This window comes from Ictalurus punctatus, chromosome 9 (assembly GCF_001660625.3).
Source record: "Ictalurus punctatus breed USDA103 chromosome 9, Coco_2.0, whole genome shotgun sequence".
NCBI lineage: Eukaryota > Metazoa > Chordata > Actinopteri > Siluriformes > Ictaluridae > Ictalurus > Ictalurus punctatus.
Genome location: NC_030424.2, coordinates 6,690,470 through 6,834,648, shown reverse-complemented (window position 1 = coordinate 6,834,648; position 144,179 = coordinate 6,690,470). Strand labels below are relative to the sequence as shown.

At 41.6% G+C, this 144,179-nt stretch overlaps 1 protein-coding gene across 1 annotated transcript; it reads right to left on the bottom strand.

The window, feature by feature from the left end:
• Positions 1-62,923: 62,923 nt before the first annotated feature.
• Positions 62,924-128,437, bottom strand: LOC108261191 (ankyrin-3). Its single transcript, XM_053682666.1, has 9 exons — positions 128,337-128,437; positions 106,484-106,708; positions 99,709-99,863; positions 94,724-94,935; positions 88,642-88,849; positions 84,429-84,525; positions 63,654-63,882; positions 63,319-63,448; positions 62,924-62,988 (listed from the first exon to the last, which is right to left on the bottom strand). Exons 1-9 carry the CDS (start codon positions 128,357-128,359, stop codon positions 62,924-62,926), a joined length of 1,344 nt encoding a protein of 447 aa, XP_053538641.1. The 5' UTR covers positions 128,360-128,437.
• Positions 128,438-144,179: the final 15,742 nt, after the last annotated feature.

Below are 144,179 nucleotides of genomic sequence, written 5' to 3'. Positions count from 1 at the left end.
GGAGAGATCGTGATTGGTAAATATATCTGTTTACATACAGAATTAGCTGGCTCTCTCAGATGATATGTAAGGGGTAATTCACGGCTAGGTGTGCATTAAACGATTTTAATGCATGATGTGCAGGCAAAGAACCACTCATTCAAATCGCTTAATGCACACCTAACCATGGATTACCCCACAGTCTTTCCACAATTAATAAAATGTGGCAGGGTAAGTGATTTGGCTATCCTATTGGTTCTACTTGGGATAGGGTTTCAGAAGACCAATAGGATGAGAGCTACCCGATTATTTAAGGACCCTTATTTTGGTAAGCAGATAGGTGTCTTGGTGATTCCGAGTTCCTCAGATCCCTGGCATTTCCGGTTCCCACTTCCAGTCAGGCTTTGTCACGGCATAATGAGGTGAGTACCTCAAGGCTAATTTGTTTGTTTTTATAGTTTTAGAGCAGCGATAGTGGCGAATTGGCGCCAGAGATCACGTAAAGTGATCGCAACATTTAGCCGGTGGCCGAATGATGAGTATGTATGTCGAGCCGCGGTGACTGTGAGTAATTATAAGAGTAAGGGTAGGGAGTTGAGCTAAGTTCTCTAAGACGAACTTCTAGCCGAAGACACTACATGTGCGCCACTGCAGTTTTGCTTTACCTAGTTTTTGTTTAACAGTTATTTTCTTCGTTTGATTTATTGTTTTTTTTTTCAACAATTGTGTTTTGCTTAGTAACTGATTTGCTTTTACTTATTGTTTTGGATGTATGTCTGGTTTGCTTTGTATCTACATATAGTAAAAGTGAGTAATCTGAGAGTGGTTATATTAGTGCCTCCTAGCCTCAAACTTGTTTCAGGTTTGTTATTCCACCTAACCACTTTACTACTGAGAGGGTGTATGTTGAGCCTTACTTTCTCCATGCTATAGTGGCCATAATTGTCATTTGTACTGTTTGCCATAATTCTGGTTCTGCTTGGGTGCTATCCACTGCCTCCATTTCTTGTGGTGGTGTCAGTGGGCCTGGGTGTTATAGCTACCATACCACAGTGTTTGTAATATTTGTCTTTCTGTGTCTTATTGTTTAGTGTTTGTATAATTTTTCGTTAACTGGTGTCTTCTTTCTCTCTAGGAGCCAGTGAGTCTTGGTGGGACCGGGGAGGCTAGTTCTTAGTTTTAAAACTCTTATTGTGTTTCATGGGAAAGAAAATCTAAAATCACATCTTAAGTTTTAAATGATGCTTAAGTGTCATAATAAAATATAATTTTTTTATATTCGTACTCATGTCTCAATCTCATGTTCCTTGCCCCGATTGGTGAAACTTATCTGTTTGCCTTTTGTTTGGGAGTATTTCCCTGGTTCTCCCGCAGGGTGGCATAGTTGGATTTACTGAATTTGGGATGGATGTTTTCCCTCCACTTGGGAATATTGCCACAATCTGGTATGGTCGGCAGGGTAGACGTCCTCCCTTCATACTGGAATGCCACATTCTTTGGCAGGATTTACCTGGTAAGGCAAGGATTCATGTAGATGAGATGTGGGTATGCTTGATTTAATATTGATTGTGACTTGTTTTTTTTTTTTCAGAAGCAAAACAGCAGCGTGCGTTTGACCTTTTGGGGGACTCTCTGTTGTCCTGTTCCATTGTGTGGTGAGTGTATTGGTTTAGGTAGGGAGGAGGAGATGCAGGAGTTGTGAGGAAATGTAGCAGTTTAAGAGCAGACACCGACCGGTTGTGTCATGAACAGATGTCAGATGAATCACCTGGTTCTAGCACTGCTCCTTCTGTTGCCACCATGGCAGTGCCTCACCCTCCCCAACCAGTTGATGCTGATCCAGTGGTGCCGGAATAGTTTCTTTTGACACCGACGGTGTCCAAAATTTAGTGGTAAATCCGGCGTAGTATAGTCATATAGATTTTAATGTAAAAAAAAAAACAACTTTTGTATCATTTTAGGTCAGAAGCATGCACAGTATCATATGTTATAAATAAGTGAAAAATGTGGATGGATTAAGTCACAAGTTGATTATATGCATTTGTTAGAAAAACCACTTTCCCTTGATAACTAGCAGCTTGAAACTCGCTGTAAAGTCTTTTCAGCGTATGAAGCGCACCCCTGTACATGTACACACAGGACTAATGAGAACATGCTTCAACAGGGTACATCTGATGAAAAGTGACTTTCTTTACTTGAACTGTCACTTTTTGCACCATCCATCCATCTTCTATACCACTTTATCCTTTTCAGGGTCACGGGGAAGCATCAGGCACAAGGCGGGGTACACCCTGGACAGGGTGCCAATCCCTCTCAGGGCACACAATCACACACCCATGGACTCTTTGGACATGCCAATCAGCCTACCATGCATGCCTTTGGACTGGGGGAGGAACCCGGAGTACCCGCAGAAACCCCCGCAGCACGGGGAGAACATGCAAACTCCGCACACACGGTCACGGTGGGAATCAAACCCCCGGCCTTGGAGGTGTGAGGCAAACATACTAACCACTAAGCAACCGCGCGCCCCACTTTTTGCACCTTATCATACTTATACTCATATTATCATATAGTAGATTTTAATGTAAACAATCATATTGCATGCATAGTATCATATTATGAAATAAATAATCCATGATGACATTTTTCAGTTAAGTCACTCAATTGATTATATACGTTTGTTAGAAAAACCACTTGAAACTCGCTGTATAGCATTTTCAGCATATGAATATGTATGTTGAATATGCACTCTGTATATGTACACTCAGTATGGATGAGAACACGTTTCGTCAGGGCACATCTGATGAAAAGTGACTTTCTTCACATAAACTCTCACTTTTTGCACCTTATCATACTTTATCATATAGTAGACTTTAATGTAAAAAATCATATTTCCTATCAGAAACATGCATAGTATCCTATGCGTGATTGCGTGTAGACACGTAACACAATTAATTTTTCATAATAAAATCACTTCATCTAGCAATGCAAACGCAAACATTTAAGCGTGTAGATATTTATTTCAGATTTATTACAACAAATAAACACTTAATTAGAAATATGCATTCATTGTTACTTCTATAACAGTTTTGAATTATTTTATTTTAATATAGTTTTATAATGGCCTATAATTAATTAATACCAAAAAACAGGACTGCAATGTTGTTGGGTTTTTTGTATGGGATTTGATATAACAGTATATTACTGTTTATGAGATCAGTAAATTGAAATTACATTAAATGACAATATACACATATCTGTTAAAATTAAAATTGTAATTCTAATTAAAGAGTGCAAACATTAAATTATTATAAAACATTTGTTACTGTATAAAAAAAAAATTAAAAAAAAAACACATTATAGTGAGAAATTACAATTGTTTATTTAACTTATTACCAGATTTTTTTTTTTCCAACCAGGGTCGACCTCTAATTGTCATTTGTGAACATGTCGTACCCTTTTCTATTTTTCTTTTTCAAACTTGTTCAAAAATGATTTAACTAAACTTATAAATGACATGTTAACATTAAACACCAATTACTTGTTTTACTTATTTAAAAAATATATAAAAAGGGTTACTTTACAAATAATACATGAAAACAAATCAGATAATTAATAAATAAGTTTCATAATATTAACCTTTCATTGCATAATTGTTCATACAATGACAGTGAATTTTGTTAACATTTGGTTAATATTCTTTCTAAGAATATTATTTATTTATTAATATTATTTCTAAGAATTCAGTGGACTAAACCAGATGCCGGTCCAGGTTGACACAGCATCTCTTCTGCTGTCTAATTCTTTGTAAACTGCAATGAAATACAGGAAGCATAATGTGACAAACAATAATTATTGTAATTACAGTTCAAATAATTTGTGACCAACATTAAATTAGACAAGTTTGTATATAATACATGCTTTGTATTCAATCTTTTTTCTTTAATCCCCCGTTTGGTTTTCTTTATGATTTATATGAAATCTTGACTTTTTTTAATATGTCTAAAAAAAAATTTCTGTAATGGTACAACAAAAAAAAATGTGCAGAAAGTTCTGGTTAGAAAAAATTCTAAACAGAAAATAGCTTTATCAAAACTTTGAGGGGAGGTTTTGTGTGAAAAACGTATTTACAATTATTCAGGAAATTTGCTAAAGCCATGACTCCAACTAGTATTTTGAAATGACTCCTACAGTCATGTCATCACATGACTGTAGATAAGCCCTGACATATACAGAAAGAGGAAATTACAAGAGTACATGCAATGCCACCGCATGTGGGCTGTCACTAATTTTACGTAATGAAGGTTAGGACGGATGCAAATGCAGATAAGAGATTAATGAAAGCGAGACAGGCAGACAAATCCAAAACATGAGACCATAGCGAGGTCAAGAAACAGACAAAGGGTCAGGCGATTGGCAAACAGGCATAAACTGGGCAAGGCTAGAATTATACAGGGTATAATCGCCTGGTACAGTGATAACTAATACTTCGCAAAGAGTGAATGCCTAGAAACTCCTTTTAAACTATGGTGTGATTGTGTGTGAGCTCAGATGCAGGTGTGCGTGATTAGAATGAATGAGTGTTTTGGGAATTGCAGTCCATGGCAGCCATGTTTGTAGGCCACAGTGCAGGATGGGAACTGTAGTCAATGGTTTGCTGTGCTGTGACAATTGCACCTATGCATTATTCATGAATGACATGCCATTATGTAGCTCTTTACATCACCACTACAAGTTTAATCTAGTTAATGCAAAATTTCAAGTTCTATGGCTCACCATTGGCCGAAACATAGATGTCCGTACGCACAATTTCTTGTTTAGGCACAATAACGCTTACAGAAAATATTTTATCTGTACACCAAATTCGTCTGTACATGTAAGGTCTAAAAATATTTTTTGTCCTTTCGGCATGCTACTACTCCCTACTACTCCCTACATCCTACTCCCGACATCATACTACTGATCTGCGGCAGAGCACATTCAGAAAAGGACATGAAGGTGGAGGATGACAGGAGTTTGAATTTAGTTTAGAGCAACACAATAATACAATCTTTCCTAGACGCATTCATGTTTAAACACAATGAATATAAATAACATAATATTCCATTAATTACTTCTATATATATCATGTTGCTCAAGCAAGTGGCAAAACACTTAAAGATGGTACTTCTCTTATATGAAAAGATAGTATCACAAATATTTTAAATGAAAACTTGCCATCCGCCCAAACAAGGAATCCTGCGGGTCATTCACAACTTTCCATTCACTTGTGTTCCGTTACGTTGTGAACTTTTCATATACAAATATATATTCTGATGTTTCTTGCAATAGAGTCACCAAGTACCAATACGATAGGCTGATATGTCAAGGACAGAGCAGGGTGAGTTGTCACCTGTGAATGAGATGGTTGTGGTGCACTTGGATTCAAGGGCTGATTAGGTTTATTATCTATTTTGGCTTGAGTCTTCCCAAAGTGATAATTTGCACTTTGGAGACAACAAGACTTTATTTTTAAATTGTCTTTTGCTTTTGTTTAATTTTATTACATTTGACAGTGAGAAAATGCAATTGCTTTCATAAATCATTATTTTATTTCTCACTTAAAGGCAAATTCTTTTCTTTAATGGCAGTGAAATCAGGTACTTACAGTAAGATGATTTGCATACTCTTAATGGGGTGCCCAAAAAACAGATTTACGCATGGGTGTGAGATTCCTCTAGATAAAAGAAAACTTTCCTGCAAATTGACAATTCTATTGGACTTGAATACTTTGTATTACAACTTTCAATATGGCCCATGGGAAATAAGGAGGTAGAGGAGCCTGGATGAAGAAAACATTGATGTGGTGAATGAATGACTGGATGGATAGTTGGCAGTCTGGATGGATGCTTGGAAGAGAGGAACCAAGGGTGTCCATTGCATGGAGTAAGTTATTTAAAGATGGCGGTTGAGCAGATAGAAGAATCCACTTTCTCCTACTCTTTTGCTCTACTGATTCATCAGTGGATAATCAAGGCAGGAAAAAGCCCCCAAAAGATTATTTTCTGACTCAGTACATGTAGTAAATCTAACTGAGTTATATAATGACAGTACATAAATAACTAAACATAGCTACAGGATGCTACAGGAATCCGCGTTAAACTCATGGTTGTTTTGTGCTCATAAAAACACTCGCATCTGATTACAGGAGCAAATAATAATAAAAATAGCTACACATTTACAGTCTCTCTTTTATTCCACATATGAATATATAACAATGTTTCATTGCCAATAAAATGTCTCCTTTTAATACACACACACAATATATATATATAACTACAAACACAGGAAAATTTGGAAGTAAGAATTGTGCGCACTGACAAAAAGGAAGCATCATGCAGAGGCTACTTCATCCTACACAACTGTCACATTTTCGAATCCAGACCCATGCGTAAATTGGAGGTGGGGTGGGTGTAGCCCAAAAAAATTTACCGTAGAAAAAGTATTTTTACATTAGTAAGAGCCAATGTGTTCAGCAGTCTGTTTTCAGAAAACTGTATTTGAGCACATACTAAACACCAGCTTATTTAGGTCTGAGTACTCACTATATCAAAATGTCTATAGTAATCGTTCAACCATTTTCTTTCACAAGAGTTTCAGGTTCTGAATGCAAGAAGCTGCTATAAAAATAATAATAAAAAAAACCCACCACCACCCAAATATCTCACAATCATTACAGTGATAGGCTCGACTTTCTGGACAGTACTTGTGGAAATGGGTTAAAAAAGAAATAATTGAAGAATGGGTGTTTGGTGGGATCTAAATTTTACCATCTGCTTTCTTCACAGCGCTATCATCTGCAAAACTTCTGGTGCCAGAGATGTTACCATAGTCAAATATGGGCCCTTCCAGCAAAGTCACAATATCCATCCGGTTCACTTTGGTCAACACCGCAGTCAGAGCATCCGCTGGGGAAAGAGTACACACAAATATTCTGGTGTACATATTTTATGTAAAATACATGACCATAACTTGTCTAAAACATTGTCTATTATTGTGTCTTAAAATAAACTTACACTGTTTCAATGAAATACACAATACAGTATCTCCCAAAAGTGAGTACACCTCTCACATATTTGATTATATCTTTTCATGTGTCAACACTGAAGAAATGACACTTTACATTGTAGCAAAGTGTCATTTCTTCAGTGCTGTCACATGAAAAGATATAATAATATATTTACAAAAATGTGAGGAGTGTACTCACTTTTGTGAGATACTGTATGTACTATGTGTATGAGAAAGAGGAAGATGCATCTTAATGCATAGAATTAATGTTCGCTTAAAGTTAGAATGAAAAAAAAAAAGTGTGCATCCCTGAAATAGAGAGGAAAAGAGAGACAAAGACTCACTTGTTGCATTTTTTCCATCTCTGCTCACCCATTTGTTCAGCAGCATGAAACTCTGGGCAGTGAGGGATTTGGGGTTCTCCATGCGGATGTGATTGATCTCATCCACTGAGAAATTCATTTCTCGTGCCAACTCTGCATCAGATAACAAACACATTATATTACCACATGCCACACCAAGACTACAAATACAGGTCTTCCTGATCAAACTAACTGAGCAGATCTATACAGCTCCCAAATTTTTTCAACATCAACATGAGTTTTGAGCTTTAGATGCCAAGGTGGAAAGAAGTGCTCTTAAAATGCGTTAAAATGTACTTGAAAGTTTGCTTATGGTACATTTGTATTACTAACATGGTTACCTAAAGTGGATTAAAATTGTATTCTATTGCACTTTAACATATTTCTAAAAAGTATACTTAGCGTACTTTGCTAATAAATACAGTATATGCTTAAGCTTTTAAGAAATATGCTAAAACACAAGCCATTTTTGCAACATTTTAGTCTATTTATTCAAAACATTTATTTCACTCTTACTTAATCTTTTATATTTACTTTGTGTAAGTACATAGTGAAATAATTCAGCTTTTTAGTGGGTTAAAAATATTTCTCATTTATGCTTCCGTGTGTACTGCAATATATTTTAAATATTTATGTAACGAACATGCGCCAGCCTGCTTTTCAAAAGTAAGATTTATTTTAAAATATTTTACTAAAGCGCATTAATTCACTCACACATAAATACAGTATAGCTACAAATTATGCAAGTGAATTCTTATTAATGTATTATAAATATAATTTTGTATACTGTGCCTAAGTATAGCAGAAAGTATAGTTAAAATCAATATGTAATTAATAGTATTCTACTTGTTTGTAGAATATAATTCTAGGAATACTTAAAAAACTGAAAAGGAATACTTAAAAAAAAAAAAAAAAAAACTTTAAAAAATACATTTTTACTTCAGTTTTAAATGATACATTAATTGCAATGCTATTTAGCTGTACTTCCCACAAACATTTCTCCATCCATTTGAAGTGCATCATATGTCAGTTTTTCAAAAATATGCTTTTGGAATCTCATTATCCAGGTAAGATTTGTATTACTTCATTTCTCTCTGTAACAAACTTCAAAGTCAGGCAAGGAGGAGGCCGGAACCGCCTGAATGTAAACATGTAAAAACGTTTAATCATAAACCTGATCTCAAACATAACAGAAAACACACAAATGAAACACAAAGCTCATGTATGTCTCTCTCTCTGGTGCTTCCAGCCACTTCTTTATCAATCTTTCCCACTGATTAGACAACTCAGTGCAATTGAGGGTTAAGGGCCTTGCTCAAGGGCCCAACAGTGGTAGCTTGGTGGTGCTGGGGTTTGAACTCATGACTTTCTGAACAGTAGACAAACACCATAACCACTGAGTTACCACTGCCCTTTATTTCGTCTGACAGTAAGCATAACAGCAAGTAAAATAAGTATGAATGTGGTTTTTTTTCAGCGCAGTGCATTCAGTTCGACCCAGGCACGTACACACAGACATCAAAGGGGGTTTGCCACTTTTCTTCCTTGAGAGAACGTGCCCTTTTTTCTGGGGTGCTTTTTTCTTAGCAACCAGAGTGAGACGCGCTAATGTCACGACCTTGATGAGGGTCGCGCGCATGCATGAGCTACGTGCACGAGCCATGTACTCTTCGGATGTTTACTGTGGACACGTGGGTTTGTTTTGTTTCTGTTCCGGAGTATTCTGTTATGTCGCGAGACATATGGGAGTAGAGTACAGAAGCAGGTAAAGACGTAGTTATTTAAGGGCAGGCAGACAAATCCAAATCGTAATCCAAAAAACTTAGTCAAGACAGGCAAAGGGAATCAAAGTTGTGGTCACAGAAAACAGGGTCAAATCACAAAACAAGAACTATGAACTAGTACTATGTACTGGGAGCGGAAAAACCAGCGGGGACTAAATGAACTTATCAATAGTATAAACTAACTAAATCTATCAAGGAACATAACATTAACAACATAGCTAACTCTACTATAATACTCCGCGAGGTGTACAGGGACGCGAGCGGTATATAGTCCCAATATAATCAGCCGTATAGAACCATTTTTTGCACTCTTGTCAATGGACTTTATTGTTGTAGGCTACCGTGTGTTATATTCTTTCAGCAGTCTAACCTAACATAGGTTATTCCTAAGCCTAACATAGGCTATTCTAGGGGGGGGGGCTCAAAAATGACCACATAAATATATTTTTTGTTTACTCATTTATTTATTTAAAGTTATACTGTGCCTTGTTGGTAGCCTATGCCTGATGGAATGAAAAAAAGTTTTCGTGTAGATAGCTTTAACAGAAAGGGATAAAGATGCTATTAGGTTCCTGTTGTTAGATGGACCTCCAACCAAGGATTGTAAGAATGAGCTGTGTATCATGAGAATTTGTAGGGTGGTATTCGGAGTGTTACCCAGCCCATTCCTGTCAGCTGCAACAATAAGGAAACATAGTAAGCAGTATGAAGGAGAGCAGCCTAGGGCAGTGGAAGCACTGCAGGAGTCTCGTTATGTAGATGAAATCATCACCAGCTCATGCAGTGTGCTGTATGAGCCTTTTCAGTAACCACAGCAGCAAAGGACATTCTGTCCCATGTCAGCATAAACCTGTGAAAGTAGGTAACAAAGTCGCCGGATCTGAGAGCCAAGTGGGCAGGAAGTGGGGTGGAGCACACCACAGAAACCTGTGGAAATGTACTGAAAGTGTTAGGGTTCATATGGAAATTACAGAAGGACAAATTTGTGTTTGATCTAAAGGGTTTACTAGACATAGTAAAGGGCAAAGAAAACACAAAGAGAAATGTTCTATAGACATCAGCTCACATAGTTATATATCTGGTTCCTCACTCCATTCACCATAAGGGTAAAGTGCCTGTTTCAAGAACTGTGGGAAAGGGGAATCAGCTGGGATGAACAGTTACCCCCAGACTTGGCTGAAAATTAGGACCAGGGGTGTACAGAGCTCCTGCAACTCCACTGGGTGGCCTTGCAAGCTGGTACCAAATTGAGATCCAACCAAACTCACAGACAACCAAACTGCATGTCTTCTGCGATACCAACAAAAAGGCATACAGTGCCGTGGCCTATCTGCAAGGACAGAACAAAGAAGGAGATGGTGTGACATGTTTTGTGGCATCCAAGTCAAAGGTAGCCCCATTAAAGTAAATTACTTTACCACGCTTGGAACTTATTGGGGCTGATTGGATTAGGGGTGATTGGAGCACAGTTAGGGAATAATCTTCTCAAGTCATTGAACATGGAGAAGAAGCAACTTAATATGTGGACAGATTCACTGATTGTTTTCCATTGGATACAGAGCACAAAAGTGGAAGCCATTTGTCGTCAACAGAGTGACTGAAATACAAGAGCTCACAAATCCAGAAGTGTGGTCTCACTGCAATGGCAAAACCAACCCTGCTGATTTGCCTACCAGTGGCCAAAGTGTCAAGAACCTCATCCAAAGCCAGCTGTGGTGGAGTGGGCCTCCCTTACTGTCATCAACTGACCAAACAGAGAGCACTGATGTTGACTGTGTTACCGATGAGGTAAACGCTGAACTTAGGTCTAGTTTCAGTGTGTAATACAATTTACCAATACTTAACAAGCTGAGCCCTTTTTAGACATACAGAAGTACAGCATGTTAAAAACAGTACTGAGAATAACTGAATGGGTAAAAAGATTCATAGTTAATGCTCAGTCTAGTGAAAGGATTCAGAGAGTGCTAACTTCTGAGGAGTTCACTGCAGTAGAAGTGTACTGTGTGAAGCTGACTCAAAAGCATAGTTTCAACCAAGAAATATGACCTCAGACAAGACTACTGAAACATTTCTCTCAGCCTTAAAGAGATTTATTGCTAGGCGCATACTGTGCAAGGTTATTTATTCAGACAATGCCAAGAAATTCAAGAGAGAATACCAAGACTTAAAGGAACTGTGGAAGCCATTCAGAGGAACAGAGTTTACAGAGTTTTTCACAGACAAGGGGATCACTTTGAAGTTCATAGCCGATCAAGCTGCTTGGTGGGGTGGCTTCTGGGAAAGACGTGAGGTCTGTGAAAACATGCTTAAAGAAGGCCCTGGGGAGGGCTTCACTCAACTTTGAGGAATTGACAACCATGCTTGCATAAGTAGAGGCTGTGTTCAACTCCAGGCATCTGTCCTATGTACACAGTGCTGTGTCAGAGCCCCAGCCACTTACACCTTCTCATTTCCTGGTTGGAAAAAGACTTACCTCTCTACCACCAAAGATTATGCTACCACCATCTCAGGCAACCAGTGTGACTAGAGAGGACATGGACCATAGATGGAGGTACCGGCAGAGACTCTTAACCAGCTATTGGAACAGCTGGCGAAAGAACTAGTTAATGGACTTGCAATCAGCTCACAAGTGTGAGATACCTACACCCACTGTGCTGAAGGTGGGAGCTGTCATCCTGAACGGAGAAGACAATGTACTCAGGCAGACCTGGAAAATGGCAGGATAGCAGATCTGTTTCCAGGGAGAGATGGACTCATTCATTCCTGTACTGTTCGTACTTCTACAGGCAGTCTGCTGAAGAGGCCTGTTCAGTTGATATATCCTTTAGAGATGAGTTAAAGTGTTTTACTGAATAGTAAAGAACAACTGTTCATTAGGCCAGAGGATGTTGTGAATTATTTAAGAATTTTAAAGAATAGTTTAAGAATAATTATTTAAGAATTTAAAAATAACTAAAATGGTACACTTTCTATGAAGCCCATGTTTATAATGAATTATAGCCCCATTCATACAAATTCATAAGAAAGTATTTCTACTCTGTAAACACATTTATAATGACAAATAAAGACATATACTTCGTTATAATAACAGTTATAGCTACATTTATATTATTGTTATAATTACTTAAGTGATACATTAGCTTTTTCAATGCCCATGCTCATAATGCATTATACAATAATTTATACTACGCAGCAACATGGAAGCAGCAGGAGGGTGTCACGCCAGAGTACATGGGGATGACTGGCCACCCTTCATGGCAGTCCAGTTTCCCCAGTGGACTGACATAGACCTCCTAGGTCCGAATTATGGATTGTGCCAAATGTACTTTTCTGCCGAACCCCAAGTCAGATAAAGGGCAGTGTCTCGGGTTCCTTGTGTCCTGGCTTTATGGCCCGGCCTACCAATGGGCACAGCATCTGGCCACTACAGGGTCCAGTGCCCTCATCCAAGTAGCTCAGTTTGCGAAACTATTTTTAAAGGAGTTTGGGAATCTAGGGCAGAACTGCAACCTGATGAACTGTTGAGAGGAGTTGGTGTAGTGGGCCAGCATGATCTGCCTTTCCACACTTACTATGAGTGGATTTACAGGGTGGCCTCCACAGCTGAGCTTCAGCCCAGAGTCGTCAGGGCAGTGGCGGAGGTGAGATAGACCTGCAGGAGCGAGGGCTGCTGTAAAGAAGCCCAACTACAATGTCCCACCTGTAGTAAACTTGGGATACCTGGATCACATTTCGGCTCGCAGGAATGTTTCAAGGGCAGTTGGCGTGCCCACAAAGGGCTCCAGAAGAAAGCAAGAGCAGCGCTCCGACCTGAGATTCATGAGGTGGGCTCACCCGCCGAGCTCCAGCCGGAGGGCAATATGGTGACCTCCACCGCAGAGCTCCAACCCGAGATCCACGGGGTGGGCTCACCTGCCGAGCTCCAGCCGGAGGTCAATGTGGTGACCTCATCTCCAGAGCTCCAACCTGAGAACAACGAGTTGGTCTCACCCACAGAGCTCCAGCATAAAGTCAAGTTCCTACTAGAGGTCAACGAGGTGACCTCCCAAGCCATGTTCCTGTCTCAGGTCAAAGAGACGATGTCTCCAGCCAAGATCAAGTCTGAGGCCGAAGAGATGGCACGGACAACCAAGGTCTACTTATGCCCTAGTCTGCTGACATGGACAACCAAGTTCTGCTCATGCCCGAGTCTGCTGACACAACCAACCAAGTTCTGCTCACGCCTGAGTCTGCTGACACGGACAACCAAGTTCTGCTCACGCCTTAGTCTGCTGACTTGGATAACCAAGCTCTGCTCATGCCTAAGTCTGCTGACACAACCAAAGAAAGTTCTGCACACACCTGAGTCTGTTGCTCTGCCCTCCTGCCCAGCTGAGGATTTCGCTCTGTCTTCCTGCTCTGCTGAGAACATCGCAGCAGACTCAAGAAAGGCCCACCAAGTCAAGCACCTGTCATAAGCTGACAACACAACTTCTCAAGCCTGGGTCTTGCCTAAGGACCCCGGCAAACCAGCCCCAGCCTCATGTCTGCTCCTCGGCTCCTCGAGGAACCTGCTGCTTGTCGGCCAATGCCTGCATTGTAACCTGAGGGGCTGTGAAGACATTTTGGCCAGAGGACCAGGACCGCTGGGAGAGGGAGTGTATTTTGGTGTGTCGAGAGAAGCGCCCTTGGCGGGACGGGTTCTGTCATGTAAATAGCTACATAATGGCATGTATACATACATGGGAATAGCTACAATAATGCATAAAAAGGTGACGTGCCATTGCCATATCATAGCAAACCAGTGACCACCTTTCCCATCCTGCACTGCGGCCTACAAACATGACCACCATAGACTACAATTCCCAGAACACACACATTTATTCTAATCACGCACACATGCATCAAATTCACAAGCACAGTATAAAAAGACTGTTTGAACACAATGACTTTGCGAAGTATTGTGTGTTATGACCATACCAAGAATTTGTACCAAGCAAGTTTTGATTCATGGTCTTTGATCTTGTTTCTGGTTTCATGTTCTCGATTCTCGCCCTTCCTCATTTATGCCTGTTTGTTGATCGCCTGACCCATTGCCTGTATTTGACCATGCTATTGTCTGATAATTTGGATTTGTCTGCCTGTCTCTCTTTCTTAAAAGCTCTAATCTACACTTGCATCCGGTGTTTACAATTATCACTGGATAACATGGCCTCTTCTCTGCCGCCTATGACAGCTGCAGCCTTCGTTGGCTTTGACACGCTGAACTTATGCCTTCATCACTCCCAAAATACACAATTCTAGACCTTGTGGCTTCCATTCTTTCATCAATGGTCAGGTTCTGGTGAGACTAGTAGTATACCCTGTATGTCAGTAAGAGCTGCTTCCTGGTGGGCTTCACATAAAAGAGCCAATTATAGCCAGTGTTGCCTTTTAGCCAGTCAGTCTGAACATCATCTTTGACATTGCTTGTACAGGATCCAGAATATTGCCTCAAATCTGTAGAATGCCAGGACAGAGGTATGAAACGGAAAATTATGAAGCTTACTCTTACTCTACAAATCTCAAACTCTTTGAGATCAAATTTGGTGAACTGTATAATCGTATCACATGAAGACTTGTGGCCATTAGATGACCGCTAATTGTAGCGATGTTGCAGTATCCTGTACTTTAAAACACAACTGCGAAAGATTATAAAAACAACTTAAAAAGAGAGTCTGCCTGGTTCTGACAGATGATGTTATATACTGTTCCTGCCCATATTCGCAGCGGCAGACGTCAAAAATACACATGCTTAGCCTAATTTGAGCGGCCGTCATGACTGCACACACAGAAAGCCACTCTTATAACAGAATTGCAGCGGTGAAATAATTCATTTGTTTACACTGATTGAAAATGTCCGACAAGTCAATTTCTATTCCGCCGGTGGAATGAAATGCCAGGTTACTGGTAAAAGCTCTCCTCATTTACTGATAGATGTCTTGCTGCAATCAGCAGTGCCATCAAAGAGACAATCTCCCAGATGAAATTTGCTGGAGAACTTTTGCCAGGAGCCAGCACCTTCTGAGAAACAGTGTGTCAGCCCCTTCTTAATGTACTTGTTCATCTCAGGCATTTCTTGATGTCAGGAATTTGTTTGTCAAGTATTTGTGTGACTAGAAATTTTGACTTGTTAAACGCTATAGTATGGAAATTATGATTTGACCTTATACTTCAAAAATTAATGTTACGTTTTGGTGGTATGTAACATATAAAAATATCTTTGCAACTGTTTGCATTAATATGATTTCCTCATTACTTTATTAAAACCATAATTGTACAGTAGTTACATTTACAAATAAACAAATTTAAACGCATTTATAATGCATAATAAGCACATTTCCATGATTTCTTAACATTTGCATTACAGAAACTGCATCCTATGCTTTCACTTTACTTAAAGCCACCAACGATGAATTTATAAATGTTAGTAATTGTATTGTAACTCACAATACATATTTAAAAGGCAGCACAACACAACTATCAACAACAATATAAAATAATTCAGTCATTGGACATAGAAAATAATCTGAATTACCAATAAGTCATTATAAGTGCAATATAATATTATAAAATGCAGGCTGTATTTTTATGACTACATTAATGGAACCATAAGACTGACTAATTAGTAATGATAAATTGGTGAATAACGCATTATGAACATGGGCACTGAAAAAGCTAGTGTAGCACTTAAGTTATTATAACAATAATATAAATGTAGCTATAACTGTTGTTATAATGAAGTATAAGTCTTATGTTGTTATAAATGTGTTTATAGCGCCGTAATACTTGCTTATAAAAAAATATAAATGGGAGTATATTTCATTTTAATCATGGACTTCATAGAAAGTGTTACCACTAAAATGGTTAGATTGATGTTCATATAGTTTCAAAATTGTTTAAAAGGAATGCTAAAACCTTACTATTCACACTATGTACAGTAAACAGGTGAGAAATGTTAACCTGTTAAAGGTAATTTATTCAGTATTGTCATGAAACACGTTAAAAGGAAATGCTGTATTTTGACGATTTTGGAAGTAACTTGAGATGCATATCTGTGTCAAATTGCTTTTTGTAATACAAATATGTTTCTTAAGACCACGTCCTCAATGTGGGAATGAACTATGATCCCAGGAAGCATTGCAATTGACATAGTCAAATAAAATCTTTGCAGAAATATAAAACTAGTTATCTAATTGTTATTGGTTATATATATATATATATATATATATATATATATATATATATATATATATATATATATATATATATATATATATATATATATATCGTTTATGTTTATTGCAAAAAATTAAGGTATATACAAATATTTAAGTAGTTTGAGAGTGTAGGGACTCACTCTCAGTGCTTCATGGGAGTGAGCGTTCGCTGCAATTTCATTGCATATGCTCACTTACTGTAGCTTGTTGCTACTTATGAGTAGCTTTGGATTCACATGCAAATTTAATGGCCGAACAATGGGTTCACAGGCCAAATCTTCTTAAAATCACGTTCGCCATTCTCCCCTATGATTGTACACGATGTGTGTTTAAATGTGTCCCTGGAGAAAGAGAAAAGACTATCCCAAGATTCAACAGGAGACCAAGGCAAAAGTGCTTTGCTATGCTTTTGTTTAAGAATCTAATCCCACACAGAAATTTTAAAAATTATACATTATTTAATGTATTTTTTTGTAATCATTATTAATTCGTTCCTCCTGTATGGCTTTGATGCTTAAAAGCAGCCCGGTCTACTGTGGTTGGCAAAAGAATAATTTTTGTCTTTACTGTGATGTCACACAGGTATAATGCTTTGACTTTTTTCAACAACCGGAAATACCCTAGGCTAGCCTACAAGACTTTGTATTTAACGTCCTCAATGTGGGAATGAACTAAAATTCCATAAAGCATTGCAAATGACAGTCAAATTAAAAACTATGCAGAAATATAAAACTATGGGCTGTAGAGATGGCCTTTATCACCCGATTAAGAGAAAGGGGTGTCCCCTTCTCAAGTGTTGGACATGAATATGTAAGTCGTCAGTCCTGCCGGGATGACGTATTTTTGTAGGCCACCCCAGAAAGGTAAATGCCTGGTTCCCTGGTTCCCTCAACAAAAATCCAATAGGATTTTTAACTGGTTTTTGGATTATTGCAGAAATAAGCTCTGTGACCAACAAAGGTTTATGATTCTTACATATTTTGTTCATCAAGATAATCTTCACAAATGAACACATCTTTCTGAATTTACTTCATAAATTCTGAAGCCTAAATACAACCGGCAGAAGTAAAAAGCTAATGTTAGGCTATAAACGAACTATACCATGGTCACATGACTTCAACGTCACCACCACTATGCTTCTGGCAACTCGTTTCAATCTTTTTTTTTTTTAAAACCCCACTACAACTGGAAAATACTATGAACTGATAAATCTACAAGTTAAAAATTAACTCGAGATCACAAGAAAACAACTTTTATGTGAAGATCACAAGAAAATTACTAGTACTGCTGGTTACAAATCACTGCAAGATCACATTCTCTTTCTCATGCCTTTTAATGGCAACATCTGTACAACATACCCTACAATCCACACAGGTTGACTTATTGCTTCAAATAATCCAACAATATCAGTGACTTTGTAACTGAACTCTGCTTACTGTAAGCGGTGTTGAGCCTCTTCTAAATTTGTGTACAATGTAACATATACAGGCTGTACTGGATGAAAATGGGTCAAGAATCTGAGAACAGTCTTTGGCAGAGGACTTTTCCCCAGAACACTCATGTCGATCTTGATGAGCATGTAGCCAAAGCTTTGAAAGGTAAATGAACAGGCATTAAAATGTGGATGTGAAACACTGTATTTAATGCTTTAAGCCCTGTGTCAGGAATCCAGGACCAACTTCTCTTTTTATGTTACAAATTTTTTATCTGTGTACGGCCACTCACTTAAGTTTTTGTATTGTTAATCTGAACAATAAAGTGTATAGCGGAGTATAAATGCAGTTAAAATGTTGTCTGTATGTTAAAGAATAGGTTTACATTTAAGATAAATGTTATAGTTTATCTTAATAGAATACTCACATGCCCATGTTTACATTGAGGATGTTACTGGTCACTGTAATCATTCCTCTTGTTTGTATTATCTGTAAAGACATGACTTCCTAATGTAATTTGATGTAATGTGATTTATGTGATGGGTGATCAAATTCACCACAGTTGTCATTTTTTGTATAGATTGAGTTGCATAGATCTTCCGGTTAAAAAGACCATGATACGCTGATAAAAGATTATCATAAGTGATAATCAAAATTTTATAGTTTTAATAAGAATTTATTTTAGCTGTGTGTGTATGTATGGCCACTGGCATTAGGAAAATCCAGTAGCATAGTGACTGCATTTTATTAAGTGAATCATTGTTATAATCCCCCTGCTTGTTTCTTATTCTTCCTAGATTGCCCTTGCTGATTCTGATGTTACACGCTTCAAGAGGATGTTTGAAAGTCTCAACAAATGAAGTTAATAATAATTATTGCAATGTACACAAGCACATATAGTACATTAAAAGTTTTCTGGTTTTCAAAGTGTGTGTGTTTTAAAACATTTTTATACTGATTTCTATTGTACTGAAGGGGCATTTTGCACTGTATGTTTAATACAGCAATAAAACATTTTTGTCATACTGATTTTTAAAATATATATATATTAATAGTGACTATTGTAGTGTACTGGTAATAAATTACTAATACACTGATATGCTACTGAAAATGTTCTGAAAACACAATGTGATGCTTAAAATATATTCCAACTGTACTGCAAATATAGCATTAAAGTGTATTTAAAAATTCTATTTAAAGGAGTACAGAAATTAAACTACACTAAAGGTACTTGAACTGGTTCCATCTGAACACAGCTAAGTATATTAAAATATATTACAATTAGCTTTAATTGGTCTTAACCATATCTAAAAGAACACTTAACATACTGAAAGTTGTTCCAATATATCACATTTAATATGCACTTATAATACAGTATAGTACAATCAAAATATAATAACTGCATAAAAAAAAACACATTTTAAATATATTTATTTTTCACCTGGGTAGATGTTACTTAAGTTGGTGATGTTATGGTGGTATTCTGCTCTCTATCCTGTCATTATACAGTCATGTGAAAAAAATAAGAACACTCCATGGAAATTATTGTTCTTTTTATTAATTTATTTATTTAATTAATTTATTTATTTTTTACATTTTTGGAGAAGCAAACATTTGATCCTCTTTGTGTCACGACCTTGATGGCAGATGGCGCTGCGGCATTAACGTGCATGGGTGGCTGCAGAGCGCGTGCGAGATTACGGAAGGAAATATGTCCTATGGATACATGCCTTTGTTTTGGTTTTATTCTCTTCCCGTTTAAGCATTGGTTGATGTTCGAGGGTGTCATTATTGGTCCCAGCTGTCTATGGTCAAGCGTGATTATGTTTGTTATTTAAAGCCCTCGTGTTACTGTACACGTTGTGCCGTATTCCTTGAACAAGTGAATGCAATGGTGAATGCGTTAAGTATGATAAGCGGTCTTGTTTTCTTGTCCGGTTTCTGTTCCATGCCTCGCATCCAGTTCCATGTTTAAACCGTGATCATCTTTCCCTGTCTAGACCACATTTTTTGTTTATTGACTTCTGTTCGAAAACAAAGACGTTGATCTGCGCTTGCTTCTGCCTCTACTCCCGTTTCATAACACTTTGAAACAGTGCCTATTAATAAAGCTGATGCACTATTAAAGGACACATAAAATTTACATTTTGTATTAATTTTCACAATTTAAAGAACAAAAACAGAGCCGTCACATGTAAAAAGTAAGTATACCCCAACATTTATCACGCTTTCAAAGCCATAACATTTTAATCAGGTGTTCAAGAAAGGGTGCCAGTGATTAGAACCTGCTTAGGGAGTGCAGGTGGTACATGCCTTATTTATACCCCTCTCTAGTGTCTGGTGCACCCTTTGCTATTGTGGTGTGTAGTGTCATCATTCTACAAACTAAAAAGTTAATATAAGGCCTTCAGAAATAATGTTGGTGATGCCTATGAGTCTGGCAAGAGATTTAAAAAGATCTCCAAATTATTTGAAATACATCATTCCACTGTAGGGATCAACCAATGGTACAGATTTTAAACAACTTTTGGAATTATGTGCTCTGGACAGATGAAACAAAGGTAGAGTTGTTTGGCCACAGTAACAGCAGACATGTTTGGTGCAGACCAAAGACAGCTTTTCAGAAATGTTATGGTTTGGGTTTGCTTCGCTCACGGATTGGACAGCTTGCATTCACTGATTCAACTATGAATTCTGCATCATATCAAAGAGTGCTTGAAGATAATGTTGGGCCATCTGTCTGAAAGTTGAACCGAAAGTGGACGTTTCAACAGGGTAATGATCCTAAGCACACTATCAAATCCACCAGAGAATGGCTGAAAAAGAAGAAATGGAGGGTTATGAAATGGCCTACTCAAAGCCTGGTTTTGGATCTATTTAAATGTTGTGGGGGGATTTGAAACAGGCAGTACATATAAGAAAACCCTCAAACATCTTGCAGATGAAAGAATATTGCATGGAAGGGAGGTCAAATATTCCAGCTAGCCTGGTGGACAATTGTGCAGAACACCTACAAGAAGTTATTTCTGCTAAAGGGGGCAGTACTAGCTTCTGAGGCCAAGGGTGTACTTACTTTATTTTATTTATATGCATATTTCTGTTGAATAAATGAAAAAGCTAATTTAACTTGTGTTTTTTTCAAGTATATCAGCTTCATTAATATACACTGTGTCAAAGATTATCAAATGTTTGCTTGTCCAAATATGTCAAAAAAAGCCAACAATTTCCATGGTGTGTACTTATTTTTTCACATCACTACTTTATATTATTTGTAATCAGGTGTAATTCAATGACTATCCACAAGTCACAGAATTTAGCAAACATACATATGTATATTTTTTATATACATATGTATATGTACATATTTTATACACCCATACACTATATATATATATATATATATATATATATATATATATATATATATATATATATATATATATATATGTGTGTGTGTGTGTGTGTGTGTGTGTGTGTGTGTGTGTGTGTGTGTGTGTGTGTGTGTGTGTGTGTATAAAAACACACACACACACCACAACATAAAATAATATACTTTTTATATTAAATCACCATCATTGTTCACACATTTCTACGGTGCTGTAATTATATTTAAGGAAGATGATTCAAGATTCAACCAGTCTCACCAGTCCAGCTGAGTCCCAGATGATCAGCTACAATGGCCAAGCGAAGGCCTGTTCTCTCACATGGGCTCTGTGGACCTGGGAGACAGAAAACATCATAAATTTGATGATGAAATTAAGAATAATTTACAACTAATTAACTAAATCATTAAAACCTAAAGAAAGAGACTACATTTGCTGCAGCCTTTTCTGCCTAAATCCCACTTTTTGAGATATATTAAAATGGAATTCTGGCATAAACCTAGACTTATTGGTCAAACTAGCATCTCTCACAATAGTACATTGTTGAGGTTACTGTCTGTACCTGCTACAGGTTACCCAGCATAAAGTATGTAAATACATTATACAAACATTAGGAATTTCTCACCACGACATAATGAAAACTAATTATTAGTGGTATATCCTTTGTCGTCTTACTCCAATATCTGCATATTTAGAAAAACTTTTATTTGCACTTCATTGCTGTCAAAGCAAGTGTGCAATGTTTCTTTAGTATATATTAGGACAATCACATGTTTATGGTGCAGTGTTCCTTTAAATATGATCAGAAATCTAGTATTTCAAATAGCTACAAAGGATACAGGAACAGAATATTGAGGCGGAAAAAAAACACACACAAAAAAATCAGTGTGTCTAAATATGCAAAACTTAAAATGTCTGTGTATATAGGATACAGAAGTGATGCACAAAATAATTTTCACTTTATAAGTCTCCTATAAACTAAAAGATATGCAATTCTTTTAATACAAGATGGTGACTCTTGAGATGAGGAATTAAGCATGCAGGAACGCTAGCATTCTACTAAAAGTAAATATTGAAAAGACATTTCTGTTAGCTATCTTTGAACAGACAGACTGGTGAGTGGAGCACATCCCATAACATGCTATACCAACCTTTACAGGTGGGGAGAGAGAGAAAAGGGTATCTGTCAAGTACAGTACACTCAAACAGTACAGAAATTAGAGAATGACAAGAATGACAGCTATTATTCACACCACAGGCAATCTGGTCAGTCAATCACAATGGCTCATGCAACTAAAGATCAAGTGAAGTTTTTAATAAAGTTTTACAAACTAGTCTGGATCTCCGCGATGGGGGGCAACCTGCAAATCCCTGTGCCCCTATTGCCCTCCTTCCCTCTTCCTTTCCTTCTAGTTCTCCTCCTCTTACTGCCCGCAGAACTTGTGACCTTTGACCTTACGGGTGTGACCCCTCGGGAGGACCCATCAGAGAGTGAGGGCTGGGACTGGGAGGGGTCCAATAGGGAGGTACTTCGTGATGTGCTGCTGTCCTCCTCCGACTGCTCTGCCTGCTTCTGTTTCTCCTCGTCTGAAAGATGCTCCGTCACTTTTGCTGCTTCCCCACTAATGCTCTGAAGCAACTTAATGGTTTGCCTATAGAGCCCACTTAGGTTGGCTCTGTCTGCCTCACCTGAACAATTGTTTATAGTTCCTGATGACCTGTGTCTGGTTTGCAGCTGGGATGAAACTACTTTTCTAACTACCCTTTGTGCCTCCCCAAGCTTTCCTAACTTGGGCCGTACAGCAGAGCTGATTGCATTATTCCTTTTGATATCTTGGACTGGAATCTTAGATCTGGGCACTATACTAATAGAATAAAATTTTCTGGTCTCAGCTTTAACAACCTGCTGAGATATATGATTGCCTGAATTATGTATGTTAAAGCTAAATCCTGAAATCTTGACTGGAAGCCTAGACTTCGGCTGACATTTTATCTCTAACTTGTTTTGAGATCCTGTTTTCCACTGAACAGTCTGAGTATTAGATTTGTCCTCTACTAACTCCAAGAAATTAGCTTCTATCCAGCTGGCTTTCTCCAGGGTGGGTTCTGAGGATGATTGGAGATTAAACACAATGCTATCACCATGGATGTAATTGGCCAGGACACTTGAACCTTCTAGGTTACTGTTGTTATGGGAGTTCCCTGAAGGGCAAACTTTACTATCAGATGGAGAATCAGAGCATGTGCTACCAAACTGATTTAAGTTTACATGACTTTTCAAACTACCATACTCCAGCATCTGACTTGCTGAGGAATCTGCCCTAAAATCAGTCCATTTAGCAGAGTCTTTCTTTATGATTATGGAAGCTGCAATTCCCTTCTTTATTGGGATGTGATATTTAGGGTCGACCTTGGAGGCTGTGACAGTGCAAGACGGGGTTTCACCTACAATATCAGTGCATGACGGTACATCCAGGCAGCCACTGATGCCCGGAGTTGGACAGTTTCTGGATGGTGTAATGTTTGTGGTGGCCTCTACCATCCCCTCTAAAGTGCTCCCTCCAGCCTTTGATTGGGAAGCACCTACCACCACACTCTGGCCCCCTTTTACCTTGTCCCCTGACTTCCCATTTGCAGTATGCTCACCAATCTGAAAAAATTGAAGCCTCTCTTCAACAAAGTCCCGCTTGCTCATGTCAATAGCACCACTGCGGGTCATCTCAAACATCTTGCCCTCATGGAAGGGAAAGGGGTTAGGCTCACTCGTTGGGGTGCTGTCATCGGTTGGTGTTCGAGCTGGAGTGGTGTCTGGTGTAGTAGCTTGTGATTTGTCCTCCATCAATAAACCAAAAGGTTTTGGATCTTCATCCTTGCTTTTGGTCTCAAACACTTCTTCCTCTCCTCCTTTGTTTGACCATGGATCAAAGTCCAAACCTTTAGTGGCAACAGTTTTGAAAGTAGAAGTTAATTCCTCCTCAAGCTTGTAACTGAAATAGCTATCTGCAAACTCTTGTCTATCAGGGTGCCTTCCCTCCAAAGAGTAGATCTGGCATTGATCTTTACCACTTTCTGTTTTTTTGTAGAAGTTGCTTTTAGATTTAGTGTTTTCTCCAGCATCCTCATTTGGGGTGCCCTCTTTTCTAACCTCCAGTGTGGTCTGGCTGAAGGCACGATTAATTGTTTTTCCACCATTTGAAAAGCTTGAAGTTTTGGCATCATTCAACCCATCATCCTCATCCTGCAGGTCATACCCATCCAAAGAGTCTATCTCTGTGGCATCAGTATCATGGGAAAACTCAGCTGTTGTTGCTATATAGCAGTCAGCAACAGACTGATCATTGTCATTTTGCTCATCCTCTTCATCTCTCTTAATGACACTATTTATGTTTTGTAACTCTTTGTGATGGGAGCCATTTCTATCTGGGTTCCTAGGTTTTGTGCATTTTTTACCATTCTGAGTTAAATTAAAGTTCTTTTTGAGAAGAAAGGGCTGAATGACAGATTCATCATCACTGGAATCTTTGTTGTCAGCCCCATGTGGGAGAGGAGATGGTGTATGGATTTGAATGACAGGCTCTGCAAAAAGGTGTCTATCATGCTCCTCTTGAAGATTCACCTCCATTATCTGTGTGTCTGCCTCAGAAGGTGGTGAGCTTTTCTTCCATTCCATCTGGTCAGACTGTTGAATGTCTTGGGATGGAAGTGGTAGAAAGTCCAAGTATTTTACCCGTTTGCCTTTGGCTCTTTTTCCAGGTGACTCATGGTTCCCTTTGGAGAATTCTGGTGGAGTAAATGCTTTGGGTTGCTCCTCTTCCTCTGACCCCTCTGGAATTGTGCTAGGTACACCTGCCATAGAACCAATTACAGAGTCTGGTGCTCTGGAATTTAAGTCATAGCTAAGCCGTTCAGAGCTGGGTGTCTCAGGAGTGAAGGGACTTCTTCCAGAATTGTCCATAAAAATTACATGCCCTCGTGTGTTTTCCCCTGGGTTCCCCTTAGGTGAAGGCTGCTGTCTCTGTTTAGCAGTATAAAACACTTCTCTTGCCTCATGCATTGTTTGGCTCCCATGGCTAACAGTGTTTTTGTCGGTGCTAGGTTGTTCAGTGACCGTCTCTTTCTCATACTGCTTGCCCACTGGCATGCTGACATAAACTGGTAAAGGTTTGATAACTGCTGTGACACTTGGAGTCATTCTATCGTCATACCAAATTTGTTCACTGTCTACATCATTGCAGACTACATTAATACTTCCCAGTGACAACAAATCACTGAATGAATTATTTGCATCACAACTACAATACTTGCTTCTAGCTAATGGTGGTATGTGTGTACAACTGTAGTTTTCTGTACTGGAGGGGTCGTCTTCCTGAATCCGTAGCTCTGTATATATTATCTTTTTGGTTGTTTCTTCTTTGGTTAACTTATCACATCCATCACTGTCAAACAAAGTGTTTTCTTCAAGTTTATGGAAATTTTTTGACTTCTGGGATTTATGGTGTCCATTGCCATGACTTTCCCAAGTTGTGTCAACCTTATCATTGCTGTATAAACATTTATGGCATTTGGGGGTGATGTCACACACATTACATAATGTGTCTTTTCTGGCATTATAACTTTGCCTCCCCTCACTATCTAAAACCTCCTTTGGGCAATGCTCACCTAGATCTGTAGGATTTGAGAGATTCCCTCCAGCAAACACTTGATAGATGGGTAATTTATTTTCCTGCAACTTCTTTGCTAGTACACCAGATGCTTGACCACATGGAGTAACATTATCTTGCTTCTCAGCTCCAAATTTCATTCTAACTGAGCTAACCTTAGATGTTGAAGGCTGGAAACATTTAGAGGATTTACTTGCACTACTTGCTAAGGAGTAGCCCCCTTGTTTTCTGTTATCATCACTGTACTGAAGCAAAACACATCCCTCTGGGCTACTTGGAAGTCTGGCACACTTCCTATCATGAGGACCATATTTGTCTCTAAACCTTTCTTTGCTCCACTGCTCTCCACCACCATCATTCTTCAATACTGTTCTCTCTGGGCTGCTGCAGGTAGAACTTGGCACAGACTGTGCTTCTCGAATGTTTGGCCTATGATTTTTCTTCTCAGGGGACTGGTGTTCATTCTTCAGTTTTTCAGTTTTATCCCGGAAGAACCATGAGACCTCACTAAGCTTTTCCTCTGCTTCTTTGACAGTTTTATCTACCTTGTCCTCAAATCTAAATTTCTCTGTACAACCTCCCTGCCTTTCCTCATGTTCTCTTGTCCAAATGGATTTCTTTGAACTAGCAGGATTTGAGGCATACTGCAGTAGGGCTAGATTATCACAGTTTTCGATGCCATCTAAGACACCACCTGGTTTATCTGGTTTAAGCATGACATATCCCATTGAGCCACCATGTGTTCTCACTTCATAATAATGAGATCTTTCAGTCAAAGATTCATCTGAGTCAGAATAAGAAGAGTCAAATTTCTCAGTAAATAGCATTTTATCTGTAATTTTTTTGGATTCTCTTCTCATAACTGATGAATCTTCTTCACAGTACTCCACTGAGTGTGGTCTTTGTAATTTTAAAGTTTTGTACAAGTCTTTTATCTTTATCTGGACAGTGGTGGTTCTGACATTGTCCTCCTGTGAGAAAGGAGGGATTACATTTTCCATTTCAACTCTGTTTAGAAGCTCATTCTTGCTGCTGCTACTTTGATAAATATTAATTTCTTCCTCAGGGTGATTTTTGGTTTCCATTATGATGACTGCTGTTGGTTCAGTTTTATTTCCTTTTTCAATGTGAACCTCAATAATGTGTTCTACTTTGGGCATTGAGTCTTTGCTCAGAGGTCTTTGTGGTCCTTTCCATCCCTCTCTGCTGCCCTGATTTTCAAATTGGTCAGTTAACTCTCTGGAGGGATCATGGCCAGACTGGAAGGATTTCATAGTGGTCTCTTCAAACCTTTCTGAGGTTGTCTCCTTACTTGCCGGTTTGTGATGTAACATTCGAGTGGTGGTTGTTATACGAGTCTCCTCTTTAAGTCGCATGCCTTTACACATGATATCATCCTCAGGACTGGGTCTGGATTGGTATGTTTTTACACTATCTTTATTGTAACCAGTTGGTAAACTGAACTCTGTGTCAGTGTGTTGGGCTGGAGAATTTGCAATTTTAACCTCATCCAATACAGGTTCATTGGTGTTTTCTGGAGGTTTGTAACTCCATATTACATGTACAGTTTCAGTCCGTGTTTCAGTGATGACTGGTGAGATTTCCTTAAAGGGAGCTGTTGGCCCCATGCTGTCAGCACTCTGTGGAGCTGAGGGTGTCCTCTCACTCCGAGTCTCAAACCCGCTGTCTGACAGGGGACTATTAGCTTGATCATGAGAGACATCATCTGAGTCTAGAATGGCTTCTATACCAAATAATGCATCTGCTAACTTAGATAGCTCTTTCTCGGATGGTGAAGGGTACATCGTCAACGGGGACATTTTGAGCGTGTTGTCTTGAACTGCCATATCTGGTTTTAAGACACGTTTATTTTTTTCTTCTCTCTCTCTTCTGGTCTCTTCATTTATTTGTGTTGCTGCTACAGTTCTGGATATGGAATGTGTGCCAGTGTCATTAGTTAGATAGTCAACCACTTTTGCCAAGTTAAAATCTCTGTCAGTCATGGCTCTTGTTTTGACCTGAGGTGCTACTGTCTCATATCGAGGGGGGCACCACCATTCATTTTGTTGGCTGCTATCAAGGTTATCCTCTAAATCTTCAGCCTTGCTACCCTTCTTGAATTTTTTACCTTCCTTCAGAATATCATTGGTTAATAACTCACAAACTTTAACTAAGTCTTGTTTGACTTTCTCCAGAATTGTGTATGGCTCCTCATCCTCTACGTTATGTTCCTTATGAGAATCAGACTGGAAGCCTTTGGAGACAGAGAATCTATCAGTTTGCAAAATAGCTGACATTCTTTTTAAATCCTTCTTCATTTCATGCACATCCTTCAGTATCTCCTGGCTGTTTGACAGAGGGGATGAGGAGGATTCAGGGGACATGAATGGGAAAGATTTATCTGGGGACAGGATTCTGGCAGATGTAGACTGCATTTGAGCATTGGCCTCTGAGGGCATAGCTTTTATGGGGGACAAAAGCACTGCTGTTGATTTGGAGATGTCAGGAAGCTTTTTAAAATGCTGTTCTGGCAAAACATTTATAACTGAATAAACAGGCACTGCAACTGTGGAGTTGGGGTGGGGTGTAAGAGACACAGAACCTGAAGACTGGATAGACTGATAGGAGGAGGGTGGAGAGAATGATACTGCCTTGAGTTTTTCATAACCTGCAGTGCAAGAGTTTAGTGTCCTCTCTACTTCATCAAAAGCAGCATTGACACTGGTTGTGGCAGCGATTGTTGTAGCCTGTATCCTCTCTTGTAGGCTGCCAGACAGGAGAAAGATGGGTGATGGGGAGTGATATTTAGTTGGAGAGCTATGAGAGCTGGACGTATCAGTTGTTTTGTTTGCGTCGAGTCCTGATAATGATTTAATGGGGGAAGGAGCTTTTGGAGCATTTAAAGTATTGCTAGATTTATATGAAACATTTGAGCTATGTATGTTCAAAGAAGACTTAAGTGAAGCAGGTGGCATCATGTGGATAAAGGTTTTTTCTAGCAGTGCGCTTCCAGCTGGGGGTGGAGAGGTTCTGGCTGAAAGGGATGGCAGGGCTTTTACAGAGACAGAGTCAGAGACATTTTTTACTGGACATGACAAGAGGGTCAGAGATGCCTGAACTGGGGACTGGGCCTGTTGATCCACTGTCTTTTGTGAGGAGGAGACAGCTCTGTAGGAGTGTATTGGTAATGCAACATCACTGACAGACTTGATAGAAGGTGTAAATGAGCCGCTGATGACTGATCTTATGGGGGAGTTATCCAACAACAGAGACCTCAGTGGTGAGGCGGATGGAGTGTTGGAGGATGAACTAGAGAGAGAGACAAATCCTGACTTGGCTTGGCTACTGGCACTAGCAGCTGGGATGTTTACCCAAGGCTGGTATTGGTGTGTCATAAGAACAGGTTTGTAGGAGTAGCAAGAAGTCTGTGATGTGGTTTTCAGCGTAGTGTTTCCTCTTTCAGTCTTTTCTATCATAAACATATAATAAAGTTAAAATAAAATTAAAAAAAAAAAAAAAAAACAGAAGATAAGTTTAGTTAAGTCAGATCTTCCAGTGCCATTATGGATAATGAAGTATTGTGATTACTGTTTGTAGATGGTTGTGACAAAAAAATAAGTGTTTATGGAAAACAAATACTTCATCAGAAAATGTAAATGGACACAAATAAAGCAAAAAACTTTTTAAAAGGCAGGGCCATTCAAATACCATGTAACATACAAGCAGTCAGGTAATATACTAAAAACAATTTGTGGTCTAGGCTCAGAATAATGAATCCCAGTACATAGGAACACTTTAATAGAAACACCTATACATCTGCTCATTCATACAATTATACTAATCAGCCATTCATGTAGAATAAATCAATCAATGCATAAAATCATGCAAATAAGTGTCGTTCACATCGAACATCGGAATCTGGGAAAATGTGGTCTCAGTGACTTTGACCATGGCATTGTTGTTAGTGGCACATGGGCTGGTTTGAGTATTTCAGAAACTACGGATAACCTGGGACGTTCACATGCAACAGTCTATGGAGTTTGTATAGAATGTTGCAACAAACAAAAAACAATGAGTGAATGGTAGTTCTGTGGACAGAAATGCCTTGTTGATGAGAGGACAGACTGATGAGAAAATAACCAGACTAGATTAAGCTGAGAAGATGGCCTTAGTAACTCAAATAACTAGCATTGGCATAAGCATCTCAGAAGAGACAATGTCAAACTTTGAGCTGGATGGGATACAACAACAGAAAGCCACATTAGGTTCCACTGCTGCCAGCCAAGAACACGAATCTGTGGCTACATTGGGCACAGTTTCACTGAAATTGGTCAGTTGAAGATTGGGGAAAAAAAAAAAAAAAAAAAAAAAACATTGACAGAATATAGATATTCTGTCAAAAGTGCTCTCTTTTTTTGTTGATTTTAGCTTGGCTTGAAATTGCATGTCTTTATTCAACAAAGAACATACAATGCAAAAAAAAAAACAATACAGTTCAGGAAACATGCAAAACACAAATCTTTGAACAGAGAACAGAAGATATGAAATAATAGAAACTCGTGTGTGTGTCCAAAATGAAAAAGTAGGATGACAACACATGCAAAGAACCAAAATATGATGTAGTATACAGTACTCACTGGGCACTTTATTAGGAACACCTGCACACCTACTCATTAATGCGATTATCTAATCAGCCAATTGTGTGTCAGCAGTGCAAAGCAGCATTAACCATTAGAAAGAGGAAAAAATGTGATTGCAATAATTTTGACCACGGAATTATTGTTGGTGCCAGACTCGCTGATTTGAGTATTTATATAAACAGCTGATCTTCTGGAATTTTCATGCACAACAGTCTCTAGAGTTTACTCTGAATGGTGCAATAAAATAAAAAATAAAAAATTAAAAATCCAGTGCGTGTCAGTTCTGTGGACAGAAACATCTTTTTGATGAAAGAGGTCAATGGAGAATGGCCAGAGTGGTATGGGGATATTATTTGTTTCATTTTTGTGACTCTTGCTACATTTATTTGTGGATCATAATCTATTTATTTGGAATTATGAAACAATTCTAACTCTCATAGAATGGGTCAACTGACAGAAAGGCTACAGTAACTCAAATAACCACTGTGTACAATTGTGGTAAGGAGAAAAGCATTGTAGAATACAAAACACACTGAACCTTGAGGCAGATGGGCTAAAACAGCAGAAGATCATGTCAGATTCCAATTCTGTCAGCCAATAACAGAAACCTGAGGCTGCACTGGCCAGAAGCTCACCAAAATTGTACAGTTGCAGGCTGGAAAAATGTAGCTTAGTCTGATAAATCTTGATTTCTGATGAGGCACACAGATGATAGGATGATCAAGTATAATCCATAGAGCCAACCTGCCTTGTGTCAACAGTCCAAGCTGGTGAAAGTGGTGTAATGATGTGGGTAAGGTTTTCTTGGCAGACCTTTGGCCTGTTAAAACCAACCAATCATTGCTTGAATGCCACAGCCAATTTGAGTATTGTTGCTGACCTTGTGCCACAATTTATCCATCTTCTAAGGCTATTTCCAGCATGATAAATGTACCATGTAACAAAGCAAAAGTCATCTTAAACAGGTTTCATGAACATGACAATGTTCTTCAGTGGCCTTCCCAGTCACCGGATCTGAATCCAATAGAACCTTTGGGATGTGGTAGAAGATGAGATTCTGAGCATGAAAGTGCACCTGCAAAATCTGCAGCTGAGATTGTGAGATACAATCATGTCACCATGGACATGGACAAGAATTTCAAAGGAATGTTTCCAACATCTTGTGCAATCCATGCCATGAATAATTGAGTTTTGAAAGCAAAGGGAGGCCCTACACACTAGTAATATAGTAGTTTATTATTGTGTAATTAAGTGCTCAGTGAGTGTATACTGGCACTGTTTATTTGAACATATTTGAACTTTATCAAATCAGTTTAACTCAATGGCAAAACAGTTAACACTTCATCTGTAGTGGAATGCAAAATTATCCATAAAAAATAAGACTCACTGGACGTGGGATCAGACAGACAGCTGAAGCGCTGTCGTAATGCTAATGAAGCAATGATATGACGTCGATCTTTGTCATTCTATAAACAGAACGTAAAAAAAATGCCATCAGTTAAGTAATTCAATTACTTATATTTATTATTTTGTTAAAGTTTCTAATTATCTAATGTTATGCAAGTTGTACAATGGATATAATATGTCTACACACCCCTGTTAAAATGGCAGGTGTTTGTGATATAAAAAAATAAACAATGTTAAATCATGTCAGAACCTTTTTCACCATTTATTGTGAAATAGTAACATTAAAGTTAAAAATGTCCAGAAACCCTCTGGCTTGAGACAATAAATCCCTGTGAATGAAAATCTCCCAGGGAGTGCCATCCAGCAGCGATATTATTTCAAAGGACCATATTTGAGCTAATGAATGTGGTGTTACTAGAAGAAGACGTAGACAGACTTTGCAAACTGCTGGTAGAACTTGTACAGACGTGACCTCGGCCACGTGCACCATGGCATGCAGCCCCAATGGTGCGGGAGGAGTGAGTGCGAACCACAGAGGGAAGCATGTTGTCACCTCTGAGGCAAACACATCCACTTCCACTTGGCTGAACCTCTGCCATATGGACTCACCCACTTGTGGTTGGGGCCTCCAAGCCCTTGGCCTTGACAGGATCTGCCCGCACATTCCAGTTGCCCGGAATGTACATTGTACTCACTGACAAAACTTCCCCACTGCCAGAGAAGAATTAGTTGAGCCGGCCTGTACAGGGGGTGCTAACATAATCCTCCCTGGTAGTTGATATGAGGCTACCGCTGGTGACCTCTCAACTGAGAGGAATTCAGTGCTAGGAGTATGGCCCACACATCTATGCAATTTATATGCCACGCTACATGAGGGACCATGAGGGAGCCGTCTGACTGACATCTTGCGATAAGAGACACCCCTAGAGTGTGACCCAAGGCTATAAACCAGGGACCCTCCAAGTTCTCAGAGCACGTAGGCATCGCCGTGTGACATTGATTACTCTCAGGGATTTCGTCTCCAGATGAAACCCCCGACTTTCAGCCACCACCGAATGGTCTCATGTGCAATGGGTTCAATGTTATAACATTGGCTGCTATTGCCATAAGCCCCAACATTCTCCATAGAGACTCAAGGGGATGCCCAGACCTAACCTTATCTTGCTCAATGCTGATAGGATTGCACTATGCATGTTGGGGATAGACACGCCCTCATCATATTCGAATCCCATATAACCCCTAGAAAAGTCGCTCTCTGACCTGAGCCCCAAGCTCCTTACGTTGGTGAGAACATCATCTCGATGTTCACTCGCCAACTTCCAGGACCACGCTAGAATTGTCCAGTCATGCAGGTGGGTTTATTACACAGATGTCCTGGAAAGATGTCCAAAGAAGCCAGCATGGCATCCATGTACTTTGTGATGGTCTGAGGGGATAAACTTAGACCAAAAGGAAGAACTGATATTGATACGTGTTGCCTCCAAATGCGAACCTCAGGAACATCCTGTGACTGGGCACTGAAATATGCTTTTGTTAGATCCATTGTAACAAACCAATCCTCAAACTGAATTTGTGGAATGATACATTTGAGCGTGAACATCCTGAACCTGTATGCCCGAAGGGTATGGTTCAGATGAAGCAGATCTAAAACTGGCCACATACCTCATCTTTTCTGTGGATCAGGTAATAATGTCTGTAAACTCTCCCTCCCTCAGAGAAGAGGTACATGTTCTATGGCCCCTTTGTCCAAGAGAGATCTACTATCTGGCCTAACATCAAGCTCTGCATTGTGCTGACTACTGTGATGAGCATGCCTCTGAAACAGGGGTCGAGCTATGAACTGGAACCGGTACCCTTTTCTATGGAGTACAGAACCTATGGAGACATATTTGGCAGTAGTTTCCATCCTGCCAGATGGTCTTTAGTGATGGTAACTTTCCACATTTTGAAAGCATCAGATTTTCATTGCCTTGTGACAGCTTTTTCTGACCAGAGATACTGAAAATTTGGGATGACATTGGCTGGGGGGGGCTCTACAGTATAATTGGGGGCTAACTGCCCTAACAACCTCTCGCACATGGATATCTCCCTCCCCGGCTCCTCAGGACTGCTTCTTTTTATCTTTTTGGCACTGAATATCAATTTAAATCAGTACTACTAGCAGGCTGCAATTGTAGCCACCAGGTCCACCTGGCTTTCTGCGGGGGGAGGCAGGCAGGACACCACTCATCTTCAGTGCCTCACAATTCAGCAGGTCTGCTTCAGTAGACCTGCCACATTGCTATTGTAACACTTCCTGAACTCTCTGACCCATACTTTTCTTTTTTTCCAAAGGGACAGAAAAGTAATGGCATTTTCTTTTAAATAGAGAAGAAGGGAAGAGTTTTTAGGAGCATTCACACAAACAGTCTGACATGTCTTTCACTGAAGATAATAAGGCGGCTAATGTGGTTTACAGGCACCATTTTATAGTCCTGGTACATGCGAAATACCATGTCATCTTACCACGGCAGGCCTATAAATTAGTGTGATTTTACAGAGACTTCAGATACCGGTCACGTGCGAGGGCACTTCCCACAACATGAAGCTCACACAACATTTCATTCCCTTTGAAAGGGAGCTTCCAACACCCAGCTTGAATAAGTGTGCAAAGCCTTTTATAATTGGGAATGTTGCAGTGTTCAAAATCACATTTAAACTCATGTTAAATACTGATTAGTAACCTCTCTCTGAATCATAGCTTCCTGTTTAAGTCTTTCTTTGTATTTAGGCATGAGGAAGATGATGGCGTGGTCAGCTTTTCCAAATGGTGGATGAGCCTGTGCCTTAAATGGGGTGTAGCAACGGTCCAGTGTTCTCTTGCTCCTGATGGGGCAGGTGATGTGCTGGTGGAGGTTTGACACTGCGCATTTGAGGCTGGCTCTGTTAAAGTCCCCTGCTACAATGAGCACAGCTTCCTGTTGATTTGTCTGCTAAATCGTGAGAGCATAATGAAGCTCACATAAAGCAGTGTCTGTGTCCGCCTGAAGTGGGATATAAATGGTGCTGACTATGACCGAGGTAAATTCCTGTGGAAGGTAGAAAAGGCAACATTTGATAGTCAAGAGCACAAGGTTGGGTGTACAGAGAGCATGTTAGAGGAACAATGCCCTAGGCGAGGTTCATCCTCAAAGTTGATCCTTTTGTCGCTTTATTTTGCATCTCAACTAACAATCTTGACTACTACTGCCAGAAATATGTCAGCAGCATTAGAATAAAAATTATGCTATGATCATTATTGTTCATAATACCATAAAAAAATAAAAATCATAGTCACACACTCCATAGTCAAACGGACACATCAACAGTGATGACCAATAAGTATGATGTACTTTTTAATTTTTATTAAAAAAGAAATAATATTTTTTTAAAAACCCACCGGTGATGAGTGTCGTGTTGCACTTAATACAGCCTTGCACACACCACCACTTTTTTACATCAGCAGTAGGGGACACCAACAAACCAATTTGACCAAACAAATTTTTCGATTTAACGTCTAACCACAGAAAAAAAAAAAAAAAAAAACCCCACATAAGACATAAAACTTAAGAGCACGAATCTGAACCAAAAAAAACAAGGTGCAAAAGAGTGTGTACACGATAGATAAAACTTAGTGTTTACTCACCCATAACAGAATGTAAAGCTGTCACTCATCCGTGGTGGAAAGTAGATCAAAAAAGTATATAAGGAGGTAAATTCTAAGAAAATATAGACCCTTCATTGTAAATAATTCAAAATAATAATGCAAATAGTGGCATAAGAAACAAACAGAGACAAAAGATAATGGAAAAATTTAGGGCAGCATTAAACTAATCAGGATACCTTTGGAGACGTGTGATTGGAGGTGCAAAAAGGGAAATGCATGATTGCTAAATGTCGGATAAGAGGAACATGCATGAAAAGTATATGTATATGTTTAAATTAGGGGATTTTATTCCAGACTGCATCTGAAACAGCATGGAATTAACTATGCAAATTTTGGGGCAGTTAGAACTTTGGAATTGAAATCATCTATATTGGTTGACAGAGTTAAAGTATGGTTTTCTACAACAAAATGAGTCTGTCTCATTTTTCCCTTCCCTTATAAGCAGTAGGAAATAATGAAACAAATGAGCACAACCCAGATAACATTACATAGACAACGGTAGCAGCCTCCTATCCTGGAGAACACCACATACAAATATAATATTTGTATAGATAAAAGACCATATGAGGCTGCTTCAGTTCAAAAAAGTGTCAATTAAAATGAAATATGCAATTACCCATTATATTATTTGGTATAACTAATACATTTTAAACACTACAATCATTTTGGCTATTTACCACTCACATATGTGAATAAACACTCTAGTGCCACTATGGAAATTAGTTAAATGATTTAAACTTCCTGCTCATCCTCACACTGGCACATGTACACCCTGTCACACAGCATTCCATGAACACTTTTCTCTTGGTGTTCAGTAAAAGAACAAATACAAAACTTTCCTTCAACATCTTGAAAACATGAAGTTACTAGATCATCATTATTTCACTCATTTTAGGGAATATACTTTTTCATGGGCATAAACAATAAGATCAATGAATGTGAATAAAGCTCACTCTGATGCATCACACTCACTCTGAAATACACACAGAGGGCCTATGGAGCACGTTTTTCTCCCCTCTTTATCTAACAAGAAAAACACACTTAAACAATCCAAATTCAATTCAAATTGTGCACAAAATGATTCCAATATTACTTTAATACTGATACAACATCAACACTTAGGCTCTTTGAGAAATAATGATAAGATTTACTTTCAAATGTCTCAACAGAAATAAGCCTTGGAGAGGAACTTGGCTTGAGTGGTCGCCTCTTCAACCTCGTACATGAACTTAGCATGGAAGGTCGTTTCTTTGACCTCAGACAGGAACGTGGCTTGGGAGGTCACGTAGTTAACCTCTAGCAGGAACTTGACTTTATGCTGGAGATCTGTGGAGGAGGTCGCTACACTGACCTCTGACTGGGGCTCTGGAGATGAGGTCGCCACATTGACCTCAGACTGGAGCTCGGCAGGTGAGACCACATAGTGGGTCTTAGGCAGGAGCTTTGGGGAGGAGGCCAGCCAGTTTGCCTGCTTATAACTGGTGGTGAACGCCATGCCAGGTTTAACTATGAGGCAGGCCTTCCCCAATCAGTCTTCCAGGTTGGGGGTGTAGTCAGGACTCCCAAAATCCTTTATTAATAGACCCACAAAATGAGTTACATTGTGCAGACCCCTGGAATCTGTACGGGCCAGCCGCTCCGCCCACTGGTGGGCTTGGACAACGAGCCAGGAGAGTATAAACCCTTGCCACTGCCTCAGGTCAGGCTTGGGGTGCGCCAGGCTCAAAATATGCAATTGGCAGTCAAACAAAAAATATTCAGGGCAGCCAAAAATTCCATCATATGGCTCTGGGAGATCCATGGCAACCCACTGAGAAAACTTGACAGAGTTCTTTAGTACCTTGGCATGATGTCTCCTCCTTACTGCTAAATCCATGGTGAGGTGAAGTATTCTGTCAAGTAATCCTTGTAATGAAAGTTAGGATGCAAGTGCAGTTAAAGACTTTTATTAAAGAGAGGCAGGCAGACAAATCCAAATCATGAGACAATAGTGTGGTCCTTAAAATAGGCAATGGGTCAGGCAATCTACAAAAAGTCAAACTAGGCAAGGCAAAAATCGAGACGAGAAACAAGATCAAGATCAAGGACCATGAAATAAACTGAGGAATAGGGTATAAATAATTGGTTCTGTGATAACACTAATACTTAGCAGAGTGACTGCCTAGAAAGTCCTTTTAAACTGTGGTGTGATTGTGTGCGATATTGGATACAGGTATGCGTGATAAGAATGAACGAGTGTTCTGGGAATTGCAGTCCATGGAGGCCATGTTTGTAGGACGCAGTGCAGGATGGGAAATGTAGTCACTGGTTTGCTGTGAAATGTCATTACCCAAAAAGACTGAATACTGTGATCAAATCTAAAGGTGTAAAAGGTGTACGCAAGTATTAATTTAGGGGTGTGCACACTTATGCAACCAGGTTATTGTACATTGTATATTTTTCCATTTTCCCCACCTAATATTATTCTTATTGTTTCTCACTTTAACAGGATAAAATTTCACAATAAAGGTAGAAATGTTCTGACATGATTTAACTCGGTTTCATTTTTTTTACATTAAAAAAAAAAAAAAAACCCTGCCATTTTACCAGGGGTGTGTATACATTTTATATACACAGTATATATACAGTATTTCAGTGAAATATTAAGAGCAAGTTTATGGAGATAGAATAGTCTCAGAATGAATACATTCATAAAATTAAATTCACAAATGTGTAAGCTAATTCAAATTCACAAAAAACATGAAATATATTCGCAAACAGCAATCCACACATTCATAACCTAATTCATATTCACAAAATACGATTTACAAATGCATAAATAAATTTACATTCATAAAGTACGAAATCTAGAAAAAGGTCATATTTACCTCATTATCAGGTTCTGTCTCCATCTCCTAAATTTCCCATGATGCATTAAAAGAATTAAAGGAATAATGGACCAGTAACAGTTCCGAATTATAGCAGCATGACAAGATGGGAGTAGTGATTGAAAAAGCAGGGGAAAAAGAGGTTCAAGGAGAAGAATAGCAACCACAGAAACAACAGAACCAACAGTGATTTTCTGCGTCAAAAGCACAAGGCAGCAACACAGTACCATGTGCTAGCAATATATGTGTTCAGTACTGTGTCAAGTCTAACACATCAGTGTGTGTACATCTTATGTTTCTTTGTGAAGTATCTTTATGAAGTGGTAGCATATTTAGGGGGCCAAGTGTCCCTCTATGCATTCCTAAGCATGGTGGAAAGCGGTCAGTTGCTCTAGTCTATACATATACATACATACATATACATACATACATATATATATATACATATATACATATATATTGTCGCGACGGGCAGAGATCCGGCGCACACAAGAGGGAAAACGCTCCTTCTCCAACTGCCGCACCGGCACGACGTGGGCAGCTTCCTGCCGAACATTCCGCCAGCCGGAAGGACCGCCGCGGCAGGGCGGGACTGACGCGACTCCGGCCAGCGATTGGCGGATCCAACGGGGAAGTCCCACCACTCAGGCGACGGCGGAGGAGGATAAAAGGGCGCGCTTCCGGCTGGGAAGGGGGAGAGAAGATCGTAGCGTCAAAACGGACTCCGTGCATGTTTGCAGCGATTCGCAATCTCCGATCACGACGGTAACCTCACGCCCCACGCTAATTTCTCTCTCTCTCCCTCTCTCTCTCTCTTTCCCTCTCTCCAGGAGGCACAAGCGCGGACGAGACCACCGGATAGTGAGAGTCGCACACACGGAGGACGCCGGCCCGGGAAAACCCCCGCCCCGCCTCGGGAATCCCGCCTCCGCCACGAGTCGACTCCGCCGGCCGTCACGCCTTCACAAAACCCCGCACTCATCCACTTATAACACATTCACCTGACCCTAGCCACAATAAACCACCGTTTGCAACCATCCTTCTGTCTCCTGTGGGTCTGTACGCCGCCCTTCCCCGGGCTAATTCCTCACAACTGGTGGAGGATGCAGGCATAGTACAGACCCGCCTACTACAAAACAAAAAAAAAAAACAACAACAAAAAAAAAAATTTATAAATAAACCCGCGAGAGAGAGAGGAAAAAAAAAAAAAAAAGGGAACCCCACAAAATGGACCACACCCTGCAACACCTGCTGGAGACCAGCCTCCAGCAGCACGCCGTGACACAGCAGCTCGCCGAAAGCCTTCAGGTCGCCACACAGACACTGATCGCCATGAGGACTGAGACCCCCGCCGCCTCCATGCCTCTCCCCGACGCAACCAGCGAGATCCGCCGCCTACTACCCCCCCTTGGCCCCGAAGAGGACCTCGAGGCGTACTTCGAGACCTTCGAGAGTATCGCCCGCCGGGAGGGGTGGGACTGTGACGACTGGCCCCGTGCCCTTGGTCCCCTGCTCACGGGAGAGGCCCGAACAGCCTACTATGCCCTCGAGCCGGAGGAGGCTACGGACTACCTGGCGATGAAGGAGGGAGTCCTGGCGTGGTGTGGCCGAACCCCTGGCCAGGCAGCTACTGAATTCCATCGTTGGGTTTATCGATCAGGTGCTCGTTGCCAGATGAACGCCCTCATCCGGATCACCAAACGATGGCTCCGACCGGATCGGCATACCGCCTCGGAGGTGGCGGAGAAGGTGGCGGTCGACCGTTTCCTGAGAGCGCTACCCCGGGCAGAGAGACAGGCCGTGGGGGCCCACGCCCCAACTACGCCCCAGGAACTCCTGACTGCCCTGGAGCGAACCTTGGCCACCCTGGAGCTCGACTCCGGGGAGCAGCAGCACCTCGATCGGCCCCTTGGTGCCCCGGGCCCCCGGTCTGACCGCCAGACCCGGCCCCGCATCTGGAGGAACCCCCAGAGGGTGCCCACTTGTGAACACCCCCGAGACGAGCCCATGCATACAGAGCCGGAGAGGGAAGCCGCCCGGCTGCTTACAAATCCATGGCTGGCAGGCTGCGCCCTCCATCATCAGCAACCGCCGGAGGCGCCCTCCGTGACGGTGTGGGTCGAAGGGAGACCGGTAACCGCCCTACTGGACACCGGGAGCACGGTGACCCTTGCCCAACCCTCCATCCTGCCTGAGGGGCGCCGCCCAAGCGGGACGCTTACCGTGACATGCGTCCATGGGGACACCCGGGAGGTCCCCTCAGCTGAGGTCCAGATCCGGAGCGAAGCCGGCACCTGGCCCCTCCAGGTCGGAATCATCCCCGAACTCCCCGTGCCCCTCCTCCTGGGACGAGACTGGCCAGGATTCCGGCTGGTACCGAGAGCCGAGTCCCGGAGACCGCGGCGGCGGGGGAAGGGGATCCCAACCTGGCCGGCCTACCTGGCCCAGGACGACGGAGAGGCCACCTCAGAAGGTAAGACCCCCCAAACTACTAACCCTCTGTCGTCTGTCTTTCCCCAGGTAAACCGGGAGGGAAAGTTCGGCCGGGAGCAGAAGGAAGACGACCGACTGAAGCACTGCTGGGCCCAGGTACGGGTGATAGAGGGGGTCGACCAGAGCCCAGACCTGAGGCTCCCCACATCGTACTTCCTCGTCCGAGGGGGGCTCCTGTACCAACGGGCCTGCCGCCGCGGGGAGCAGGTGGACCTACTGGTGGTGCCCCGAGCCAAGACAGCCGTCTTATTACACCTAGCCCACACCCATCCCCTCGGCGGCCACCTGGGGGCCCGAAATACCCTGGAGAAACTGCGGGACCGCTTCGTGTGGCCCGGGATGGACGCGGAGGTCCGGGCCTTTTGCCAACAGTGCCCGCAGTGCCAACGCACGGCCCCGCGGAGGCCCCCGCCGGCGCCCCTGATACCCCTGCCCATCATCAGCGTCCCGTTTGAGTGAGTGGGCATGGATCTCGTGGGGCCCCTACCCAAGTCTGCCCGGGGCCATGAATACATCCTGGTCCTGGTCGACTACGCCACTCGGTACCCTGAGGCGGTGCCGCTCCGCAAGGCCACCTCGCAAAACATCGCCAGGGAGCTGGTACTCCTCTTCAGTCGAGTGGGGATCCCCAAGGACGTGTTGACCGACCAAGGTACGCCTTTTGTCTCGAAGCTAATGGCGGATTTGTGTCGTATGTTACAGGTGAAGCACCTCCGGACGTCCGTCTACCACCCCCAAACCGACGGACATGTTGAGAGGTTCAATCAGACCCTCAAGCGGATGCTGCGCCGGGTGGTGGACGAGGAGGGGAGGAACTGGGACCTCCTCCTCCCCTATGTACTCTTCGCCGTTCGGGAGTGCCCCCAGGCGTCCACGGGCTTCACGCCCTTCGAGCTCCTGTTCGGGCGGCGGCCGCGGGGATTGTTGGATGTAGCCCGCGAAGCCTGGGAGGAGCAACCATCCCCCTTCCGCTCCGTCGTCGAGTACGTGCAGGACATGCAAGCAAGGATTGACAGGGTGGGCCCAATCGTCCGGGAGCACATGCTGGCGGCGCAGGAGGAGCAGAAGAAGGTATACAACCGCCCCGCACAGCCCCGGGAATTCCAGCCGGGGGACCGGGTCCTCCTGTTAGTGCCCAGCAGCGCCTGCAAGTTCCTCGCCCGGTGGCAAGGTCCATACACTGTCCTCGAGCGCCGGGGCCCAGTCAACTACCGCCTACAGCAGCCCGGTAAGCCGAAGGACGGGAAGCTATACCATGTAAACCTGCTGAAAAAGTGGGTGGAACCAACCCCGGTGGTGTCGGCGTTCGCAGCTCAGGACTCGGACCGGGGCAAGGGTACCTTGGTCGGCTTCGGGGAGGACCTCACCCCCACCCAAAGACAGGAGCTTACCGAGCTGATCGACCAGTTTGCAGATGTGTTTTCGGCTGCCCCGGGAATGACTCAGCTGGTCCAGCATGAAATCAAGACTCCTCCCGGTGTAGTGGTGAGACAAAGGCCATACCGTGTCCCCGAGGCCCGGCGCCAGGCCATCGAGGAGGAAGTCAGTCGCATGCTGTGGGACCACATCATCGAGGAGTCCAGCAGCCCCTGGTCCAGCCCCATCGTCGTCGTGCCGAAGCCGGATGGAAGCATGAGGCTATGCAATGACTTCCGGAGGCTGAACTAGGTGTCGGAGTTTGACAGCTACCCCCTCCCCAGAGTGGACGACCTGATCGAGAGGCTGGGGAGAGCCCGATTCATATCGACCCTGGACCTCACCAAAGGCTATTGGCAAGTGGCACTCGCACCGGAGGCAAGGCCTAAGACAGCCTTTAGCACGGCCACCGGCCACTGGCAGTACCGGGTTCTCCCCTTTGGGCTGCACGGGGCGCCCGCCACGTTCCAGCGGCTAATGGACATCCTCCTGCGACCCCACCGACAGTTTGCCGCGGCCTACCTGGACGACGTGGTCATACACTCCTCCACCTGGGCTGACCACCTGTTCCACCTCAGGGAGATCCTGAAAGCCCTCCGGGAGGCCGGCCTGACGGCGAACCCAAAGAAATGCCACCTAGGGCTGACGGAAGCCCAGTACCTGGGATACCGCATCGGACGGGGGATGCTGAAGCCCCAACAAAAAAAGATCGAGGCTGTGAAGGACTACCCACGTCCGACGTCGAAAAAACAGGTACGTGCCTTCTTGGGATTGGCGGGCTACTACCGCAGGTTCGTGCCTAACTTTTCTGCTGTAGCCTCTCCCCTCTCAGACCTTACAAAGAAGGGCCAGCCAGACCAGGTGAGGTGGACAGCCGATGCAGAAAGGGCCATCCAGGCCCTAAAAGAGGCCCTCACCAGCGCGCCGATACTCCGCAACCCGGACTTTGACCTCCCGTTCACTGTACATACTGATGCTTCCGAGACCGGGCTGGGCGCCGTCCTCTCCCAGACCTTCGACGGGGAAGAACACCCAGTCCTCTACATCAGCCGGAAGCTGTCCCCGGCCGAGAGGAAGTATGCGGCGGTCGAGCGGGAGGCACTCGCAATAAAATGGGCCATCGAGGAGCTGCGATACTATCTGGCGGGCAGGCACTTCATCCTCATAACAGACCACGCCCCCCTGCAGTGGATGGCCAAGGCGAAGGACACCAACGCCCGGGTAACCCGCTGGTTCCTCGCCTTACAAGACTTCTCCTTTCAGGTTAAGCACCGGGCGGGGGCCCAGCATGGTAAGGCGGATGGGCTCTCACGACGAGACGCCCTCTGGGCCCACCACCGAGCGGCAGTAGGCTCGGAGCTGAGGGGGGGGTACTGTTGCGACGGGCAGAGATCCGGCGCACACAAGAGGGAAAACGCTCCTTCTCCAACTGCCGCACCGGCACGACGTGGGCAGCTTCCTGCCGAACATTCCGCCAGCCGGAAGGACCGCCGCGGCAGGGCGGGACTGACGCGACTCCGGCCAGCGATTGGCGGATCCAACGGGGAAGTCCCACCACTCAGGCGATGGCGGAGGAGGATAAAAGGGCGCGCTTCCGGCTGGGAAGGGGGAGAGAAGATCGTAGCGTCAAAACGGACTCCGTGCGTGTTTGCAGCGATTCGCAATCTCCGATCACGACGGTAACCTCACGCCCCAGGCTAATTTCTCTCTCTCTCCCTCTTTCTCTCTCTTTCCCTCTCTCCAGGAGGCACAAGTGCGGACGAGACCGCCGGATAGTGAGAGTCGCACACACGGAGGACGCCAGCCCGAGAAAACCCCCGCCCCGCCTCGGGAATCCCGCCTCCGCCACGAGTCGACTCCGCCGGCCGTCACGCCTTCACAAAACCCCGCACTCATCCACTTATAACACATTCACCTCACCCTAGCCACAATAAACCACCGTTTGCAACCATCCTTCTGTCTCCTGTGGGTCTGTACGCCGCCCTTCCCTGGGCTAATTCCTCACAATATATATATATATATATATATATATATATATATATATATACACACACACACACACACACATATATATACATATGCATATATACGCATATATGTATATATATGCATATATATATATATATATGCATATACACGCATATATACATATGCATATACACGCATATATATATATATATATATATATATATATATATATATATATATATATATATATATATATATATATATATATATATACAGTGAGGGAAAAAAGTATTTGATCCCCTGCTGATTTTGTATGTTTGCCCACTGACAAAGAAATGATCATTCTATAATTTTAATGGTAGTTGTATTTGAACAGTGAGAGACAGAATAACAACAAAAATATCCAGAAAAACGCATGTCAAAAATGTTATAAATTGATTTGCATTTTAATGAGGGAAATAAGTATTTGACCCCTCTGCAAAACATGACTTAGTACTTTAAGTTTAAAAACCCTTGTTGGCAATCACAGAGGTCAGACGATTCTTGTAGTTGGTGTTGGCTCGAATTTAGCCTATTACCCAAAAACATTTAAAATTCAACTTAGAAGCCAATACTCACATCTACCTCTGAGACCAGTTGGAGATAGAAAAAATACACCAGCCGTGAGTGAGAAGAAGCAAGGGTCCAGCTTTATTGTTCCATTCCACCACACGAGATCCACACCGATGAGAATTCTCAGAAGTGATCCCCCCTACCCTGAGCTTAAGCTCCAGTATTTATACTGTATTTACACACTAGATAACCCATAGGTTTCCAGAAAAGGCCTATTTCACTTACCCATAGAATTGAAACCCGGGGTTTTACTTTACACATAAAATCAGAACTCAGGCATTTCCAACAACCCAGGAAACAAAAACCCAGTGTTTCTATTTACCTAGGTTTTCAAAAACCAGGGTTCTCTTTTACCTAGGTCTTCAAAAACCAGGGTTCTCCCTTACCTAGGTCTTCAGAAACCATGATTCCCATTTCCCTAGGTAATAAAAATGACGTAAGCAAGACGACTAAACAACCGGGAGGGACCTTGGTCTTATCGTTATCTCGAGGGGGGGGGCAGCCACCCTTATAACTGGCTTTCTTCATGGTTCTCTAAAAATTAAGGCTTTCCTTGCGAGACGAGAATCTTCACCATCTGAATCATGAGTAAGTTATATTTTCCTTTTTTTCCCGTACTTCTCATTTATAATTTATTTTCATATTTGCACTATATTTCTTATTTTATATATATTTATACTACTTGAAAAGCGGTTTACTGTACTTCCAACTTCTTAATATCATTACAGTTCTACTGTCCTGCATATCCTACTATTCTGTTTTTTATAGAGTTTCTCTATTACTATAAGATATTATTAAAGTTATTCATGTGTGTGTATGAGGAAGAGAGAGTGTGTGTGTATGTATGTTGTGCCTACTTGCCCGCCCTTGACTGTACAGCGTGTGTGTGTGTGTGTGTGTGTTTTTAGCACTCCTCAGCTCGTACACTTCTTTTTGACTTTTTCGACTATTACTGATCTTAAATTGCTCGTAATTCCAATCTGTCAATGTCCGCCTAATCCCGCTTCTACGTGTCAAGGTGCCCGTTTTTCCTTCTTCTCCCTTATGTTTATTTTATGACATTTTTTATCCACAACATTTCCCCCTCTGAGGCTGTGAAGCCTCATACACTACCTTAATTAAGCGGGTATCTGTGGAGGAACTGGTTCTGCCGCACCCCATGGCCGTCCCCCGCTAGCTGTCGGAGGATTACTCTAACAAGGCCATAATCCCTGCACCCGTCGTCCCCGTAATCCAATGGGTCCCTTACATTAACCACTTCTACGCAACACTGATCCGAAAAGGAGCTGAGGAGGTTTTGTAGACCTGGTGGGAGACGTGCTAGTGTTGTGCACCCTGGGGTCTCATAGTAGATTGGCAGCTGGAGAATGGGCCTTAGGACCCCCCTACATCCACTTTGCGCCGGACATGTGTAGATGTACCTAGCCATAACTCTTAACCCTTAACTTACTTCTCCTTTTAACTATGCATATATATATCTCATTTCGAATTTAACTACCTTGATTATACGTTTGTTTGCCTACATCGATTATAAGATTAACTGAGTTCCCCTAATCATTTATTACTACTACTACTGCCATACGTATGAGTACACTACAGTAACTAACTACTTGATCTACACGTCCCTATCTTTCTCAACTAGGCCTGTCAGCCCACAGTTTTGTATTTGTCGGGACCTGCAGATTCTTGCTTCCCCTCAAAAACCAAACCCCAGTCTTTCGCAGTCAGGGGTGGGCGAAAAAACCTCTTACGAGGAAAAATTCCCACCCTGCCAGCACCATGTGCTCAGCAGCACCATTATACTTTTCTGTGCCTGATTGCGTCACACTTTTTTGCCCATCACATTACATGTCATACATACATACACATTTTATAACACTCGGCATAACAGTCTCTATCGGCAGTATCCCTCTGTATTCCAGTTGTCTTCGGCTCAAGCACTTTACGTACTGTAGAGAACCACCCTTTGGGGAGAGGTTAGGCTAGCACTTACACCCAGGGTATGGATCATCACATCTTCTTCTCACCCCTCAGGGTTCAGTAGATCTGCAACACAAATGAACATATAGAAAACACCAATAGGTCCCGTTTGTCTCGGATAGGCCCATTACCTTGCCACTACCTTGTACAAACGGGTCCTTGCGCCCCCTTTCCCATCAGTCCTGGCTCATGTCCTGTCTCATGTTCTCGTAGACGCTGGTGTTGCTGCTGTCACTGCTCATTGACCCCTGTCTGTCGCTGCTGTCGCTGCTCATTGTCTCCCGTCGCATGGTCTCAATCACCACCCCCCGTTGAGGCGGTAACGCATCACCCTTAACAACATACTGGCCAGAAAAGGAGGCTGAGGACATCACCATACGCCGTGCGCAGGGGATCACACAGCAGGCCACCAGAGCCATAAGGAGAAGGAGGACGAACAGGGACGCTCCCAAGCGGGTCAGGGTAGCAGTCCAATCTCCAGAAAGAGACCAGGAGAGCCACGGCGGGAGGCGGAGACTAGACCCAAAGCCGCAGTTAGCCGCTTGCTCCGTCTGGAGGGCTTGTAGTTGGCCCAGGACCTTGGAGAGGGCTCCCTCAGAACCAGTGTGCAAAGGGATTGCAGCACAGCACTCGGGACCAATCATTGTACAGACACCTTCCTCCGGGGCCCGCATCTGGTCCAGGACAAAACGGTTCTGAGCAGCCATGAGGGAAGTGGCATGGAGCTGATCACGGACCAGTCCGAGAGCACTCAGTGAGTAGTTAATGAAGCGTTGCTCGTTGTACCACATGTAATTAATCCATGCCACGTTGCGGTTGATCTGCACGGCCGGGAGCAAAATAGACGCTACACCACTGCCAACGGCCTCCATGGCTCTGTAGCGAGCAGGAACGCCAACGGGGGTACCCCCAAAGTCAAGATGGACGGTCTCATCAGCAGCCCAGTCAGAATAGTTCGCTGCATCAGCGTCACGGACATACTGAGTCCGTTGGGCCACGTCGCGGCGTGAACGGGACCGGCCGGATGACGGTCGGTCAGCCACCAACAAAACACGGGTCTTACCATCCAACCTAACCGGGGCGCAGCATCCCTGCCACTCCGCAGGCAAGGTCTGGCGTACACGTTGGCCCCCGCAAAACCAGAACACATCCGCAAGGGGAACAGTACCACCACTAAGATCAGGTAGGGGAATTACCACGTTGGGGGTGCATGGGGGTGAATCACAAACAGAGGGGGTTTCAATTTGCAAATCATTAGCGAACAGGGAGACATTACATCGGGCAGACATATTTCCCACAGGAAATACGCCAACAGAGGAGCAGAGGCAGATGGGAAAGAACGAGGGCAGAGATGGTTGGACGCGGACAAAAGTCGACACTTGAGTGGTTACAGGGTGAAACAGGCATGAGGAGCTTGCATTGTGCATCCACGATGGGCCAAAATCAGCCGAAAGGGCCCCAAGGAGGCACACAGTAGGACACAAAAAATCAACAGAATAGGGGTTGGTGAGACATTCTTTGAGGTTCCCCATAGGCAGCATAAAATGGGGGGTGAGGCTACGATCATGACATACGAGACACGAGCGATCCGTCACAGATCGAGCAGTGTGGACCATCCATGCCATGTACATGTTACTCTGCTCCTCCGTGAGCGAAGTGTTAGCGGTAGAGATTGAATAATATTGTAATTTCATTAATTTATGTGCGAGCGGAGTTGACATCGGGGCAATGAGGAGGGGGTGGAGAGCCCGGGATGCGAAGGGTGACCCTGTACTATCATTGTAAGAACATGCCGTAGCCGAGCAAAGGAACGGTAGCCACAGGGGGCCAATCGTGGGCAGCTCGAAGGAGCACCTACTCGTCCGTGCCCTACCAGTAATTCTAAGATGTCCTACGCGAATCTCCACAGACCGAGCTGGGGAGAAAGTGAATGAGGCCAAATAGGGACTTCTCCCAATCAGGGACTCTTCATGGGCGAGTCTAAGGAGAGCTAACGCGCACATCGAGCTACGGGAACCTATAGTGGAGCCAGGGGCCGTCCAGGATCGAACACGCCTAATACGAGGATAGAGGGCTGTGCGGGAAGTAGCAGTCGCTAGTGGGTGTAATGTATGATAGGAATCCAGGGCATTTCTTTTAAACATTGGGTCGTAGAAAAGGAAAAAGAGTACTATTAGCCCTGCTGTAAAAATCAGTTTACCCACATACGTGCTACTATTCTGTGGAGCTTGTTCCACCGGTCCCCTCCGGAACCGGGAGTAGGGGAGTGCGCAAGGATTCATGCGGAGACTGACGTTCAGGAGTAAGCTCGGGTAAGTTCAACTGTGCTGCTAGAGACTGTAGCGTATCTGAGTTGATTAGGCTCAGAGGCAAAGCGGTGTCGTCAAGGTCCTGACAGAGAGTGGCGAATGTAGACAGAAAATCCTCCGTTGCTGGGGTTACAACTTCCTGTGGGCAGATAACTACACCCGTCACTTCTATTTGGGGCGTGAGAACGGTGAGGCTACTGGCATCAGACTGAGACAGTCTATCGAGTTTTTCCACAGCTCGCCGCTTGTTCTGGGCTCGAGTGCTGTAGGCAGGGCTCAGGGATGCACCCGAATCACTGTCACTATCAGTGAACACCACTGCCCCAGTGGGCTTCCTTGTACTGTCTAGTCTTGAGGTCGATGGTTGTTCGTCGGTAGTGTCTTGCAGTAGCGGTCCCTTACCTGGTTCGGCGCTGCTGCAGTGGTTCAAGTGATACCAGTAATTCCTCCCCTCTACTTTCACAGCCGTGGGGGTTGCAGCGACCACGGTGAATGGTCCTTCCCGACGTCCCGCAAGGGGGCTCTTTCTCTTGAAAACACGAATGTATACGTGGTCCCCCGGTGCCACTAGGCGTACGTCCTCCCGTACCTCGCTCTCTCCATGGACTGCCTCACGAACCTGTGAATACAAATGTCTATGGATTTTGGTGAGGGTTCGCACATAATCCTGCATTTCGTCCTCCAATTGTGCCAAAGATGGCCCTGTGTATGGACCTCGGGTGAATGCCATAGGCATTGGGCGCCCAGTAAGCATTTCATGAGGAGTCAAGTGCGTCATACGATTGGTCTGAGAACGCATCTTCATCAAGGCCAGTGGTAAGGCCTGTACCCAGTTCAGGCGAGAGCTCTCGCATATTTTTGCCAGTTTATTAACTAGGGTACCATTCACTCGTTCTACCATGCCCTGGGATTGAGGATGATACACACATCCTAGCTTATGATCTATCCCCAAGGCAGATGCCACATTGTCAATGATGTTATTCACAAAGTGGGTACCGTTGTCCGAACTCAGAAAATCTGGAATACCGAACCGGGGAATGACTTCGCGACATAAAAATTTAGCCGCGGTCCTTGCATCTTCCTTGGAAGTTGCAGTTGCTTCCACCCACCTGCTGAAGCGGTCTACTACTACTAGAATGTAGCGCTTCCCTTCTTTCCGGTTGTCTGCTCCCATGTCTACATAATCCATCATTATATGCCGGAATGGCCCTGTCGGCGGGGGAATATGTCCTAAAGGAGCAGTGAAGTTCTTTCGCACATTGTTCTTGATACACACTTCACATCTATTCAAAGCATAGTCCACCATACTGGCCAGAAATGGGGACCACCATTCCTGACGGATTTTTCGGATAGTTTCGGTTCTATGGGCATGATCCAAGCCATGGGCTTCTTTGATCAAGAGCGGGAGGTAACTGGCTGGGGCTATACACAATCCTTCTATGCTGCGCCACAATCCAGTACCCGCCTCTTTTCTCGCCCCCCGTTTTATCCACGCCGATACTTCAGCCACACCTGCGGTGTTCTGCAGCTCCACCAAGTGGGCCACATTGTCTACCTGCGGATGCTGCATCGGACTTTCCCCAGGCTGAGTTAGGGCCATCATCTGCCCCGGCCCTACGGCAGCTTTCTTAGCTGCCTCATCCGCCAGTGAGTTTCCTTTAGTGATAAAGGAGTCATCGGTCCTATGTGCCCTGTATTTCACTACAGCTAATTTTGCGGGCAATGTCATAGCATATAGTAAATCTGAAATCGCCTCCCCGTGGGTCACGGCGGTCCCATCTGCCCGCTGGAATCCCCTTTGAGCCCAGATTGGTCCAAACACATGGCAGACTCCATGAGCATAGGCTGAGTCCGTATATATATTGCAACTCTCATTACGGCCCAAATTACATGCAGCTGTCAACGCCCGTAGTTCAGCTAGCTGGGCCGAGCAGGGTTGGGGGAGCGGAACACTCATCACTACCTCAAACGTCGCCGGGTTTCGTCGTGCTTCTACTACTGCCAACCCAGCCTTATTGCCCGTATTAGTACGATAACAGGAACCGTCCACAAAATACGTATGCTTAGCATTATCAATAGGGCAGTTCTCCAAATCTGAACGCGCTTTCAAAAATATCTCTGATACTGCTACGCACTCATGGGGTACACCATCTATCGGGGTTACCAGTTTATCGGCCGGATTCACCGTGGTGCACCGTTCTATGGTGAGCTCCGGGGCTGACAGAATGGAGTCATATCCTGTTCGACGGGAGTTCGTTATCACAAAGGTCTGACTCGTTAGGAGCGCATGCAGTGCATGGGTCGTATATAATGTAACTGGGTGCCCCATGGTGATTGAGGACGCTTTCTGATATGCAAATGCGGCCGCTGCCAAAGACCGATAACAGGGGGGCATCCCTTTTTCCACGTTATCAAGAGCCGTGCTGTAATAGGAGATGGCCTGTTTTCCCATCCCTTGTTGCTGCTGAGTTAGGACGGCCGATGCGTACCCCTTTCTTTCGGATACATAGAGGTGAAAAGGTTTGCTATAATCTGGGTTAGCCAATGCAGGAGCGGTCATTAAGGCCATTTTAATATCTGCGAGTGCAGCTAGAGCTTCAGGAGTCCAGACGAGGGGGGCATTTGGCTGTGATTGGTCTGCTGCCTTAATCATATCCCGTAATGGTTGGACCCTTAGCGCGAACTCACATATCCATGGACGACTGAACCCCGCCATTCCTAGAAATGCCAACATCTGTCGCACGGTGGTTGGCTGTGGGGCCTTGCGTATGGCCTCTACATGCTTTGGTGCTATAGTACGGCTTTCTCCCTCTAACACACGACCTAGGTATTCCACCTTTTGTCTACAAAATTGCAACTTTTCTTTACTTACTTTGTGGCCATTTTCGGCCAACATTCTTAGAACCTTTAGAGAGTCGTGCTGGCATTGCTCTTTAGACGCACTACAAATCAAAAGGTCGTCGACATATTGCAAGATGGTGCTACGGCACTCCAGGGCTGAGAGGTCTTGAGCCAGTACCTGATTAAATATGGATGGGCTTTCACAGTATCCCTGCGGAAGTCTAGTGTATGTGTACTGCTGCCCTTCGTATGTGAAAGCAAACAAATGCTGTGAGTCTGGGTGCAGTGGCACGCTAAAAAATGCTGAGCATAAATCTATGACAGTATACCATTTGGTCCCTTCTGGAATGTTCGACAATAGGGTGTGTGGGTCTGGCACTACTGGTGTTTCCGGTATCACAATTTGGTTAATAGCACGCAAATCATGTACTAGCCTCCACTTCTCTGAGTCAGGTTTTCTAACTGGAAAAATGGGGGTATTGCACTGACTTCGCGTGGAGATTAGAACTCCGGCCTCTACCAATCCGTGTATTGTGGGCCGTATGCCTTCTCTAGCTTGCACTGACAACGGATACTGTTTCTGGTAGGGCAACCTTGCATTCTCTTTTACCTTAATCTGAGCTAGGTCGGCGGATTTAACCAACCCTACGTCGGTCGGATGTTTTGTCCATAGCTGTTCTGGAATAGTTTTCAGTATTTCCTCATTGTCCTGATCTTTTGCTGCCTTAACTGCCATTTGTAAACCACTCCGGTCCGTGTTCGTGCATATGCAGACACTAGTGGCCACGGCGGTATCAACTGCTGTTACTGAGATTCGCACAAACTTTCCATCAGGCGACTTGTGCAAGGATGGATTGGTAGTTGGCTTCCACTCTTGTACTTCTTTTGCCTGCCCTATCATTGGCTCTACCTCTTCCCGTTCCAGGCCTTTGGTGACCATGAGTGTGACATGGGGCGCTGTCCCTTCCAGCTGATACCAGTTAGCGATTCTATCTGGGAGTTTTATAATAGCCGCCACTCCCTGTGGGCCGCTTATTATTTCCATGGTTTTAATGTCCATTACTTGTCCCTGTTCCATGTCCTCCCAAAGCTGAGCATATTCCTGGTCTCGTCCACCGTCATCATTTTTAATAGTGCAATATAAAGGGGCCTCCACTTCGGTGCAATCGGGCCGCATGTACTGTAACCATGGTTTCCATTCTGCGTATCTGTGCCAGAGTTCCGAGTTAGCTGGATCGGACATCTCTAGCCAGTATACCATCCTCACATTACGGACGGTGCTAGGTGGCTCGTGCAACAGTAAGAATTGTGTGGATATTGATTTGGGGAACGTCACCCAAATCCCAGTCGCTTCGCACTGTATCTGAGCTCCCAACTTACACAGGGCATCACGTCCCAGTAAGTTAACAGGCGCTCCTGGCGAATATAACAGTGGTGCTTGTATTGTCACACCATCCAGAGATAGTTCTTGAGGCTCGGTGAATCGTAAGGTCTGTATTTTTCCTGAGAAGCCCATAGTTTGAATAGCCTTACAGGTGAGGGGGAGCTGTGAACCTTCTTTCCCTATACTTGAATATGTAGCTCCAGTGTCGATCATAAAAGGTGCTTGCAAGGTGTTTCCGATCGTCACTGTAACAGTTGGCTCTTGTTCTGGATGCAGTGTGGTGACAGACTGCATGAGCTCCCCCCCGGGCTTCTCTCGGCCTCCTCAACTCTGGCTGGGTCCCGGCTCCCCATAGGGGCCATACATGGGGCCACCTTGGGGTACTGGGGGTAGCGGTTGGCACCGAGGTGGCATTTCATAGCTCTCCGGTGCTCTCGGTCCAAGCACCTGACCTCTTCTTTCAGCCCTATCCACGCGGTCTCCCCAAGTTGGTCGTGGGACACGTGGACAATTTCTCCTGAAGTGGCTAGGATCACCGCATCCCCAACACCCTTCAGTTGCCATATTTGGCCTTGGCAAAACTCGACCCCGTCCGTATCCTCGTCCCCTCCCCCAGGCAGGTGGCATTCCCGGGTGCATGGGGGCCCTCATATGATATATGTAATCCATCTGGTCGGGGTGCAGCATAGTAGTTATGTGTGGGACTTGCTGTTGTGGGTGGGCCTGGTATCCATTGGCCAACAGCATAGGGTCAGCCTGTGCTGGGGCTGACGCTTGTGTATAGGGCACCATCACTGCCGCTTGTTTAATGTGTTCCCTCCTCCGTTCCTTCTCTTCCTGTTTAGTCCTGGTCAGTTCGCCGAGCTGTGCTTTATAGAGTTGGCTCATTAGGGTTTCAGTGGCATCTTTAGCTTCTTTTTTCAGCTTCCTGTGTTGCTCCACGTGATGGGTCACATGTGCCAGAAATGAAGCCCATTCCATTGCGTTGAGCCCCACCACTTCCTCTAACTTCTTCTGTACCTCCCCAGGGAGAGCCTTCTTCAATAGCAGTTTGAACAGTCCCACACTTGCCACTGAATCGTCCCATTTGGCACCCGTTTCATCCCTCCATTTATCTTGAAACTTTTGTATGAAGGTTATCACGTTTTCTTCGTCTTTCAGTTTTATATTTTCAAGCTTCCCAGGGTCCATCTTAGCCGGATACATACTCCTCACAGCATCCCATATTTCTTGCCGGTATAGGCCAAACGGGATGGCATCAGCCTTGGGGTCGTCTATCAAATCCCTGTGTTCTGCCCCATCGAAAATTTCTTCAGCCCGTCCCTTGCCCACTGTTTGGCAGAGAATGGCTTTGATATCGCCTATCGCCAGGTGCTGTCCTGATGTTTTTTCCTCAAACTGTGTAATCCATTTCTGCCCCCCTTCACACATGTTGGGTAATCGTTGGATCAGGCCCGTTAGGTCCATGAAACTCCAGGGTGCATAATGTAGGGCTTTTCCTTTAACCATGAGGGGCATCTGAGTAAGGCTGGGCTCCGACTAGGAGCGGGCATGCGCCAAGCACGCTGTGACACCAGGTTTGAATCTCACTGGGGGCCTCAGGCTTTCCCTGTTCCGTAGTGTTCTAGCTCCTCTAAGCTTCAAATCGTCCAAGTCCTCCTCCTCATTGACGTCTTGTTCAACTTTTCCTTCGTTGTCTGTTTCAGTCCCCTCGCTCTCAGTCCCCACTTGGTCGTCCAGTTCCATGTCTGAACTTACTTGCTTCTTCTTCTGCTGGTGATATATTAGGACTTTTGAGGCCTTACTCAGGCTTTTCACATGTTTTCCTGCTGACTGGTTCAGTGCTCTTCCCGACTTTTGTGATTTTGACTCTCCCAAACGCGGCTTGTGCGCATACTTATTTTTCACAGCAGTCGCCATTTGGAACGCTTGACCTGCGAGATTTTTCAATTCATCCATTTTACCCACGCCGTATGATATCCCGTCCTCTAGCCGTCGAATCCTGCCCTCCAATTCCTTATCCTCCTCGACAGCATATGGGGAGAGCACCACATCCCCCTCTATACGGACCATCCGCCCCACATTGTCTCTCAGCTCACTTTTTCCTCCTCCTTTGGTATGTGGAGCCCCTCGTGCTCCGTTTCCACCCTCGTGCCCTCTCTCGCTCCGACAACTTTCTTGATTGCCCCTGGTCCCATGCCCCTCCTGCTCCTGTATTTCCTCCAGTTCCTTGTCTTTGTGCTTGTGCACCATCGGCCGTGACCCTGGCCTCGGGGTGCTAGTGCTGGGGGGAATCTCCCTGTGCTCCGGCCACCCCGGAGTGCGGGTCCAGTTTTTCATATACTCCTGTAGTTCCCTGTCCCTCTCCTTGTTGCCTACCTGTGGGAGGTCCAGCCGTGGGCTTTCGTTCTCGACCGGGGTTCTATCCTCGTATCCGGCAGCTCCTTCCATTTTGATACGTTCTTCATCCTCCCGCATGCGATGCCTCATTCTTTGGTATCCGGTGAATGTTCCCTTTATGTCCACCTCAGTTTCCTTCCATTCATCTTCTCTGTCTTCCAGGTCTTGCATCATGTAGAGCCCGGCGGGTGGGGCACTTCCGACAGGTCTCACTGGAGGGCGGTACTGAGGATTATATGAGGGCGGGGCCTCGGCCAATTCCTCCTGAATGGCTTCTTTTATCTTTTTTCCTAGGCTTGCTTCCCTTTCTTCTTTCTTCCGTATCACCGCCTCTTTTCGTTCTCTCTGCCGCCTATCCTTCTCCTTCTCTTCTTTCCCTGCCTCCACAAACCAGTCCACTATCTTCTCTGTCTTCACACATTTCTCCCTCACTCTCAAGCCTTTTTTCTGCTCATTCCATACAGCTAATCTCTCTTTCATTATCTGGCATAGCTGTTCATCAAAAGTACCTTCCTCGGGCCATTTCCACTCACCACTAGTCTTCTCACTCCATTTTTTACAATAATGTCTAATGTCCTTCTCATCTGTACAGTGTTTGCTTATCACCCTCTCTATCGGGCTCATCTTTTTCTTACATTCAGCCATAACTCTGGTCGTGTCTCACACCTCTCAGCTCTTAAAGTCGGCCGCACACACCCCCCAAATCCACTAAGTTATGCCTCACAGCCAAATGTTTTCCTCCTACCTTGTCCGTTGTTCCCGCCTGCTTAGCCTATCTCGTACCGATTTACGCCCGCTTTTCCCTTCCGTCGGTACTTGGCCCAGCCAGCCTCCCTAGGGACTCACATACACTCAAAGTACATACACTCAATTTACTTATGATGATTAATTAATTAAGTTAAATGATTCAATTACTCTTATAAGCTTTAAGTTTAACTTTAGGTAATTCACACAGCCTCACACAACAGACAATTCTTACATGTTTACAATATTCTTAGACATAATATTTACCTATTCAACATTACCCAATTTTGGGTAATTAAACAAAAATTAAATTGTATTATTATTTGTCATTTAACTGAACAACACCTTCATAATTTATGGAATATAAATGAAAAGGTCCCAATGGACTGACTCCCTGATTTCTCAACAATTTTGTTATATATTACTGGTCTGGAAGTTCTTATTCACCCAATGGGCAGTCTGACAGATGCCTAAAATATTAAAAAAACAAAAAAAATAAATGTTTTTTTTTTTTGTTTGTTTGTTTACAATTCTTGCATGCTCCTCCAGTTTTTAAAACAGCAGTTATTGATACCAATAAAGTTATAATACACACAGTCACACTCGACTCACAGAAAGTCCATATCAGATTCAAAACATTAAAACAAATTTAAAAACAAAAATCTCACACTGTTCTATATTAGTCAGCTCAATCTGAAGTGCGCACACACACACATTTTTCTTCTTTTCCTTTTTTCCTTTCCACACAGAAGACAGGCCTGCTTGTGCAGATAAGAACAGATAGGAACACACACATACACCCCTTTCTATCAACAACGTCGGCACACTCATATACACATTGTGTCACACACTCTCTTACACATATTTAGTGATTACATACACCCCATTGTGGTCTCAGAATATAAAACGCCTTCACACCAGCTCGCATGTATGAAGCTTACAGTCACATAAATTAAATACAACTCTTTCAAAAAAAAAAAAAAAATATTATTATTATTCTCCCTTTTTTCCCCCCTTTTTTCTTTTTCCCTAAATTTTATCAAGCGTCAAATGTATGGAGCTCTCTTGTTCCGAGCACTAATAAATACTTCTTCCCTGTCTCCAAAACTTACACGCTCTCACACCACACTCATACATATTATAAGCACATATATTTTAAGCACACACATTTGTTAGTACATATTCCATTCATACACCGGACATGCTGTATTGCACGACCCGGACCTGGGCCCAGGATTTATTCCCCTCTCTATCCAGCCCTGGAATCTAATCTATCTATCTTTTATCTAATCCTTTTCCAGCGGTATTAGGGGTCCCCACCAATGCAGCTGCCACTAGACTGCTAGTCTAGTCTAGTAGCCGGTATCTGGGGTCTGAGGCCTCATTTTTCCACCTGCTTTCTATCCCAGCCCTGGAGAATTTCTCTATTTCTCTTTTTTCTACCTTTTTTCTACCTCCTCCAGCGGTATTGCAGGACTTTCACTCACACAACACATATACCATTTCTTTATTATAATTAAAAAAGTACATTCTATAATCTATACTTCTCTTATCTCTTCTCACTCACTCCAGGTTCTTTTGGAGACCCACTTAGTCTTTCTTCCCACCCCGGGGCTTCTCAATCGTAACAACAGACCACTAAAACAGAGCTTTGAAATAACAGGCGTCTGCAATGCCTTTTCCTATACGGCCTGTCTGTTGCTTAGAGAGCGAAGTCCCACGGGAGAGATTCCAGACATATAGATCTTAGCCCAGTCCCATCTGGGGTGCCAAATGTTGGCTCGAATTTAGCCTATTACCCAAAAACATTTAAAATTCAACTTAGAAGCCAATACTCACATCTACCTCTGAGACCAGTTGGAGATAGAAAAAATACACCAGCCGTGAGTGAGAAGAAGCAAGGGTCCAGCTTTATTGTTCCATTCCACCACACGAGATCCACACCGATGAGAATTCTCAGAAGTGATCCCCCCTACCCTGAGCTTAAGCTCCAGTATTTATACTGTATTTACACACTAGATAACCCATAGGTTTCCAGAAAAGGCCTATTTCACTTACCCATAGAATTGAAACCCGGGGTTTTACTTTACACATAAAATCAGAACTCAGGCATTTCCAACAACCCAGGAAACAAAAACCCAGTGTTTCTATTTACCTAGGTTTTCAAAAACCAGGGTTCTCTTTTACCTAGGTCTTCAAAAACCAGGGTTCTCCCTTACCTAGGTCTTCAGAAACCATGATTCCCATTTCCCTAGGTAATAAAAATGACGTAAGCAAGACGACTAAACAACCGGGAGGGACCTTGGTCTTATCGTTATCTCGAGGGGGGGGGCAGCCACCCCTATAACTGGCTTTCTTCATGGTTCTCTAAAAATTAAGGCTTTCCTTGCGAGACGAGAATCTTCACCATCTGAATCATGAGTAAGTTATATTTTCCTTTTTTTCCCGTACTTCTCATTTATAATTTATTTTCATATTTGCACTATATTTCTTATTTTATATATATTTATACTACTTGAAAAGCGGTTTACTGTACTTCCAACTTCTTAATATCATTACAGTTCTACTGTCCTGCATATCCTACTATTCTGTTTTTTATAGAGTTTCTCTATTACTATAAGATATTATTAAAGTTATTCATGTGTGTGTATGAGGAAGAGAGAGTGTGTGTGTATGTATGTTGTGCCTACTTGCCCGCCCTTGACTGTACAGCGTGTGTGTGTGTGTGTGTGTGTGTTTTTAGCACTCCTCAGCTCGTACACTTCTTTTTGACTTTTTCGACTATTACTGATCTTAAATTGCTCGTAATTCCAATCTGTCAACGTCCGCCTAATCCCGCTTCTACGTGTCAAGGTGCCCGTTTTTCCTTCTTCTCCCTTATGTTTATTTTATGACATTTTTTATCCACAACATTGGCCACCAGGTTTGCACACATCTCAGGAGGGATTTTGTCCCACTCCTCTTTGCAGATCTTCTCCAAATCATTAAGGTTTCGAGGCTGACATTTGGCAACTCGAACCTTCAGCTCTCTCCACAGATTTTCTATGGGATTTAGGTCTGGAGACTGCCTAGGTCACTCCAGGACCTTAATGTGCTTCTTCTTGAGCCACTCCTTTGTTGCCTTGGCCGTGTGTTTTGGGTCATTGTCATGCTGGAATACCCATCCACGACCCATTTTCAATGCCCTGTCTGAGGGAAGGAGGTTTTCACCCAAGATTTGACAGTACATGGCCCCGTCCATCGTCCCTTTGATGCGGTGAAGTTGTCCTGTCCCCTTAGCAGAAAAAACCCCCCAAAGCATAATGTTTCCACCTCCATGTTTGACGGTGGGGATGGTGTTCCAGGGGTCATAGGCAGCATTCCTCCTCCTACAAACACGGCGAGTTGAGTTGATGCCAAAGAGCTCCATTTTGGTCTCATCTGACCTCAACACTTTCACCCAGTTGTCCTCTGAATCATTCAGATGTTCATTGGCAAACTTCAGACGGGCATGTATATGTGCTTTCTTGAGCAGCGGACCTTGCGCGCGCTGCAGGATTTCAGTCCTTCACGGCGTAGTGTGTTACCAGTTGTTTTCTTGGTGACTATGGTCCCAGCTGCCTTGAGATCATTGACAAGATCCTCCCGTGTAGTTCTGGGCTGATTCCTCACTGTTCTCATGATCAGTGCAACTCCACGAGGTGAGATCTTGCATGGAGCCCCAGGCCGAGGGAGATTGACAGTTCTTTTGTGCTTCTTCCATTTGCGAATAATCGCACCAACTGTTGTCCCCTTCTCACCAAGCTGCTTGGCAATGGTCTTGTAGCCCATTCCAGACTTGTGTAGGTCTACAATCTTGTCCCTGACATCCTTGGAGAGCTCTTTGGTCTTGGCCATGGTGGAGAGTTTGGAATCTGATTGATTGATTGCTTCTGTGGACAGGTGTCTTTTATACAGGTAACAAACTGATATTAGGAGCACTCCCTTTAACAGTGTGCTCCTAATCTCAGCTTGTTACCTGTATAAAAGGCACCTGGGAGCCAAAAATCTTTCTGATTGAGAGGGGGTCAAATACTTTTTTCCCTCATTAAAATGCAAATTAATTTATAAAATTTTTGACATGCGTTTTTCTGGATTTTTTTGTTGTTATTCTGTCTCTCACTGTTCAAATAAATCTACCATTAAAATTATAGACTGATCATTTCTTTGTCAGTGGGCAAACGTACAAAATCAGCAGGGGATCAAATACTTCTTTCCCTCACTGTATATATATATATATATATATATATATATACACACACACACACACACACACACACACACACACACATATATACGCATATATGTATATATGCATATATGCACACATATATGTATATATACGCATATATGTATATATATATATATATATGCATATATATATATATATATATATATATATATATATATATATATATATATATATATATATGTGTGTGTGTGTGTATGTATATATATATATATATATATATATATATATATATATATATATATATGTGTGTGTGTGTGTGTATGTGTGTGTGTGTGTATGTATATATATATATATATATATATATATATATATATATATATATATATATATATATATATATATATATATATATATATATATATATATATAAAAGTTGAAAATACACATATTTAGGCATCAAATTCATTGTGTCCCACAACAACACATAATACCCTGTCTCCTCATTAAAACATAACCTGGTCTCCTCTGTGGCCCACAATGGCAGCTTCGGGCATGAACAGAAGGAGGTTGACCACCTGAAATACTGTTTGGGCCCTGTGATCTACTGCCTGCAAAAGCCTGGTAAGTGCCAAAACAAACAGTTGCATCACATCAACCTATTGAAAAAAGTGTCAGGCCTGCCCCTGTGCTATCTACCTTTGCTGATGTGCCCTCTGAACTCCCAGAGTGTACCTTGGTCCAGAAGGGGGAAGACCTGAACCCCTCAAATCGACAAGACCTGACAGAGATGGTGGACCAGTTCACTGATATGTTCTCAGTGTTCCCAGGAATGACACACCTGGTCCAGCACGAGATCAAAACCCCAACAGGAGCTCTGGTTTGACAGAAGCCCTACCACATTCCAGAAGCCCATGGGATGGCATCAGCAAAGAATCCACCAGCACAAAGCCCAATGCAAGTCTCAGGCTGTGTAATGACTTCCTGAAGCTGAACCAGGTCTTAGACTTAGACAGCTACCTTCTCCCCTGACTTAGGGAGAGCCTGTTTCATTTCCATCCTGTGGGTACTGGCAGGTAGCCCTGGCCCCAGATGCCAATCCCAAAACAGCATTCAGTACCTCCAGTGGCCACTAGAAATACCGGGTTCTCCCCTTCAGGCTCCACAGAGTGGCCATATATATACATATATACATATACATATATACATTATATATATATATATATATACATATATATATATATATACATATATATATTTATATATATACATATGTATATATATATATACACACATATATATATATATATATATATATATATATATATATATACATATATATGTATATATACATATATATACACACATATATATATATATATATATATATATATATATTATATATATATATATTTATATATATACATATATATATACATATACATATATATATATACATATATATATACATATACATATACATATACATATATATATATATATATATATATATATATATATATATATATATTAATCCACTAGCTAGGGTATATGATCCTGCTTGAAATACCATGACAAATGCATGTGATTAAGCAAATTTATATAGCGCATTAAACTTAAATATTTTAAAGTTTTTAATTTTTGGCGATTTACTACAACACAGGTATGTAATTGTGTCACCAGAAATTGAGTTATCAGTGTACCAATGTGCAGTGAGTCAGGGTACTTACCAGTGCCTGAACTCATATACACAATATACCTATTTACGAGCAAGGCAGCTAACTGAAACATAGCCTTAATATATCTAATTGGGAGCAAACACTGATGATCCCAATGGCTTCTGGTCTTCCTCCATAGCTAAAGGGTGGTGACAGAAAGTGCTTGGCCCCCTTAATTGTTGTGTATATATTCAAATATTCTTATGTGAATTTATATGTGTGCCATGTGCTGGCAGTATGAAGTCATGTGTGTGTCAGTGTGCATGTGTCTGAAAAAGAAGGAGATTATGTGTGTACTTTTTTGCACCTTCTTGTGTGCTGGCAGTAAGAAATTTAGGGTGCAAATAGCTCTCTGTGGAAGGCTTTTAGTAGTCTTCAGCTCTTTGTGAAACAAAAGTCTTCCACATGGCTCCTGTCCCATGTTCCACACCTAAGCAAACACAAAAAGCATACACAGATACATACAAAGCAACCATAAGTGGAGATACAGTACACATTTTTATCATACAGATACAGATCATACTACCATAACAAAGTTACTAGTTCAGCATCAGTTCAAAATCACTACTGGGCATGATAGCATATCATACCAATTAATTCCATTCCTATTTCAGTCATAAATCAGTATCAATAACTTTTCCCTTATGATATCTCTGTAAGAAATGGAAAGAGGGGTGATCAGATATTTACATTGCTGGACTGACAGTCTTTTACTCATTCTTTCTCTCACACACCCATACAAACAAACACACAAACATACACACCTTGACATTAAAAGGTAGTCGGTTCTCTTTGAAGGCATAGAAGGTAAAAACAAGCTGCTGGCTGATCTTGCTGACAGGAGACAGATTGCCATAGCAGTGCACATAGATGGACTTTCCCTCTGAAATCTGCAGTTAGTACAAGAGGATCAATCAAAACCAGTCTGGCTTATGATTGACTGTCCAATATTTTGACATATTAAGTAAAATTTTGCATAATATGCTATATGTGGAGTAGTGACAAAAATGTTTCTAGGTGTGCCTGTGTATGTACACATGAAAAGCCAAGATTTGTCTGCAATTAAGCCATTGTCTGTGTTCAAACTGCGCACACCTCAATATCTTTGCTCCTGGCCACTTCCTCAAAGTTTTCCTGCTGCTCAAGTGTTTTATCCACCTTATCGTCAGTCATACAGAAGCAACGCAGCTCTGCCACTGCTAAGTCAATGGGCTTTGCAAACACCACAAATTTGGCAAGGTATGGCACACAAATCAGCTCCTTGTAAACAGTGGTTGCCAGAGCAACTGTCTCACTCCCTTGCTGACAGTCTGCCAACCAGAATCTGCAAAGAAAAATACAGAAAAGAGAGAGGGTGAAATGGAGATGAAGAGTGGAAATTAGTAAACTAGAAGCCAGACATTTAGAGAATGTCAAACCTGCCATTACTATTAAGAAGATTTAGGGATCAAGCCAGATTAACAGAGGAGGCTGATCATCAGTATCTCTGTGCCCACCAAAGACAGAGAAACACTCATTATTTTCATGGATTTCCCTTCACATTGAGTGCAGCCCGTAGCGTGTCAGGAACATTGACTTTGTTTACCTTCTACATATGTTTTGTTTTGGTTTCTGTCCTGTCTCTGCCCCTGATATGTTATTGGTGCTTTCTCAGCTGTTTTGTATTATCCCTCTTTGATTCTGTTAATTATCTGAACCAGTTGTGTGTCTTTGTTCAACATGAAGTATTGTGTGTTCAGCCAGACCTTTACCAAGCCTATTATAATCGTGTTTCTAGTTTTATACTTTTTATTCTTGTTTTGCCTGACCATTTGCCTGTTTTTTGACCATGCTTGTGCTTCACAATTTGGATTTGTTTGTCTAGCTCTCTTAATAAAAGCTCTTAACTGCAATTGCATCCGTATGAAATCTCATTACAAGATAGAATATTTCGCTTACAACATGGATCAACAGGAAAGCAAAGGGAGCATCATAACAGGATCTGTGCGATTTCCTCATTGGCTTTGCCTGGATGATCTGGCTCCCGTTGAGGGCTTTGAAAGCCCTCTGAAGGGATTTCTTCTCCAGTGCCAGTTTTATTTTGAGAGCCTGGTGAAACTAAAGCCCAAGGAGAGACAGTGGCTCATGTTCTTGTTATCCCGGTTCCTTGGTCTTTCCTTGGCTTGCCAGTGGGTGGAGCTCCTGATCGCCACAGGAAATTTCAGCCTGGGACGCATGGCACGAGTTCATCTGTGTCATGAGGGTGATCTATGGGAAGTCAGACTTCAAAAAAATTGCTAAATTTAATTTGAGGAGGGCCAACCTGACGGACGAATCTGCGAGGCCACCTATAATGAGCAGGCTGACAGGGCAGCCTCCACAGTCCACCTCCAGTCCGAGACCCACAAGGTGGTTTCCCCTGCAGAGCTCCAGCCAGAGGTCAACATGGCGAGCTCATCTCCAATCTTCTTTTCATGTTGAGGTTCCCCTATCGTGGTGGAAGGATTAGCCGCTCTGCTGAACATTGCCCAGGGTGTGCACTCACATTCACACACCCATTCATTCATACACTACGGACACTTTGGACATGACAAGCCACCTTCCATGCAAGTCTTTGGACTGGGGGAGGAAACCGGAGTACCTGGAGGAAACCCCCGCAGCACGGGGAGAACATGCAAACTCTGCACACATGGTGGGCCATGGTGGGAATCGAACCCCCAACCCTGGAGGTGTGAGGCGAACGTGCAAAATGTACACCATTTTAGCTAAGGTCAATCTGATTCCTTGCTGGGTTGTTAAGGTCTTTCTGCAACCAGGTTATGCATACATCTCTTTTTGTTAACAAATACCAAAGGAGTTTATACAGCACAGAGAAATTATGGATATTTACGAGTGTGCAGCCAAAACTGGAGGACACTAAAAGTGGGATATGAAAACAGTAACTGGGTGCTAAAGAAAATGGCAGACCAGAGGAGAGTTCCATGCCTGGTTAACCTGACAAAAACTAGGGTTAGAAATCTAGTTAATATCCCCTAGCAAATGGTACTACTACTAATTAACTATTAACTAGTACTACTAACTACTATTAAGATAGCTAGTAAGTCACTAACACAAATTTCATCTAGATAGGCAGTAACTGGGAGATTTCAATCAGTCCAGATCACAGTCCCCAGTCAGTCCGGATCACAGCCAATTGCTCTCCAATTTCTGCTTCCTGGACAATAAATTGGATAACATGCAACTCCAGCAGGCAATGCAATGTGAGTTTAGAGACTGCTGCGTCTTTATTTTCACAGAGACGTGGCTCAGAGACAGACCTCTGGATGCTGCCATTCAGCTATACGGGCTCACCTCATTTCATGACAGCAGAAATGACTGGCGGTGGCTTATGTTTACATCAACACTGAATGGTGCAAGAACTCAGTGCTAGTTTCTAGTTATTGCTCATCGCTGGGGGAGTTTGTGACTGTTAGATGCAGACCTTTTTATTTACCACAGGAATTCACCACCATTCTTATGATTGGAGTATACATTCCCCCCAGCACTAAGGAGGCATATACATCATTCCCCCCAGCTCTAAGGAGGTGCTCTGTGAACTGTATGGGGCTATTAGAGAACTGCAGAACACATACCCCGATGGATGCATCACTGGAGATTTAAACCAATGCAAATCTCAAATCAGTGCTCCCTAAATTTGAACTTTGCAATGAGAGGGGTGAACAAGCTGGACTTTGTTTACACAAACATTATGCTAATCCTAGCATACAGGCCGCTCATCAGACTCTCCAAACCGGATTTGAAGCAGGTGAAAACCTGGCCAGCAGGAGCTATCTCTGCTCTTTAGGACTGTTTTGAGCACACTTACTGACAGATGTTCAGGGAGGCTGCAACCAACAGCAACTTCACCAACTTGGAGGAATACATGGCATCAGTGACCAGCTACATCAGCAAGTGCATTGATGACATCACTGTCTCCAAGACCATGACTACATGCTCCAACCAGAAGCCGTGGATGACTGCAGAGGTGCATGCACTGCTGAGGACCCAAGACTCTGCCTTCAGGGCAGGAGACAAGGTGGCCCTAAGAACAGCGAGTCACTTCATGGATAGATGCGACACAGGGCGCATGCGGAACGGCATTCAGGCCATCAGCAACTACAGGAATCACCCGCCTGTGACAGTGATACCTCCCTTCCAGATGCACTGAACAATACTACGCTCAGTTTGAGGTGCAAAATGACGTGACAACCACCCCTCCTACCACCCCTCCTACCAATGACCAGGTGCTGTGCCTAATCATGGTTCATGTGAGGAACACTCTATGCAGAATCAACCCACAGAAGGCTGCTGGACCAGACAACATTCCTGGCAGAATGCTCAGAGAATGTTCAGACCATTGGTGGATGTTCTCACTGTCATCTTCAACATCTCCCTGAGCAGTGACATCATTCCAACATGCTTCAAGGGCACCACCATTATCTCCATGTCAGATAAGTCTTCAGTGTCCTGCCTCAATGACTACTGTCCTGTTGTGCTCACACATATCATCATGAAGTGCTTCGAGAGGCTCATCATGAGGCATATCAAGACCCTGCTGCCCCCCTCAGTGGACCCCCTGCAATTTTCATTTACATATCATCCCAAATGCTCAACAAATGATGCCATCGCCACCACCCTAAATCTGGCCCTCACCCACCTGGACAAAAAGGACACCTATGTTCAAATGCTGTTCATAGACTTCAGTTCAGCATTCAACACAATCATTCCTCAGCACCTGATTGGAAAGCTGAACATGCTGGGCTTGAACACCTCCTTCTGCAATCCTGAACTTCCTGACTGGGGACCTCAGTCAGACCGGGTTGGGAACAGCATCTCCAGCACCACCACACTGAGCATGGGGGCCCCCAAGGGCTGTGTTCTCAGTCCACTGCTGTTCACTCTGCTGTCTCACAACTGGGCAGCAACACACCACTCCAATCACATCATCAGCTTCGTCGATGACACAACCATGGTGGGTCTAATCAGCAAGAACAAGAAGTCAGCATACAGAGAGGAGATGCAGCAGCTAACAGACTGGTACAGAGGCAGCAACCTGTCTCTGAATATGGACAAAAAAAAAAGATGGTTATTGAGTTCAGGAGAGCATAGAGCAATCTTCCTCCTCTGAACATTGATGGCTCCTCCTTGGAGATTGTGAGCATAAAATTCCTTGATTTTTCACCTGGTGGAGAACCTTGCCTGGTCCCTTAACACCAGCTCCATAATTAAGAAAGCTCAGCAGCATCTCTACTTTCTGCCCATCTCCCATCCATCATCCTCATCACATTCTACAGAGGAACCATTGAGAACATACTGAGCAGCTGCATCACCACCTGGTTCGCAAATTGCACCATATCGGATCACAAGACCCTGCGGCAGATAGTGAGGACAGCTGACAAGACCATTTGGGTCTCTCTTTCCTCCATCATAGACATTTACACCATACTCTGCATTTGCAAAGCTACCAGTATCGTGGATGACCCCACACACCTCTCACAATTCTTCACTCTCCTGCCATCTTGAAAAAGGTAACGAAGCATTTGGGCCCTCACGGCCAGACTGTGTAACAGCTTCTTCCCACAAACCATCGAACTCCTCAATACTCAGAGGAGAGACTGACACAGACACACACACACAGAGAGACACACATACTCATACTGAACTGAACACCATCCCACTCCCCTTGCAATTTTTGCACATTTCTGTACTGACTACCTGTACTTTGCTGCTACTGTACTTATAAAAATATTTAAAATATTATGTTTAAATTCTTGTCAGTATTATACACTTTACCTTGCTGCTACCCCAATAGCTGCTATGTCCACATATGGTAAAAGATAATCTGCTGAATACTATGTCATAGTAATCAGATTTATGTTTAGCATTTAAAAAATATATATTGTTATTCTTTTGCATTACCTGTTATATCTGACACTTTCACACTAGAACTGTGTACTGGTCCGTTCTAATTTGTCAATTACTGTGCCCATTGTCCTGTTTTAGTAGTTACTGTATTGTCTTGTGTTGTTTGCACACGTTTGCACATGCACTTTATGTAGAATGTGTAGGTCTTTATTTAGTGCTGTGTTGTCTCATGTAGTTAGTGTATTTTATGTAACACCATGGTCCTGGAGGAATGTTGTTTCATTTCACTGTCTACTGTACCAGCTGTATATGGTTGAAATGACAAGAAAAGCCACTTGAGTTGACACTGTGATTTGGGACGATGAGAGCTGGTCTTCACAAGGGACCCGGGTGGATGGAGCTCATTTTAGATTCACCTCTGGTCACAGGTCCTCCCTCTTTGGAACAACCATTGCCAAAGCCATGGGGACCACCGCTCTCCATGGTTTAAAGAGATTGAGGTGGTAGATCTGCCAGGCACAACTGTTTGCTTTACCACATAATCAAAGTACCCAGCTCACCATGTGACCTTGAAGGGCCCTTGTGACTTAATGAGTAATTGGAGCTTGATATGGTTAACAATATGAGCACTATATTTCCCTTTGAAAATCCCATAGCAGAGCATCCATATCATACAGCCGGGATTGATGTTCTTGCAGCTGTTACTTGCCCAATGTGTGGAGATTTGCTCTCAGGTCAATAACGTTCTTTCACTTTCATTAGGATGTGCCCAAGTAGCAATTCAACTGGGGAGAGCCTCTGGAGGCTTTGTAAGACTTCTTGTACTGCAAATAATTGGGGTTCTATGGAAAATTTTAATCAATCAATGTGTCAATTAATGTACAACCAACTCATGCATAACCAGTATATAAGGTTTGATGATTAAGAAACAAGTTATGATCAAAGAAATGAGTTAATCCACCAGATCCTATATTTACGAATTTGTTTAAGAGTGGAATCAAATGTTAATCAGTAAGATGGTACCTGTCTGTGCTGGGTATGCAACCTTTTTGGAATGCAGTTTTTTAAAAATGAGAGCTGGCGGTACCACGCCACCTTTATAAAAAAGTCAGGAAGGTACCTAGGACTTGAAAATAATAATGGCATAAGCCAAGGTGTGTTCAAATAAAAAAAATGAAATTCTTTGCCAAATGAGATCAGTGTTTCAGAATGGTATAAAAATCTGTATCAAAATCACTTATGTCAGGTGATCTGCACAGCAGCTCAGACTTTTATAAAGTCTATTTTTTGGCATAAAGACCCCAAGACTCTTAGAGTGTTTAAAGAAGATTCTTCCACATGACATTGGTGACCCAAACATGAATGGAAAGGAGCCAGGAGAGTGGGAAGCTGTAGTGGACTAACCCAAGCAAACTGGCACGGTGGCCGCCTAAAATAAAGGTAAGCAATTTTGTGTATAATTATTAGTTTGCGTGGTTCACTGATGGTTTGCCAGTGGCTGTAAGAAGACACTTAAATGCTTCTACAAATGAAATTAATCAGATTGATAGAAGGGGGTTTTGATCTCAAAAAAGAATAAATTGCATGCAAAATATCTGTGTCTGCTGTTAAGTGGGCCTTGATGGATAGCAGTAAAGTATATGGTTAAAAAAAGAGTTAGGGAAACGTGCCAAGTCCTACGAATACCATTCTGTTGTGAATTAACAGAGGGCTAAATTGGTAGGAGAAATCCTGCTGATACCACTTTTCGCTGTATCTGAGAATTGTATCAGTGAAAAGAGCTGAAAAAGTAGAAAAATAAGTGTTTGTAAGTTTGTGAGTTTGTGTTGATTAGTGTTAATCTTATCTAAATTAGATTAGGCATAATCTATTTGCTTCCTTAAGGACTTTCTCTTCTTTAATCGTTACCTTTGCTAGTTTTTCCCTTTCATTTCTTTTGTGTTGTCCCTAGTTTGGGGGCGCTGGGGTAATTGCTTCTTTCCTAAGTGAGTTCCTGGCAGCTTGGCCTACCTGAAACCAAACCACCCACAGTACCTGCTGTGAGGTACTCTGTATCACCTGTCACTAGTCCAGCGTATCTGCACCACATTTACAGTATCACTCATTGGACACTCCAATTTACTGAGTCAGCGTGCCACTTGTTTTGTGCTGACTGCTCCATTTTGAGTGTTGTCCTTTTGTATTAAAGGTCTCGGTCTTGTGGTATATGGTACTGCTAAGTGCGATGCATGGTGGGACCCCAGTCCTATCAGTTGTGTGAGTGGGAGTGCACAGGTGAGGTGTCCTTGCTTAGCAGGTTCCACTTGGGTGGGGGCAATCTGCCTGGAGCACTACATTGGGAGCCATCACTATCTTTTGTTGTAGAAGTATATGAATTCCCTTCTTAAGGGAACTCAACTTTGGGTGAGCTTCACACTGTGGGAAGCGTCCTCTCATATGATTGGTATCTGAAACTGAATTGTGAAATCATACCTATTTATAGGCCTGCTGTTGTCAGGTAAAATGGTACCGTTGACCCACTCCACCAGCCTTATTATCTTCAGCGAGACTGCATATTGGTCATTTTGTGTGAAGACTCGCTAAAAGACCAAAAGACATTTCCTCTCCATTTTTTGAAAATATATATTTTTTTACATTTCTGTACCTTTAAAAAAGAAAAGTATGAGTGAGAAAGAATTCAGGAAGTGTGTCAAACCATGCTCTCATTTTATTATGGGAGGGACAGACACACTTTCTGTGTGAAGTATCTGGGGATGGAGATACCCATCCGCCAACAGTGGCCCTTAAGGGGGCTGACTGCACAAATTGTGATAGCTTTACAATCAGGCAGCTCTGCTTGAGGCTCGCTCTCTTCTCAGTCAAAGGGAGTTGGTTTTCAAAGCCTTGTGGATCTGGGCCGGCAGCTGCCGATGCAGCAAGCCAGTTCAAGTCCTGGGGATCTCATATGGATCTGGTAGAGGAGCCAGAGACGAGCACTGCTCTATCTCTTCCTGTCTTCTGGGTTCGGCTCTCCGCCGGATTTTGGAGCTCACATCGCAACTCCTCCTTCTGTTATGAAAAGCCAAAACACCTTCTGATTCCGAGAAGCCATTGCACCAAAAACAGAGAGCAGCTCTCAAGCATATAAAAAGCTGCTTGAAGTGATTACTAGGGTGGAAGAAAAACTTAATCTAGACTGACTCAGGGAAGAGGAAATGGCTCATAGCAGGCTGAACGAGCACTATTTCGCTAGTGAAAATAAATCTCCCTCACACTACAGAAAAACTCCCCTTTTTCCAAAAGTGCATGATGAAATAACGTGCTTCTGTGGAAAACCATACAATAGCCCTGTTTATAACCCCGCACCGTCGGATAATTTGGCCATCATGGGGAATGAACAGTACAGGTGTTTAGCTATGCCAAAGGTGGAGGAGGTGCTTGCAAGGTACCTTTCTCCATCAATAGCAGGAAGTTTAGGCCACCAGTTTGCCATCCAAAGCATGTAAGGCCACCTCGGCATTGGTTGGCAAAGCCTATGCAGCAGCAGGTCTTGCTTGTGGGTTACTGCATACAATGTCAGTGTTGCAGGCCTACCAAGCAGACCTGAGCTCTACAGTGGGGAGGGAATTGGGCCTGAGGCAGTGGCGGAGTTTCGCTGTGCCACAGATTTGTCTCTCCGGGCAACCAAGCATATGGCCCATCATATCAGTTGCTCAATGGGTAGGTTGGTTGCACAGAGAGGCACCTATGGCTCAACCTCTCAGGGATGGGGAATAATGGTAGGGTCTCCCTGCTGGACACCCCTGTTGAACATTATGGCCTGTTTGGCAGCATGGTTAACGCCATTGCCAACAGGTTTTGTGAGGTGAAACAGCAAACGACAGTGTTCAGCGAGTTCCTTCCCACGTCATGTTGAGTTTGCCCAGGCTAAAGAGTTAACATCACTAAAAGGCCATCTTGCAGCATAGAAAATACTGCCAAATGTGTCTCCATGATTTCTGTCCACCATAGAAAAGGGTTACTGGGTCCAGTTCAGAGCCCAACCCCCCTGGTTAAGAGGTGTGCTCACCACAGTAGTCAGCACAGAGCAGAGCCCAATGTTAGCGCAGGAAGTAAGATACCTATTGGACATAGGGGCCATAGAACATGTACCCTGAGGGAGGGAGGATTTTACAGCCATTATTTCTTGACCCGCAAAAAAGATGGGAGTATGTGGCCAATTTTAGATCTGCAGCATCTGAAGCGTACTCTTAAGATATACAGGTTCAAGATGCTGACCCTCAGACTTATCATTCCACAGATTCAGTTTGAGGACTGGTTTGTGATGATAGATCTAAAAGAAGCATATTACCACATATAAATATTGCCCAGTCACAGGAACTTCCTGAGGTTCCAATATCCAGTATCGGCTTTTTCCCTTTGGTCTAGCTTTATCCCCTCGCACATTCACAAAATGAACTAAACTGCCTGGACAACTGATTAATTCTAGTGCGATCCAGAGAACAGGCAATTCAACATCGAGATGTTGTTTCCGCACACATGATGTGCTTGGGACAAGTAAAGTATGCTTTCTCCTGTGCAGAGGACAACCTTTCTAAGGGTTATATGGGATTCTACTATGATGAGGGCGTTTTTATCCCCAGCATGCATAGGGTCAATCCTACGATAAACCTAATTTAAACTATTTTCTAATTACAAGAGTGAGCATGGTCAAGTCATGTAGTATAGGTAATTATAGTATTTTAATTAATGTGCCTGCATTGTGTGTATTTGGGTAGTGCTGTGGTAACATGCAGGTTTAGTATGTTAGTGACTAGGGTTTGAGCCTGGGCTCAGTTTAGTGTTTTTTTAAATGAGCTGTTTTTTTTCCAATGAAGAAAGTTCCTCAAGGTAACATTGAATGAATTCCATCTTCTCTTTTCTTGCCAGTGGAAACTTTTGTTTTTTCTTAGATGAAAAGTTATTTAAAAACTGGTTTAAAGTGAACACAGACGGCCACACACTGACAAAGCTCATTAAATTTGCTTTCAATTTAATTTAATTGAGTTACATTGTACTGTGTGAAAATCAAAATGAAACCTAATATTCAAACATTTTATGTATTAATTTAATGTGGCAACATTTATCAAATGTGCTGTTACAGAAATAGCATATTCACAAGGTGATTTACACATCCTGACAATGAAGGATACCTAGTTATAAAAAAAAAAATAAATAAAAAAATAAAAAATAAAAAAAAACTTTTATTTGGCCATACTTATACTCTTACTCATGTTCATTTTTAATCACAGAAATGTACTTTTACTTCACTACATTCGGTGCCATTCCTCCATTACTGTTAAATATTAATGAATATATGTAGTTATAATAATTAGTTTAAATGATGTATAATGATGTTGCAAGTCTCGTGATACTCTGCAGTGGTCTGACACAACAACCGCTCACATTTTTAGCATCCTGGAGAGGGGGAAGAAGCGAGTGTGTCAACACAAACACACACACACACAGTTCATGTAGTCTGAAATTCTGGATTTTCATTCGATTTTAATCAGATCCAAAGTAACTTGTAACTTGAGTAGTCTTCATCTTATACTTTTACTTTCCTCCACTGTGTCTTTATCCCCACTGAACAGTTGCTCTATAAGGGTTCAGCTCTACCTGTACTACTTGAATCGCACACACACTTTACATAGTTCAATCTTGTAATTAGAAACTTGTTTAAATTAGGTTTAGATTAATTTTGATGAGAAACGTAATTTTTTTTTGTGAACCATACGTAATATTTTTTTCTTCAATCTAACTGATCACACATTCCATTTTTTTAGTGTACTATGTGTTCAGCTACAGTATGTTGTTCCATGCACCACTTGGTGTTTATTGTGTGAAGCACAACAAATTAATTTAAATTCTAAGAAGTGTGCCTGCAGGGTACCAAATGATCAGATGTGATGAATCACATGAAAAAACACATGCATTCAGGCCACATCTGTAAATATGAGAGATTTCAGTTCAGAATGGATAGAGGACTATGCAGTTCAGAATGCTCTGCTGAGGAAAACCATGAAGCAAGCAGGACAACAAAATTTGTGCTCGCCCTAAATTTGGAACAGTGATGCATTTACTGGCATTTGAGTCTATCAAAAGGGAACTCCAGGTTGCACCAACACTCCAGATTAAACCAAACCATTTCATTAGTATGTGGCTAAAAGAGCAGATGGATTTGCTTGAGAAGTATTAATGAAACATGTAGTGGTAGGAAGAAACAGCCAATCACATACTATAAGACTAGGTTGGACCTTGTAGCACAAGACTATCCTCCATGCTAGCAACAGAGACTTGATGCCCTGTATTATGCATATGAAAAAGTATCCACAGGGACTACCCAGTTATTATTTACATACATCAAAAGGTAGTGGAAATTCTAGAAGAGGGAAGATTCTTTCTGACCCAGGCTCAAAGTTTAACTTGCATTTATGACCTCACTTACCCTGACATTACTATTAACCATTGCACCACAGTAAATCCAGCTGACATGTTCCCTTTGGAACATGAGGGACAGTTGCATGTCTGTTTAGCAGACTCTCTGACATTTACTCGACTTCGACCAGACCTTGAGTCCACACCCAATCCAGATGCAGATGTTGACTACTTTGTGGATGGCTCATGTTTTAAGGATCACTTAATAAATCATGCAGGATACTCAGTAGTCAGAAAAGACAAGGACAATTTTGTGTCCATTCTTTCACAACATTGCACGCAACCATGCTCTGCCCAATTGGCTGAATTTAAGCCTCTCACTACTGCATGTCAGTTGGCTAAGGGTTGAAGTGCTAATATATGCAGTGCTGTGAAAAAGTATTTGCCTGATTTCTTCTGTTTTTTTATATCTCATACTAAACAGTTTAATATCTTCAAAATAAATACAACATAAAACAAAGGCAAACTAAGTAAACACGCAATGCAGTTTATATTTTTTATTGAAGCAAAATAAAGTTATCCAACACCTATAACCAATGTGTAAAACTAACTGCCCCTTAAGCTTAAAATCTGGTTGTGCAACCTTTAGCAGCAATAACCACAACCAAACACTTCCAATAACTGGAGATCAGTCTTTCACAGCACTGTGGTGGAATTTTGGCCCACTCTTCTTTGCAGAACTGCTTTAGTTCAGCCTCGTGGGAGGGTTTTCAAGCATGAACTGTCTGTTTAAGGTCCTGCAACAGCATCTAAATTGGTTCCAGTCAGGACTTTGACTAGACTTCCCCAAAACTTTAATGTAGCTTTTTTTTTTTTTTTTTTAACTATTCAGAGGTGGATTTATTCCTATGCTTTGGCTCATTGTCTTGCTGCACAATCCACTTGCGTTTGCGTTTCAACTTATGAACTGAAGACCAGACATTCTCCTTTAGGATTTTCTGGTAGACAGCAGAATTTATGTTTCCCTCAATTGTGTCACTTATTTGGAGTTGTGTGGAAACAAAGAGTTTTTAGAAAAAGTGATGGGATGCCCATATAGAATGCTGAAGAAATTAGGTGAACAAAAATAACAAAAGCTGAACAAAAATAATCTCTGCCATGTGTCAAAATGTAGAGGCAGAGATATGTGCAAATGCAGATTAAGCAGTTTTATTAAATAAAGTCCAGCATATAATATGTAAGGCAAGTTCAAAGTCAAGGCAGGCAAAAGGGTCAGGCGATCAGCAAACAGGATATCGTAGAGAAACCAGAATACAAAATACCAGGAAACAATCAAAGTAAAAAAAAAAACAGAATAATAAATGCTTGGTAATGACAGAGCACAAAGGAAACTGAGAAGTTACTTCACAAGGGTACAGTGACAGAATGAGGCTTATATAGGTGCACAGTGATGAGTGTGAAATTGTGAAAGGTGCAGACAATCATGTGATGTGATCAGGTGAGGTGCAGTGGCTGATGGGAATCGTAGTCTCTAGTCCGTTTTCCGGTATTTCCATGACAGAAGCCCCCTTTTAAAGAGTGTCTCCCGAAGTGCGTAATTAGTTTAGGAGGGGTCCAGGACACCCAGACCAGATGTTCCTAATGATTTTCAAGTTCACTTGATTGTCATCCATCATGGGACCATTAAGAGGATGCTTGACATGTTCTCTGGGTTACAGATGCAGGGCAGTTTTTTTCCGTATCACACAGACATGACTAGATCTCCCCAGCCTGGCTTGGACACAAAGCGACAGCGCAGCCAGCGGGGGGAAAGAAGCTCAAAGCGGAGCCTGAGGGGGAATTAAAGTTAACTATGGAGCTAGAGGGGAGAGCAATGCTCTCTCCGTGAAGCATGAGGGGGGATCAATGTCCTTGGTGGAGCAAGAAGGGGGAGCAACATGCGGCACAAAGCAGAGAAATGGAGTGATGTCTTCAGCGGAACATGGAGGCAGAATGAATCCTTAGCCGAGCAGGAAGGCGGAGCGACATCCGCATCCGAGCAGTAAGGCGGAGCGACATCTTCAGCCGAGCAGGAAGGTGGAGCGACATCTTCAGCTGAGCAGGAAGGCGGAGTGACATCCTCAGCAGAGTAGGAAAGTGGAGCGATGGCCAAAAAGAAGCCTGGCATAGTGACATCCGAGGTGAAGCAGGGAGGCAAAGTGGAGCTCTTGGCTGAAATGGGAGGCGGAGCAACGTCCTCAACTAAACAGGGAGACTGAACAGCATCCTCAGCTGAACAGGGATGCTGAGCAGGTTCTCAGTCAAGCAGGAAGGCTGAGCGAGATCTGCAGTAGGAGAGGGAGGGTGGGGAAAGATATTATGTGAGGCTTGTGAGGCTGTCTCGTCAGCCTCAGACAGGAACTTAGCTTGAGAGGTCACCTTGTTGACTTCCTGCTGGAGCTCGGCAGGGGAGACCACGTCTTGGGTCTCAGGCTGGAGCTCTGGAGATGAGGTCATCATGTTCACCTCCGGCTGGAGCCCTACAGGAGAAACTGGAGATGAGGTTGCCACATTTACCTCCGGCTGGAGCTCTGCAGGGGAGACCACCTCATGGAGTTCAGGCTGGAACTCTGGAGATGAGGTTGCCATGTTGATCTCTGGCTGGAGCTCTGCAGGAGAAACCACCTCATTGATCTCTGGCTGGAACTCTGCGGTTGAGGCCACCATGAACCCCAGCCATTGCTTCTCTTCGGGCTTGGGGTTTAACAGGCTCTTGAAATAAAATTGGCATTGGAGAAAAAAAATCCATTCAGGGAACTTTCAAAGCTCTGAAATGGAGCCAGGGCATCTATGAAAACCCACTGGGGAAACTGGAATAAAATGCTGCCAAAAAGATTCTGGCATGCTGTTCTTTTCGTTCTCCTGCTGCATCCATGTTGTTGTAATTGGTCACAATGTAGAGACGGAGATGGCTGCAAATGCATTTTAAGCAGTTTGATTCAATAAAGTCCAGCCAACAAATCCAATATGTTAGGCAAGTTTAAAGTCAAGGCAGGCAAAAGTGTCAGGCGATCAGCAAAGAGGATATCGTACAGAAACCAGAATACAAAATACCAGGAAACAAAGTAAGAAAACCAGAATAGCAATACGGGAGTAAAGACTTGGTAATGACAGAACACAAAGAAAACTGTGCAATTTTTTGCAGGGGTGCAGTGACCGAATGAGGCTTATATACATGCACTGTAATGAGTGTGAAATTGAGAACAGGTGCAGGCAGTAATGTGATGTGGTCAGGTGAGGTGCAGTGGGAGTCATAGTCTCTAGTCCCTTTTCCGGTATTTCCAAGACACCATAATGATGCATCCACAGTCTTTAGTAATCATCAAGTGTCAGGTGCACAAAAAAGGTAAGGTTAACAATGTTGTAGATCTGGAAGCAAAAAAGCAAGCCTCAAGTTGCCAGGTAGAATTGTTGGCACCTTGTTGCCACAACAATACTAAGAATTGTTGGTTCTTATTCAACCTCAACCTCAATTAGATGACATTGGCATCAGGCATCTGCTTATGAACATTCAGTGTGGCAACACTGAATTTCCATTCATACTCCCACATTAGGACCAAACAGTAGCAGTGGATGATTTCTTTTGGCTTTGTGGAGGAAAGTGCTTGAGAGCCACATTACCCAAAGAATGGATAGGACTATGCGCTAGGGTATGATTACTGCAGGAGATCACACTGGTGAACTAGAATTTGGAACAGCCTGTTATGGGAAAAGCAAAGAGGAATCATCGAGTTAAGAGGGCTTATGAGATGGACCCAAAGGTGTATATAGATTCAATAGGATAGCCAAGTGGTATACCCGATTAATATAAAGCTAGAGGTGAAATGAAGTCAGAATTTGAGTCTATATTGATCTGGATAACAGCGAACATAAATGTAGAATGGATCAATTGTATTTACCATAATTACCAGAGGTTTTTTAATTATAATGATGATGCTTTGTCAGCATTAGCAGAACAATTAGCTGCCACAAGTAAAATGACATGAAAACTGACAAGCACTAAATTGGTTTCTGGCAGAAAAAGGAGTTGCTTGTGTGATGTTTCGGGATCAATGCTGTACATGTATTCTGAACAATACAGCACCTGAAGCCTCCTTTACCTAAGCTATGAACACACTGAAGTCATTGAAAATGCAGGGACTCTTGGGACTGATTTGAGTCAGCATTTGGACAATGGGGAGCTTGGAAAATGACAATGGGAATAATTATAGCAATATCATTGTATGTAATATCAGCAGTTGTTGGTGGATTGTTGTTTTGTACTGTTCTTCAGACTCTCAGATGGCTTGTGATTCATGCAACTGCATGAATCACAAGCGATCTCACAAATGTCACTGCAGGCTGGAACATCCAAGAATGGTGACTCAATGGTGCATGATGCACCAAAGAAGGACTCATGTGATGCCTGTCTTGATTTGGCCATTGACTTGCCCACTGAGGACAACACCAGTTCCTCAAATGAGAAGCAAGTCTGATGAGCCATGCCCTGGGTGTAAGTGCTAGCCTAACCTCTCCCCAAGGGTGACCCTCTATGATACGCAAAGTATCTGGGTTGAAGTATAACATCATTATGTTAGGATGGCGATCAGCCAAGAGAAAGAGACTCTGTGTTTTTATTGTTTCATTATAAACTTTGATTATGTCTAATCATTGTTGCACGCTACACAACCGTGACAACCACAGGCAACAGTGAACATCATGTTTGATTTTTCTTAAATATGACCCTAAGGACAAAGGATCTTTTTCTCCTTCTTAGTCAAGTGTGGTGGGAGAGTTAGTATATTAGTTAGTATAATCTGAAAGGACTGGATTGTGAGACTGCTCTCTTTAGCTAGGTGGGACCTAGTCCCAAAGAGAGGAAGATATATGGAATATTTTAATCAATAAATGTGTCAATCAGTGTATAACCAACTCATGTATAACCAATGTATAATCTTAGATGATTAAGAAATGTGTGGGTTACACATGTAAGCCTGTTCCCTGAGAAAGGAATGAGACTTTGAACTCCAAGCTGTGGGAAGCACCCTCGCAATGACCGGCATCTGAAGCTTGTGTAACATCATGCCTATTTATAGGCCTGCCATGATCAGGTGACGTGGCAATTAAGCAGGTCACGTGATATAAAAACGGCACCCATGAACCTCTTCATCTTCCTCTATTATCTGAAGCAAAGAAGCAATTCACTGGCATGCTCCAGTGTGACAAACCTATGCAATGTCTTGTTCCCTTCTCAGGGAACAGGATTACATGTGTAACCCAGACATTCCCTTTCAAAGGGAACTCAACATTGCGAGAGCTCCACGATGTGGTAATGACAATGCCCACTCCGTCGTACTGAGGGACAAAAAGCCTGTACAAAAAGATCAGAGCCTGAGCGTCACTGCAAGACACTCGAGGCTGGGGTGGAATGTAAATCCAGGTTTTAATATTGAATGAATGTATTTGGGCGTAGTCAACATCCCTAGTGGAATGAGTCCTTAAGCCAAGAGGTGTAGCAATAGAGATAGAGATTGAGATAAGAGATAGAGATAAGAGATAGAGATTGCTTCCACTGTTCAATTAGAGATGTGCTGCTTTGAAACATCATCTCTACTGTCACTGCCAAAGCAGACCAGCAGCTGCTCCGACTTGTGCTACTGGCCGGAGCAGTGGACATAAGTACAGAGAACCCTTACTGGACAAAGTAGGTGCAATTTCTCTTGTTCTGGTGTGAGGAACGAGGAGGGCAGAAAGCCTGCAACACTACTGATTGGGCAACAGACGTAGGCACTTTATGAATATAATCTGTCCTAAGATATAGGAAGGCCTTGGCTAATCCAGGGTCAAAGTCAAGGCAGGAAGGGGCAACAGAGAGAGCTTATAGATCTCCTAGTCACTTGAGAGATGGCAGGTCCAGCAGAAGAGCTACTGTTAGAGTCAGAAGTTTTTCTGAGGGCTCAAATGGGGCACCTGACAGACCTTCCAGGACCACAGAAAGGTCCCAGATGGGCCTTAGCCACTTGACACCACACATAAACCTCAAAGTTAGAGTATGGTGCCCCACAGAGGCTCCATCAATAGTGGCGTGGCTGACCAAAATGGTGGCCACGTATACCCTGATTGTAGAAGGAGCCAACCTTGCTGAGAAACATCCTCTTAAGAACTCCAGGACTGTAGCTATTACACAGTTCACTGCGTCTAGCTGACTTTCCTCAGACCATGAGACAAAAAGTCGCCACTTGAGCACATACAATTTCCTCGTGGATGGTGCTCTAGCGTTCAACATGGTCTCTACAACCTTCAGATGATGCAGATCTAAAATTGGCCACATCTTTTTTGCATATCAGAAAAAAGCGACTGTAAAATCTTCCCTCCCTCATGGAATGGGGTACATGTTCCATGGCCCCTTTGTCCAAAATGGGATCTTATTTCCTGTAATGTTGGGCTCTGCTCTGTGGTGAGCCGGGGGGGGTGTTTGATCAAGCTTTTGATCAAGCTTTTGATCAAACTCTGAGCTGGACCTGGTAACCCTCTTCTATGGTAGACAGAACCCATGGAGACACATTTGGCAGTAGTTTCCAAAGGTCTTTTAGTGATGTTAACTTTTCCACATTCTATTGGAGGGATAGCATCAGGTTTTCGTTGCCCTGTGACAGTTCACTGATCAGAGCACACTCAAAATTTGGGACAGCCTAGGCTAGGGGAGACACTGTACTGAGGGCAAACTGCCCTAACAAACTCATGTCTCCTGATACGTCCCTCTGCAGCCCCTTAGGACTGCTCCTTCTTTGTCTGCTCAGCCTTTATGATCATTCTCAGATCACACTCACCTTCTGTGCCTCCCTTGCACTAATGCTGGGGGCTGCACTCGTGGATGCCCGGGTGAACTCAATACAAGGGGGAAAGAACTGGCTGAATGAGGCCATATGTCGAGCTCACTCAGCAGGTCTGCTTCGTAGGCCTGCAACACTGCCATTGTATGCAGTGATCCACAAGCAAGACCCACTACCACATAGGCCTTGACCACCAACGCCGAGGTGGCTTTACATGGCTTGGATGGCAAAGCTGGCCCCCCCAATTTACCTGCCATTGATGGAGAGAGGTAGCTCGCAAGCACCTCCTCCACCTTCAGCATAGCTAAATAGCCGTGCCATTCATTCTACACAATGGCCAAATAATCTGACATTGTGGGTTTATTAATGCAGCTTATATATGGTTTTCCCCAGAAGCGTGATATTTCATTATGCACTTCTGGAAAAAAGGTGAGTTTTCTGCAATGTGAGGGAGATTTTTAAATTTTCTTTAGATTTATAATTTATACTCATCCAGCCTCAGTAATCACTTCAAGCAACTTTTTATTTGCTTGAGAGGGACTCTCCGTTCTTGGCACACCCTCTGGCTCCTTGGAGTCAGAGAGGAAATTTTATCTTTTTAAAAAAATTTTTGGCTTTCCATAGCAGCCAGAGGAGTCGCGGTGCGAGCTCCAAAATCCGGTGAACAGCTGGACCCAGAAGACAGTGCAAGTGGTAGAGCAGCACTCATCTCCGGCTCCTCTTCCAGATCCATACGAGATCCCCAAGACCTGAGTCGGCCTTCTGCCTCGGCAGGGGGCGAGGAGGAATGATATCTTGCAATGTTACTGAGATCCTTATGCATGTCCATTATTCCTGCTTCCAACACATCAACTTTGAGAACTCACTGTTCAATTGCTGCCTAATATTGCCCACCCCAGGTGGACACCAGGTGCCATTGTAATGAGATAATCAATGGTATTCACTTCACCTGTCAGTGGTTTTAATGTTAGTGGTGATTTGTGTGTGTACATATTTTACTTAAGCACCTTATTTTTGTTCTTTCTTCTCAATGTTCCTTATCACTGTTACCTGTCCCAAATAAGGTCCAGGCTCTTGGACCCTTTAGTAGCCTAAAGGAAGCATGTTCAGCAACATAGAAGTGAAACATACCCTGTACACATTCTTGAGCAAGTACAACAATTCTTAGGTATGCAAAAAGAACTTCAATTCAACTGAAGCAATTTTAACAATGGAAATTGTCCCAAAGCAGCTTACAGAAATATATAAAACTCACGAAGCATAATTACACACAAAACAAGTACAGCAGTTACATGATGAATTACCAGCAGTTTTCCAGAAGATAATGCTCCAATAACAACAGTTACAAGGTATAAGGAACACATTTCATGTTCAACAACACTTTAGACACCGTTAGTCAACCATCCCAAACAGAGGGATAAGATCTTATAGAATTTAACATGGTTAAACAATTCCTGTAGGACATAAGCAAAGTTAGCTCCTCTATTACCAGCTTAAAAGGAGGAATGATATCTTGTTTCGCTTGATATAGTTGAGAACATTATAAGATCAGCTACTGACAATCAGGCATGGAAAAATACTGAGAAATTATACTAAAATTAACATATATAGTATAAAGTAACTTTTAGTACCTATCTAAAACTGCTTTAGCCCCCACAAAATATTCATTAGCCCCCCTAAGCAAATCAATATATCAGCTAATATATTTTCTTTTTGATTTCATTTTCTTCATCAACAGTTCAATTCCATTGCATCTTAAACATGTTCGTTGGGTGGGCACTAGGACCTGCGGGAGTGATCCAAATATTTTACATTGGTTTTATTAATTATGCTGACCATTATCATGATTACAGTTTAGCTGCTCACTCACACACTTGCTGCAGACTCACACACAGGCAGTATGACGCAGTCATGCGCCCATCCTGGTCTTAAAGGGCAGTACTCCCACATCACTCCCAGATCAATTGGTGGATTTGCCCAAACCATATCAATCAAATTGTTTATGCATTGTGTCATGTATATTTGGACAGACAAATAAGACTGTAGCTCAACTACACAGTAGCTCGATTATAACTGCCCATGTAAACATAGTTAATGTAATTAACAAAGACATTGTGCAGTAATGTAGTGTTGATTGCCATCTAACTCACTCACTAAATAAAATCCAAAAAGTATTTTGGCTACATAGTACAGCCATTTTTGCCTTTTGTTGGTGTTGAATGGATGGGGACAAAGTGGATTTAAATTTCTTTATTTTGATATAATTTAAGTAAGTCATATTAGTCTCTAACACAAATTATTAGACAGATATACCTTTGCCAAAAATAACCATATTTCTATAGATTTAACACCCACTGTTACTCTAAAATATACATGATTAGAAAGATGTTTTGGTGGCTTTAAATTTTTTTAGGGGGAGTATACCCAGACCCCACTAAAAGAGGGGTTATATCTCTTGTGACATCCCTGGCTTAGGTCCAAGTTCGGAATCAAGCATAAATGAGACACACCTCTATTTTACTTTGGCACATGTGCACAAATTCCGCACAACTGTCTGAGTAGCAGCTAAGTCCGTAGTCTGAGGTCTGAATCCTCATGTACAGAATTTCAGTATAATAAAACAAATATAAAATAATCTTTAGAGTCTACAAAAAAATAGCACAAGAGAGAAAATACTAGTATTAAAACAAGAGCACCAATAATTGTAGAATTGACTTGTGGAAGTTTTTCTGTGTATTACCTGGCTGAAACATTTGTGGTAAATGAGACACAGTCAGTGACAAAGGAGAGTGGAGTAGTGCCAGTGATATCATCCCACTGAGCTGGAGAAGTGCCACCTACATGCAGATACAAAGTATTTTTATAAACAAAAACATACAATTGATACAATTCAAACAATGGCAGTCAGTGTACTGTAATTCTTTTTCACAACCAGTGACAAAAGATGGCTTATTTGGTTGTTTATAGTTACAGTATCTCACAAAAGTGAGTACACCCCTCACATTTTTGTACATATTTGATTATATCTTTTCATGTGACAACACTGAAGAAATGACACTTTGCTACAATGTAAAGTAGTTTGTGTACAGCTTGTATAACAGTGTAAATTTGCTGTCCCCTCAAAATAACTCAACACACAGTCATTAATGTCTAAACCGCTGGCAACAAAAGTGAGTACACCCCTAAGTGAAAATGTCCAAATTGGGCCCAAAGTGTCAATATTTTGTATGGCCACTATTATTTTCCAGCACTGCCTTAACCCTCTTGGGCATGGAGTTCACCAGAGCTTCACAGGTTGCCACTGGATTCCTCTTCCACTCCTCCATGACGACATCACGGAGTTGGTGGATGTTAGAGACCTTGTGCTCCACCACCTTCCGTTTGAGGACGCCCCACAGATACTCAATAGGGTTTAGGTCTGGAGACATGCTCGGCCAGTCCATAACCTTCACCCTCAGCTTCTTTAGCAAGGCAGGGGTCGTCTTGGAGGTGTGTTTGGGGTCGTTATCATGCTGGAACACATGCTGGGATCATGCTCTGCTTCAGTATGTCACAGTACATGTTTGCATTCATGGTTCCCTCAATGAACTGTAGCTCCCCAGTGCCGGCAGCACTCATGCAGCCTCAGACCATGACACTCCCACCACCATGCTTGACTGTAGGCAAGACACACTTGTCTTTGTACTCCTCACCTGGTTGCCACCACACACACTTGTCACCTTCTGAACCAAATAAGTTTATCTTGGTCTCATCAGACCATAGGACATGGTTCCAGTAATCCATGTCCTTAGTCTGCTTGTCTTCAGCAAACTGTTTGTGGGTTTCCTTGTGCATCATCTTTAGAAGAGGCTTCCTTCTGGGATGACAGCCATGCAGACCAATTTGATGCAGTGTGCGGCGTATGGTCTGAGCACTGACAGGCTGACCCCCCACCCCTTCTACCTCTGCAGCCATACTTGCAGCACTCATACGTCTGTTTCCCCAAAGACAACCTCTGGATTTGACGCTGAGCACGTGCACTCAACATCTTTGGTCGACCATGGCATGGCCTGTTCTGAGTGGAACCTGTCCTGTTAAACTGCTGTATGGTCTTGGCCACCGTGCTGCAGCTCAGTGTCAGGGTCTTGGCAATCTTCTTATAGCCTAGGCCATATTTATGTAGAGCAACAATTCTTTTTTTCAGATCCTCAGAGAGTTCTTTGCCATGAGGTGCCATGTTGAACTTCCAGTGACCAGTATGAGGGAGTGTGAGAGCGATGATACCAAATTTAACACACCTGCTCCCCATTCACACCTGAGACCTTGTAACTCTAACAAGTCACATGACACCAGGGAGGGAAAATGGCTAATTGGGCCCAATTTGGACATTTTTACTTAGGGGTGTACTCACTTTTGTTGCCAGCAGTTTAGACATTAATGGCTGTGTGTTGAGTTATTTTGAGGGGACAGCAAATTTACACTGTTACACAAGGTGTACACTCACTAATTTACATTGTAGCAAAGTGTCATTTCTTCAGTGTTGTCACATGAAAAGATAATCAAATATTTACAAAAATGTGAGGGGTGTACTCACTCTTGTGAGATACTGTATATATGTGTGTGTGTGTGTGTGTGTGTGGGTGTGTGTGTGTGTGTGTGTGTGTGTTCTCATACCACCTCCAAAATTTGTCAATCATGTATGGGGTACTCCAAAAACCCTATGACAACTGACAACCTGAATAACAACATGGACCAGACTGGAGACCACACTTTTCATCCTACACTGGGCTGCATTTTTACTGTGCCTTGCAAAATGTATTCACATTCACAAAATATATTTGGCACATTTTGTAAAGTTACAGACTTAATTGTCATTTTTAACACGTAAAGGTGCAAAATATATTTATTGTGATACAAAATGTACTTAAACAAAAAGGTTGCTTCCATATGTATTCACCCCCCTGGGTCAGTATCTGTTAGACCCACCTTTGGCAGCATGTAAAGCTGCAAGCCTCAATCAGGGTTATGTCTCAATCAGCTTTGCACACCTGGATTCTAATATTTTTGCCCATTTTGCTCATGCTCTTTCAGACCGGGCTTAGACTGTTCCTGAACATCAATTTTCAAGCCTTCTTCTAAAATTCTAAATCAAACTGAGGTCTAGGGTTTGACTGGGCCATTGTACAATATTCATGGTGTCAAGTATTTGCAGTTTTCAACCACTCCACTGTAGGTGTTGCAGTATGTTTAAAATCATTGTCTTGTTGGAAGGTAAACTTCTGCCCCAAACAAGTCTCTTGCAGACTGGAAAAAAGTTTTGCTCTAGGATTGCCCTGTCCTGTCCCAGAACCAAGTCAGTAGCTTCAAATCAGTACGTGTGAATACTTATGCAATTACCACTTTTACTGGCCCCCTCTACCCTCCAAAATATAATCTAAGGCCATTTCAGTCCCATGCTATAATACTGCAAAATGTAGAACAGTTTTGAATCTGTACACATTGAACTATAGCTATTTTGTGAAGTTGGAGCATATTTCATACACTAATAGCTATTGTAGTAATCAGTCAATCCCATCAACTCAAACCCTTTCTTTTTCAAATGTTTTATACAGAGTCTATGTGCAGTGCTTATTTCTTCTCTTTTTGTGCTTATCTCATAGTAAATAGTTTTAGATCTTCAATTCATCATAAAACAAAGGCAAACTGAGTAAACACATAATACAGTTTTAACTTCAGTGAAATTGAAAGACTTTCAATCAGTCTTTCAAAACTTTCTAGGAGTAGAAAAACTCATATCCTTTGGATCATTGTTTTGCTGTATAATCCAGTTGCGCTTGAGTTTCAATTTACGGACCCAAGATAGGACATTCTCCTTTAGGATTTTCTGGTGGGGAGCAGAATTCATTTTTCCCTTAATTATTGTAAGTTGCCCAGGCCTCGAAGCAGCAAAGCAGCCCCATAGCATCACAATTCCACCACTATGCTTGACCGTAGGTATGATGTTATTCTTGTGAAATTCTGTGTTTAGTTTAACGGCACCCCTGTCTTCCAAACAGTTCCACCTTTGACTCATCAATCCACACAACATTCTCCCAAAAGATCTGAGCATCATCAAGGCGTGTTTTGGCAAATTTCAGACAAGCCTTAATGTTATTCTGGGTTAGCAGTGGTTTTCACCTCGCCACTCTTGCCATTTTTTGCCCAGTGTCTTTCTAATAGTGAAGTCATTAACAGTGACCTTTACTGATGCAAGAGAGTCCTGTGGTTCCTTTGCTCATGGAGGAATTTTGGAAGGTTGGCCACTTCAGGGAAGGTTCACTACTGTGCTGAGTTTTTCCATTTGGAGAGAATGGATTTTACTGTGGTCCTTTGGAATCCCAGAGCCTTTGAAATAGCTTTGTAACCCTTCCAAGACTGAGGTATTTCAATCAACTCTTCCTCAAAATTTCTGGAATTTCTTACAATTTTGGCATAGTGCGTTATTGGGTAAAACCTTTTATCCAACTTCATGCTATTGAAAAAGTTCTATTTAAGTGTTGATTTGATTAAACAGGGTTTGCAGTAATCAGATCTGGTTGTGCCTAGTCCAGCTGAACCCCATTATGAATGCCGTTTCAGATTTGGAGAATTAGTAACTATTGGGGCAAATACATTTTCACACAGGCTCAATTGGTATTGGGTAACTTTCTTGCTCCAATAAGTAACATTATCATTTAAAAACTGTCTTTTGTGTTTACTAAGGTTACCTTTGTTTTATCTTAGCTTTTAGTGAGATATACAGAAAAACAGAAGAAATCGATTACTTTATATATATATATATATATATATATATATATATATATATATATATATATATATATATATATATATATATATATATAGTCTCAGTCTACTTCATGGCACTTTTTAATGCATTTTAAATATACTCATTTAATTGACACTCAATGCCAACTGCCTCTTCTCTCTCTAAGTACCTGTGATGCTGCAGAGCAGTCTTAAGCAAGGAACAAGATCTCCTTTACGTCCTTTAGCTGTAACCTCCTTAGCTCTGGGTGGGACGGGAATTGTTATGGTGATGGGCTTATGAAACTTCCTCCTCCTGGGTTCTATGGTTACAATGGGGCTGAATGAGGCTTGGTTATCAATCACACTGTCCACAATTTCCTCTGGCACTGGCTGAGCCTGTGGAGCAAAGAAGAAAGATGAGTAGGTTTGCTAATCATATAGAATATAAGTGTTCTTTTGTGTGTGTATGTTCCTGTTTAATTCAGGGCAACCATATACCAATATTATTGTATAGGTATATAACCTGTAATACATTAGAAGAAGAGATTGACTAACTGTTATGTTATGATTATGTTAAGACCCTTAACATTTTTTTTTCGTAAAATTGTTTTTAAAAAAAATTCAGAACAGATTTCATTTTCGTGACACAGTATATGACACTCTATATTATGTCAGTATTATCACAGTAGTGCCAATATGGCACCAGACTACATCATCCACAAGCCTTTTCATGTCACTTGCTCACTGCACACACCATGTCACCTGACCACCTGTATCACATTGCTGTCTAATTAGCACAAGTATTTAAGTCACACATTGTATAGCACTCCTTGTCAATCTTTAGCCATTGTCACCCTTATTTGGAGCATGTTCATGCTATTTTCTTGCATCGTTTGTGTAATGAGAATACACTCAGTAGTACACAATGTGCACAGAGATACGAGGGGTTTATATAAAGAACATAATCATGGGTTAAACATGGGACAGCTAAAAACAATTGGCTGTGTCATCAGCCTCAGGCATGAGAAAACTCGGTTGATCGTGTTGTCAGTCTCAGGCATGAGGAGCACTTGGTTGATCGTGTCTTCAGTCTCGGGCGTGAGCAGAACTTGGTTGTCCATGTCAGTAGACTCGGACGTGAGCAGAACTTGGTTGTCCGTGTCAGCAGACTCGGGCGTCATCAGAACTTGGTTGGTCGTGAAGTCGGTTTCAGACATAAGGAAAATTTGGTTGGTTACATCAACAGACTCTGGCATGAGCATAACTTGGTTGGTCATGACGTCAAACACGGCTGTAGCTCAGGAGCAGGGGTCGCCATGTTGAAATCCAACTGGAGCTCAGGGGATGAGACCGCCTCATGGGTCTCATGCTGGAGCTCTGGGGATGAGGTCGCCACGTTGACCTCTGGCTGGAGCTCAGCAGATGAGACCACCTCGAAGGTCTCGAACTGGAGCTCTGGAACCGTTCACCTCCATCTGGAGCTTGGTAAAGACCACATAATGGGTCTTAGGCGGGAGCTTTGAAAAGGAGGTCCCCAAGTTTGCTTGTTCATAATAGGTGGTGAACAGCATGTCAGGTTCATCTCTGAGGTAGGGCTCCCCAGGTTTATTTATTTTGGACACCCTTATTCATCTTAATTTTTTTTTTTCATTATCATAGCTTGCTAAGTATTATATTCACAATTACGTTAGCCTACATGTTTATTAAAAAGAGAAACTTGGTCGATCATTACACAGAGAGATATGTAATGTTTGTAAAGTGTTTTAGCTGTGATTTATACAGATTCTCAAGCCACTATGGGCATTTACTGTACCACTTTCATGTGTTTATTGCACTGACACAGCCTGTCACTCTTATTTTTGTTGATAGTCAAAAAAAGGCAAGCAAGAGAGAGAAGAGTTTGAAGTGGAGAAAGTCAGTTGAGCAGGATCAAAAAAACCATATTAAATTATTCTGGACCACCTAGTAAAAAAAGCTAGGAGCTCCAAAGGGTCATGATATCTAAGATAAGGATGAGAACTGTGCCACACAATTCCTGAATGTTTCTGTCTTAATACTCAAGAAAACATATTGTGTAATGTTATTATATATTACAGGGGTATTTATATGTTTTATTATATTTACACATATCAACTTAAACTTGACTTAAAAGAAATCAGGATAAGGTTGACTAAATACAATAAAAACTATCAAAAACATCTGACACAGGACTGAGACTAAGATGAAATTTAAAAATTGCTAAGAAAGGTTTTTACATAAACAGCTATGTGAACTTGCGATATATTGGGTAGACTTTCATGCACTTAGGCAGACAGGAAGGGAGAGGAGTTGCATGAAAAGGCTGAAACAGAAATCCAACCTATTCCTGCAGAGTTATGGAGTAGGTTGTTATTCTGCATTTGTGACAAAGGACATTATTTTGCATTGCTGCCAATATATAGTTTGCCTGCATTAGCAGAAGATATTATCTTGCACAAACTGCAAATAACAGAGAGACAAAGTATATTGCTAAAGAGACACAGACCAAAAGGCACGGAGACACCAGAGATAACACAAAATCACTGCCACTAAACTCATAGGCAGGCGTGAAACATATAAATGTAAATTGTGGACTTCCAGTTTGGTGTGATGCAGTAGATGTGTGTTAAATCTCGGTCCTGTAACTTTTCATTCTTTAATCGCCTTACAACCCCACGATTTCTTTCCACCTCTCTAGCAAGTGGATGATATTGTTAAGGCATACAGATCATCTTTGAATTATGGCAGCTAAATCAACAAAACAACGCAGGAAAGACCAGAAAACGGAGGCATGTGGAGATGATAATAAAGATGTTAGCATGGCAGCTATTGCTAACCTTCTGGAAGATCATCGGTGTTCTGTTGATTTGTCCTATATTGTCAGATTTTCCTACCATAACGCAAAATTACAGCTATATCTTTCAATAAAATTCAATTCCTACAACATCAAAAATCCTACTGTGGGTTTCTGCTTCAAGACTGAGACTACATAAAATAATTCAGTGTAACTTTGCTGAAGACTCTTTTAGGCAATGGTAGGATGATTTGACAGTGAAAAATATTGATGTTAGCTGGCTTTATAAGAATGTGACTGTAAACAGTTCTCATTGCTGCTAGCTGTCTTGGTATAATAATTTACCAATAATTTAATGCAAGGAGAAAGAAGAATGCAGACGATGACGGTCAACCATGGTTGGCTTTCACAGTCGAACATCGCCAAATTGGGATGGGTCAGAACTCACATTCACAAGGGCTACATAACTTACTGACTCTATACCATCAAGCACTGAGAAAACATTTGATGGAGATAACAACCTGTCTCAGCTGTTCAAGCAACAATGGGTTGCTGAATATGCAGTTCACATCAAATGTGGTCCAAACTATCCTGTCAATGGGACAAGCTCATCATGTGACAGTAGCCATACACACTAAATTGATAGCAGTTTTGGAAATATTGACTCTGATTAGCTAGGAAGATTCGAAACCTTTAGACACCATAGAAAAAATTTGTTCTCTTCAACCAACACCTTCAGAGAGTTCTCCCAAATCACCACCTTCCAGGAGTTCTCTTCAAGTAACATCTGCAAGAGTTCTTGTCCATCCATCAACAGCAAGAATTTCTCTGCAATCAACATCTCTGTGAGCCGGTTCCTGCAAAGCTTCCCGACTCCAGTCATGAAAGTGCCAAGAACTGCACCTCTACTCCTCAGGTGCTCCGCTGCAATTCGTCCATGAGACTCCACTGGTGTGCACTTCAAGGCATTCACCATCCTTATTGGTCTTCCAAGATGCCACTCAAAAGTGACCAGACCTCTGACAAATCCCCATCACTGGGACTCCCTTCCATACAATGGCATAACGAGGGAATTCCCATCTATAGCAACTTAAATGCAAGTACAGTACCCCCAGATCCTAGTCCAGTATGGTGTATTTAATAGAGCCCTTCTAATTGAAGCAAAAATGTAATAAATTTTTGATGGTTCGTTCAGGCCCAGATCTAAAAATGTATATGGTCATTCTCTTTCAAAGCCATTCCTTCAAAGCCTTAGGGATGTCCTTAGGGATCCCCATGCAGCTGAACAGGAGCATGAATTCCTTTGCTATGTTGCAGGAGATGGCTTTCCAAATTGGGACCACCTTGGTAGCAAAGTCGATGCTCAGCAGGATGTATTCATGACCCCAGGCGGACTTAGGAATCTGCCCTACGACGTACGTGCCAATCCTGCCCTACGAGGTCCATGCCAATTCTCTTTCCTTGATGGGAAAGAGAATCGGCGGTATGGGTGGGGGCTTCTGTGTCTTCTGGCACTGTGAGCACCTCTGGCAAAAATCCAGGACCTCTGAATCCATGCCAGGCCAGAGGATAGTGGATTAGTTGATGTATGCATCTCACCTTCTGCTGTGGTGTCCCTGCCCTCCTGGGCCATGTTAGATCGTTGGTGTGGTTCATCCTCCTACAGCTGGAAACCCTGACAGCTTTGGGTGAGGTGGGTGATGGGGACCCTGGGTGATGGGAATCTCTTCCTAGGAACAGGGAGATGGGGAGCTTGGGCATGAGGCCAATGAGGAGCTTTGAACTGACTTTGGATTTTTACCTCCACTGTAGGCACTTCCTGAATGTCCCAATGGATGCAGGCCACTGAGAGGGTTCCCTTCTTCTTGGCCCTTTGTGGTACGGCTGTGGGTCTGGCCAGGGTTATTTTGCTGCCGGAATCCAGGGTAGCTGAGATAGGATGACCGTTCACTTCGATGAGCAGGGTGTGTGCTGTGTGTGGGTCACCTGCATGTAGTGTGCACCCAGTCAACCAGGGTTTGTTGGGCAACTGGTCTGGTTCGGTGGGCATGGCCTTGTCCTGGGGTGAGCCATATCTGGGGTGTATTTTTGTCTCCTTACACTCCCCGTGTTGCATCTGTTCAGGCTGGGTTTCTTGCCACCCTTCCTTGCTGAGTCCCAGGGTGGCTATGGCATGTTATAGGGCCTCAAGCATCTCTCTGGGGTTGCTGGGGTTTTGTATCTCAATGGCTTTCTGTTCTTTGGATGGCAGAGCTTGCAGAAACCAGTCCATTGCCACCCTCTCAGTGACCTTGGTAGTGGTGAGCTGGTCGGGCTGTAGCCATCTTTTGGTTGTACACAGTAGGTTGTTCATCTGGACATGAGGGGGACCTCTGGGCCGGAAGATGCTGTAACATGGGATCCATGACTGAGTTGAGGTGGGCTTGGTCTGTGTTCATGCCTGCTTTCTCCACCACTTTTGCGCACACAAGGCTGGGACACACAAACTCAGGAATGCGTGAAAATTAAGGTGCTGATTTATTTACAGAAGGAAGTGGTCAGGGTAAAGGGGTGCTGGTGAGTGTAGTGCTCTTCAGCAGGACATGCAGTCTCAGAGCTAGCTTCTTCATCTGTGTTAGAAAGAGAAAAAATGTTAGCGGGACCAATAGCGGGACCAAGCATAGCTCACCTGGCTGGCTCTGCTCCCTCTTATACTCTCTGCATTTTTGCCAGAGGGTAGAGAGCTGCAGCAGCAATTACTCCTTGCCAGCCACGTGTGTTTTCGTCGCTCTGCCTCGCAGCCATGTGCTGCTTTGCTGTCCTAAAGTGGCACTGTCCTTTCAGCACCACAGCGGCAGTTGCGCAAGGAGCATGTTGGCTTTGTGCATGGGCTGCGTGCCCACTGTCACAACACCTATGAAAACTTGCTATCATGGACTTTCATGCACTTAGGCAGACAAGAAGGGAGTTGTGTGACAAGGCCAAAACAGAACTCAGACTCACATTTTATATCTCTGTCTGAAGAATGTCTGCAAATAAAATTAATCTGCTGTAAAGATCCTTTTGTTGCCAGCGGTTTAGACATTAATGGCTGTGTGTTGAGTTATTTTGAGGGGACAGCAAATTTACACTGTTATACAAGCTGTACACTCAAGATTTATCCTTTTACACTCTGCACCTGGCTGAACCTTTATTCTGGTATGATAGTCAACACATCATAAAATTAATAAACACAATTAATCTTTGTCCGTGCCTATTTCTGTTACTGGTTTTAGGATGGCAGAAGATCAAGTCCAAAAATCTACACTTAGGTCTACGTATATGCTCATATTAGCACAGATTTCCTCCAGGTTCTCAGATTTACTTCCATATACAAGTAGGTGGAACGGCTACCAAAAACTGTGAATAAAATGTGAAAGAGTGTGTAGGGTGGACTGCTGTAACAGGCTATATGCATATGCGCAGTATTGCCTGTGTACCTGTAAGCCAACACGTATCTTCTTGGTGAGTGCTCCAGGAGGAAAGACAGCCCTCACCACTGGAACAGATTTACTGGTTAATATTCCACCCGTGGAACCCATGTATTCGCTCTCCTGTTTAATACGAGACACAACTGCAAAGTATTGTGGGAAGTCTTTAGTAATGATGCGGCAGATATGCTTCTTCTCCAGCTCAGCAGGGCTGTCCAGTTCTGGAAAAAGACATACATTAATCAAAATAAAATTAGCCTACACATTGGAACCTGCTATAATAATCTGTAGACTGTAATAAATCATTATTAAACACTTTGTATGGATTTACAAGATATGGCAGTAATTTGAAACTGGATTAGTCACAGTAATATAATTAGGAATGTTGGTCAGAGAGACCATGTAAATTTAATTTGGTCATTTTCACTTTTGTTGACAGCGGTTTAGACATCAATGGCTGTGTGATGAGTTATTTTGAGGGGACAGCAAATTTACACTGTTATACAAGCTGTACACTCACTACATTACGTTGTAGCAAAGTGTCATTTCTTCAGTGTTGTCACATGAAAAGATATAACTCATTTGGGCCAATTGTGGATGGGGGGGGTATGTGGCCTACCCACATAGCAGCCTGTCTTGGGCCATATTTGGCCTTAGGATGGCACTGCTGGTGTGGTGCCGTTACTGGCATGCAACATGTCAACCAAGTCTGGGCAATGTATGGCAATGATGGCACTGCAAACGTGACAGCAGACAATATTTGGGCCAACTGTGGCTTCAGGATGGTACTGCTGGTGTGCTGCCGGCACTGACATGCATTATGTCAATCAAGTGTGGGCCATATGTGGCAATGATGGCAGTACAAACATTACAGCAGACAACATTTGGGCCGATGGGGGGCATATGGCCCAGATCATTCTAGTGATTGCAGGCCACACTTAGAATCAGATTGCAATTTTGGACAAGAATTTATAGTCCTGCGATGTACAAGCTTCTCTCTCTCTCTCTCTCTCTCTCTCTCTCTCTCTCTCTCTCTCTCTCTCTCTCTCTCTCTATTTCTCTTTTTCCAGACACACACACACTTTCATGATATTAAAATGTGTTGCTCTATGAATTAGAAAGTACTTTCATTTACTGATGTATAGGTTCAGTAAAAATAAGGGGTGTCAGGATTCTCAGAAATGTAATTAAAAAAAGCTTACTCGACCTGAACAAAACATGCATTTTTTATAACAAGATCAAATGTTGTATTTAAAACAATAATTAAATAAAACAACAAAATAAATAAAATAATTTTGTTTTAAAATAATATTTTAAAATAACACTGATTCGCATGTTATTTATTTAAAGAAACAATACTAAAACGTTATGTCAGCCTTTAATTTTTTTTTAAATAAATTGCCAGACACATATGTCTGGTAGAGTGACCAGATGCATCATTTGGTTACTCAGTGTATTTTATTGCTTTTCAAATAGAATGTACATAAATGAAAAACCCTGTGTTCCCCCTCCCTCTGCATTTTCTTTTTCCTGGGGAGAGTTGGAACTTAGCCTGCCTTTTATCTAGTTGTCAGTGCAGACCAGTGTTGCCAACCTTGTGACTTTTCAGATCCCTTTACAACTTTTTTTTTTTTGCAAAGAAAAGTGCCTAGCGATAAATTTAGCGACTTTTCGGACAAACCTTACTGACTTTCCAAACACTTTTGCCAGTACTGTCCTGCAAGCACGAGGTCTTGCTTTCCCGCTGAACTCACACCTCTCTCTGAGTCTGCTCTGTTCAGTGAGTGGCTGAGAAGCAGAGATTTAACAATTTTATGGTTACGAGACATGCCCTTCGTCCCAATTTGCATAATTCGTATGCGAATGTTTTTAGAATGCAAGACGAATGGAATGCAACATGTTTTACATGTAAAATATTACACATTATTACAATCTAGTTCTCTTGTTCAAAGTAGTTATAGTGTTCAGAAACAGCTTTGGTAATTCATGTTCCATACCTGTCCTTTATATTGTTTTATAAAAGTCATAAAAGTTATTTAAAAATTATAAAAGTTATGAAAATTAATTGAAAAAGTACAAAAAAAATCTATCTATCCATCTATCTAAAACAGATTATAGATTAGGTTATATACAGATAGACTTTATATAGAATATAGTTAATCATTATACCTGGTTTCCTCCAATATGGGGGGGGGGTGCTGCTACATGATAGGGGAGGCTTGGAGGGGCTCTGATCTATGTGAATAAGAAACATGTACTCTCAGCCCTCTCAGAGTGGGTTTGTCTTTGGTGTTTGTACTTTTTGATTTAGTTTTCCTTTGTTAGTATAAAAAGAAAAAAACTGTGAATGATTGTTGCTGTGTGTCAGTCAGTTTGTTTTTCTTCTCAATAAAACTTTATTGGAAAAAAAAATAGAATATCTAGATTAACAAATAATAAGACACAGTTTAGTAGCAATGACTTCATGGATTTCTTCACTGAGAAAACTGAAAGCATCAGGAATATAGTTAGAAATGTACAACCAACAGCAGCACCACAGGTTTTAGCCTCCAATATAATTTCCGAAGAAAAATTGCAGTCCTTTACTGCTATTGGACAGGAAGAGCTTACAAAACTTATCAACACATCAAAATCACCCACATGTATACTAGATTCTATACCCACTAATCTAATGAAAGAGTTGCTTCCTGTAGTAGGAGAGCCTCTTCTCAATATTATGTCAAAATGACAAATGACTTACTTTTAGTGCTGTGTTTGACACTATCGACATAGTATATGACATACTCTTAGGTAGATTACAAAACTACATTGGTATTCAGGGACAGGCATTAAAATCTTTTAGATCCTACCTGCCTGACCTCTACCATTTTCTTTGTTTAAATAATGAACTTTCTAACTTAACAACAGTAAAGTATGGTGTGCCAAAAGGATCAGTGTTAGGCCCCCTGTTGTTTTCTTTATACATGCTGCCCATTGGAAATATTATTAGAAAAACACGGGATTCATTTCCAATGTTATGCTGATGATACTCAGCTATATATTTCTACAAGACCAGATGAAATTTCTAAATTTTACACCTTGACAAAATGTGCTAAAGACATTAAAGACTCTATGACTTGTAATTTTCATCTACTAAATTCTGATAAAACAGATATTTCTAATTGGACAAAAAAATCTGTACACAAAAGCTCTTAAAATACAATCTGCATTTAAAAGGATGTACGGTTACTTCATCCTCTACAGTTAAAGACCTGGGTGTTCTATTAGACGGCAACCTGTCATTTGAAAATCATTTTTCCCATGTAACAAAAACAGCCTTCTTCCACCTTAGAAATATTGCCAAGCTACATAACATGTTCTGTTTCTGATGCAGAAAAACTAGTTCATGCATTCATGACCTCAATATAAGATTATTGTAATGCACTGCTAGATGATTGTCCTGCATCCTGAATCAATAAGCTATAGTTAGTCCAAAATGCAGCTGCTAGAGTGCTTACCAGATCACGAAAATATGAACATATAACCCAATTTTATCATCCCTACACCGGATACTTGTTAAGGTCCGTATCGATTATAAAATACTGCTACTAGTTTACAAAGCCCTAAACGGCCAAGCTCCTTTCTATTAACCTTCTATCACGTTACAATCCTTCACGTTCTTAAAAACTCTGGACTTTTGATAATACCGAGGAAGTCTACTATCAAAGTCTACTAAAGGAGGTAGAGCTTTTTCACACTTGGCTTCTAAACTCTGGAATAGCCTTCCTGATCATGTTTGGGGTTCAGACACACGCTCTCAGTTTAAATCCAGATTAAAAACACATTTCTTTAGCCTAGCATTCACATAACACATCATAACCTTGTACCCAGTCATCTCTGAGACAATGACAACAAATGCACATGGTCATCTCTACCTGAAATACAATGAATAGCAGCTACACTAATCCTTCTCTTTTTGTTTCCTGTTCCTACCTCGGGATGCCCATCCCGAGATAATCAGTGAGTGTGCCAGCTCCAGCTGAGAACCAGCCTCTAAGAAGATTCCAGATGATGCCAACAACTGCAAAGATGATACCAAGATGATACCAATGTCTAATCGTCACAATCACAAGCTCTACACATGTTGCTCCTGGGGTAGTAGTGAGCCTGACCCGTTCTGCTCTCTGGGCCGGCCTGAACCGTCCTAGTGCACTGCTTCTTGAGATCTCATCACTTGGAGGCCACTTGCTGTTGCTGAGGATAGCCTCATAGGGACAGCCTGAGGACACACTTGGAAGCTGTGAAGATGGCATTGGACTTCAATTGATGCGGGCATTTTTGGTGCAGTCAGCACAGTTTGCAGTTTTGAGACTGCAATTGCCACAAACAATTGCACAAACAGACTTTGCGCTTGGGTCTACTGTACATCGGTGGACAGTTCATATGGACATAGTTATAGAAGGGAGTTATTTATACTTGCACTATGCAGTGTCACCCAGATGCGGATGGGTTCCCTTTTGAGTCTTGTTCTGGTCAAGGTTTCTTCCTCATATCATCTCAGGGAGTTTTTCCTTGCCACCTCTGCCTATGGCTTGCTCATTAGGGATAAATTTATCAATTTAAAATTTAGATCTGAAATTTATATATTTATGCAAAGCTGCTTTTTGACACTGTCCATAGTTAAAAGCACTACACAAATAAATCTGAGTTTAATTACATTTAATTAAACAGATAAATTCAGAGTCAGATAATTCAGTACAATTTGGCATCAGACATTTATAAAATAAATACATGTGTTTAACCTTTGCCTGCACCTATTACCCATTGGTTTTAGGATAGCAGAGTACTAAGTCAATGCAAGACAATATATATCAGAAACAGATATTAGCTTGACTGCAGTACTAGAGGCTGCTACCTATTTTTGCTTCATACAATACAGACTATAAGACCAAGCTTTATCAAAAGACTCTGTATAATAAATAACAGTATTCACTATTTATCTTAATTTCATTTACCTTCATCCATGCCATTCAGCAGATCAATGAGATCTTCTCCAAAGCATTCATATTGATGCTCCTTCCATGTATCACCATTGTCACTGCGCAGTACAATCAGCTCACGCTCCATTCCACGCATTGAGCCAAAATGTGGGATCTCCAAAATGACTGCCCTGAAAATCAATGAAGGACATAAAATCATTGCAAATGAGTTATCAGCGTTATATACTGTAATGCAATGCTCATTTTTAATGCCTATAAGTGCTATAGTTACAGGTGCCTATACAGTAGGTGCTTTAGTTATTTATTATCCAAAAAAAATTTGGATTAGTTTTGTCAGTTGCACAACCATAGGCCAATATTAAACCTCCCCTTTAACTCCAAGATTCTAGAAAAGACAGCAGTTATTCTTATACCTACCCAGGAATAACATTCATAAAATCTATCAATCAGACTTTAGGCCTCATTTTAGCATGGAGATAGTAGTAAAAAAGTTAAAGTTAAAGTAAAAAAGGTTAAAGTAGTAAATGACCTACAACTGGCCCCTGATCAGTGATGTGTCTTCATGCTTGTGTTGCTTGACCTTAGTGCAGCTTTTGACACAATTCATATTATTCTCCTTGATAGACTAGAAAATGTTTTTGGTGTTATGTGAATGCGTATCTCCTCGCTCAGGTCTTATTTGACTGAACGTTATCATGTGGCAGTTGCACAGTAATGGCAGGAGGCGGAATGGGCTCCGCGACTCCTCCCCTCTAGCATCAAGAGAGTGGTCCTGCAGTGCGGTGGCCAGACACCTGAAGAACACCTGCAATGCTTCCTTTCACTGCATCTCTGGAGGTCAGCTACCCCTTCACCTACATGCAGCAGCTGAGGGACTCCTGTCACTCGTGGAAGATGTTGGTGGAACAGATCATTGAGCTGGTGGTACTGGAGCAGGAATAGTTTAGTGGGTCCGGTGCCACCAGCCCACATCCATGGACAAAGCCTTGCAGCTGGTGGAGGATCATATGGTGGCAGTTTCTGGTCCAGGCATCCCTGGTCTTTCTCGTGCTCTCTCTCCTCCTCTCTTATCTCCTAGTTCCAGCTCCCCAAAACCAATGTGCTGGGGCCAGGAAACCACGGACCATTGTTACCACTTAATATTATCTCCCCATCCTCTGTCTTGCCATGATCAGTGTTCCTGCATTGAGGTGGAAACTCTAATCTGGATCCCTGATGCGCCTCGGGCCTCCTCCGATTGAGCAGGAATGTACTACATACTGGTGAGTATACAAGGGAGTACACATCAGGCCTTAGTGGACCTGGGGTATAATCAGACCTTAGTCCACCAAAGCCTTATTTGAGGCTTTTTGAAGTGCACATTTAGTGAAGGTGAGGTGTGCATGGGGATATTCACTGGTGTATGGACTATCACTGGAGTATCTGCTGGTGTTGGTCACTATTAAATTCTGGCAGCAAAAGAATAAACCGGAGGGTCTGGTTAGTCCACGCTTCACCCATCCACTAATCCTTAGGACAGACTGGCAAAGATCAGCTTGTCATGTCTGTGGGACAGTGAAGGTGGGGAGGGCTCTACCCCTCCATGCTTGGTGGGGATTCCCCTTTGGGGATTTCCCCTTGGAGCAGTCATGCTGATGGCGATGTTAGCAGGTGGCATTCGGCATGTCAGAAATGTCAGCTGGTGAATCTGTCGGCCACCCCTATAGCACCATTGTGCCCATTACCCTTAATTGAGGCCCCTTTCAAAATAATTGGTATAGATCTCATTGGGCTATTAGAAAGGTGCATGTGAATATATCATTTTGTGTCAGTCCTGGTGGATTATGCAACATGATATCTGGACACAGTGCCTCTGTGCAACATCTCAGCATGCAGTGTTGCGGAGGCACTCATCTGTGTTATCTCCTGAATCGGGATCCCAAAAGAGATCCAGACTGACCAGGGCAATACATTTATGTCATAGGCATTATGCAAGCTCTATAAATGATTAGGGATTAAATCGATTTGCCCCAGTGTTTACCATCCACAAACAGATGGCCTGTTGGAGCAGTTATATCAAATGCTAAAAAACATGATTTGTAAGTTCCTTCACGAGAATGATTGAAATTGGGATAAGTGTTATTTGCAGTAGTAGAGTTCCTGCAAGCTTCCATGCAGTTTTCCCCATTTCAACTATTGTATGAGTGCAAGCCCCACGGCATCTTAGATGTCAGTAGAGAAACTGAGGAGGGACCGTCTAACAGTAAAAATTAAATTTTTACTTTCCTGAACCTGAGAGCAAAACCCAACACCTTAGATCACCTAACACAGGAGAATTTGCATCAGGCCCAAGAATGACAGTCCCAACTGTATGACAGGGGTACTTGACTATTGGAATTTAACTAACCGCATCAAGCTCTAAATTACTCGCAAAGTGTCAAGTTTGAGGTTTTGAAAACTAGCACCACCGGTGGGACTATGCGAACTTGATATCAAATTTTTGTGTCAGTCATATACTTTTAATGTTGCTAGAAATATCCCTCAAAAAATGAAAAAAGCTTGAAGCTAAAATTGTAGACTTCCAAACATCAATAGAGGTTACCAGAGAGCAGAATGGTATTAAGGCAATTAAGTCCAAAAAAAACTCTTCTCGCAGACCTGCTGGCTGACCATTCTTTCTTCCTAAACCAAACAAGAACTTCGATGGGGCACCCATTTGCATAATATTGCGAAAACGTGACCTGACCAGAGCTCCCTGTGCTTTCACTCTGAAGTCACTATGTTCTGTCTCTGCACTCTGACAATGGGAAAGAGCTGACATAAGACAGCATACTGTACGGCTTTATAACAAACTGTATGGAAGTGAATATAGGGAGGATGAAGCAATGTCTGCTGGCTTTTACACAGGCTTACCAAGAGTCCAAAATATGTCAATGGCAGAGTTGGAGAAGTCTTTGTGTGAATGAGAGCTTCATAACACATTGTTGAACATGGAAGGTGGAAAAGCTGCTGCCATTGGTGGCTCCCTATTAAGTTTTATACAACTTTTTGGGAGATGCTGCGTAAGGATCTCTTGGCTGTCATCAACAAGAGCCTAGTTGAGGGTTCACTGTGACTGAGCTGCAGGAGAGCTATGATCACCTTTCTGCCAAGAAATTGCGATCTACCAGAAATTAGGAATAGGTGACCCATTAAAGATTTATATCAGGACATAGAAAGTGTGCTACAAATCAATGGTGGTTTGAGTGCCTCTTGTAGCAGTTATCAGAGAAATTTGGCAAAGATGTACACTCTCCAGAATGTTACACTCCTTGGCAATTGAACCAAAGTTACACTTTAAAATAGAAGGTCTATTATTTCCTCATAATAACCTACAACATCATATATCAGCCTTTGCAAATGTCATCATGATTATGGTCAATGGACAATATGACATTAATTCCCTGGTTGCAATTGTTGAACATTTTGGAAGTATTTCATCTGCCAATATAAACTGCGGTAAGAGTGATGCACTGGCTGTTGGGAAATGGGAGGGGGGTATACCATCATTACTTGGTGGGTTGACTTGGAAAAAAGGAGGACTCAAATACCTACGAGTATTTATTGTGCTGTTACCCAAGAGAAAAAATGGAAAGGGATCATTGAAAAATTGGTGGGTAGATTAAGAATGTGGAAGTGGATTCATCCAAAATTGTCTTTTAGAGGGTGGGTTTTAATTAGTTATTTGATTGCCTCAACATTGTGGCATAAATTGTCATGTGTGGATCCACCTGCTGGTCTTCTTTCCAGGCTGCAAGCGATTTTATAGATTTATTTTTTGGGGGATTGTTTTCATTATGTTCCCCAAAGTGTACTCTTTCTTCCAGAAGAAGAAGGAGGTCAAGGATTAATGCACTTGTCATGCAAATTGGCAACTTTCTGCTTGGAGTTCATCCAGAGATTCTTAACAGGACCCGTGGACTTGGCATGGAGGAAGGTATCCCAGATCATCCTGCAAAAGGAACTTTGGACAGTGCTTTGTTTCTTAAGGATTAAAAACAGTTGCATCTAAAATAAATATCTGCCTTGTATAGTGGCATTTTCAAAATGTGGGGTCTTGAACCTTAACAGGATATGAAAGACGGAATCTTTGTTTTGGCTGCTTGAGGAGCCTTGTTTGGCCTTATCAAATGTGCACCAGGCCTTGCATTGATGCTCTGGAATGGTAAAACTGAGACATATGACTGATGTGTCAGGGCCTGACCTAAATAATGCAACTGCAGCAGCCACTGTATTAGCCAGTGGTTAATACATCAAGCTGAGACATTTTTTGAACTGTGAAAAAAAAGACTGATGGAAGAGGAGTTAACATACCTGCAAAACTATGGCAGTGGATTTTTGGTGCTAGATATGATAGACCATTTTACAAAACTTGCTATTCCACCAGATTTAAAAAGGTATGTCTAGCTTTTTGGATTTGGACTTGGTTGGAGGTGATAAATGTTTTGTTAAAGTATTTAATAAAGTAGGACTAAATGTGAAGAGGGATATGGTGTGGCAGGAAAAAACTTGGGTTAAGGAAAGAAGTTACGAAGAATAGCTGTTGGAAAATCAACGATGAAATCATTGGACAGAATTTTCAAATCGCAGGACATTTCTTTGCCCACAAAGACATGACTCGTTCACAGTCGCATCTTCTCCATTGTAACATATGGCAGCGAGAGCTGGACAGTCAAGAAACAAGATCAGAAGAGAATCGACGCCTTCGAAGTGTGGTGCTGGAGACGAATCCTGTCGATACCGTGGACAGCCAGACATAAAATAAATCTATATTGGAGCAAATCAAACCGGACATGTCTCTCTAAGCAAGGATCACCAAACTATGACTTGCCTACTTTGGACACATTGTACTAACAGATCACTCACTGGAGAAGGACGTTATGATGGGACGCATCGAAGGGGACGCATTCTCCTCACGGAGAACCTCACTCCCCTCAATGGCCTTCGCAGAAATCTTTGTGCTTCCTTCGGTCCTCGCGCAGAACATCGCTCCCCTCTCCTGTCCTACGGAGGAAGTTATCCCACTGTCCTGCCCCACCGACGACGTCGCTCTGCTTTCCTGCCCCGCCAAGTACGTCGCTCTGCTTTCCTGCCCTGCCAAGGACGTCACTCTGCTTTCCTGCCCCGCAGAGGACGTCACTCTGCTTTCCTGCCCCGCAGAGGACGTCGCTCCGCTTTCCTGCCCCACCGAGGACGTCGCTCCGCTTTCCTGTTCAGCCGAGGACGTCGCTTCACTTTCCTGCTCCGCCGAGGACATCGCTCCACTTTCTGTTTCCGCTAAGAACGCTGCACAGTCTCCTGGTTCAGCTGGGGACATTTTGCCCAGGAGGCCGGGGCCACCAATGAAGATAGATGTTTCACGGCGCTCTGGGAGGAGCACCCTTGCGGGGGGGGGGGGGGGGGTGTTATGTCATGGTTTCCCCTGTAAGCAGCGCGCTGGAGAGCATGTGGGCGTGCGTGCACGAGCAAGGTGCACGAGCACCTGCTTTTCGTAGGTTGACAATCTTGACATTGTGTACATTGGGCACGTACTTTTCTAATGTTTCTGTTATGTCATTGTTATGTCATTGGCTGTTATTTCACGTGTGTCTAGGTTGGTGTCAGCTGTCAGCAATTTACCATGATTAGGTTTGTATATATACCACGCGCCTCCCAGCACAAGGTGCGGAATATTAGATAAGTTACTTACATATTATTAGATTAGTTTAGATTCCATACGATAGTTAATCACAGTCATAGTCTTACTTATTTTCCTTGTTATGTTCCATGTTTAGATTAGTGCATTTAGTCCACGTTGGTTTCTCCGCTCCCAGTTCCTCGTTATAGTTTGTTTCTTGTTTTGAATATCGACCCTGTATTCCGTGACCGCGACCTTGATTCCTGCGTTGCCCCGAGTATGCCTGTTTGCCGATCACCTGACCTTTGCATGTTTGTGACAATGTCCATTGTGAAAAATGCTATACAAATAAATTTGAACTGATCATAAGGAGCTGCAGCACAAATAAACAAATTAACTGCAAGTGAAACTGGTATGACTGCAAGAAGCTGATTTAGCTCATAGCTTATTATTGGCACTTAAAACACTTCTACCTTTGTTCAGAAGGCTATTAACAAGCCTAAAATATAAGTATTAACTAACATTTGGGTTCTGCTTTAGGAATTTTTATAGCTAGTGAGGGACACAGAGGGGGTTAAGGAAAACTGAAAGACAGTTGGGGAGACAGAAAAAGTCACTTTCAAATTCATAAAAAATATATATGGGAAAAAGAACCTTTAGATAAAAAAAAAAAAAATTAATAACAACAATGAAATGTCTGTTTTGTAGATACATGTGAATATTACAAATCTGCCTGAAAATAATGAGAAATAGGACCTATTAATGAACAAGAAATCTTTGACTAATCTATTGTTTATATACAGTATGTTCTATATTTTCAGTTCACTATGAACATTGATTAATCAGATTTAGAGGGAAAAATTCTTTATATAACATTTTTTTGTTACATTTGGGTTCAAAATATCAAAAGTACTTTACATACAAATGCTTAGAAAGTCACAACATTATTAAGCCTATTATAGAGCCAATGTAAATATGAAACTTACTAGGAATCATGAAAACTATATTTAAAATAAGTCCCAGGTCTTAGATTAGACCAATTTAAATGAGTATGCTTGAGTTAGCATTCACAATGTTTAGAGTTAATAATCTAGCCAAACAAGAGCATGCACTTTTATAATGCCTCATTTGAACCAAGATGACCATCTGTCTTACCCCAAAAAATGGGCTCCGGTTGGTCCCACCTCTACTAGCCTACTAACAAGCCCCTCACCTTCCACCATTGGGGGGGGATATGGAAGGCATTGGTGTTTTGACAAGCGGCATGTGACTCGCATTGGTGCTGGACACTTCCTGGGTGGGATGATAATGCGCATGCCATTATAACGACTTCCTCTCATAGATCCACCCCTCGCATCTACCATGAAGCTGACTAGGAACCTGCCAAGAATGAACAAGGGATTAGAGAGAGAGACAGAGAGAGAGACAGAGAGAGAGAGAGAGAGAGAGAGAGAGAGAGAGAGAGAGAGAGAGAATTGAATTTCAAAAGCCTTTTATTTACAAGCTTTTAAAAGCTACATCGACCTATTTCGGTCCCACAGAGTCATTGCAAATGACCCTAAAAGAAAAAAGTTTTATATATATATATATATATATATATATATATATATATATATATATATATATATATATATATATATATATATATAATTAAAATAATTCTCCTTCCAGTTGCCTTTACAACCCACAGGGAGTAAAGAATATAAAAAAGCAAACAAGTTTCAAACAGTATGTACACTGTCTTCTAAAAATTGATGAAATCTCACTTTTTCTTCTGCAACCACAAATAATGCCCCTTCCAGACACCATATATTTTCAAATGATACATGGTCTTTCATCTCTTGGTAAAACTTAAAATTGATTAATATCCTAGATTTTAACAGAATCAGAAAAACCAATAAAATACTGTCCCCTGAATTTGATTCAATTTTGTTTCTCCTGCTGACATATATGGCCATCTTTGCCTGCCCTATGATAAAATTTATCAACTGGCACTTAAACTTTTTTTTTTTTGAGAGAGAGTATTTAAAACTAAAACTAAAAGTTTCTATTGTAAAACTCTCATTAAAATGGCCAAACAGTCTCTGTAGAACAGTAAAAAAAAAAATAAAAAAAAAAATAAAAAAAAGAGGCTTCAATCTTACACAGTGCATAAACATGTGAAAAACAGATTCTGTCATGGCACAGACAGGACATTCATAACTCACATCAGGGTTTAAAACACAAATAAAAGAATTAACAGCCACTGCACCATGCAAAATCCTCCATTGTAAATCCCCACACTTTTTTGTTAATGGTGACTTGTACAAGGCTCTCCATTGTGGCTTTACATGTTCCTTTATTTGTAGAACAGAATGCCAAGGTGTGTTGAATCTTTTGTCCAGAAATTTTTTATTTAGAGATGGTACACAAATTTTGTACAGTTCGGTCCCAGATGGTAAGTTGGGGCCCACAAAACTTAGCTTTTCAGATTTAAAACACCTGAGCACTCATGTACATTTGCCGAGACTCTAAAATCCAGAAAAGGATCTTGGTCATTGGGACTACTTAGCCCTCTGGAATATTCCTCCAGCATTTTCAAGACCTCTTCAGTCAACAGGGACCTCCATTCCACAAGGAACTTTCTGACTACACGGACTGACCTCATCTTTATGTGTCCAGCAACTGCCACTGCATTCCCAAACTCCGGTCCTGCTAAGGTCAGTAGGTCACCCAGAGTGACGACTCCAGCCCTGCGGAACCCCTCCGTAAGCGCAGGAAACGGCTTTCTCTGAGATACATCTAAAATGGAACCATTTATGACTGGCTCCTGCAGCAGCCAATAGAGAGAACTTGAGCATTATACTCTCTGCACTGTTAAAAGTTCCCACACTTTAAAAACATTACGGTAAGAAACAGGAAGTTTCCTGATGTCCATCTTTTTCGGGTCCATCCAGAAAAGAGGTTTATGTAAATCCAGCCCTTCAAGTGTCCGTAAAATGGCACATGCTACAGCCTTCCAGTTTGCATTTACAGGTCCATGTAGCAGCCTTTGCACAAACTGTAACCGAAAGGCTGCAGTCCTGCTCTGCAGGTGTACCAGCCCATGTCCCCCTTCATCCTTGGGGAGAAACAGAACACTCTGTGGAACCCAGTGTAGATTGTCCCAAAAAAAATTAACCAAAATTGACTGGATTTTAGATAAAACATGTATTGGGGGGTCGATGCACGCAAGCCTATGCCAGAGGGATGATGCTACCAGGTTGTTGATTAGAAGCACACGCCCCCTAAAGTGTCCTTTAGGACACACAAAAAAAGTGTCCTTTTTTAACAAAAAAATTCCACTTCTCCAAACGACCCTTTACCTTCTCAACAGTCCCTTCGAAGTTTTTCCCCATAAACCCTTCATCTCCTAAAAACACCACCAAATACTTAAAACCATCTCTACACCATAATAAGCGGTCTGGGAGGCTTGGGACGCCGCCTAACCATCTCCCGATTAAAAACGCCACACTTTTCTCCCAGTTTACCTTGGCAGAAGAAACAATTCTAAATTTGTCAGTGATCTTCAACATCGTATCAACATCCCTCTGGCTGCCAACAAGTATCGCCACATCATCAGCATATGCTGATAGTTTAAAAACACCCTCACACTTTGGAATTCCAAATACCTTGCAGTTCTGTTCTCAGTTTTGCTAAAAGAGGTTCAATTGCAAGGGAATACAACATGCCTGATAGCGGGCATCCTTGTCATATTCCCCTTTGAACTTTAAAAGGAGCACACAAGTCACCATTAATCTTCAGTATGCTCTCACTGTCCCGGGACAGAACTCTTATTTTATCGATAAAATCCGAATTAAAACCAAAAGCAGTCAAAACGTTCCATAAGTAGGTATGCTCAACCCTGTCGAAAGCCTTTTACTGGTCAATTAAAACCAAACCACATTCCAAATTAAAAATCCTTCCGACTTCTACGACATCCTTAACGAACGAAATGTTATCATGAATAAATCTACCCGGCACACAGTAGGTCTGGAAGGATCACCTCTTCCATGACTATACTACGTCGGTTTGACAATACCTTAGAGAGCAGTCGATATTCCACACAGAGTACTGAAACAGGTCTCCATGATTTTATGTCGTGTAGATCTCCTTTTTTGGGCAACAGAGTCAATACTGCCCTGCGACAACTGAGTGGCAGCCGCCCTGTGACTAAACTGTCACCCAGTACCTCCAGTAGGTCAACACCCATTTCAGGCCAAAAAGACTTATAAAAGTCAGCCGGTAGACCATCGATGCCTTGCCACTCTCCATACCCTGGAGGGTTTGTAGCAGTTCCTCTAGGGTCAACACCCCTCCGAGGTTTGCATGTGTTTCCTTTGACACCTGAGGGAGATCCTTCAAAAAGACGTTATCATGGGCCTGTTCGTTGGAGATTTCACACTTAGTAGTACAGTTGGGCCTGTTCGTTGGAGATTTCACACTTAGCAGTACAGTTCCTTGTAGAAACCGACTGCTCTCTTTCGAATTTCTCTATGGTCCAATAAAAGTGTCCCATCATCAGAAAACAGGCCATGTATCATCTCATTTTGACCATTCTTTTTTTCCAAATTAAAAAAGAATTTTGACGGTGCATCCATACATTGACGTTTACATCATCTGCCCACACGTATTTAATCTGTATTACGAGTACCGAACAAGTTAGAGGAAGAGAACGTGTAGCTTTATTGTTCATTGGAACTTTATTGTTTATTTGGATCTGTCTTGATTCATTTTCATATTCAGATTTTTTTAAAAATTCATTTCATTATGATTTTTTATGAAGTACCTTCAACCTAGGAGAGTCTGGCATCTAACATAACGTATGAATGTAGGAACATGGACCTTCACCATGCGCTCCACCGGCACCCTAGTTGAAAAGCACGTCAAACATGTCAAATCTTCAAAGATCAGGCAGTTCCGGAGTAAGGAAAATAAAAACACATTACCTATTTAGATTATATCTATGATTAAATTCACCTTCAATTAAGAAATGAAGCTCATGTTAAGGCTATTTCTTCCACAGATGACTTCAGAAGAAATTGATGACCGATTCCCTAGGCATTGTGCCTCCATTTAAAATAAACACTCACATGCTCTGGAATTATATCTCGGAGTACTCTGAACAAGATTTTACATACAACCCAATTACATCACATACACATCATATGAAGAAAAAACTTAACTCCATACATTAATACATTAGATGTATTGTACACTAGCATTAATGTCTGAAAATTAAGCTTAATTTCTGACAGGGGTTTGAATGTTTTCAGATAGAGAGTATATATTTATAAGCAAAATGCTCAGGTACAGGTCTAATACACAAATCCCAGACTATTGTGGTTGTTTAAAACTAGTTGTATGTAAAATCTTGTTCAGAGTACTCCGAGATATAATTCCACAGCCTATGATGAAAATATGGAAATACATGCCATGCAAAAAGTCATGACAATGAACTCATTAGTCTTATCTGGACTTCTGATACTTTTCTGGTTTAACAGATCATGGCCCTATATGGTCACATTCTGTGTTTTGTTGTTCATAGATGAAGGAGTGTATGCCCCGGATTATATGGAATCCTTGGTGCCAGGGTTTGTGGCACATTATCTCCAACATTTAACATTATTTCTTTTCAGACGTATTTCACCCCACCAAAAACCAAACTCATTAACATAAACACCTTTTGTTAGGAGGGGGGCTATTCCCCCCAACACACACCTCTCCACAACACCCCCAGAAACAAAGGAGCCAGATTGACCAGCTGATATACTCCATAGGGTTACCCCCCTCACCACCCCGCCAGTCAGGGAAGCACAGAGGGTCATAAATTATCACACACAACACTTTGATTGACAGTTTGACAGAAAGTGTATGATATAACTACTTAGAGAGAACCATACAATGGTCCGTAAATCCTACTGGTATAATTACACTTCTAAAAGCACTTAACTGGTGTTTAAAACCATAAAATTTCTCCAATCTGGCCATAAAGAGCATAGTATTATAGGAGTGCACCCAGGTATACTGCTTTTGCATGTGGTGAATTTCTCTAAATGTCCACAAGGTCACAGGAATTCATTAACTCGACTAGCCTTCTACGTGATGGCATATGGGGCTCTACATCATTCCTGTCTATACCCAGTTCTGTACAATTAAAATCCCCCCCTAGAATTAAAAAATCATCAGATTCACAATTCTTCAGGACATTATCTAAGGTTCGTAAAAATAACAATCTTTCAATGGCAGTTTCTGGCAGTGAACCCCAGGAAAGCTACTGGCCCAGACGATGTACCTGGTAAGGTGCTCAGATCATGTGCCCACCAGCTTGCCCACATCTTTACCAGAATCTTCAATCTCTCCCTGGCCCAAGCAGTCATCCCGGCCTGCCTAAAATCAGCCATAATCATCCCAGTGCCAAAGAAGTCGCCCACCACTAGCCTGAATGATTATCGTCCTGTGGCCCTCACTCCAGTTATCATGAAGTGCTTTGAGAGATTGGTTCTTCAGCACATCAAGGACTACCTCCCCCCAGACTTCGATCCTTATCAGTTTGCTTATCGCGCAAACAGGTCCACAGAGGATGTTATCGCCGTAGCTGTCCACTACGTGTTGAGACATCTAGAGCAGCAACAGAGCTACGTCCGGATGCTTTTTGTGGATTACAGTTCGGCTTTTAATACAATAATTCTGGACATTCTCATCATGAAATTGGTCACCCTTGGCCTCCCCCGCCTCACATGTGCCTGGATAAAGGACTTTCTCACCAACCGGTCTCAGACAGTGAGACTCGGACCCCACCTCCCCTCCACTCGCACGTTGAGCACAGGTTCTCCACAGGGCTGTGTGTTGAGCCCCCTCCTGTACTGTCTCTACAAATACAACTGTAGTCCAGTCCACAACAATAATCTTATCATCAAGCTTGCTGACGACACCACAATGGTCGGACTCATCTCAAAAGGAGATGAGGTAGCCTACAGAGAGGAGGTCCTAAACTTGGCAGCCTGGTGTTCAAAGAACAATCTGGCTCTAAACACCAAGAAAACCAAGGAACTCATTGTAGACTTCAGGAAGCACAACACTGAGCTGGCCCCCCTTTTCATTAATGGTGAGTGTGTGGAGAGGGTCCACATCTTCCAGTTTCTTGGCGTCCTTATCTCTGCAGACATCTCCTGGACGGACAACATCACAGCGGTTATCAAGAAGGCTCAAACGCGGCTACACTTCCTGAGGGTTCTCAGGAAGTACAATCTGGACTCCAATCTGCTGCTGATCTTCTACCGCTCGTCCGTCGAGAGCCTGCTGACATACTGTATCACGGTGTGATACGGTAGTTGCACCGCAGCAGACAGGGAGAGGCTTCAGAGAGTAGTAAGAGCAGCACAGAAGATCATTGGCTGCCCTCTCCCCTCCCTGATGGATATTTACACCTCCCGTTGCCTCAGCAGAGGAAAAACCATCATTGAGGACAGTTCTCACCCTGGCTTTGATCTGTTCAATCTGTTGCCCTCAGGGAGACGTTACAGGTGCATCAAAACAAGGACTAATAGATTTAAGAATAGTTTTTTTCCCAAAAGCTATTACCATTCTAAACACATACATGTACTGAGTTCACAGCATATGTATATAGTGTCTCAAAAGTGTCTGCATTTCATAGTACCTCCCCCATCCGCCCCAATATCTTGTTTATTTATCTTATTTATCTGTTTATTCTTCTTGTTTATTCTATGTACATGTTGGCACGGAACAAAAAAAGGAGTGGCTCTTAATTTCATTGTACATGTGTATAGTGACAATAAAAGGCATTCATTCATTCATTCATGGCTGCAGTCGGGGCATAAACACAAACAAAAACAACCCACCTATTCTCATATTGTGCTCTAACCTTTAACAGTTGACCCTTTATAATTTCATCAACTTGATAAGAACAGGGAATAAAATTATGGGAAAATAAAATAGCTACTCCCCCACTGGTAGATGTCTTATGACTTAAAAAGGATAACCCTTTAAACTCCCTGGCCGTCAGCAGCATTATTGGCATCTGTGTGGGTTTCCTGAGCAAAGATTACATCAATTTTCTTTTGCTTTACCGTTTTAAATAACAAAAATCTTTTATTTCTTTCCCTTGTCCCATTTAAATTCAACGACGCAATTCGAAACTCACTCATAAATATGAGGAAAAATAATAGATTTATGTACATAATGTCTAGGATTGACTATCACTATCATTATAGTCTAACATTACATTGACTTTTGTAAGGATTTTCTTTAGACGGTATCCCTCCTGATCAGTGAAACCCCCTTCTCCCATTAACCCCCTTGTTTTTCTAACGAATTGTTCCACATCTCGAAAAAAACTCGTCAATCCTCACATTCCTAGCATGTTTAGTTTTTTTCAGAAAAGCCTCGATGTCGTCCACACTATATTCATGGCTCGAAAAGCCACTTAGATTTACACTACATGTAATACTACAGTCAGACGCTTCGCTCTCACTCTCTACCTCCACAAAATTCAACTCCTCTAGAACATCTTTCCTCTTAGCCTGTGCATGAGGACGGTTTCTCCGTCTCTTTCTCTGGGGCATCTTGAACACATTCTCTTCCGTGTCCATATGAGAGCTTTCATCCGCAACTTCATCAGCAAGGGACAGATCAACACTATCTAGTCACACCGTACTGTCCTGTGTATCCTTATCACATAAATCAGGCTCACTCTCAGCCTTCTCTTCTTCACCTGGTTTAGCACAGACACCCTGGTGAGAGGGGCCAGCTTCAGGTGTCTCCACCTGAGAAGGTACTGCAGCTCCCTCTCCCGGTGTGTGGGCCCCATCCACCCTAACGCCCTCTCCAGCAGTAACCTCGTTACCAGCGGCCTCATTAGCATTATTACCATTTTCGGGATTCACACGTTTTTCCGGACAGGCCCGCACCAGATAAACCGCACCCAAAACACTTCATAGTAGTAGTAGTAGCGAAAATGACATAATTAAAATCTTCCACCTTTACATTGTCAGATCCAGATCATTATTATCTTTCATAACCATGTACACAAACTGTCTGAAAGACAGGATATGTTTTACACGAGGGGATTTACTTGTAATCGTTATCTTCTTGATCTGAGAGACCAATTTTCCATAGCGGGATAAAGTTTGTGACAGAACCTCATCCTTAATAAAAGGAGAAACATTAGACAGGATGACTTTTTTAGACGGGGTTGATAAAGGAAGCACTAAGTGAAACACATCATCAGAGAGAGATAGTTTGTATATATTGTAACCTTAGTTTTGACAGGTATAGGTCAAAGGTCAAAAAGATACACATTCTAACTCTCTATATCTAGATCAAAGGTCATGATCATAAAAAAATTTATAGTTATGTTAAATCTGGTTCACATCCATTCGTTACCATACATGGTACGGCCATGTGTTTTCCACCCCACACACGTTGCACACATGGTCTTTCTAACACTCTGTGGTAGGTCATAAAAATATATATAGTTATGTTAAATCTGGATCACATCCATTCATGACACAAACGTTACCATACCTGGTACGGCCATATGTTTTCCACCCCACACACATTGCACATGTTCTTTCTAACACTCAGGTAGGTCATAAAAATATATATAGTTTTGTTAAATCGGGTTCCGATCCATTCCTGACACAAATGTTACTATACATGGTACGGCCATGTGTATTACACATCCAAACAAAAATATGACACACACAAACACACTTTATTTTCACATTATTTAAAAGGAATTTAAGCGTTTTGTACTAAATTAACATGATTATGAACACAAGTTGACAATCATTTTTAAAATGACGTTTTTCCATTTAGATTGTCTGCAGTAGAATGCAGTCTTTTAAACCAGAAAAAATGACTGCCTTTAAGTTTTATAACAATAGTAAGTAAAATCCAGTGTGATTTACATTACAAATCTCATACGTAACATCTCTGCAGGATTTATAGACGTTAAAGCACTGAATGAAATGAGCAATATAGACAAAAAATAAACACTCTGTGTCTACTACTTTTATCTCTCTCATAGAACTATCCACAGTCCAAAGGCTGTGGAGCTAGAAGGCTACGTGTGCGAATGACAAAATTTTTTTTAAAATAAAATAAAAAATGTATCAATACATGAAATTAGATTACACAATGTAGTTGAGGTTTACATGAATAAGCAGAAATGTAATGCTTATCTTTCCTGTAGCACAAATGAAAAGCCCTCTCTAGATGAGCAGATTTGTCAAATGAAATTTTTTCCTTCTTATCCACTGCTACGGTAAACTAAAGAGTAGATATTCAAATTACACTGCTAAATATGACTAGCATTAGCTACGTGTAGTAGTGCAAAATAGTCCATCAAATGTATTAGCAGGTGTAGCCTATACACGAGTCCACTGCTGGTCATATCACTATTGAGAACATGCCCCCAAATTCATTGCTTTAGTAGAATTTAATGGTAAGTGAAATGATAATCACATTGTAATGTCCTTAGTATTTGTTCAGTCTACAGGTCCTCTAACACTCTGTTAAATGAATAAATGTAAATGTACTACAACGTAAATTTAGTTTTAAATCAATTAATTCAGAAATTACACACAATGTTAAGTTGATGAAATTGTGAACATTATTATGTCAACATAACTCATCAAAATAATGTGTACAACTTTAAATATTTAATTAATTCAATAAATAAGAATTTTTATCTTGCAACCCCACATTAAATTTAGATTGTGGGGGTTTGTTTTGTATCGCTCCACTGTTAGAAAATACATGATGGTTGAATGTGAACATAAATGAGCAGAATGTAAGCTTGTGAAATAAATGAAACTTTATTGATTGCACTTTTTGAGAAAATGGCATGACTTTGAATAAAAATTTACTGAAATAAATACTCTAAGTTTTTACATACCTTCTAAATAGGTCCCTTTAGGAGGTAAACGTTTTAAAGACGGTGTTTTATAAGAAACGCACGTATTACATGCCTTCTAAACCTAACCCTTTAGGATGTAAAATGTTTAAAGTGCTGCTTAAAAGAATCGAGAGTTTTGTTTAAACTAGAAGACACATTTTCCGGGCAATGTCTTGTAGGCCTATACACAGTGTCCTACACATCTGAAGTGTGTGTGTATGTGGGTGTGGGGATGTGCGTGTGTGTGTGTGGGTGTGTTAGAGAGAGAGCGAGAGAGAGAGAGAGAGAGAGAGAGAGAGAGAGAGAGAGAGAGAGAGAGAGAGAGAGAGAGAGAGAGAGAGTGAGTGAGAGAGAGAGTAATGTGTTTCCTGGGGTTTGCTGACCAGAATGCTTACAGTGTGTTTATGTTAATGAATTAAGGGACGAGTCGTGTGTTTCAGGGTTTAACGATCCCTACCAATGTGTACATTTGTGGTTTAAGTGAATCTTTGTTTCTGAAATTACTTCTGTGGTAATTATCAGGTTGTGTAACTAATCTATCAGAAAATACTAGACCTGGTGACTGAATGTGGTAGATGTATTAGAATTTTGGACATGTTATGCATGTGTAGCTCCCTATGTGTATGATCTATGTGTAATCCTTCTGTCAAGAAATGAACAGACTGAGGTTTGTGAAATAATTGAACTATTTATTGGCTACGTTGTTGAGAAAAACACTGTGATGTGTAAAACATTTCTACAGTCCTTCAACGCTGTATGATGTCGTTGTTCTCTTTTACTGAAAGAAAGGTCAAAACCATCGGTGTTATTCGTTGTGGAGACTGAAGTGACAATATCTCTGAAGAAAATGAAAATATGTATTACATATCCTACCTTCTAACCAGGTTATTTTAAGGGTGAAAAAAACTTTTTTTTTAAAGACGGTGTTTTAAAAGAGTCGTGCATTTTGTTTAAACTATAAACAAGATTTCAGAAAATGGCTCGCCAACGAGGATACTTACACAGAACTATCGCTAAATACATAAGCTTTTGCTATGCTTTGACATCCCATGTCCCAGCAGTACATTTATGACCTCTGGTGACCATGTGGGTGTGCGGGGATGGGTGTGTGAGAGAGAGAGACACAGGTGTTTTGGTATTTAATAGATATTAGACTTTTTATGATGTAATAATAAAATGTATTTTTTTTTTAAATTTGAATATGAAAATGAATCAAGACAGATCTAAATAAACAATAAAGTTCCAATGAACAGTAAATCTACATTTTCTCCTCCTCTAACTTGTTCAGTACTCGTAATACAGATTAAATACGTGTGGGACAGATGCTGTAAACTATGGATCTGATCCAATGTTATTTGGGAAGAAAGATCAATCTGAATTTTCTCAACATAAATGTTGTGTGTGTAGTTTGTTATCAGATTGTCTAGACGTACATGACACATCTGATAAACGAGATTTCCTCTCCCGTGCTGTAATGATGGCTGGAAACTAGGACTTAATGGCATATACTGTAGAAAGGTCATATAGAACATAGAGAAATCTCATTGGGAATTAAGTCACCTTTCACGTTGCCTTTTATTATGATCACAACCAGACAGTTATATTGTTTCTGAGTTTAATAATAAGATTAATGTTTAGACTTTTTTTTGATGCTGAAGAAGCAAAAATCTAAGTAACCCTTAACCTTCAGACTGATGATTTGCAATGTCTGAACACGATGCTTTAAAAGAAAAATGTATAACGAACTTGAAAAGGTGGAAAGGGGTTCTATGAATTAGTATATGGGTATCTCTCTCTCTTTATATCGCCATTACAGCAGTGTTTAAACAGATACATAGCAGACAAATATACATATAGACAGTTTTATTTTGTACATGCATACCAACTTAATCTTCACCTATCATCGTTCCCTGTTAATGAAATCTGTCAATACCTAATAAAACAGTTTAAGTCACTAACCAAAGTAAGTATACCAAACTGAAGCTATGATAAAAGAACAAAAACAATGAACCTTTCTCAAAGAAATTCCTAAATCCTCTGACCAAGTATATGGCTGTACCATCTGTCTATTAAATAAATGCCGGTCCTTCATGCTGAAAAAGAAGGATCCAAATATAATACCAGTAGTTTGGCACTGTGACTCAAAAAGTTGTTTTATATCTGACATCTGAAAGCTATCTACTGTTCCCCAACTGCTGTACAATAGTGATGATGCTCTTACAGTTAAGAGGGCTGAACGGCAGACCTTGTTAAATAATATTTTATGTTTCTTCCTCATAATGTGTTATATTTTATAAATATATTCTTATACATCTTATATTACTTTTTGCCTTTTCTTATACGTTGAAATGGGAGAAGAAGGGATCAATGCTGGTGTAAAGGTGATCCTGCACAAGGACATGTCTTGGTAAATGTAAGGGACGAGTCAACGTAATCCTTCACATGGTATTCATAAGGTGCCATAAGTTTCTGCTTCTCTATGGGTCATGTTGAAGTTTGAACAAAAAGGTTTGACTTAATATCCGCAGCAGTAGTGCACAAGTCATTTCTTCCTAATTTTTTATTAACTTTTATTGTATGCCTAAATGCAATAAAAGTTATTTGCCAGATTCAGATGCTCCTAAACAAATTATTATAAAGTATGAGTTGGTAACTGATCAACAAAGACTGTACTATCATTTCTAATATAATGCATTAAATATGGACCACTATTTTCACTGAAATATTTCAGAGATTTTTTTTTTTTACACTAGTTTACACTAAATGTCTAATATTCTGTTCTGTTGGAAATATGCCTGAACAGTTATTCCCATCCCACCCACCCCCCGAACCGTTATCCCCCCCCCAAACCCCAGATCAGGAGTGGGTAAAGACAGACTGGTGATCTGATCTATATTATATATACATGTACCTTAGATAATGCCTCTCTGAACGCCATGGTGGGACGTTCCCGAGTTGAAATACTGTACAAGTCCTAAGCATTAGATCACCCCAATTACTCTTGTATACTCTTTCCATACCATCGGGATCTTTGCCTGATGAAACCATACACAAAACATATTTGACATTTGGGGCCTAATTCTAAAATCACCAGATACCAAATGCACAACCGTTTTGTCTTGCTGCCATCACAAAATTAAAATGTTTAAACCTTAAGTAACGTAGTCACAGAGGGTGTATATATTTTTCACACTACGTGAAGTTTGGGGATCCTTATAGACTGTGGAACAGAAATGTACTCAGTGTGTCTCCGCCGTTTTATTTTATATTGGAGTACAACCATTTTTCTTTTTTACCATTAAGGATGAAACACTTGTTTCTTTTAAAACATCATCTTTAAATGTTTTTCTACCTCCTAACTAAAACCTCGGACTTAAGACACGATCTTTGGAGTTGTTGACGCCCTACTCAGGCTTAAACAACGTCTTTACATTACCTTCATTAATAAATTGTCAAACTAACCTCTTGGTTTTTTTTATTTATTTTTTTTTTTTTTGGAGCAAAAGTCAGGTCCTCTCTCATTTCAACAGGTCCTCTTGTTGGTGAATACACAGCAATCTTCTAAGGGTATTAGGATTTCTCGGACCAGACATTGTAACAGATAGTTGCAGAGTTTCTTCTGTGTTTTAACTACGACGTCTTAACCATTATTTTAACACTGAGACACACGACTCCCTTTAATTCGTTAACAAACACATTTGTAAGAATTCTGGTCAGCAAAACTCCCAAAAAAGAACACCTGTGTCTCTCTCTCTCACACACCCATCCCCGCACACCCACATGGTCACCAGAGGTCATAAATGTACTGCTGGGACATGGGATGTCAAAGCATAGCAAAAGCTTATGTATTTAGCGATAGTTCTGTGTAAGTATCCTCGTTGGCGAACCATTTTCTGAAATCTTGTTTATAGTTTAAACAAAATGCACGATTCTTTTAAAACACCGTCTTTAAAAAAAAAGTTTTTTTCACCCTTAAAATAACCTGGTTAGAAGGTAGGATATGTAATACATATTTTCATTTTCTTCAGACATATTGTCACTTCAGTCTCCACAACGAATTACACCGATGGTTTTGACCTTTCTTTCAGTAAAAGAAAACAACGACATCATACAGCGTTGAAGGACTGTAGAAATGTTTTACACATCACAATGTTTTTCTCAACAACGTAGCCAATAAAGAGTTCAATTATTTCACAAACCTCAGTCTGTTCATTTCTTGACAGAAGCATTACACATAGATCATACACATAGGGAGCTACACATGCATAACATGTCCAAAATTCTAATACATCTACCACATTCAGTCACCAGGTCTAGTATTTTCTGATAGATTAGTTACACAAACTGATAATTACCACAGAAGTAATTTCAGAAACAAAGATTCACTTAAACCACAAATGTACACATTGGTAGGGATCGTTAAACCCTGAAACACACGACTCGTCCCTTAATTCATTAACATAAACAAGCATGTGTATGTAGCATAACAATAGTTATGCATATGTAATAAACAAGCATATGTAAGTATTCTGGTCAGCAAACCCCAGGAAACACATGACTCTCTCTCTCTCTCTCTCTCTCTCTCTCTCTCTCTCTCTCTCTAACACACCCACACACACACGCACACCCCCACATATACACACACTTCAGATTGCCCGGAAAATGTGTCTTCTAGTTTAAACAAAACTCTCGATTCTTTTAAGCAGCACTTTAAACATTTTACATCCTAAAGGGTTAGGTTTAGAAGGCATGTAATACGCGCGTTTCTTATAAAACACCGTCTTTAAAACGTTTACCTCCTAAAGGGACCTATTTAGAAGGTATGTAAAAACTTTTTTTTTCATTTTTTTTTTTTTTTTTACATTTCTTCGGGTATATCAATGTTTTAGAGTATTTATTTCAGTAAATTTTTATTCAAAGTCATGCCATTTTCTCAAAAAGTGCAATCAATAAAGTTTCATTTATTTCACAAGCTTACATTCTGCTCATTTATGTTCACATTCAACCATCATGTATTTTCTAACAGCGGAGCGATACAAAACAAACTCCCACAACCTAAATTTAATGTGGGGTTGCAAGATAAAAATTCTTATTTATTGAATTAATTAAATATTTAAAGTTGTACACATTATTTTGATGAGTTGTGTTGACATAATAATGTTGATAATTACATCAACTTAACATTGTGTGTAATTTCTGAATTAATTGATTTAAAACTAAATTTACGTTGTAGTACATTTACATTTATTCATTTAACAGAGTGTTAGAGGACCTGTAGATTGAACAAATACTAAGGACATTACAATGTGATTATCATTTCACTTACCATTAAATTCTACTAAAGCAATGAATTTGGGGGCATGTTCTCAATAGTGATATGACCAGCAGTGGACTCGTGTATAGGCTACACCTGCTAATACATTTGATGGACTATTTTGCACTACTACACGTAGCTAATGCTAGTCATATTTAGCAGTGTAATTTGAATATCTACTCTTTAGTTTACCGTAGCAGTGGATAAGAAGGAGAAAATTTCATTTGACAAATCTGCTCATCTAGAGAGGGCTTTTCATTTGTGCTATAGGAAAGATAAGCATGATTACATTTCTGCTTATTCATGTAAACCTCAACTACATTGTGTAATCTAATTTCATGTATTGATACATTTTTTATTTTATTTTTAAAAAAATTTTGTCATTCGCACACGTAGCCTTCTAGCTCCACAGCCTTTGGACTGTGGATAGTTCTATGAGAGAGATAAAAGTAGTAGACACAGAGTGTTTATTTTTTGTCTATATTGCTCATTTCATTCAGTGCTTTAACGTCTATAAATCCTGCAGAGATGTTACGTATGAGATTTGTAATGTAAATCACACTGGATTTTACTTACTATTGTTATAAAACTTAAAGGCAGTCATTTTTTCTGGTTTAAAAGACTGCATTCTACTGTAGACAATCTAAATGGAAAAACGTCATTTTAAAAATGATTGTCAACTTAACAACTTGTGTTCATAATCATGTTAATTTAGTACAAAACACTTAAATTCCTTTTAAATAATGTGAAAATAAAGTGTGTTTGTGTGTGTCATATTTTTGTTTGGTTGTGTAATACACATGGCCGTACAATGTATAGTAACATTTGTGTCAGGAATGGATCGGAACCCGATTTAACATAACTAGTAATGTTTGTGTCAGGAATAGATGGGAACCCGATTTAACATAACTATATATATTTTTATGACCTACCTCAGAGTGTTAGAAAGAACATGTGCAATGTGTGAGGGGTGGAAAACACATGGCTGTACCAGGTATGGTAACGTTTGTGTCACGAATGGATGTGATCCAGATTTAACATAACTATATATATTTTTATGACCTACCACAGAGTGTTAGAAAGACCATGTGTGCAACGTGTGTGGGGTGGAAAACACATGGCCGTACCAGGTATGGTAACGGATGGATGTGAACCAGATTTAACAAAACTATATATATTTTTATGACCTACCACAGAGTGTTAGAAAGACCATGTGTGCAACGTGTGTGGGGTGGAAAACACATGGCCATACCAGGTATGGTAACGAATGGATGTGAACCAGATTTAACATAACTATATATATTTTTATGACCTACCACAGAGTGTTAGAAAGACCATGTGTGCAACGTGTGTGGGGTGGAAAACACATGGCCGCACCATGTATGGTAACGAATGGATGTGATCCAGATTTAACATAACTATAAATATTTTTATGATCATGACCTTTGATCTAGATATAGAGAGTTAGAATGTGTATCTTTTTGACCTTTGACCTATACCTGTCAAAACTAAGGTTACAATATGTAAAAACTATCTCTCTCTATCATCAATCACAACTCCATTGTCCACCGTTTCGTTTGCCAACTCCACCGTTTTCAGAAACAACACGACGGCACTATTCATACAGGCCTCAGACAGAATGTTGTCGTATCCAACACTCTCCCCCACGGCCAGACTAACCTCCTCAACACTGGCGGTAGTGGTTACTTTTATAGCATGCCGCCGCGTAAGGGAATCATACTTCCCTGTACCTGAGGCAGCCATGCTCCCAACCACGGAAACAGCCGCCCAGGCCAGCGGGAAAAATCACACACAAACACAAACACACACACACACACACACACACACACACACACACACACACCAAACAAGAGTAAATTAAGACTCCCTCAGAAAACAGAGCTAAAAGGAAATCGTATTTCTGAAGAAAAAATAGATAGAAAAATGAACAAGCGAAATTTGGAGCAGTGGCCTCAACCACACTCCGCACACACTCACTCACTCACTACCACGCCGACTCCGCCCACTCACTCAGTCCATGCGCACGAGAGAGAGAGAGAGAACTAGAAGATACTAACCCAGAACAATGGCAAAAAATTGCAATGATTGTCAGCACTGTGGTGATGAATTACAATTTAATAAAGATAATTGGAAAGAAAGGGCAAGAATGAAATATATGAAGAGAAAGTAAAAAGGCAGAGAAAGGAAAAGAAGGCTGGATCTCCATGCCACTTAAAAGAAAAGTAGAAGTAGCTCCACTTAAAAGAAAAATAATTAGAGGGAAAAAGGTAGCACCCTGGTATAAAGATCACACACAGACCACAAACAGACCACTTGAAAAGTATAACGTAAATGGCGTCAAACCAAATTGGTAGTATTTCAAACAGAAATAATCCTAGATTCTTATTTAAAGGGCCCTAATTTGCTGTATTAAGTGTGCCTAATTTTGTTTTAGAAGTCTCATACAATAGGTTTAATTGCACCCAAGGTCAAAAAACACTTTAATTTTCTCAAAATTTACAATGCAGCATCACCTCTTTTTCTCAGTGTCATAAACGACTTGCTCAAGGGTCCGTTCACTCTAAACTCCTCCTCTCAGAGAACCTATTCTGCTCTGATTAGTCAGATGTCCTAGTCTGTTGTGATTGGTCTCCCACGTGGGTTGGAAAGGAAAAGACCATTACTATATCTGAATTTCAGCTCAGAAATAATGTCGTTGGTTTTACCTTATCAATTTGAGCCTGAGTCCGATTGTAAATACATTGGAAGATCAACCCTAACCACCATCGCAAGCACGAAGAGAACAGGATGTTTCTCAGTGAAAAATTCGTATGCAGTTTGACATGCATTGAAGATGAGATGTTATTGCTTTTGCAGCGCAGAAAACAACGTCTTTAGACATGGTGACAAAAGGAACCTAACACTTTCAGGACTCAACTACAACTGTAGTGTTTGAGGGTGGGCTAAAGTACATGTTGTTCGTGAGCAGACAATGAAACGAGAGGTGTTTTTTTTGTTTTTTTTTAAATTACAAACCTACATAGGTTTGTGCAGGTAGTAAGTCTGGAATTACTGACGATTCGTTTCAGGCTGTTCAGAATCGGTTCTTTCTTTTGGGAGACAATAACTCCATTTGTCGTGCACTTTGATTTTTTAAACTTTGCAGACTTTTTACATTCACAAACAGCTATATAACAAACTACACGAAAGGTAATATCTGAAAAAGCATAACTGGGGAACTTTAATACTGTAGCAAAATTAACTAGGAATAAAACCACCATAGAAACCTGCATACAATCATTATATAGCAGCAATGATTTCATAAATTTTTTCCCTGGCAAATTTGCAAATATTAGACAAAAAAATTCAGCCTATGAATTTAAAGCCAGACAGTTTTATAACTAACCCTGTGAATAATTATATAACAATATTTGATCAACGGATAGATTATTTCATTCCCCTTTGAGAGACTGAACTAATTTCATTCATTTCTTCATCAAAATGATCAACTTGTATACTAGATCCCTTATCTACACGTTTCTTCAAACAGATTCCAGAAGTAATCAAACCCCTTCTAAAAATAATAAAGTCTTCTTTAGCACTGGCTATGTACCTAAATCATTGAAAATAGCAGTTATAAAACCCCTGATTTAAAAACCTGACCTCGACCCCTGTCAATTGTCTATAGCAGGCCAATATCAAATCTCTGTAGCTGTAGTACAGAAGCTATGGTCATACCTACATAGGAATAACATTCATGAAATGTATTAGTCAGAATTTAGGCCTCATGCTAGTACAGAGACAGCGCTGGTTAAAGTGGTAAATGATCTACTACTGGGCTCTGATCAGGGTTTTGTCTCCTTGCTTGTGTTGCTTGACCTTAGTGCAGCTTTTGATAACATTGATCATACTATTCTTCTTGGTAGACTAGAAAACATTGTTGGCATTAAGGGAATGGCCCTCTCCTGGCTCAGGTCGTATTTGACTGACCGTTATCAGATCTTAGATGTAAATGGTGACTTCTCTATGCATAATGAGGTAAAGTTTTGTGTTCTGCAAGGTTCTGTTTTAGGCCCACTGAATTTTTCTTTATATATGCTACCTCTGGGTCAAATTATTTGTAAACATGGATTTAGCATCCACCGTTTGCTGATGACATGTTTCAGCAAAGCCAGATGACAGACACCAGCTTAATAAAATTAAGGAACATGTAAAGGACATTAGACACTGGATGCTTATTAACTTCCTTCCTTAACTTCCAATTTCCTTCCTACTTAATTCTGACAAGACAGAAGTACTTATATTAGGACCACATGCAGCTAGAAGTACGCTTTCTGTTTACATAGTAACACTGGATGGCCTTTCTGTTTCATCATTTGCAGCAGTAAAAGACCTTGGTGTAATTACTGACTCCAGTCTTTCATTTGACGTAAATATTATTATATTATTATTAGCCCTCTTTAATCTCAGAAATATTGCTAAGATAAGAATATAATGTCACTACATGATGCAGAAAAATTTGTGCTTTTGTCACCTCTAGGTTGGATTATTGTAATGCCTTACTGTCTGTATGTTCCAGTAGGTACAAGCTCAAGTTAGTCCAGAATGCAGCTGCAAGAGTCTTTACTAGAACCAGAAGATATGACCACATCACCCCTATCGTATCCACACTGCGTTGGCTCCCAGTGAAATTTTGTATTGATTATAAAATAGTACTATTGACCTATAAAGCACTAAATGGTATAGTATCTGAGCAAACTTTAGGTCTTTTACAATCCGCCACACCTACTACGATCAGAAGGTGCAGGCTATTTGTTGATACCTTGAATAGCCTACAGCAGGGGGAAGCACTTTCTCTTACAAAGCACCACATTTATGGAACAGCCCCCCCCCACACACACACACACACACACACTCTCTGCATTCACCCTAGGTTTGTTGAAGGTGGAGTGGCTGGCTACCTTATGTCCCAGGACGCCCTCATGTCTGTGTTACCTTCTGGCTCTACCTTTTAGTTATGCTGTCATAGCTAGTCTTGCCAGAGTCCCTGCTTGCACTCATGTAAAGTACATTGTCCTTAACCATTATGGGACAATAAGCATACCTAATAATCTCTCCTTCACTTTCCCTCTCTTTCTGTCGAGATACACATGATACTCCTCAGATACCAGTGATCCTGACCCCTTCTGCTACCCAGACCTGCCTGGTCCATCTTGATGCCCTACTTCTGGCTGGAGTTCTCATCAATTGGAAGTCACATGCTGCTGCTGAGGATGGCCCCACATGGTGCAGCCTAAAGATCATTGAGATTACTGAGGATGGTTCCACTTAAAAACCATTAAGATATCTTTGGACCTCAATTCATATGAACAGTTTTGCTGTGACGGCTAGGACTGCAATTGCGACAAACAGTTTTGCACTCAAGTCTCCATCATTGAACAGTGGATAAGTTCAGCAAAAGACTTCATGTAAAAACTGTAATGAATTTTCCTGGTAACACATTTACACTATTTGACCATATATTGTTAGCACATTTGTAGAAGGGCTTTATTTATTTATAATTGCAGAATCCGTTGTCACCCAGATGAGGATGGGTTCCTCTCAAGGGTTCTTCGTCATAGCGTCTCAGGGAGTTTTTCCGTTGCCTCTGGCTTGCTCATTAGGGATACATTCGTACATTTAAAATCTATATCCTGAATTTATATATTTCTGTAAAGCTGCTTTGGGGCAATGTCTGTTATTAAAAGCACTATACAAATAAAACTGAATTGAACTGATCTCTGACAGGTGGACAACAGTGAAAGTTTGGGTCAACACTGGAAGTGTCAGGTCAACACAGGAATCAATGAGAAGCTCTGTTTCCCAGAGCACACTGCAGCATACAAATATGGCCACCATGGACTACACTTCCCAAAACCCATGGACTTTATCACATTCACATTTGCCTGAATTCTAATCACGTACACCTGGACACAGTATATAAGGACTCCAGTTCCACACTCGCATTACAAAGTAATGCTCTGTGTGTATCTACTTGAACTTACCAAGCCTTTATCTCCATGTATTTTTATTCTGGTTATGACTTTGTTCTGTATCTTGTTTATGATTTTGGGTTTTGCCCAAGTATTGATGTTTGTCGATCGCCTGAACGCTGCCTGTTTTTGGATAATGTTTTTGTACACTGTTTTGGATTTGTTTGTCAGCCCCTGTAATAAAATTTCAAACTGTATTTGCATCTGTCTTTGTCTTGATCTCATGACAGGGAAAAGAAAAGATGACAAGAGGATACAGTTTCACCTGGAGTCATATGGAGGGAGCTGGGAGGAAGGGAAAAGGAGAAAAAGAGAAGAAAAAAATAGTGTAGGAAGCAAAATATACTCACCATGTAAATTTTTTTATTTATTTATTTATTTTCACAATAAGCAAAGAAAAAAAAATACCCCACACAAACCCAAAAATGTGGATCCTTTATAAAATAAAAATAAAAAATGTTTTTGAAATATAGTACATTTACAAACTGGCTTTGTAGGCATTTGGGTGGGTACCAATGCAGAAAAATATCTATTGCACAAAAGTAGACTTTCACTGATCTTAATGACAGAATAATGGAAGACCTCAGACAACACAATCAAAATATTAAATACAAGGAGGATCATTAGATGAATATTCTTCCCCCAGGGAGCATCCAATGTTAATTTCAATAAATGTGTGTATCTCAATTAGACTCTTGATGTAGGACAGTTTCTCTCTCTTACCCTGAGTGGACGGGACTGGACATGGTGTTCTGTGCATGGTCCACTGTGTCTGGGGTCCAGCTATATTGCCTGAAACACTCATTCTGTTCCCGGGTCACTGCAAGGTGCTGGAAATATATGTCACACACACACACACACACACACACACACACACACACACACACACACACGTACACACACACACACACACACACACACACACACACGTGCAGGCATTGCAGACATGAACACAGACAGATTTTGTACTAGGCTATACTGACATATTGAGGAGTAGGATGCTGGTAGAAGAATGTTTCAGCTATGGCCATAAAACTTGGAGATATAAATTTCCCAAATAAATATAAACTTGTTTTATAACAAAACATTGCTATAGAAATGTAAGTAATTTTTTGACTCATCACTGAAGTGATGCTGTACTATGCATTCATTTTAACTTAGCATTAATTTTAGCTTAATAGTCATTTTTAGTCTCTGAACCAGTTAACTATATATGAATACATGTTTTTTTGATAAAGACTATAAAGTGCTTCTAGTGTCTGCTAAGTTCTATAAATGTAAATTATGTGCAGCATTTAAATATTTTTAGATACACCTCATAGACCTTGTGTGTAACTCACATTTAACAGGCTAAAGATTTGCCATACATTTAGACTCATTCCCACCACAGGATCACATGTTTACAGCTGCTGAATCATGCAGTTCTGTGAAATGTTATCAAACAGTTGAATGGCATTATTAATATAAAATAAAATTATTTATATAAGATGTGTCACCACAATTTGAAAAATTCATTCAAAAATATAAACTTTTGGACAAAATAATTTCAGAATGAGTTACAACTTGTTGGTTGCATTAACATAGGAAATAATAATAATAGTAATAATTTGCCGAATATCTGAAGGAAATTTGATGTGATTCCTTTGAGAGTTTGTAAAACTATCATGATAGTGCAAAATCTGGCATAGAACCACACTACCCACCATCCCCATATTCATGCTTATAGTCTTGTTTTGGTTATTTGTCTGTGTATCACTAGTTAATTTAATTTTTTTTAAAATGCATCTATCCCCAACTCCAATATCTGACAGAAAGTTAGACCCAACAGTGGATCCAACAGAAGAACAGCCTTATGTGGGAACAACGGCAAAGAAGAGAATGGGTCAGTGCCATGCTGGGATGGCATGAAGTAATGCACCCCATGAACAAATTTTTGGGAGGGGGCTCCTGACCAGGCTGGGACCAGTCTCTCACCCTTCCCCACTGAGGAAGCTGCTCTGCCTCATTGCTCATCTGGGGACATCCATCTGTCCCTCTGATATTACAGCATCTACCTGCTCTGCCGAGGACATCGCTACGCCACTCGGCTCTGCTTCAGATGTTTCTCCACCATCCTGCTCCACTGAGGAAAATGCTTTGCCTTCTTGCTCTGCGGAGGATGTAGCTCCACTTCCTTGCTCAGCTGTGAACATTGCTCTGCCTCCTTGCTTCCCTAGGATGTCATTCTGCCTCTTTGCTTCGCAGAGGACATCGCTCCCCCCTCTTGCCTCACAGAGGACGTGACTCCTCCCTTGCCTCGCTGAGGATGTTGCTCCTCACTCTTGCCTCACCTGGAATGTTGCTCCCTCCTCTGGCTCCACGGAGGACATCTCCTCACAAGACTTTTTTTTTTTGCATCTCCTCACAAGACTTTTGTGAGGGAAATTACTCATTTTTACTTCGTAATAATTTTGTTCTTGTTCATCTGAGGATAATGCCAAAGAAGGCCATGTCATGTCACTGAGATCAGTACAGAATGTTTATCTGCTTACAGAGACACAAACATGTTCTTCTGTTCAAGGTTCGTCTGTCCAAGATCCTAAAACAAAGCCTGTTTGAACTGCCTCAAACTGCACCTTATCAGTACACAGAATTATGACAAGCTCTGCGTTTCATATATATAGTGTTTGGCTTCAGAGCGCTTTCATTATTCTATCCTGCTTTATTCTATCCTGTATTAACCATCTTTCTGTAATAAACCTTTTTACCTTCAGAGGACAAGTCTGCGAGGGTTGTCTAATTTCCATGACAATTTGGCGTCTCCTGGCTGGGCTGTGTGAGTCTTTCAGCTTTTCTGGACAACAAGCAAACCGGAGGACGCCCGTGGAAAAGTTTCACGCTGAAGCCTGTGTTGATATGCAGGCGGTTTGCCCTTTGTTGTGCAGAGAGAAAGACCGATGCAGCCTTACCACTGACAGGTAGGAATCATCAAGAAACAGCCTTAAGGTAAATTAGAATTTTATAAAGTCGTTGTGTATTGCTGTCTGTGTGGAAGGGAGTCAATGATATAAGAAAAGCACGTATTACATTGAGAGAAGTATTACATGGAGGTGATTTCTCATAAGAAGTTCGAGGAACTTTACCTCTGTGATGGCAGAGATATTGGTGTTTCTTAGATCACAACATCAAAACTAAGATATATACAGACGGGTATATATAGAGAGAGAGAAAATAATGGTAAAAATATTTGCTAAAGGAAAGAGTCCATTTCAAGCAACAAATAAGTAAAGAGAGTACTTATGAAGAAGCACAAGAGGCGCAGTATTTTTGTGGCGGATTACCATCAAGTGGCATGCTCCATTGACTCATTCCATCATATTGGCGATACATGATATATTTGGAAATTTAATGCACAAGTAAATTTTACTGAGATAAAAAAAAAATAAAACACTAATAAATATTATTAAAAAATAAGAAGAAGAAGAAGGGAAGAGAAAACTAAGTCCTACCAAATTGCTGTATGTGGATTCGCGCTCACAGGTAAACTGTTTTAAATTCTTAAGGTTTGCTCTATTGAATCTATAGGTTATATGATTGAATGTCTAGAGATTTGGCACACATTTTGAACCTTTTCTTTCTGTGCACAAGAAAGCATATTCATTTGATTTGCATAGCATGTTAAATTGATTAAAACTTTGAAATTTATAGAAACTGTAAAAGAAAAAAAATATATAAATAAAAAATATGGGAAAAACATGTAGCAAAGCACATCCTGACACACATGCTATGGTATGTACAGGGTGCTCATATGATGATCCTAATATCATGTTTATGCATGTGAATTATGGGAAAGGATGTTTGAATCGATATGATGTATGGGTTAAAGAATGTGCTTTCCCAGAAAAAGGTAGTTTTAGCCTCAGACAGTTAGAACAACTGAAACTTAATTTGGAGACTAAGGAGAGAGAGAGAGACCCCTAAAACAAAGAGCGAAGTGCAGTTTTTGGCTGACTGGAAGACATTTGCTGAATGGCAGAGCAAGGCACATAAAAGAGAGAAAAAAATGTTAGACAGGGCCCTCATCTGTTTCTCAGTATGCTAAATTGCAGAAAGCTGATCCCAAACTGGACTCCGCCCCACCACAACGCCCACAGCCAGTAAGGAGGGAGGAACCTGCAGTTTCAGAGGCACCTCCTCATGATGTAGCAGCCCAGCCTACACCACTCTATCTGAACCTGTCAGAACTGAGCCACCATCCCCCACCGAACTATTCGCCAGCCGTCCTTACTTCACCAGTGGTGTTGCACACGAGATCCCAAGTGAAGGGACCAACAACATTGAGGGCTTCAGACCAGCAAAATCGGACAGAGAAGGTACAGTGCACGCCGTGGTAAATGCCCCAATGCTAGAAGTGGCCAGAGAAGGATGCCCTATGCTAGTTCACAGACTCTGGACATTGGAGGACATCAGGAGCAGCATGACGCATCTGCAGGTGCTCCGCGAAGTTGGAGGATGAAAGTATGGGGATGAACTTCAGATATTCTGCAGAGAATTCAGACCCACTACTCATGAACTACAATGACTGCTCATGGCGAAACTTGGCACGGACTTGGTCAAGGTTTCACGTGAATTCCCAGAGAACGATGTCTGCCTGATTAACCTACAGTGGGATGATAGAGTCAATACACAAATCACGGCATTCCAGCAGAGGCTGACGAACACCTTTCCTGTGCGACTGGACATGACAAAACAGCGATGTGTAAACAACACGACTCAGAGACTGTATCACAGTACCTGTCCAGACTCACTAAGATCCATGACGCAAACTCAGGCATGGAGAAACCCAGCGCTCTGGCAGATGGGCAAGCGGCCATCACAGCATGGGAGACACATCTCAGAAACAGATTTATGAACGGCAAGAAACCAGAAATTGCCGCTATAATCAAACAACAATGTTTCACCTGGGACACCCGAAACCTCACACAAGTGGAGAGGTATGCAATCCACACAGAGAAGCTCCTACAAGAGGCAAAGGAAATTAAGATGGAGAGGAGAGGAAAACCAAAAGCACGCACACGAGGAAGACCCGGCGGTCTTTGGACCAGGCAATGGACTAGGATTAAACTGTTACAATTGCGGAAAAGTTGGACATTTTGCAAGAGACTGTCCAGAGCAGAAGCGAACTGACAGGCGGATCTAAGGTTAGGGTGAGGCACCTGGGAACAGAAGAGGTGACATCAGACACCCAAACTATCAGTTAGGTCACAAAGAACAGGAATATATGCACACACCCACATCCAACATTAGTCAGACTGACAATTCACAAATGTCTGAACCAGTCATGAACCTTAACCTTTTAAAGTATAATACCTCTCTTTTCACACAGTTGCCATGTATATCTCTTGTAGTTAATGGACAAAGTGTCACATTGTTGGTAGATTCAGGAGCAACGTATTAAAAGAATTAAAAGAATTAAAAGAATCCCCAAAGATGAGTTCACGGTCACTGCTCTCCATGGGTGTGACAGGACATTCAATATTAGAACGTTTCTCTGAACCGTTAGTTTGTGAATGTGAAAATGGCAAAAGAATAACCCACCATTTCCTAATTTCGTCTTCATGTCCAGTAAATCTACTGGGCAGGGACTTAATATGTGTTTTACACTTAAATTCGATGTCCTCACCTCAGGGAGTAACAATAACTGATGACTCATCTTTGGGAACTCCATTTGTTAGAGAAACAGAGCTCTGTGTTTATCAATGGTCCATGCATAACAAGCCTAGATCCTGTGCTCATTTGTTGAGATTGGCACATGATAAGATGAAGGACAACTATGTTGATTTTATGCTGTCCTCTGTCCTTCATTGCACAGCGCAAGTGCATGAAGGAAGAGATTTTAATTTTTAGAAAGAATGGTTTATGGATATCCCAAAAGTGAATAGCTGTACCTAAAGGCACTATATTGGTGTGATAAATTTAGTGCATGTTCAGTCAAATTGAGTGACACGCAGTTGCGTGTATTTTTTGTCCCAGAATCAGTGCCTCACGTCTCATTAGCCAAAATAAAAAACAAACAGTGGAAAGACATGGGTCCGTGGGTCAGATTATGTGAGAGTGGGAAAATTACAGATTGGGAACAGAAACCCACCTCCAACATATGGTACAGCCCGACGCTGGGAGTTTATAAAAAATTATTTCAGGAAATGTGCAAGGTTAACCAGGATGTAATATGTCATGAAAAGGGAATGTTTCTGAACCTTGGGACAAGCCCCACACCCCTAGAAATACACCCACAATTGAAGAAGGTGCCTCTCGGGCTGTGGGCCCAAGGGAAACATGACGTAGGCCTGATTAGAAGTGCACCACCAGTCGTGATCACGCCAAATCTGACATTAGGCCCAGACAGTCTCAATACCCTCTTAAATCAGAAACTATTGAGGGCATTAGACCAGATTTCAATTCATTATTGAAGGCAGGGGTCATTGTTCCCTGTCCTGATTCGTCAGTGCGCACTCCAAAATTTCCAGTGAGAGAAGCAAATATATAAATAAATAAAATAACCAAAAAACCCTATAACCTGATGAATGGAGATTTGTACAAGATTTGCAAGTGGTTAATGCAGCAGTAAAACAGAGACCTCTAGATGTGACAAATACTTACACTACATTAAGCCAGGTTCCAGCAAATAGCAAATGGTTTTCAGTCGTAGATTTAGCTAATGCATTTTTCAGTATACCTCTTGATAAAGACAATTTGGTTTTCATTCATATTTGACGGACGTCCTTACATTTTCACTAACGATATACAACCAAATGCTAAAGGACAGCTTAGCACCTCTACCCCTTTCTTCAGGGCACAGTGTGAAACTGACATCATTAAATTGTTGCAGCATCTCGCCTAAGAAGGCCACAAAGCCAGTCTCTCCAAATTACATTATGTACTACAAGAAGTGAGATTTCTAAGACATGACATTTCTGCAAAGGGAAAGAAACTCTGAGCTGACAGAGTATCTGCAATCCAGAAGATTCCCAAGCCTCTGATTAAGAAACAAGTTCTCTCTTTCCTAGGTACGTGTTTGTATCGCAGAACTTTCATTCTAAACTATTCCAGTCTAGAAGCACCATTCAGAGAGATGGCAACAGGTTGGACAGCTCATTCTCAGGTAAGTTGGATCCAGTCACTGCAGGGTTTCCCCCATGTGTACGTGCAGTAGCAGCAGCTGTGAAAGCTGTGGTGGAATCCAGAGACCTGGTAGGTTACACAGAATTGAACCTCTTGGTTCCACATGAGGTGTTGTTACTCCTACTTGAACCTCACACCTGTCCACCCAACAGTGGCTGCACCATAATACTATACTACTAGATATGCCGAATGACACTATGAAAAAATGTACTGTCCTTACCCTGCTACACTTCTTCCAACAGAGGGAGATGGGGAACCATATGACTGTTTTGTACTGATTAACGAACTCTGCTCTCCTAGAGTCGACCTGAAGGATGTTCCATTGGAAAACCCAGATCTGATCCATTTTGTGGCCGGGTCTGCATCACGTGACCCAGAGACAGGTGAAAATCGAGTGGGCTATGCAGTAGTAACCACACACAAGACGGTCTGTCAGGAAGTCTCCCCTCAAATCTTTCAGCACAAGCAGCTGAACTATATGCCCTCATAGAGGCATGAAGACATGCTGAGGGGCAGTCAGTAAATATCTACACAGACAGTAGATATGCCTTTGAGGTAGTACATGATTTGGGGACAATTTGGAAACACAGGAACTTCCTGACGAGTTCAGGAACACACATACCCCACCACAAACTAGTCTCTGAGTTACTGTACGCAGTCCTACTCCCCAAAACTATTGCAGTATGCAAAAGTGATGCACACACTAACAAATTAGACCCTGTTTTCTTAGGAAAGTTTGAGTGGACAGTGCAGCAAAGTAAGCAGCTACATCTATGGTCCCAAAACACAAAAGAAAATAATCACTCCTTCTTTACAGCTTTCAGACCTCCAAGCACGAGCTACGTACAAGGAAAAAGCTTAAAGACTAGAGAGACGGGGTTTGACTTGCTGAACTCAGTATTTGGGGGATAGGGCTCGTGGATATTAACCGTCTGTCTACCAACAGGTGCAATGATTCTTCTTGTCTTGCTCATTTTGCCTTGTCTTGTCTTGTCTTGCTCACTTTGCCTTGTCTTGTCTTGTCTTGCTCATTTTGCTTTTTCTCTCGTTCGGAGCAGTCTCTCACACTCATTGAAATCTCTAATGACCAAACACTAATGTTGACAAAGACTGATTACTATCCCTATGATGACCAACCTGACTTGTATCCTAAACCTGACTGGGTATCAGATTCTTCCAGTGACACTGACGATGACGACCCATTGACATCCATTTCACACCTATTGTAAATATTCCTTTGACCATGACGACTCCCATTTCACCCTAAATGAGCTTGCTTGACTACAGGATACTTTATATCTGCAAAATAAACCTTAGTGCATTCATTATTCATTGTTTTATGATGAATATTGTTGAACCGTGAAAGGATTCTGAAGTTCTGATGTACTCACAGCATAGTAATTTCTCTATTAATTTTAGTTATCATATTTTGTAATGATAAAATGGGGGAAATGTGAGGGAAATTACTCATTTTTACTTATAAAACATTTACTTTATGTAATAATTTTGTTCTTGATCATGTTCATCTGAGCATAATGCCTAAGAAGGCCATGTCATCTCAATGAGATCAGTACAGAATGTTTATCTGCTTACAGAGACATGAACATGTTCTTCTGTTCAAGGTTCATCTGTACAAGTTCCTAAAACAAAGCCTGTTTGAACTGCCTCATACTGCTTCTTATCGGTACACAGAATTATGTCATGCTCTGCATTTCATATATATAGTAGTGGATTAGTACAAGGGCTTCAGAGCGCTCTCATTATTCTGTCCTGCTTTATTATATCCTGTATTAACCATCTCTCTGTAATAAACCTTTTTACCTTCAGAGGACGAGTCTGCGAGTGTTGTCTAATTTCCACGACACTTTCCACTTGGCTGTTCAGGACACCCTCTGATCTACATATTGCACTTTTGGAGCTGCACGTTAAGGAGTTAAGCTGCACTGAATACAGCACAGAACTATACTACCCATCAGCCCCTGCACAACACCTGACCAAGTCACATGCACCACTGATCACTCACACCTGTTTAGACTAATTAGTGTCACTATTTAAGTTTCAGATTGTCTCATTGTCTAGCTTTTGTCGTTTGTTATCATGTGCCAAACATGTTATGATTCATTTCTTGTCTGTTGGCTAGTGTCCATGTTTGTGCTTATAATCTTGTTTTGGTTATTTTTTGTGTATTACTAGTTGATTTATTTTTTTTAAAAGTCTGCACTTGCATCCATCTCCAACTCCAATACCTGACCAAAACTCAGTTGTGACAAAAGATAAACACAAGTAAAATTCAAAAGGAGAAAGGTCACTATCAATTTAGTACAAATTGTATGAGAATGTAGTGAATGTAATGTTGGCTCGAATTTAGCCTATTACCCAAAAACATTTAAAACTCAACTTAGAAGCCAATACTCACATCTACCTCTGAGCCCAGTTGGAGATAGAAAAAATACACCAGCCGTGAGTGAGAAGAAGCAAGGGTCCAGCTTTATTGTTCCATTCCACCACACGAGATCCACACCGATGAGAATTCTCAGAAGTGATCCCCCTACCCTGAGCTTAAGCTCCAGTATTTATACTGTATTTACACACTAGATAACCCATAGGTTTCCAGAAAAGGCCTATTTCACTTACCCATAGAATTGAAACCAGGGGTTTTAATTTACACATAAAATCAGAACCCAGGCATTTCCAACAACCCAGGAAACAAAAACCCAGAGTTTCTAGTTACCTAGGTGGTCAGAAACCAGGATTCTCATTTACCTAGGGGGTCAGAAACCAGGATTCTCATTTACCTAGGTGGTCAGAAACCAGGATTCTCAATTCCCTAGGTAAAAAAAATGACGTAGACAAGACGACTAAACAACCGGGAGGGACCTTGGTCTTATCGTTATCTCGAGGGGGGGGGGGCAGTTTGACCCAGCCACCCTTATAACTGGCTTTCTTCATGGTTCTCTAAAAATTAAGGCTTTCCTTGCGAGACGAGAATCTTCACCACCTGAATCATGAGTAAGTTATATTTTTCTATTTTTCCTGTATTTCTCATTTATAATTTATTTTCATATTTGCACTATATTTCTTATTTTATATATATTTATACTACTTGAAAAGCGGTTTACTGTACTTCCAACTTCTTAATATCATTACAGTTCTACTGTCCTGCATATCCTACTATTCTGTTTTTTATAGAGTTTCTCTATTACTATAAGATATTATTAAAGTTATTCATGTGTGTGTATGAGGAAGAGAGAGTGTGTGTGTATGTATGTTGTGTCTACTTGCCCGCCCTTGACTGTACGAGTGTGTGTGTGTGTGTGTTTTTTAGCACTCCTCAGCTCGTACACTTCTTTCGACTTTTTGACTAACAACCCATAATGATCTTTAAAGTGTTTCACCACTCTATCCACCTTTAACTAAAACCGCTTCTGTATGTCTAGGTGCCGGTGCCCGTCGTCAGTCCCCTCTCTCTCCGTTACTGGACCTGGATCAGGATCTGGACCTGGATCTGGACACTCATTACCAGCTTGTGCATCTCACTGCTGATATCATGATGCTACTTAACTATCTTCGCAGCACCCCCCCTAAGAATAGAGATCTGGGGTTCCCCCCTCTTCTTCGGTACAGAATCTGCCCCACGAACGTGCGTGTTGACGCCTCTACACAGTCAGACCCAGAACCCCCCTCTAGCTTCCAATCCGAGGATGATGTTGTCTTCTCTGATCCGGGCCCCGACCATCCGTCCCTCTTCTCACCCACCAGTCAGCCCGACTCTCAGTGGTCCATTCACTTCACCCACCCTGATTTCCCCATGTCCCCAGGACGCACCCCATTTTCTTCCCCCTCTTACTCTCCTCCAGACTACGCACCCACCCGTCCTGTGAATTACCAATAAAATTACATTTTTACTCATACTCAATCTCCCTCGTGTTTATTTCATGTCATTTTTATCCACAACATTTCCCCCCTCTGAGGCTATGAAGCCTCATACAATACCTTAATTGAGCTAATTTCCTGCGCCCGTCCCCGTAATCCAATGGGTCCTTTACAATAACCACTTCCACGCAACACTGGTGGGAGACATGTGTAGATGTACCTAGCCATAACTCTTAACCCTTAACTTACTTCTCCTTTTAACTATGTATATATATATATATATCTCTCTCATTTTGAATCTAACTACTTTGATTATACCCTACATCGATTATAAGTGTGATTAACTGAGTTTCCCTAATCATTCATTACTACTACTACTGCCGTACGTATGAGTGGCCACTACAGTAACTAACTACTTGATCTACACGTCCCTATCTTTCTCAACTAGGCCTGTCAGCCCACAGTTTTGTATTTGTCGGGACCTGCAGGTTCTTGCTCCCCCTCAAAAACCAAACCCCAGTCTTTTGCAGTCAGGGGTGGGCGAAAAAACCTCCTACGAGGAAAAATTCCCACCCTGCCAGCACTATGTGCTCGGCAGCACCATTATACTTTTCTCATGCCTGAGTGCGTCATATCACAAACATTTTATAACATTCTATAACAATACTTGACAGTCTGTTGTATGCAGTATCTCTCTGTATGCTGGTTGTCTTCAGCTCAAGCACTTTACGTACTGTAGAGAGCCACCCTTTGGGGAGAGGTTAGGCTAGCACGTACACCCAGGGTATGGATCTTCACATCTTCTCATCCTGTCTGCCACTGACTGAGCAGACCCCCCGTTGAAGCTTCGTACCGGACCTTCACGTGTTCCCCACCATCTCGTCATTGGAGGATTGAGCATCCTCCAGGGGTTGCACGTTCTAGTCCGCTGCTGCCCTGTAGTCAGCATTCTCATAGTCAGCATTCTCTCGCGGCTCCGGGACTCCCACCTCCGGGTGAACACCTCTGAACACCTCCCCCCGTTGAGGCGGTGACGCCTCACACATAACACTGCACTTAGCTGTGTTCCTGTGAATATATAGCTCCATACATAATAGTTAGCGGTCTTATATATGTTTTTGATTCATCTGCAATTACTCCAGCGGCCGTCCATCATAAGGAACAGACACAGACATGGGTCGACCCGTAAGCATTTCATGCGGTGTTAGATACATATTGCTGTTAGTCTGCATGTGATAGGTCATTGGTGCAAGAGGTAGAGCATCTACCGAAATACATTTAGTATCAGCACAAATTACATCAAACACAAATCAGGGTATGCCAGACCTATCCCTGGTCAAGGAAAAAATAAATAATTTTGAGCACACTTCAGGTGATCCTCCACCGTTGCCTACAAGTACAGAGATCATTCCTCTACCTTCCCCCTCGCGTACCGGCTAAGATCATGGGCAGCTGTAATACATACAGCAAGAAGTGCAGTCAGAATTCAATTAAACTATTTGTTCGATAAGTGGCGTTCCAATTTTTCCCTAGAACCTCATTGCATTCAAACAACTCCAAACAGACGACACAATCCATGGGCCTAAACGTCAGTATTTATATTATTTTTTATTTATTTATTTATTTATTTTTTAACAATTCTACCCTTAACCAGGTTGTATTCTTTAGTGATAGACTTCAATTCAGCCAATTGGGCAGAACAGGGTGTTCATAATGTTTGTGAAATTTCAGACCCAAAACTTTTAAGCTCAAAGAAATACGAATTTCGGCTGGGCAATCGTGAGTGTTCTCAGTGACTAGCTCCACAGAATTAATTACACCATTACAACACTACAGTTGGTAAGTTAGGCACACTAACAGGTTTAAGAATTTTAGTTCGGGTGGTACATAGATTAACCCCATATCCCCATATCCTGTTCTTTCAAAATAGAAATGACCTGGTGTGATGAACGTAAGATCGATGTGTGAGAGAGCAATTTTCCCAATGATCCGCACTAAGAGAGCATCTCCAGCCTGGCAATCCTTGTGCCACCAAATCCAATGTTTTCAATACATAAACTTCAGCCCTGTAAGCGCCTCATTCTCCTGAGCCGGGACCCCCCCCCCAGCAGCACCCCCCCTTTTCAGTCACATGTAAGACACAGTCTTTGTTGTAGTTTGTCAGCCATAGTACAGGTGCAAAGCATAGGTCCATTCAATGTCAGGCTTGTCCAAAGAACACCCGGATCTCAGGATGTTGTCCTTTAGTGAGCAATCAGTGATCCACTGCAGACCATACTTGATAACGTCCAGGAACATTTGTTGTGCTTTTATGGGGCGGAGGATGACCCCAATCATGTCCTGACGGCCTTGGGAGCGTGCAAGGGAGTCTATGACCACAGAGGAGTACACCGCAGGGGAGCCCACAGCCCCCGAAGGAGACGCTTCCAGGTGTCCTACTAATCTAGGCATGTTAAGGGGAGTCACGGCCTTGAGCTCTCACATGCAGTCACTTGGAAAAAAAGCGCTGATCAATAATAATATCATGTGGAATGGAATTACAGTTATAGGTTACAGTTGGGAGATCTTATATATATATATATGTACATATATATCTATATATATGTATTCTATATCCATCATACTATAAATAATGGTTACTGGGTGGGTTGGTTGTATCGCAAAACTTATCGCTTTTGTTATCACAGCTTGCTGTAATAATGCTAGACTAAGTGGGCATGTCCTTTCATCCTTTTTCTGAGGATCGAAGATATTGTTTACAGGACAACAGTACTGGAAACTGGAGACAGACAACTGGGAACACACGACTGCAAAACCCATCATTAAATGTTCAATTTATGCATCAGATCTAGGCCTTAAAACGGTGAATATTTATCGTGATTTACTATACCCTGATTTTAATAAAGCAGGAAGCTATTAAAAACAATTCAAAATGAGGAGTTCAGTTTTTAACGTGTTAAGACTTCTGATGTTTACAGATCACTCAAGTTCGATATAAACACATCACAAGGCCCTGATTGTGTGGAGTCTGTATTTCTAAACGACTTAGCAGTTGATATTATTTCATCTCTTTCAATTTATCATTTTAATCTTTCATTAGACAATGGGGTTATACCAGAAATTTGGAAATCAGTTTTCTTATTTATTTATTTATTTATTTATTTATTTATTACATTAAATCAGGGACATCCAACTATATTAGATCATTACAATCCAATAACACGGCCTCCTTGCCTATGTCCCTTGTAGAAAGCTTTTTCAGTAAACCGTTCACATGTTATCAGTCTGCAAGAAGTCTAAGGTCAGATAAACATATCAGCACAACTGTTGTTTTGAAAGTCTTAAGACAATGTCACGGTACCCTCTACACTTCCCTGTCTGTTGATTTAGAAGAGGCTCCCAACACAGTGAATCAGGAAATATTGCTGCAGAGATTAAATACTGTCATTCATGACAATTAAATGTTGCTCACTTTGGAGGAATGTGAATATGTATTTAACTTAGTCTAAATTTAAAATTTATCATCTGTGAGCTTTGTTTCAATTTACCACCAAGTTGTTTCAATTTACCACCAAGCTGAACGCCCAATTGTAAGAAGCATAAGATTCGTCCTATAATTTTATCCATTTCATTTAAACTGTATTTGACCATATTAAGGTAGTGTTAAATCTACTCATATCACAAACCACATTTCCCATCCTTCACTGCGGTCCACAAACATGGCTGGCTGCCATGGACTGCAATTCCCAGATCACACACACCTGCATCCAGTTCACAGCTCTCAGTTTTTATCAGTTCTCAGCTGCTATATAACGTATTATCAATTCAATTCACTTCACAGGTTCTCGAGTTTGTGACCACTGCTTTGTATTATTTAAATATTGTAACTCGTATACTTTGTATGACATATCCTTGGCACACCGTATAGCACATATGTATATACATATACACACCCACACATATATATTTGCATAACTACTCTATTCTATTAACCAATCTACGGTTCAGGAAAAAACACTTCAAACTACACTATTGTAAAGGGACCGTAATTAAACTACCTCCCAAACTCATATCAGCACAACATGTCGGCAAAAGTAAGTAATCAAATCATCACCTTATTCTAATGTTACTGATTCAGATATCACATCTGTAACAGGCGTACAACACATTATAAAGAATTTAAAATGTGCAGACTACTACTGCCATCTGATCTTACTAATTACTTATCATTGGACATATACACAGCATTTAAAGAGAAAACATGCAGAAATTATTCAGCATTATACAACACGAATACCACACGCCAGAAGAATTCGCATTTACACTGCTTAAGATATTGTATAGACACATACCCGTATAGGAATCACCTACACAAATTAGTTATGGTTACTCCAGCTCTTGTTAGCGAGTCAGTTCATGAAGGTAGACTGCTCTCTAAAACCAAATGTTTAGGCTCAACATTATCTCAACAGGGATAACCTGTCATGTCAGGCTAGCGTAACCTAGCCTGATACGGACCACATTGTGATCAGCCAGAGACTGTTACCTCGGGTCGGTTTTACTTTTCAGGGTTTTTTATTAATATCACTCAAAACGAACAGGTTCACATGTCAATTTTATCATTAGTCAGGAAAAGATGCCTCTGCAGAAGAAACTAAGTGGCACAATGCACAACACATAAACTATTATTAAAGTTCTCTCTGGATTGATAACATCAAGACATGCTGATTGATTTTAATTTTTACAGGAATATATCCACGTATATATATATATATATATATATATATATATATATATATATATATATATATATATATATATATATATATATTGAATCACTTTGACTTTAATGTAGAGCGTGAGATAACTAAAGGATTGGAAAAAGGGGAAAAAACAGAAATCTCTCGCACGCGCTCTCTCCCTCTCTCGCGCGCTCGGTGGTTTAGATAACCGTCCTCATTCAGTTTACAAACAGGGAATCATACCGACTTCCAATTACAGTTAAAGGCACGCAAGCTATTGACCTGTCACTATACTTTGAATCTATATATAGGACTGTACGCAGTCTAGATCATGATCAGTAAATTATACAATGAAGGTGTGTTCTTCCGAACATCACCCTCTGGTCTGAACAGGAACTCTTAGCCCTGTGGTATAAGGCGCCCCCACCCCAGCTACTCTGCTGAACCAGTGTTCTCTCGACCCAATGGTAGGGGAGTGTGTAAAGATCCCTGCGGAGACCGGAGCTCAGGGGGCATGGGGAGGAGGTGTGCTTAACTGTACCTCAAGGGCCTGCAGTATATCCAAATCAATAGTGCTCATAGGCATGGGGTTATCAAGGTTATCAGATTGCCAGAGAGTGGCGAGTGTTGATAACAATTCTGCCTCTGGTGGGGTTACTAGCGGGACGGCAGCTACGTCTCCCGCTTCAGCTCGGGGGGAGGTAACAGGGTCAATATCATCGTATGGAGAGGAGAGGAACGAAGAGCCTGTTGAGCTACCGGCATCCGACTGGGCCGGTCTATCCAGCCT

Excerpts from the sequence above, each read along its gene's own strand:
- LOC108261191 (XM_053682666.1), bottom strand. The coding sequence starts at position 128,359 with ATGTCCAGTCCCGTCCACTCAGG. Across the intron at positions 94,936-99,708 it reads GCTGAATGGCATGGATGAAG|AACTGGACAGCCCTGCTGAG; the intron begins GTAAATGAAATT and ends GTCTTTTTCCAG. Across the intron at positions 63,449-63,653 it reads CCAGGAGCAAAGATATTGAG|ATTTCAGAGGGAAAGTCCAT; the intron begins GTGTGCGCAGTT and ends TACTAACTGCAG.